Consider the following 144179-nt stretch of genomic DNA (forward strand, 5'->3'; position numbering starts at 1 on the left):
CGACGCAGGCTAGGTTGAAGATTCCAACTAAGTGTGGCACATGCTAACATTTACAATTGTATCTAGATGCTACGCAGGCTAGGTTGAGGATTCCAACTAAGTGTGGCTCATGCTAACATTTACAATTGGATCTACGTGCAACGCATACTAGGTTGAGGATTCCAACTAAGTGTGGCACATGCTGACATTCACAGTTCTATCTAGGTGCGACGCAGGCTAGCTTGAGGATTCCATTTAATTGTGGCACATGCTAACATTCACAGTTCTATCTAGGTGCGACGCATGCTAGGTTGAGGATTCCAACTAAGTCTGGCACATGCTAACTTTCACAGTTCTATCCAGGTGCGACGCATGCTAGGTTGAGGATTCCAACTAAGTGTGGCACATGCTAACATTCACAATTCCATCTAGATGTGGCGCGTGCTAAGCTAAGGAATTCCCTCTATGTGTGCACATGCTAGTATTTACAGTTCTATCTAGATGTTGCGCCTGCTAGGTTTAAGAATTCCCTCTATGTATGCGCATGCTTACATTTACAATTCTGTCCAGATGCGACGCAGGCTATTTTTTCCAGACTTCTCCCAAGCAGTCCAGGCGCAAAGGAGATCGTTCACAGCTGTGAAACGCAGATTGCAAGAAAACCAAATTCAATACTCAATGCTTTTTCGGGCAAAACTCTGCATCCAATATGAAGGTAAAACCCAGTTCTTCAATACACCAGAGGAAACCAGTGACTACCTGGACCGCACGGGCTGCAGGCCTGCCCCGAACAACGGAAAACCACAAAGGAGAGACCGCTGAGGAGAGACCCGCCATATAACTCACCCCACGAGTAACACAAAGCAAAGGCATCTTGTCACCATCAACTTTACGAAATCACCACCACAGAACAAAATTGCAACAGAAGTAGGGAGCCAGCGCCCCAAGCACAGCAACTCATTCCACAACATTCATGCAGCAAGTCGCCAACCGGGGCGAAAACCAAGTCCTTCAAATACCTACATGTATCTAGACTCCAGCCACATCCACGTGTCCCAGCCTGACCTGAACTCAACCAGCCTCCCAAATGGGAACATTTGTGGCGGTAACCAACCAGCAAAAACTAGGAGAATCCTCCAATACCTCCAAAGACACAAAATTAACATTGCCATACTACAGGAAACCCATCTCCTTCCGTCTTTGGAACATCAATGGGCCAAATCCTGGGGTTGTCATAGGTATTTTTCATCCTATTCATCCTATGCAAGAAGAGGAGTCGCGAACATAATCGATAGAAGAACAAACTTCAGCCTTATTGACTCAAAGAACGACACTGAAGGGAGGACCCTGCTGGTGAGAGGGATAATCGCAGGAAAAGAAGTAGTAATAGTAAACTCATACGCTCCGAACACCGACGTAACAACTTCAACTGGGTTATGACCCAACTAGGAAAGACTAACGCAACAACCATTATATGGGGAGCGGATCTCAACACACCAATTGATCCCAGACTCGACAAATCTCACAATACAACAGGAAATTTCTTCAAAAGCTAGCGTTCAAGTTCAAGAGATTTGTCAAACATTTGATCTATCCGACACGTGGAGACAACACAACCAAGATACAAGAGAATGCACCTTCTATTCCGCCGTTCACAACACCAGCTCCCGCATAGATTATATCTTGGAATCTACCCACAGCCCGTTCGACTGTGGGGCGAGTCAAATTCTGCCACAATCCTTCTCAGACCACTCAATGGTCACACTTGAGGTCACCTTATCCGGCACTACAATACATGGGCTCAATAGGAGATTTATGCCTGGTTCACTCACTGATGCCGTTTACGCGACAGAGCTGTTCCAAGAAATAACATCCTTCATAGAAATAAACCAGGCCGGTTTCATCCCAGGGCGCAGCACAACCGACGGCATCAGAAGACTTTTCGGCGTCTTTGAAGCCCTAGACCCAACACAACAGGCAATAGCAGTACTACTCGACGCCGAGAAAGTGTTTGATTCAGTGGAATGGCCATTCGTGTTCGCAACACTCAGGCAAATGGTTTTGGGCAACTTCTTTATTAAGTTAGTATCCTTGTTATATAATGACCCACGCTCATACGTCACGCTAGGAAATACTGGATCCTCAAGCATCACGCTAGAGTGCGGAGCTAGGCAAGGTTGCCCCCTCTCAGCCCTTATTTTTGCCCTTGTTATGGAACCCCTAGCTTCGAGGCTATGATCCAACCAACTACACTGGGGCCTTAAACTAGGTCCCTATAGACTAATTGTCTCCCTTTACGCCGACGATGTCATGTTATTTGTCAGTGACCCCCAAGACAATCTTAACTCTATAATGCGCGAAGTAATAACATTTGGTCGAATGTCAGGCCTTAAAACCAATCACTCAAAATCAGTTGTGTTTCCCTTGACCCCCAATACAATTGAGTTCACGGACGATCGTGGCTTTAAATGGGAAAACTCAAAGGTTTGTTACCTGGGTATCTACATGTCCCGTAATCACCATGAGATATATAGAGATAATTATGTAACAACACTAAACTCCCTGCAAGAACGGGTCCGCAGATGGAAATCACTGAAGTTAACACTATGGGGCAGAACCTCTTTAACGAAGATGGTTATCCTTCCCAAACTTCTTTATCTCTTAGGAATATCCTGTTACTTATCCCCAAATCCTTTCTACAAAGGGTAACAAGCCTAATCCTAGAGCTGCAATTGACAGGAAAACCTGCACGAGTTGCATACAGCACACTAACACTACCAACATCAAATGGCCTGGCGCTTCTCGATATTGAAAAATACTATTGGGCAGCTCAAGCTCAATTTCTGAGCCACAGGTACACGACTCATTTAATCCGCCCACATGTACAAGTGGAGCGAGCCCTTGCTTCCCCTAACTTGCTAAGAGCCATCATTATCAGCCATATCCCGTTTCCGCATTGCACGTTAAATACGGTCCTATCCACATATGCAATTTGGAAAAAGATTGCTAACAAATATGGGGTGAATATAAGATTCTCCCTCCTATTATCAATCAAATGTATTCCTGGCATCCCCCTCACAAATGAAAAAGCATTCCTTATATGGGCAGACAAGGTCAGTATCCAATCCTTTGGTGACCTATTCCCAGAGGGTACCTTTCTAACTCCACAAATGGCCAAAGACAGGGGCGGAAACACCTCCCTTGATGTATTTCTCTACTTCAGACTGCGCCATACCCTACAAATGCTGTTTCCCTCATTCCCCAAACAACCACCAACATGGGATTTATTACACAAAGTAATTCAGGCACAAGGGGAAGGGAGACTAGTGTCACTACTATATAAATCCCTTTTAAACGACACTCGGAAATTTAACCGTAAGGTGCAGCAAAAATGGGAAACAGCCATCCAAGAAACAATACCCGCAGAGGACTGGTCCTATATTCTCCGTCAAACTCAAAAGGTCGCATTAAATACCTGTTATAAACTAATTCACTTCAACTTTGTACATCAAACCTTCTACATCCCAGTTAGGAAAAACAAACACCACCCAGAAGTGTCGGCCCAATGCGAAAGATGTGCATTAGCTAATGCAGACTTTCTCCACTTAGCCTCGAGCTGCCCAGGGATACATCGATTCTGGACCTCCTTTGTACAAATAACAGCCGACATCATAGGTGAATGAGTGGCCCCACTTCCATTAGGAGCCCTTCTCGGACTCACTAAATACCTACAACCCGCATCACGAAAACTGGCAGCTCTTCTCATGGTACTGGAGGAGAATTGCCATGACATGGGGCCGCGGCCCATTACCAAAGATTGAAGACTGGAAAAGGGACATTGTATATAGTCAAGATATGGATAGTGAATTTATAAGAACTTTACCATTACATGCACGCCCCCCCCCGACATCTGGGGGCCGTACATAGCATATCTGCTAAATAGTGCTGAGTCCTCAGACTAAGAAAACCCTGAAACATTAAAAAAAAATATATCTATTTTTTTTTAAAAAACAGGGTTTTGGGACATTGAATTGCAAAAAGAACACTAGAGTCAAACTAATTGATACAGATGAAGAAATGAATCGGAGTTTACCTTGGTGAAAATTAGAAGAGATGTGAGGCACTGTAAGGGTGTTCGAAGTTGTTATTACTGAATGTGCACCCAGTTGGTGCAAATGTATATCTGATGTATTTAAAATCCAAAAATAAAGTTTTAAAAAAAAAAAAGACAAAATCCAGACATACATGGCATCACTGTGGGAGACAGGGAATAAAAAGCGGCATTATATGCAGACGACGTCCTCCTAACAATCACTCGTCCACACACCTCACTCGACCACATACGAGAAGAGATCCAAGCATTTGGAAAGGCATCAGGATTCAAAGTGAACTATGTTAAATCGGCCGCGCTAACAATTAACATCGCAAAGAAACAGAAGCAAGAACTCTCTCCCAAATTTCCCATACCATGGGCCGAAGACACGATCCAGTACCTGGGAGTGGGCATTCCCAAACACCACACCCAGATATATCAGAGTAACTTCCCACAACTATTTAAAGAACTGAAAAAGGACCTATCACACTGGAGTAAGCAAGAAATATCATGGATGGGCAGAGTAGCTGCAACAAAAATGAACATGGTCCCAAGACTACTTTACCACTGCATGGCGCTGCCAACCCACATCCCAGAAAGTGAGCTCAAAGGACTACAGCAAGCAGTAATGAAATTCACATGGGGGGGGAAGAGCTCAAATAGCGAAACCCATAATGAACCGAGACCGCAACACAGGAGGGGTGGGAGCTGCAGAGGTCTCCAGATACAAGCGAGCGGCTCAATTAGCCCCAGCATTCACATGGTCACAAACTATAGACCCCCTTAATGGGCACAAATAGAAGGAGCATGGTGCAAAGTTCCCCTACACGACCTTCCACACATGCGGCTGCCAAGCAACCAGCCAAACACAGGGCCCCTAAAAGCGACACATAACACAATAACGAACTGGAAAGCAGCAGCATGAAAATGGGGTTCCACAGGAGTCATAGGCCCACTAACACTGATCTGGGGTAACCCAGACTTCTCTCCAGGCCTCCGACCCCTGAGCTTCGCTGCATGGCAAACTGGGGGCCTGCGGACAATCTGACTTTTTAGCAGGAGGCAATCCACTTACGTTCGAGGAGTGCAAAGCCAAATTCAAGGTCCCAGAAGCCGAAAGGTTCAGATACTCCCAGATACGACACTGGCTATCACAAAGAACTATCAAGGAGAAGGGCTCTAGAGACCTAACGCTGTTAGAACGCACGCTGACAACAGCCCCACCTAAAGGGAGGATCTCTGCACTATACCGGCTCCTGGATAAGCACGACGCTGCAACTAAAGAAAAATATATGGCCAATTGGGAAAGAAACTTGGGGCGACCGATAGACAAGAGCACATGGAGCAAGATATGGACAAGGAACCAAAAAAGCTCCCAATGCATTACCAACAGAGAATGCGGATGTAAGATCTGCTATAGTTACTACATCACACCTGTGCAGCTGCACAAGGCCAATCCGAGCATCCCACCGGGTTGCTGGAGGGGATGCAAATCCAAAGGAATCCTGTTCCACATGTTATGGACATGCCCACAAGCAGCAGCATACTGGAGAGAAGTCCTGAACCACATAAAAGCAATCACAGGCCTCACCATCCCCTTGGATCCAGGGATAGTACTGCTGGGGGACACAGATGACAGCGAACTCCCCCTTACTGGACACCTGGCTGGCTTATGTACACATCTCCTAACGGCGGCGAAGATCGCGCTAGACAGGTTTTGGAAGAACCATACAGGCCCATCAATCCCGCTGTGGTGGGCAAAATGCTGGGACACAGTAGTCGCAGAGAAGATCACTGCCCTACGAGCAGGAAACCCAAGCAATTTCCAGAACACCTGGGCCCCATTCATGGACGTTGCAGAACAATTCCCAACCCTCTCCCGCAGACCCCCACTTACCCGCTGGCTAGGATAATTAAGAGGCCACGAAACACCACAGCAATAGCATCACCTTCCCCTCCTCACCACACCGCGAACTGAACAGAAGCATAACCTAAAGCCCTCCCACCCTGACCACCAAACTACTAACCTAAGAAACTAGCATACAATGTGTTGTAACAAGAACCTTACGAAATGTCTTATGTACTGTTATATGTTAAAATGCCAATAAAATGTTATATTGAAGAAAAAGAAATGTGAATGTTAAAACACCTAAATGAAACTGTGAATGATGACTAGTGCAACACTTGAATGGAATTGTGATCACTAGCCTGCCTCACATCTGGACAGAAGATTACAAATTAGCGAGCGCCACACTTCGATGTAATAGTGAATGGTAGCAAGCATCACACCTAGACATAATTGGAAGCAAAGCAATGCCAACTAACCAACCCACTAACAATTTCATCCCTCTGCATACACCTCTCAAACTCTAACCAAACACAACCACAAGCCTAAAACACAGCAATCCGCACAAACCTCACTAGACTGCAACAAAACAAACCACACATAGACCTGCACAACAGCACACGATGACTATCGACCATAAAACACCCCAAGCACAACCAAGCACAACCAACGGACCCACCGGGCTGAGGCTACCAACAGCACATCACTGCTATCTTGCACTTTTCCAGCTCATTCCCACCAACTCATCTCCCTTCTCCCTCTTTCAGAACCGCCAGAGCGCCAGGGGACCACTCCGGTGGTGATAGTGCACGGTACAAATATCCTTTAACATTAACATAACATTAACATGCTAAGTACGTCTGTCTAGGCCGTAAGCATAAAAATACTGTGTACCATGGCTCAGTTTTTGGCTTGTGGTATTGAATGTTTGTGAAACATTACGAAAAATGTGTGATTTCCTAACTGGAAGAGTCGGGGGAATGCAGTGGAGCATTGTTTGTCTCAAAATTCACAGAAGCCATTGCCTTACCGGGCCAATCATGTCCGCCAAATACCTTTTTTCTGTCATTTTCCTGATTTTTCCCCAAACTATGTAATCTTTCCTTACATAGTTCTTGCCTGACCTGCACAAATCGCCCCTTCCTCAACTTGGAATGTTGTCTACTTTTCAGAAATGTATGCCTTTCTGTCTTCCCATTCAGCTTTCCTACCCTTCTCTTCCATTCCGTCCACGCATGTCCTATTGGACAAAAAAGGCCAAAATCGCCTACCTCTCACAAAACAGCTGGTTAGCATAACAAAATATGTTTTTTTTGTTTCCAATAAACCTGTTCTTGAAAGCCTGGAAAATGACTTCTTTGTACATCATTTTATTGCCATTTTCTCAAAAACCCCAAAATGTTCTCCCTTTTTGGTTATTTTCTCTCACCCCCTACAGCAAACTAGGATTCCTTGTTGGCGTTATGACTGCCTACATGTGGGGAAAAAAGGGGCCAAATTTGGCTGAGATATCTCATGTAACAAACAAGTTACAAGGGATTGAATGGCGACATACTGAAATCACCAAAAAAGGCCTTGGCACTGGGGGGGAATGGAGGGGGTGCCCATGACAGTTAAGGGGTTAATTCCCCATACTCCCTGTAGTCTGCCATTGGAAAGCAAATGAAGAACGGAACAGGAAAACCGTTCCATTCTTTCTCCCAACAATGTCACCAATTAATGGACACGTTTGATACATCAACTGAAATGCTGTGTTTTTATCCAGAAAAAGTAAAAAGAAAAGTTTTAGGTACAGATTGGGTAAATACTTGTGACAAAAGAGGAAGGTATAAATTAACAAAAGAAATCAGCCCAGAATGCAAAACAACCGGAGCATTACTGTCCTACTTAAGGCAATGCCCAGATAGGCGCTTTTGTGAATCCTTCATGCAATTTCGTTTTAATTTGCTTCATACAGAAGTCCTATATATTAGAGGTCTACAAGAAAACGCAATTTGCAGATTTTGTCGGGATCGCCAATGAATCCCTAAAACATCTAATGATATTTTGCTCATTTCTCGAGAGTATTCAAAAAGACAATTTCAGCTGCTTTGTACACTCTGTTGAAAACTTAGACAATGAGAATTTGTGGTTATATATGCTACAATGTAGACCATCAATTTGCTCATTAGAATTGTGCAATATTTGAAAAAAGCTAATATCATAGATTGAAATGCAGATTTTAAAGCAATGTTAAATGTATGTAATTATTTATGCTTTTTTACCTTTTTTCTTATTCTTATTTTCTTATTTTTAGAATTTGTAACATCTATTTTAGTATGACTTTCAGATCTTTTTTGTTCTTTCTTAAAATGTAATGAATATTTTTTTTAATCTTTGAACGTATAAAGTTGAAAACAAACTATTTTACAATTTAAAAAAAAAACTGCTCGGCACAGCATCCCTTAGTGTGCGTGGGAGCCACCGCAGGCACCTGGGGGTGGCGGTAGAGACACATTTCTCCTTAGGCAAATATTATGAAGGATAGCACACACCAAGACTATTTTCCCTACTCTGTCAGGGGCATACATCAGGGTCCAGGCACCTGAATCATGCCTTCAGAAGTCCAGATGTGCACTCTATGCATACGCGGGTCCGGCTGTGGGCATGGTTGTAGGAGGTCTCATGTGGTGTATTTGGGTCACGCACAGGGGTCATCAGCCACACCAGCTGTGGATATCCGGAGTCACCTGCATGGGGTGTAATACGGACATCAGTCATTTGTCTCATGCATGGACCTGCAGTCTCAAGGTATCCAGCAATTGTTAGCTGTGGGCATTCTTGTGTGCATCCGGGCAATTCAATGTGTATGGGTGATGGGTGTGCATCATTTGTACATCATGCCATTGATCACTTGTCCTGCACATGCACACAGTCACTTTATGGTGGGTGGTCTGTGGCATGTCTGGTTTTAATGCATATGGGCAGACAGCTGTGGCACGGGTGGACATGCTGTTGGGTGCTACTGTGTGGATCTGCGCAGTGGCATATTCAAGATGCTTTGTGGTAACTGTGGTCTCATGTGTCATTATGATGGCAGCGGTGTGTGTCCATCACCATGTGTGTGTCCTGGTGTGTCAATAGTTTGCATGCACCCTTGGATGCTCACCATCGATTTTGCAGGGGCTGCACTTCTAATTTCTTTAGCTACAACTGCCAATTTGGACATCGCAAATATAAGTGTGCCAAGATTTAGCAGATCCGTAGCTGCCCACTCTGCGCGGCGGAAAAGGCGGATATGCTGCATATGTTCTGGTCCTGCCCGGTGATAAAAGACGGCTGGGACAATGTAGAGAATAGGGCAGCGGCAAGAGGGATCCAAATGCAGGCGTGGTCGCCGGAATCTTACCTATTGGGGCTGTCCCCAAGGGGCGGCAAACAGAGGACGCAGAAAGCAAAAATGAACGATCTAATGTGCATACTGGCAAAGCGCTGCATAGCGATGGCATGGAACACGAGTACAGGGCCATCAATAGAAATGTGGTGGGCAGAACTGAAGAAATGGACGACAGCGGAAACATCAGTGTGGACCAAAGCGATGCAGAGGGGAGAGGGAGAAAGTAGGGCCAAGTTACTTGCATGGAACTCCCTCATACAAGATCTGTTCGAAAGCACAGAAGGGCAGGGTACAACAGGCCCCAGTGGGCCAGACGAATATTGAACTGCCGACGGCGAGAGGGGGAGGGCACCCCGTGAGAAGGGAAGCCACAGGCCACGGCCAAGCCAGAGGGAGCCTGCTTAAGAGACAGACAATGGAAGGTGTTAGGCAGAATCCTGTGCAGTGCCCTTAGGGACCACTACACACAATTAAGACTACAAGTGGTAATACAAGTTCACCTTTGGTACACACCTGTACTACACTGTTAAGGTGGTAGCAGTAGCGGAGCAGCCAGACTTATCTCAAGAGCAAATGAGCAGTAGTAGAGATTACACAAAGGACCACAATTACTGTGACTCAAGCAAACACTGACTCAAGGTCTTTGGTTAAAAAGTTAAAGTACATTTATTTTAAACCATCTGTTCACAAAACACTTCACTTCTATTAAATTAAAAACCACACGTAAAATACACTACACAAAAACAATTCTCTTTGTGCAGAACAACTCAAGGTAAGTACCTTATGATTTGACAGACCGGTGTTGTGAAACAAAAGGCGTTACCGGGAATACATATGCAATCACGTTTTGACAGTAATGACAGTTCGGTCTTACTAAAGATGCACGTATCCGCGGGAAGAAACGTTACCGGAGTTAAAACACTCTTAGCACCTGAGTTAACAAAAGAGAGTTAGGGGAAAAAATCATAGGCAATACTTTTGTCAAGGCACACAGAATCAGAGAACACTTTCTGACAAGAAGATTAAAGTCAATAGGCCTGCGCCAGTGTCAAGTGGAATCGGGTTCCTGTTGTCGAGGATCACACAGTCAGATAGTTTGCGATTGAAGATTGCCAGGAGTACTTGGATATTGTCAACAGAGGAAGCAAAAGTTATAAGAGGGAAGCCTTGCATGAGGAGAAAAGGGTTCACCCTAGTTCCTCGAAGCTGGACACAGTACCTTATTCTTTGAACCACGGCAGTTGTTCCTGGTAGTTTCCTGCAGACTCACGGTTCCTGGAGCTTCAGTGGTGGAGACAAGAAGGAAGACGTCTGGAGTGATCTGCCCAGGGATGAGACCAGCAGCAGCGATGGTGAATAAAAGGTGCGCTCCTTTAAAACAGGAGAGGCTCTACAGATGGCTATCCGGACCACTACAGCAGTGTGCAGCGATTCCGACCATGAAGAGGGTCCTCTGGCTGTGGAAGATGAGCTGCTTAATCCCACCAAGCTCAAGGGAAGACGACTCCGGACTGGATCTTCTCTTGTCGTCGAAGGGTAGATAGCTCAGGACTGCAGCAGGGCTTCACCAGGACTTGGTAGTTGCAGCAGCCGTCTTCTTCTCCGCTTCTCTTCGGTTCCTTGCAGATCCAGTGGTGACTGACTTCCAGCCCAAGAGTCCTGCCTTTTATGTGAAAATCCCCCATTTACGCAGCCTGTCTGTCAATCACCCAGCAGGGGGGTTGTCCGGCTCGGACAACCACCTCAGCCAATCATGACAAAGTGCGACTTGGGTTTCCAAGGATACCCTGTGCAGGGGGTGACTACACCCCACCCTCACATACAGCCCACCTAGACACCCAGGCGCCAAGAGGAGGGCTTCTTGGAGGAAGCCCGCCAAAAGACGGTGAACAAAGAAGGCAAATCTGGTTTGCCGCGCAAAGTAAAACACAAGAAAGACTTAAACAAGAAGAAATGGTGAATAAACCCGACCGGAGACAAAAGAAAGAGTATTTGGTCAAGCGGGTTTATGTTCGAGGCTAATACAATAGCCTGGAACAGTACCACGTTTATATAGTATTCAGTAGAAAAACTTTGTTAAAGGGACGTCATGGTTTCAAGTAAAACCGAAAAACCCCTGAAATTCGCCAGTTATGGTAAGCTAAGCAACCATAACTCGCGCCACCACCGTGCACTGCGAAGACTAACACCCAGTACATCAAAGATGACATCACAATTGTCCGCGGACATGACGCAAGCTGCTGGGCTAATCCGTGTCCTGTCTGCCGAGCGAACAGGGAAGTGTGTCCGCGGAGCGGACATAGATATAACTAATTTTTTTGCCTTACGTTTTGGTCATTTAAAAAAACTACTGGACGGATTTACACCAAATTAACAAAAGCACGCAAATTTGGTGGAAATCCGTCCAGCGGCTTGGGCTGTAGGCGTGAGCAAAGTTTTTTCCCATTATGTCTATGGGAAAAACAGACGTTTTGGGACCCCCCCTATAACTTTGCCCCCCTGGACCAAACCTCACCAAACTTTCAGAGTGGGCGATATACTTTCTTTGCAAAGTTTGGCGAGGATTCGTCCAGGGAGAGCGGAGTTATAAGCCACCCAAAAAGTGCTCTTCTTATGGAATCAGCAACTTAACCATAACTACACAGCCACTACTGTGGCTTTGTAATAATCGCGGTAGAAAAGTTAGGGTAGATAACACTGCCACCAGCCAAGTCTAAATGTTAAAAGAGCAAAACAAAGCTCAGAGATGCACAGACAAAAAGGGATAGCAGTTAACCCTTTCCAGTACTCCATGTAAAATGGGGTGTACTGGGTCTGTAGTTTTAAATGACTATGTAAAGTAAATGGCAACTTTACCTGTTTTCTGGGGGACAGTAGTCCACCCCAGAAAAATGGAGTCAGTGGGAAGTCTCAAAGACAACCCTGTGTCACTGCACTGAAGTTGCTGTGTCACACACAAATAAAAAGATGATGCCTAGGGAGTTGGTGAGACTCCATAGCCCATGAGCACAAAAAGTACAACACACACAAAAATTACACTGTAAGAGTCGGAAAAGGTTCACACTCTTACTAAGTGGAAAAAATAAACCCCAGAAATCCAGCAAAGCTGCTGAGGGACTCACTAGGTAAGGGAAATTAGCCATAGAATGAGAATTCTCCCTAACAGAAGGTTAAACATTGAGGACAGAGGAGGTGATCGCTAAGCCAGCGCGCTGAGAAGACGGACGACACAGAGCAAATCCCAACATGTGGTGCCAGTTGTTGTGTGATGTTTGTTCATCTTTTTTTTGTTATGTATTGAAATTTAATAAAGAGTTAAAAAAAAGTGTGGCAAGATTTTTCCCAGAACATTAGCGCATAAATAGTCGCCACTCAATGTTGGTATTTTGCCCTTTTTTTTAAAAAACAAGAAGAGAGGACCCAAGGTTGGAGTCCTCCTGTCCCCTGCACACTCTGGGGCTACGCAACAAGGCATAGTTTCTTTTTAAATAAGAGTTTCAGTGCTATATAGATGATATTTGTGAGGTAGTGAATTGAACCAAAGTTTTCCTTATTTGAATCAAGAAGCAATGCTATTATAGATGTAAAAAGGGAGAAAGGTCTCCCATTTATTCACACACAAGTTGAAGCGTGAGCAATCAGAATAGCAATACATTGTCTACAATATCATGTTGAACAGAGAATCCACTTTGGTTGGCTTGACGCATTTCGAGGGTGGTCCTCTTCTTCAGAAGCCTTTGTGGATCTGATGTGTTTAAACATATTACATATATAGGAAATATAAAAAAGTCAAAAAACATTTTTGTTAGGCAATGTTCCAACTAGATTGGTGAATGCATCATAGTAAAGTAGCACATTAGGGTATCTCATGTTGTCTGGAGAGATTACTCCATCTAAACACTATTTTTACACTATCTGTCACTGAATCAACCCGCCCTAAGAATAATTAATCTAACCTACTACAATACGGGCGCTTATACAGAGTTTTCAAATCACTACATGGGGAAGCAAAAATAATTGCCATGGTAATCAGGAGAAGTATTGATATCATACAAGTCCTAAAAGTAATTAGGCATAGTCAAGAATGTGATGGCATTACCTCAGTGGTTTGGAAGGTCAGAGTATTGCTATTTTCAGGTCCTTGTTTAACGGCAGTCAGGGATGTCAGTTCTCGGATGGTCTGTTGGATAGCGTTTAAGGCACTACAGGGATAAATTAACAGAAACAATGTCTATAAAAAAATCGGTAGTGGTGCTGTACTGATATGTATATGTACTCAGAAGTTCAATGTCAGCCAAGGGATGGACAGATCAGCCCTCCTAAGTCGGTAGGAATACAGGCGATAGATCCTGCAATGTATAGTAGTGAGTTGAAGGTACTCCTATAGTCAGAGATAGTTAAACATAAGTGAGGCTAGCAGATGACCCAAATATGTAGAAAAAAGAAAGAGTGAGTATGTAAGGAGGTGATAGGGAGTAGCTACTCAGTGGCTATACAGTACAAAAAGAAGAATTAACTAAGATGGACCAGTTGAGTGGTCTGTGACTCACATTCAAACATAGAATGCTCTTTATAATGACGCAGCCTAAACAGCATGCCGCGTAAACTCTGGGGTCACTGGCGGGGTGTGGGAACTTAATTCGTCAATCCAGTGCCGGAACAAACAAGGCACGGAATGTCTGTGAATAAAGATACATGTCCACATATCAAACGTTACCTAATTATAGATGGCTGCTTAAGCCAAAATTAATGTTAATATACACAATAGATTAGGATATGGATTACTGACCTAATGGGAGTACGAATTATGAGGAACGAACTCCCACGGCAGTGCACATCATCATAGAAATTTTGGAGCGTTCTGGGAGCCGTGCGCGGAGTGGCGTACGCTAACACTATCGAAGCGGGCAGAGATGCACGTTGTTGGCGTTATCTAAAAAGCAATAAGGTCCTTGTAACAATATTGAGTGCAATAGAGGTGTGTAGGAGTAATGATTAAATGAAAGATATCTCAAGAATTCGTCACGGAAGCGCGTACCTGAATTCTACTGTCAGTCGAAGTGAGGGCGTCCAGTAGCTTGATCCGTGTGTCCATGGAGACAAGGGATCTAATGAAATAGACGACTCTTAAAAGGGCGTCGTTGACATCAATGACTGCAAGGGAGAATAAGGGGAAATTGACAAGGGACTTTGGCCTTTTTTCACAAAATCTAGTTTGAATATCCATTTTTTAATCAGATTTCCTCAATATAAGGCATCTCTTATCGGTGCCTCAATTGGTTGAATTACAACCCTGGACATTTCTGATGGTTTATGGTTAAGTCTCACAAAATGAGACACTAAGAGTTTATCCTCTATTTTGTTCTTTAGACACGACCTGTGATCACAGATCCTTTGCCACTTTTAGCCCAATAAGCAATGGTCTCAGGTGACTCATTTTGAAAAATTGGCATTTTATACTCAGTCCCGATTTTTGACTGGCAAAACCCATATTCGCCTTTAAATGACAATTAAACTTAAAGGACTCATTGGTGCATACTTAGGAAGACCAACAAAGAACAGTAGAACATCAAAACACACTGTGGCACCTTCCTCCTGTAGTAGGTCACTTCAGATGCTGGAGGTGCTCAGTCTGCTCTCTAACAAAAGATACAAAAACGGTGGACCTATATGGTCTAAATTGGCACCTCAAATCTTTTACTAACTGCAAGACCCAATGGGCAATTTACATGATCAAATGCCCCTGTAATCTCATCTATGTGGGCAAGACAAAAAACATGTTAGACAAAGGATCTGTGAACACAGGTTGTGTCTAAAGAACAAAATAGAGGATAAACCTTTAGTGTCTCATTTTGTGAGACTGAATCGTAAACCATCCGAAATGTCATGGGTTGTAATTCAAACAACTGAGGCACTGATAAGAGGAGATGACGGAGACTTTATATTGAGGAAAACTGAACAAAAATGGATATTGAAACTAAATTCTGTGAAAAAAGCCTTAAATACCAACATTGAGTGGAGACTATTTATGCGCTAAAGTTCTGGGAACATTCTTGCCACACTTATGTTTGCAATGTCCAAATTGGCGGCTGTAGCCAAAGAAATTGGAAGTGTTTTTCACATTTTGTTTCATCCCCAGTAAAGGAGATGACAAATTCACCCTGATGTCAAAATATATCAGAGGGATGATATCTTGGATGAGCACCATTCCGGAATCTAGACTATGGGCTCCAAATTTTTCCCGGTAAATGAAATGTTGAAACGATAAGTGGAAAATCACTACTTTCATTTCGCACCATTCCGGAATTTATTTTCAGGTACCTTTCATTTTTCCATAGAGTGGTAAAACTGAAATTACTAATGGAAATGACAACCCCTGTTGTTTGTATTGGCCTCCCGTAAACAGGGACAGCAATAAACGATGACGGATGCACGATTGCATACGGCCTTTCCATAGGAGATATTACAGCACCAATAATGTTCAAAAATCGTCTCTAAGGAAACTTTTGCCTAAAATAATAATAATTATTTTAATTTTTTCCTCTCTTAAAACAAATAAACACCCCAGTGGCTTTCCCTCAATTTTGGAGTTGCCTGGTGGTAGTTACGATATATATAATCATATGTAGTGATATTATTAATGAAATAGTGCTATGCCCCTGCCACCATAACAATGTCGCCAAATGGAAATCCACTGACACATAGAATAATAATGAGTTCTAGGTTCCGTCACTGCATCAGGACCTTTCCAACATGGTACCGAAAAGCGACTTCGGAGCGAAGTATGTGTAGCACAAAACTAGCGAAACATACTAATTTCCGCAATAGCTTAGTTCCCGGCATTCTACAGTTTTATTATGCTGTGAGAACTCCGAATGATGGCGGACCTCTGCACTCTCGAGACAGGTAAGGAATTTTTCCCTCTCCTTAATAAACACCCAGAATACTGGTCCGACTAATGGTCCGACTGATATTTTTTAACTAAACAATGAGATCTTGCATTTTTTCCAAAAAGCGTCTTATTCAGAGACCATAATTGTTGCCGCCCACCAATGGGTTAACTTGTTTAGCCCCCGCCGTTGGAGGCGGAGTTTATGACGGGGAGTTGGGGAACGAAGGGAGCACTGGGTCAGGCGCGAGAAGCGGCAGTGATTGTTAGCGAAGTTGAAATAAAGACGTGTTGAGAAACCCCTCCGTGTGCGCGTCCTCCTTTCAGGCCTGGTAGAAGGCAACACTGGCGACAAAGGCTGTCCGTGCGCACAGCAGAGTCCTCCTTTGGCAATCCGCCACATCCTCGCTCGGATGACCGCCGAGTCTCCTCCTACTCCTCCACCTCCAGTACAAGTAACGGCAATCCGCCGCGTGTGCGTGGGTGTCTGCCTACACGCCAAGCTCCTCTCCTCCTCCATCATCATGCCTAGTACGGCGTGCCAGACAGCTGCGCAAGCACTGGGAAGTGCGCATTTGGTCCTGGCAGTCCGCCAGATCCTCTCAAGCGACGCGTGCCGGTGATCCCACCCACGCCCTCCGGCTGCACGTTCCAGCCCTCTTCTCCTAAGGGCCCATCGGAGTTAAGTGGAAACCTCCTCCCCACAGCACCTGGGGCAGGCTCCCACCGGCCAGCAACATGAGCAACCCTGTGTCCAATCCTGGATTCCCCCAACTGGCCCGCGAGACAAAACCAATCCAGCTGCGGCTACCCCAGCCATTCACCATGGCGCCCCAAGCCACCAAGGGGCCGAGATGGACCGACTGGATGGAAGACTCAACACTATGTGAGGGGATCTGGTGATGGCGACTCCCCCAACATCAGGGACATCTTCCTCAATTTAGTGGGGGGGGGAGATAAAGACAGTTGTGAAAATGATTCCCGCAGCTCAACAAAACACGTTCGCAAACCTGATCGGGGCTTTAGACAAACTCCTCATCATCGAAGTCAACCGCGACTACGAGCGGTATTTATTTAACAAATGCACCCAATTGCCACGAGAGACAGTCGACAAATTCATAACCTGTTTAAGAGTGAAGAGAGCAAACTGCCAGTTCAACGCATTTTCTCTAGAAGAAGCGATAAGGTTGAGGGTCATAGAAGGGTGCCTTTCCCCCGCACTCAAGAAACAGCTACTGAATAAACCCCTCACCATCCCAGAAGTCAGTGAGCTTGCTCGCATACATGAGAGGGTTGATGCCCAAGCCTCATCCATGGGCAACTCAGGCAACCCCAAACAAGACACCAATGAACTTGTCGCAGCCATACAGCCCCCTCGTCAAGGCGACAGAGGGTCGCAACCATACAGAGTACAAGCTACGCAGGTTCCACGCCAACAGAGACAATGCTACCGCTGTGGGATGTCCTTTCCACACTCTGGGTCATGCCCAGCTTTATCCCAATGATGCACAAACTGCGGAAGAGAGGGACATTTTCAGAGAAGGCATACCATTTCCTCCAATGCGCCCCCAAGCACCCGCCAGGACGCCTCTCCGCTCGCCGTCCCCACAATATAATCAACCCAGATACTACCAACAAGGACAAGGACAGAGGCGATACGTCAGAGCCATTGATGAGTACCAAACACAGGGGTACCCACTACAGCTAGACCAGGCAGACCAAACCAGATATTTCACGGATGAGTACGATTACCCACCGACAGAATATAGGCCTGAAACATTCTACCATGACGAGCAGGAAGCAGCATACAACACGCCATATGATCAGTACGACCAGGACGAGTACGTCAATCTCATACTTGACAATGAAGAGGCCAGGGAGGCCCCCAAAATCCCGATCAAAATGGGGAACTGCCAATTCCAATTCATGGTCAACTCAGGCGCCACTGTTAATATCATGGGCGAGCAGGACTACGCTAAAATACCAAACCCGCCGACGCTCGAACCATCACACTTGAGAATTTTTCAATGGGTAGCTGCCACCCCCCTGCAGACAGTGGGGCGTTTCACACAACATCTCCTCCTGAATGGTCGGCAAGTGGACACAACCATACACATCATCCGTTCACTTGCCAGAAGCCGATGCCTACTCAGCTATCATACGGCATCCCGCCTAGGGCTGATTGAGATACACGTGAAGGCGGTTGACACCATTACCGCAACCTCGAACAGACTGAATCCGAGAGACTCTGTCGGCACTATAGCGTGCTACCAATCACAGAACCTCATCACACAAGACGACATCACAAGAAAATTCCCCAACCTATGCACAGGCCTGGGTAAACTCAAGGCCCCTCCCATCAGACTCAACATCGACCCCTCAGTGAGACCGGTGCCACAACATCCCAGAAGAGTTGGGTTCCACATGCAAGCGGCAATGTCAGAAGCACTCCAACAACTGCTTTCCGATGGCATCATCGAACCGGCGACGGGGCCGACACCATGGGTATCCCCTCTCGTGGTCGTGCCCAAGGAAGGAGGCAAGATCCGGTTGTGTGTGGACATGAGGGTAGTAAACACCACCATCCAACGGGAGAGGCATCCGGGTCCGTGCATTGAGGACATGATTGTGCAACTAAACAATGCCCGGATGTTCTCCAAGCTCGACCTAATCCAAGGCTACCATCAGCTGGAGCTACATCCTGACTCCAGGCCCATCACAACGTTTGCGACGCACGACGGACACTTCAGATACCGGAGACTGAATTTTGGTATCTCGTCTGCCGCGGAGATCTTCCAGGAAGCCATACCCCAGGTCATCAGACCCATAAGGGGCACTCTGAACTACAGTGACGACATCCTCGTTTTTGGGTCGTCAAAGGAGTCCCACGACAAAGCACTACACGCCACCTGTGCAGCGCTTCAGGAGGCGGGCCTCACACTCAACATCACCAAGTGCCGATTCAGCAAGACAAAACTAAAATTCTTTGGACACATCTTCTCCAGTGAAGGGATGATGCCAGATCCCGACAAGGTCGACACTATCACCAATCTCGGCGAACCACAGCAGGTTGCGGATGTCTGTTCCATCCTCGGCATGGCGGGATACTGTGCAAGGTACATACTCCATTATGCCTCTCTCACTGACTCGCTGAGAAAGCTACTGCATAAGGACTCAACTTTTGAGTGGACCCCCGCTTGCTGGCAGGCTTTTACCAACATCAAGCATGCCCTAACGGAAGCCCACCGCCTTGCGTACTTCAACCCCTTGTGGCTCACAGAAGTGGTGGTAGACGCAAGCCCAGTTGGCCTTGGCGCCATCTTAGCCCAAACCAGCGGCGCAGACATCAACCCCAGACACGTGGTTGCTTATGCAAGCAGCGCATTGTCAACCCCAGAACTGGCCTATTCCCAGGCAGAGAAGGAGAGTTTGGCAGCGGTCTGGGCATGTGAGCATTTTCACAACTTCCTCATTGGGAAACGTTTCACCTTGATCACTGACCACCAGGCGCTGCGGTTGTTGTTCGGGAACCCGCACACCAAGATGCCCCCAAGGATTGAGCGGTGGGGCATCCGTCTGTAGGAATACAACTATGACATTATACATCGTCCCGGGGTGACCTCAACCCCGCTGACTATCTGTTGCGACATCCAGTCGGATCCCCACTGACCCGGAAAGGTGATGTCGCCTATGTGCAGTACGTAGCATCCAACTCGTTACCACCGGCCTTATCCCTTGAGATGGTTGCCACCACATCAGCTGCCGACCCTACGACAGCCCTCGCTATCAGCCTCACGTTGACCAATAATTGGAAAGACCATCACAGAGCAATGCTGGCACACCCGGGAGTGAGCAGACAGGAGATCGAAAGACTGGCAAGGGTGCACAAGGAACTGGCTGTCAAGGACAACAATATTCTTCTCAGAGGGTGCAGGATTTTCATCCCTGCCACATTAAGGAGCGAGTTTGTCCTAACGGCCCATGAGGGGCACAGAGGGGCCGAGAACACCAAAAAACAGTTGAGGTGCCATGTCTGGTTCCCTTTCTTAGATGCAGCAGTAGAGGAATGGGTGAAGAACTGTCATGCCTGCCAGTGCACGGCCCTGGCTGAAAACCCTCCCCCACTACAGCATACGCAGATACCCGATCGCCCGTGGGAGCGAGTAGCCATGGATTTCTACGGGCCCACAGAAGCGGGTGACTATCGCCTGCTTCTAATAGACGAACATTCAAAATTCCCAATAGTCAAACTGGTTACCACCATAGCGTTTCCCCAAGTTGCAGTGGCACTGGAGGAAGTATTCAGCGAGTGGGATACCCCAAAACAGTGAAATCTGACAATGGACCACCGTTCTGTGGCCACGAGTTCGGGGCACTGGCGAAGCATCTGGGTTTCACACATATGAAGATAACCCCCCGCCACCCGCAAGCGAATGGAATGGCAGAACGCTTTATGGCGTCAATTAAAAACATGATACAGAGGGCCAGAGTCGAAGCAGTCAATCCCCACCAGGCACTGTGCCGACTCCTACGAGACTATAGAAACACACCCCATGAGGCCACGAACAAGACACCCGCCGAGCTAATGCTCTGCTACGAAGTGCGAACCCGCATACCACGCAACCCGTCAAGCGATGAACCACCGGACATGGACATACTCCAAAAGGATGCAGAAGCTAAAGAGAGAGCAAGACGAGACACTGACACTCGCTGCCATGCAGTGACAAAAGATTTCCACATAGGAGATGAAGTTCTCGTCCAACAGCCAACGCCCAGAAAGACAGATCCGCGGTTTGCCCCAAGTCCCATGAGGGTAACCGCAGTGAAAGGTACGATGGTGACAGCCGAAGATCAAAACAGAGCTGTCACCAGGAACTGTCAGCAATTCAGGCACTATGTCAGGCGAGAGGGAGCGGAGCTACCTCAGAGGCCGGTTTCCCCAGAACCGCGAGAGCCGCGAGACGACCTGTGGACCCCTCCGGTAGGAGACCCTGGAGGGAGAAGCCATGAAGCAGGAACTCAGGAAATGTTAGGGCCAGTTGCCCAAGATGAGAGACCACGGTGAGCCATCAAGAAACCTATGAGGCTTGTTGAAGAGTGTTGAGTTGATGTTTGGACATATTGTTCGGGGGTGGTGTTGCCGGCCACCAATGGGTTAACTTGTTTAGCCCCCGCCGTTGGAGAGGCGGAGTTTATGACGGGGAGTTGGGGAACGAAGGGAGTTCTGGGTAAGGCGCGAGAAGCGCCAGTGATTGTTAGGGAAGTTGAAATAAAGACGTGTTGAGAAACCCCTCCGTGTGCGCGTCCTCCTTTCAGGCCTGGTAGAAGGCAACAATAATGACGCTACACATATATGAATTTGACAACAAGGCAGGCACATATATGAACGAACATGTGCCAAGTAATTGTCGCAAATAATTTTGCGTGTGTACATTCCTATACAGAAAACATACAAAAAAATCGACTCCTCCTTTATGTTTGCAGGAGCACAATAACATAACCTTCTCTCAAAGGAGGTACGGCAAGCAGTCAAATAAGAAAGTGGCACCCATACTGAGGTTAGTGATTCAAGCTTTATCTCTGCACCTCCATCCTGACAAGTACCTTAGAACGTAATGAAGGTCTTAAAGTATTAAATTGAGACTAAGACGCACACGCTGCCGCTGAGCTAGCCCGGGAGGATAGCTCAGCGGCAGCGTGTGCGTCTTGGAAGCAAGACGACACAAAGCAACAACAGGTTCGATCCCCGGGTCCGCGCTTAGAAATCTCTGGGTGTTTAAGCGCGTTATAAATACGTAACTAAGAAGAAAAAAAAAAAACACAACTACGCAACTAAGAAAAACAAACAATTCCTGTAACAGCGCCTCGATGCCTGCGGGCTGTGCGAGCGCTTTATAAATGTAAAAAAAAAAAAACCTGTCCCCCCATGTAGGTGAACTCGACTGAGGTCCGGACAGTATGATTGAACTTATCCATCCATCGTGCCCATACTTACCCCTATCAAGAATAAGATTAGTGGTCATCACTCTAAAGAGAAAAGATCACACAGTTGTACTGTGATGACTATTCCAGAGCCTTCCATAGTCTTATAGAGTTTTAATATTTTTATTGTAGTGTGTCGTTCTGAAAACAGCAAGGGTTATATCGATTTTCCTCGCATGTACAAGAAACACTGTCCTTAAGAAAGCCCATCCAATTCTTGTCAGAAACATTGGAACAAACGTATTCAAATAAAAGGGCTAAAACACGTGTAAACAACAAGACAACAAAAATGTCAAGCTGTCTCTTTGTTCCTCTTTGGTGCCTGGTGCATAATCAATGTACACCGTTTTTCTTACAAGTTTTTTACTGAAATTAAATATAAAAAACTAAAATAGAAGTTGATTTGTCTTCAAAAGACAGATGTGTTATAAATAATTGAATCACATCGTACACTAACCACAAGACACCACAAGCGTATTATATGTAATGGTTTTTATATGTCTGTATATGTATTGTTAACATTGATATGAATTAATTATGGTATGAAGTACATTTTTTGTAACTTGACTATGCGTAAACATCATGAATAAATGTATACATTTATAATCAAAGACTTTGGATTACATAATGCTAAATCCAATATAGCATTTGAAGAGTGGTAACTCTAATAGGTGTGAAGTTAAGGGAGGGGAAACCCATTGTCACCCATTGATAAATATTATCACATTGGGTAGTGGTGCAGCGGCATACAAGTGGGCCTTCATGTCATTCACCTGGGACTGGGTGGTGGGCAGTGCGATGTGTTGGTTGATGTTATAAGGCAGAATCATATGCAGTACCCTTTCGGAACACTACACACAATTAAGACTACAGGTGTAAGTATAATTCACCGTTGGTACAAGCCTGTACTACACAGTAATGTGGTAGCAGTGGCTGAGCAGCCAGACTTATCTAAAGAGTAAAGTGAGCAGTAGACCAGGTTACACAAAGGACCAGCAAATACAGCAATTCAAACAAACACTTACTCAAGGTTTCTTGGTAAAAGAATATACATTTATTTGCACAGTCATTTGGAAAACATTCCACTAGTAAGAGCAGCTCAATATCACAATCTAATATACTACAATACACAACCAATTAGTTTCTGAACAAGTTCAGCTCCCCTGAAGTGGGAGCAAAATGGCACTTCAGTTACTTTAAAAAGACAAGGTTATAAGAATCCACAGCACAAATACTTTCATATGTAAGGCAAAGGGTTTCAGTTAACTACAACCAGCAATTCAATTCATAGGCCTGGGCCAAAGTCAATGGTTCACAGTCTTTGTATAGGATAGTACAGTTCTGGTAGTAAACGGTTCAATCTTTGCCATGGAATTTAGAAGAATTTGGTGAGACGAAAAGTTAGATGTTGGTTTAGGGAAGGACAAGCCTTCGAAGTTGGGAAAGTTTCACAAACTTTCACTGTGGCCGAAAAGATTTCCAGACGGCGTTTGCACACTACCGCCCTGGGCCCATCGACCATAGGCTGCCCCCAAAAGCATTTTTTTGTGCTAAAAATGCACATATTGCACGCTGTTAGCGAGTATTCCCCCTCCATGGCTCCCCGCTTCTTGGTGTCCTTTTTCCCCACCTTCCCGACCTCCCTCCCGACGTGATTGGCCCATTGAAACCAGGGCAAACAGAGGCCTAAAGATCTGCTGCCCGTGCCTCACCAATGCCATTGCTGGCAAACCCCTCTGGGAGGTAAGACCGCCCTGGGCCCATCCTGGTGTCCTTTTCCCTGCCTTCCCGACCTCCCTCCCGACGTGATTGGCCCATTGAAACCAGAGCAAACAGAGGCCTAAAGACCTGCTGCCTGTGCTGCACCAACGCCATTGCTGGCAAAACCCTCTGGGAGGTAAGACCGCCCTGGGCCCATCCACCATAGACTGCCCCGAAAAGCATTTTTTTGTGCTTAAAATGCACGTAATGCGCGCTGTTAGCGAGGATTCCCCCTCCATGGCTCCCCGCTTCCTGGTGTCCTTTTCCCCGCCTTCCCGACCTCCCTCCTGACGTGATTGGCCCATTGAAACAGGGCAAACAGAGGCCTAAAGACCTGCTGCCCGTGCTGCACCAACGCCATTGCTAGCAAACCCCTCTGGGAGGTAAGACCGCCCTGGGCCCATCCACCAGTCTGCCCCGAAAAGTATTTTTTTGTGCTTAAAATGCACGTAATGCGCGCTGTTAGCGAGGATTCCCCCTCCATGGCTCCCCGCTTCCTGGTGTTCTTTTTCCCCGCCTTCCCGACCTCCCTCCTGACGTGATTGGCCCATTGAAAACAGGGCAAACAGAAGCCTAAAGACCTGCTGCCCGTGCCGCACCAACGCCATTGCTGGCAAACCCCTTTGGGAGGCAAGACCGCCCTGGGCCCATCCACCATAGTCTGCCCCGAAAAGTATTTTTTTGTGCTTAAAATGCGCGCTGTTAGCGAGGATTCCCCCTCCATGGCTCCCCGCTTCCTGGTGTTCTTTTTCCCCGCCTTCCCGACCTCCCTCCTGACGTGATTGGCCCATTGAAAACAGGGCAAACAGAGGCCTAAAGACCTGCTGCCCGTGCCGCACCAACGCCATTGCTGGCAAACCCCTCTGGGAGGCAAGACCGCCCTGGGCCCATCCACCATAGTCTGCCCCCAAAAGCATATTTTTGTGCTTAAAATGCACGTAATGCGCGCAGTTAGCGAGGATTCCCCCTCCATGTCTCCCCGCTTCCTGGTGTCCTTTTCCCTGCCTTCCCAACCTCCCTCCCGGTGTGATTGGCCCATTACACCCTCATAATGACACCCAGGGCAGCCCCCTACCCGGCAGCCCCCTCGGCTAAGGGCCAGAGGCAAAGGGCCAGAGGCAAAGGGCGGCTCCAACAGAGGCAGTTCCAGTAGTGTCTGCAGGTGTCCGCAGGGGAAGCCAATGAAGCCATAAGTCGGCAGACCCCAACAAAAACTGCGAGTGTGGCATGGGTGGGGTGTAGAGCAATTACTCTATTCCAGAAAACCCCTGCCACTCTACCTTACCTTTCCATAGCATAGACTGCCATAGACTTACATAATGCATACTTAGAAAGACTTGTGACCACTGCAAATAGACTGTAAATGTTGCCCGGCAATACATACCAACTTACCTGCCAATGTCAGCTAGTGCCACACCTGGAGGGAACTGTGAAGATTAGCCTGCGTCGCATCTAGATGGGATCAAGATTGTTGGCATGCACCACACTTACAGAGAATTCTTAACATGTGCACACTTAGATGGAATCCTCAACCTAGCCTGCGTCGCATCTGGACAGAATTGTAAATGTAAGCATGCGCACACATAGAGGGAATTCTTAAACCTAGCAGGCGCAACATCTAGATAGAACTGTAAATACTAGCATGTGCACACATAGAGGGAATTCCTTAGCTTAGCACGCGCCACATCTAGATGGAATTGTGAATGTTAGCATGTGCCACACTTAGTTGGAATCCTCAACCTAGCATGCGTCGCGCCTGGATAGAACTGTGAAAGTTAGCATGTGCCAGACTTAGTTGGAATCCTCAACCTAGCATGCGTCGCACCTAGATAGAACTGTGAATGTTAGCATGTGCCACACTTAAATGGAATCCTCAAGCTAGCCTGCGTTGCACCTAGATAGAACTGTGAATGTCAGCATGTGCCACACTTAGTTGGAATCCTCAACCTAGCATGCGTTGCACGTAGATCCAATTGTAAATGTTAGCATGTGCCACACTTAGTTGGAATCTTCAACCTAGCCTGCGTCGCACCTAGATAGAACTGTGAATGTTAGCATGTGTCACACTTAGTTGGAATCCTCAACCTAGCCTGCGTCGCATCTAGTACAATTGTAAATGTTAGCATGTGCCACACTTGGATGGAATCCTCAACCTGCCGTGCGTCACACCTAGATAGAGCTGTGAATGTTAGCATGTGCACACAGAGGGAATTCTTGAACCTGGCAGGTGCCGCATCTAGATGGAATTGTGCATATTAGCATATGCAGCACTTAGATGGAATCCTCAACCTAGCCTGCGTCGCATTTAGATAGAAAAGTAATTCAATGTTTGAAATACGACTCTCCTGCCAAGCCTGGACCAAGTGTGCAAGCATGAATCAATAACCAACCCACTAACAATTTCACTCCTCTGCATACACCTCTCAAACTCGAACCAAACATGACCACAAGCCTTAACGCAGCAAACCGCACAAACTTCACTACATTGCAACAACAAAACAAACCACACATAGACTTGCACAACACCACACGACTACTACCAACCGTAAAACACCCCAAGCCCAGCCAAATGACCCACCGTGCTGAGGCTTCCAACAGCACATCACTGCTATCTTGCACTTTTCCAGCTCATTCCCACTAACTCACCCTCCCCCCCTTTTTCAGAGCCGCCAGAGTGCCAGGGGACCACTCCTGTGGTGATAGTGCGCGGTACAAATATCCTTTAACATTAACATATAGTGGAGGCAGTTTGGCAGTTCGAGCAGATCTCGCTGTTCCTGAGCTTGAATCATGGGGACAAGAAGGAGGACGTCGGGAGGTTCCTGCACTGCCCAGGAAAGAGGCCACAAGCTTGGCAAAACCGGAACAGTGTGATGTTGGATTTTGTGAGGCAGACTGGGCGGTGGGAGGAGTTGTGAGTTTATGGGAACAAAGTACTGATTGGTGGGTCTGGTGCACATCATCCTTTAGGATGAGGAAGCGCCTGCGTGGGTCCGCCCACGCATCTGATAATTAGGAAGAATAAGGTGTGAATGCCTTAAAGTCCACGAGCTGGTTTCCTTCCCCCTGGCTATCCGGTTTTCAACAGCACGCTGTCATGATGCCTACCCCCGGGCATCAGGACCAAGGCCCTCAGCTCCGGGAGCAGGCATCCAGACATTTGTTTAAACCTCAGCAGCCCCGGCTAGGGGCTGTCTGGGTTCAGTCCTGGCGCCTTAGGCGCCAGGCTCATCATAGAAATCAGTCCTGGCGCCATAGGCGCCAGGCTCATAGACTTTACTTACCTGATGCAGAGCATGCTGCAAAAGAGTCCAAGCCTACATGAGGCCTGGATGGGACTATTTTGTTACAGGGACTATTTTTTACTCGGGCGTGGCTCTAGGGAACTTCTTACCTGGAACTACTTTGGAGGCTATTTAAACCACACCCGAACAGCAGCACATGCTTCGCGTTATTCTGCATCCAGCAGCGTGACGCTCACCGTGCCTGCAGCCAGCATCCAGTCTTCTGCCACGCCCGCGTGCCTGCAGCCAGCATCCTGTCTTTTGCAACGCCCGCCTAGAATCCGGAGCACCTAGAATAAAAAAGAGGAAAAAAACAAAGTTAGAAAATTAACTTATTTCAAATTCCTCACCTAATTCCGGAACCATTTCATCTCCGGACCTGGAAAGTACATCAGTCCTGCACGCGTCGCTTCGCCAGCTCCAGCACGGCGCCTTACTCACCAGTTCTCACAGCATCTTTCGATCCGCCACTGTCTCCATCATTTCTTCGCCGTAATCCGGCACCTAGGGGACACAAGAAAAAACAAGGTGAGCCAAGGGAATCAACAAATACAACCTCTTCTCACCATAGACTTACCTGATTTACCACCGGCGGTATTATTCCATAACTCTCCACATTTTCATATGCCGCATCTGTAAAGAGGAAGAAAAACAACACGTTAACGCATGCAATAGTTACCGGACAGCGTTGGGTAACACAGACTCTTACCTGAACGCCAGCAGCAGCTACGAGACCTTCTTCTCACAAACTCAGTTGCAATTTAAGGAAGGAAGGGGACAAGAGTGAACATCGGGCACATTGAACTCTTTGAACTTGATACTTACCAATCCCGCCAGGGACTTCAGAGTCAATACTTACCGGAACTCTCCCAACGCCTTCAAACCAGTGAAGTAACTGGTATCTACGCGCCCCTGCAAGACACGCAGGATGGAGAGCTCATCTTTTACGAACATAAGGTGAGGTTACTAAGGGGATATCAGAGGTGATTAGTGGGGGAGAGAGAGAACAGTTGGGAGGCCATCACTAAAACCCACAGGTGGTTAATCCCTGTCTCCACTTGCAGGAAAATACTTCTTCGGGTCCAGCAGACAAGACTATGCGGGCCAGTCCAGACAGTCATCTCTGCACTACGCATCACGTTGAAGGAGACCGCAGCTGTCCGGGTCCGATCGACACCCCTGTGGGGTTCAGGTGAGCGTAACACACTCTGAAGAAAATTCGACCAGGATGGGGACAGTGTCCAGGTGGCTTAAGAGTTGGTTGTTCCCACCAAACTCAAGGGAAGAAGTTAACCTTGAAGGGCTTCTCTGTCGATGGAGTTTTAGGCAATTCGGACCCGCAGCAGGGCTACACCGGTCATCCAGAAGTTGCAGCAGTCGTCTTCCTTCAGCTCGTCTTCGGTTCTTTCGTTCCAGTGGTCGACTCTGCTTTCCAAGTCCCAGAGACCTGCTTTTAAACTGTTTTCCCCAATTCATTCCAGCCTGGCTGTCACTCACACAGCAGGGTGGCTGTCCTTGCCGGACAGCCAGCCGGCCAATCATGCCAGAGTGCATTCAGGTCTCCTAGGAGACTAAGCGCAGGGAGTTCCGGGCACCCCCCTCACATCCTGTCCACCCCAGACACTCGGGCGCCAGAGGAGGGCTTCAGCACTGAAGCCTGCCAAAGGCCAACGAACAAAGGGACCAAACCTGGTTTGGTGTGCAGAGACAAACACAAGAAGGACCTTTCCAAAAAGAAATGGCGATAAAAGTTGACCGGAGTTGGTTTTTACAGATAGGTCTTGTGCGCCATATTGAAAAACATGGCTGACCCGATTTTAAGCTACCGTTGTTCGCAGTCGGGAAAAATCATGGTAGTTTGATCTAAACCACTGCCACCAGCCATTTCAAGTAGGAACATGTAACATTTGATTGTTACATGAGAGTTTTGACTCAGGGGATGCTAGGCAACCCCTCCAGCACTCTATAGGAAGATAGGTTGTGCTGGGTCTGTACATTTAAAGAGACTAGTAAAGTCAATTTAACTTTCCATGCTCTGGGAGACAGTCAGTTCCAGAGAAGGTGTTTAAACGTTGGGGAGTCTGAAAGACACCCCTGTGCCACTGCACTGAGGGTGCTGTGTGACACATAGACAAAGATTATGCCTATGGAGTTGTTTTAAAACTCCATATCCAAAGAACACAAAAGTAAAACACACATCAAAATACATCGAAGAGTGGAGAAAAAAGGCTCAGACTCTTCCCAGGTAAAAAAATTCAAATTCTAGAAATCCAGCAAACTTGCTGGGGGTCTCAAAGGGTAAGGGAAATTAGCACATTCTTGAGAATTCTCCCTAACAGTTGACATGGAGTAGAATGGCATCCAGCACTGGCCAAGTGCTGCGCTGAATGTTGACTGCGCCATGCCATGCATCCTGGCTACGGGATGCTGGAAAGTGCCCATTCGAAGGAACTGTAGGACTGCAATCAGCTTCACCAGTGGGGCACAGCTGTGCAGATGTTAATTATTCTTCTCCCAATTTCATCATGTATTGTGGCCAGCAGCTCAGTGATGGTCTCCTTGTCCAGGCGGTCCGCAGTTACCAACTGGGTGTCACTGAGGGCATAGGGTGATGGCCTGACCCTGGGGATGGGTGCTTACCTTGCTGGGGCTGCTCTCCTCCTCCTCCTCATTCCACCTCCACTGTAGTCCCTGTGCATCAGAAGGAGCAGGCGCAGCCTGAGTAGCTGCCTATCCCAGCTTGCATCAAATAATGGCAGCCTGGTGTTGCAAACAGTGCTTGGGGCCTGGGTGGGGCTTATGTAGCCCTCCGGTGTGCATTGTGTTCACCTGTGGCTTGATTCCTGTAGCCTGGGTTCATTTACCCCATTTGTCTCTGGAGAGTGTCTATCCATCACATGAGCTGAAAAGCTTCCAACACGCAATCCATCCCTAGCACCTTTGCAAGGTTTAAAGAGAGCACTCTTTTGCCTTGGTTTCAGAACAGGGCAACTATGTGTCCGTTCCCCTCCAGGTTGGACGCTCGAATGAGCCAATCATCCAGGTAGGGCTATATAGGACTACATCTCTGTTGAAGAAAAGCTGCCACCATCTTGGTGAAAAACCTTGGGGCAGAATTCAAGCGAAAAGGGTGCACTCTGAATTGGAACGACGTATTCACTGGTGCCAGTTTTAAGAATTGGCAATGCTATAGGTGTCCTGGTCATCTAGCATTCACAGCCACCCTCTCTATGTAGGAATGAGAGAATTGGTACTGAATTGACCATGTTTAATCTTATACTGCTACGTGGGGTGAAACTTTATGAGCTCCAAAGATCCAAAATAGTTCCCACTCTTCCTTGCTCTTCTTTAGTACTACAAATAAACGGGGGGGGGGGAGACATCAAGAGCCTACAAAGGTGGGACTGCTCTACAGTCGTTAAGGATGCAACTTTGATATCACTTCGCTGACATTTTCTTTATTTTTAACATTCTTTATTAATGTTCTCATGTTCAAACACAAACACCAACCAATTACATTCAATTCCAGAGAAAAAGGAACATAACCCCCCCAACACTGTCCCACACCAACACTTCCCCACCCTTAACCCACCGCTAGGTACGGTACATTGAAATAAACCACTGTGTGATAGGTCAACCCGCCCACACCCACTGAATATTAGTGCTGTAGATGACCACTCTGTGCATCTGTAATAGGGCCCACTACAGTCCATCATCCTTTCTCTTTTGTCGCTTACTTCACAAAATCTCCTCCCCACTCACACAGTGGGCTGGGTGGATATTTGCCACCAGACAGGCACACCTCAGCCATCCGCCACATCGGAATCCATATCCTCTCTGTTCATGTATGAACGCAAGGGAGCCCAATAGTCCAAGGGTCTACTTCCCCTGGGTGCATAGAGGTGTATACCGTTTCCCGCCTCTCACATGAGCTCAGGGTGGATAGCCAGTCCTTACCGTAGGAGCCCTCTTTTTTTCTCCATGTTTTGGCCACTAATGCTTTTGCCACCACTGATGCCATCCACAGCAGCTTCCCATCCTGCTTGGAAGCCCCTTCAAACCACAGCAGTAGCCAAGCCTCGGGTGAGCTAGGGGGGATATCTTCCGCGATAGCAAACATATCTTTCGGCAATGTGAGTCCGGAGCGCCCTCCCCAAGGACACCTCCCATTTTGCCTTGAAAATAGCATTTTTCCGCCCTTGTTGCACTTTTACCGCTTGTAAAGAGACAATACCATCCTGGATGTACTGGGAGGTTCGACCACAAAGTAAATCAAGGCAGATTGCCTCAGCGCTTTGGGGAAATTCGGCCACATTTCGCAGAGAGTCTCCCTTAGTCTAAAGTATAATAACATCGTCATTGCATTCCAAGGACCCCTTTCTTTCAACATGTCCCATGAGATAAATTTACCCTCATGAACCACATCTCAGATGGTGTGAACGCCAAGTCTTTCAAAGTGTGTCTCGAGTACTGTCTCATGAGTTATAAGAGTGCACTGCATATATCGCATAGTCCGGGCTGAAACTTCCCATGTCAGAGCCCTCAGACATAGCTCTTTCCCAGGCCCATTGTGTAATATCGATTGGTTGCGCCTCCCCCTTTGTCCCTGCTCTCCTCCTCTCCCATAGCAACCCCTTCAAGTCGTCAGGCCAGGCTGTCGCTTTTTCCAGCTTAATATGTGGAAGCTCATGTAATGGGTGCCACCACCAGGTGGCATATTGAAGTTGTTTTGCAAGTTAATAGGCAAACAAGTCAGGGTATTCCAGCCCACCGTCCTCAAAGGTGAAAGTCAGAATATCAAGAGGGAGACTAGCCTGCCTGCCAGCCCATACCAGCCTTCGCAGCAAGCGCTTGGCCCGTTTCCACGACCGTGAAGGGGTGATGATTGGCACGTTATTAAAAATATATAACATTTTGTGGACAATTACCATTTTGACCAAAGAGAGCCTTGCCGCCTGCGATAATGGGAGGCAAATCCACGTCTCTACCCAACTGCGTCAATGCAGCAATATAGTTATCCTCGTATAGCTTAGCAGAGGACATTAATACCCTGATGCCTAAATATCGTATGGCTGTAGGGCACCATCAAAATCCCTCCTCTAGATTCCTGGGGTCCACAGCTGAAGTAAGGGGGAGAACTTCAGTTTTAGACCAATTTATCCTCAGCCCCAAATAGTCCCACAAACTGAGAGATTTCCTGAACAAGAGGATGTAGATTATGCCTGGGGTTTTTGACATATAGTAACATGTCGTCAGCATAGAGGGATATGGTTGAGACCTGTGGGTATATTTTGACCCCTCTATGGGCGTGGTATTCCCTAATAATACATGCCAGCGGCTCAACCGCCAAGGCAAATATGATAGGAGACAGGGGGCAAACCTGGCGAGTGCCCCTTGTGGGATTAATGCAATTGGATACTGTCTGATTTGTTAGTACCAGTGCCCAAAGAGCTGTGTATAAGACACAAACCCATTGGAGATACTGCAAACCCAGGCCGCACTGGCATAGAACCTCGAACATAAAGGGTCATTCAACTGAGTCGAAGGCTTTTTCGGCATTGAGTGCCACCACCACAATAGGGATCTCGTCATTTATATTATGCATCATTGTGAACAACAGTCTTAAGCTGTGTTTGAGTAGATCTGCCGGGAATGAATCCTGTCTGATCAGGAAGGATTAAAGCCAGCATGTGTGGAAAAAGCCTGTCTGCGAGTAACTTAGCAATTATTTTATTATCTGCGTTTATCAGGGACAGGGGTCTATAGGAGGCACACTGACTGGGGTCTTTCTCAGGTTTCAAAAGCAAGATGACCAAGGTTGTTCTTGTGGATTCCGGGTGAAGTCCATTTGATATAGAGAATTCATACATGCGGCACAGATGGGGAGCGTACAGCTGCGCATATTCTTTGCACAGCTCCGCTGTTATCCCATCCATCCTGGGGACCTTACCACTGGGGAGAGACACGATTACCTGCCGTAGCTCCCCTTTGGAAGGGGGGAATTGAATAGATCAGCTTGTGCAGGTTCTAACCAACCCAGCACAACACAATCCAGGTAGTGCCCTATATCTCTTAAAGAGGAATCTGCTTGGGCAGAGTATATTCTGTAGTACTCACAGAACACTGCGTTGATCTCTTTGGAATCTCTGATTAGGTTGCCTTCAGGGTCTTCTAACTTAAGGATACCCTTCTGCCTCCTCTCCTTTCGTATTGCCTGGGCCAGAGTGCGACTAGGTCTATCTCCTTCCCCGTAGCTATAAACCACGATTGCGTCACCCAGATACCTCTCCTCTCTGAGTGCTACCTCAAAATGCGCCTGCCATTTTTCTCTTAGAATGCCTGGGTCCTCAGGTTCCCCGGTCCCTCGTTTTTTTCTGTTCCAGTTCCTTAATCTTACCCTCTAGTTTTACTAGGGTTCTGCGCAGGGATTTCAGGACACCGCTCTCTCTTGAAATGCAACACCGTCTTATATAAACTTTAAATGCCTCCCATGTCACTCTGGGGTAGAGAACTGATCCTTCATTTATTCCTGTATATCCTGCTTACGACCGTCACAAAACACTGCGTCTTCCAGAGCACGGAACCTCCAGCGAAGAGTCTGTGGCGCCTGGTCAGGGCATTGTACCGAAACTACTACAGGGGAGTGGTCAGACAGGGTTCAAGGTAGCATCTTAGCAGACTGTGTCATTCTGGCCATGGACATTGAAAGCATAATGTAATTAATCCTAGATGCGCTGTTATGGAGCCCTGAGTAGAACGTATATTCCTTAGCCCCCGGATTGTGGTATCTCCATGTGTCTATTAACCCATATGATTCCGCTATACCCCTATGCTATTGCTGCTTTAGGAAGAACCCCCTGAGTCGACCCACAGCGATCTAATGTCAATGACAGAGCAACATTAAAATCCCCCACCCATACCACCTCATAAGAGAACCTATGCAGATGCACTGCACATTAATGCAAGAAGTCAGGGGAGTCAATATTTGGCATATAGATGTTAACTAGGATGAGTTGCATACCTGAATATTCTCCCGCCAGTAGGAGGAAGCGGCCCTCCCTGTCAGACATCTTCTTGTGTAAGCGAAAATGTAGAGATTTGTGAATGTATGTTGCACCTCCTCTGGAGTGAGATGAGTATGTGGAACTGTATCTGTGGACTCCCCACCCTACGGCCCCAGGCAACGCAGCATTCCCAGACAAGTGGGTCTCCTGTAGGCAGAGGACATTGATCTGATGGCGCTTCGCCTGGTTCATGACCAGGTGAACTTTCTTACTGTTGGTCACCCACAGATATTCCATGCCATTATATTCAACAACTCACCCAATCCAACCCCTTGTGTATATTCCCAACACATTTCTAAACCCATCCGCACTAATTCTGTCTTTCAGGTTTGAGGGATCCAACGGGCACCTCCTACCAAGGCAGGGTTTTGGATATGGAACATAGTTTAGAAAGTGATACTGTACCATTTTATCTACCCCAACAACCCCCACACCAGAAACATAAAAATACTGGCAAAAACATTGCACCCCCCACCAACTTCAAATAACCATAGCTAACTCCCCACAATGCAGTGACTATGAAAAAAACGGTCACATAGGCTCCATATGACCAACGACTCATTTTGTATATTCCTTTATTTGCCATAAGAGTTCACCATTCAAACAAACAAAAGAGGACATAGATCCACAGATCTTCCCAGGGCCCATAATTAGGAGCTCCTCCCTGTGAGGAACTGATGGTGACAACAGTAAAGGCAGACACAAGTGATCACAGTTCAAGGGTGTTTATTTAAACTGTATCCAGGTTGGATAACACCTAACCTAAACCTAAATCTAAGATAGGAGCAAGTGGTAACCATCAAATGGAAAATAAGGCAGTCCTAGTGGCGATGTGTCAAATAATAAGGGCATATACTAGAAACCTATTTCCAAACCTCACAACTAATACAAAAAGGGTATGGGATAGTTTTCATAAAAAAACATGAGTGTTCGTAAATAATAGGTCAAGATGCGATAGCTTGGATCTCCCTTCCCCACTTTTCATGCACAAGGTAAGATCGGAGCTTGGAGCACAGCACACACTTGAGCATTCCGAGCACGAGTTAACAGTTCCAACGGCAGCAATCAGGTCCATCGATGGCCAAGTCTCGTTCCTCTTGAAAGTCTCTTGCCTTCGAGGGCCTGATGTATTCACTAACAAAATAAACAAAGTGCTCTTCCACAGTTGACGTTGGGGGATGGCTTCACCCTTGGGTCCCGCTCCTCTGGGCGCTGACCTTTTACAATCGTTCTCAACAACTTATATGAACAGCTTCTTTTCCAATAAAATTTGGGTGATACTCCCTGGATCTCCCTCGGCCAGGCTTGGACCCCAAATGACAAGCGGTATAGTTCACTTCTCTTTGCTGTTCAATGTCTCTTGGTTTCTCCTTTCGTCGGGCTCAGACCCCAAATGACAAGCGGGAAAATGTACTTCTCATTGTCTTATAATGACTCATGTTTTCACCAATCTTAATGCTTGCTCAACAGTTCACCGTGAACCTCCTTATCTCAGGTTCACTTCACCAGGGTGGTAATGACTCTCCCTGGGTCCCACTCTTCTGGGCGCAGACCCTTCTCAATTTCGTTGGGTGATGGCTTCACCCCTTGGTCCCCCTCTTCTGGGCGTTGACCTTTTTTTCACAACTCTCAACGTCTTTTTAAACAGTTCCAGAGGACATTTCTTTTATTTACACACTGTTTCTTGGGACTTTAGACTTTGCCCCCTTCTTGTTAATACCCCTCTTTTGGGTTTAATCCTGCTAATTTCACATTCACGTTTACTTTCAATGTTCACGGGATTCACTTCACTTCTACTTTCAACCATGCGGGATTCACTCCCTTGCTTTTCAACAGTTTGCAGATCAAAGTCTTTTGATTGTACAGGGATTTTACTTGACCTCCTGTATGACCACATTGACCTATTTTGGCAGCTCTCCTATGGCTTTCTGGTATGTGTAGTTTCAATTAAGATTGGGTCGATCAGAGTCTCTCAAATTAGCACCTACTTGGTGCTGGTTCCCTCTGCTGCTGGCCTTCCCTTACACAATCTCTCAGTTCTTTGAACTTCCTTCAGCTTGCCACTTTGCGACTTTCATTCACCACAGCCCGGCTCTTATCGGCTCTCCCCTCAACTCACTGGCTGTGATAAACCGCTTGGCTTTCTTTGTAACTGCAGTCAATGCTGGAACAACGGTAGCAGGAGCTTCCCCTGCTCCCGCTTATCAGCGTCGACATGTTCTGTGTACCGTTGACATCTGCTGCAAGACACTTGTGCTATTGTTTGCGGTCTTAGGCTCTCTTCCACAAAGGTTCTGCGGGCCCGGGATGAAAAGGGCAAGGTCCTCGCCACCCTCTCACTTCCTGCTGCCTTTCCCCTTCTCTTGAACTGCCGCGCCTGGGTAGTCGTCTGATCATGCTGTCTGCCGTGCTCGTCTTGTGGTCTCTCGCTCCACCTTTTATCCCCGTGGAGAAAAGGAAGGGCCGCCAAGTGTGTGTGTGTAACTCCAGTCAATTGCCTGACCTTGCCTGACCCCTGTATCAGGACATGTCAAGTAAACAGTTTCATTACAAGTTCGTTGTAAACCAGTAATCATGTTGGAAAGGGGAGGGGTTGGAGTGTCGGAATGTCCTAAGGGATAGGATGGGGAAACAGTGCTATTATAAGAAGGAGGTCGGTTGGTAGATTGAGAAGGACGAAATGGTGAAGGTTTGTGAAATGGATGAGAATGACCGAGATTGTGAACAGAACAGAGTGGATTGTGGGAATGGTAGTATTCTGTCCTCGTAGAATGGGATTTCGGAAGATGACAATCAAAGGGACTGGATTAGTAGGGTTTGTGAAGCATACAGGAGTAACTAGGATCATACAATGAATGGAGGGGATTGTGAGAATCGGAGTGTTCTGATAATGCAGTATACAGGGTTTCAGGAAAGAATAATTAGAGGAATGTGAAGAAGAATGGGAAGGGCGATGACCGGGAGTATTTAGGTAGGGAACAGACAAACTGGGATTCTGGGATGGATAATCTTCGGGTGCAAGCAGGATTGAAATTTTAGGGGATTGTTTCTGTACGGAGCAGTCATTGGATCTAGATAGGAGAGATTCAATGGGAGGAAGTGAGGTGGATGTACTATAGCCTGCAAAGGCCTCAGAGATCTCACCCTCCTCTTCTTCTTCCCTGGTAACATACTGCGTCTCCCTTTGGGCATTCTCCTAAGCATAACCCTGGACTCTCCTACCCAGGTGAGTTTTCCCTGCTCGTCTGCCTTCAGCGTTGGGATAAGAGGGCCAGTTATTCAGTTCACCTGAATAAAGGATTCTCGGGTTCTGCTGGGGAGAATACCCTCAGGTTTCTCACATCACCATGATAAATTAAACAAAAGGTACTTAGGGGAACAGGGTCACAGTCATGTCAAAGGAAGCATGTTCGAAGAAGTTCATCAGGTTGGGCTTCTTGAGGAGCCCACTGAGTCTGGTCGTTCCACAGCAAAGCGGTCCGCATCCTCCATAGACACAAATAAACAGGTTTTCCCTTTGTGGACCACCCTAAGCTTCGCAGGGAACAGCATGGCATAACAGACACCTTTTTTCCACAAGATGTTTTTCACAGCTTGGCAGGTTTTCCCTCGGTACTGGACTTGAGGACTGAAGTCAGGAAAAATTCGGATTGTGGCAGATCCTAAACATAGGTCCATCTTTTCCCTTGCTGCTCTAAGGAGTATGACTCCGTCCCTGTAGTTAAAAATCCTGGTGATGATGGGGTTCTCTGGCGCGCCAGGGGGTAGTTTGGCAGCCACAGTCTTGTGCGCCCTTTCTACCACAAACATGTTTGGATACGGGGGAGATCCGAGGATATCCATAAGCAGTTTCTCCATGAACCTCTCCATGTTGTCGATGTGGGTGGCTTCCGGGACACCCAATATGCGTATATTGTTTCTGCGTGTCCTGAATTCTAGATCATCATTCTTGGGCTCCACACGCTTAACTGCCTGTTGCAGGAGCGCCACCTCTTTCTGCAGGGCCACAACTTTATCCTCTTTGTCACCAATGCGTTGCTCCGCCTCTGTCATGCGACCACATAACTTACCTGTCTGGATCACCAAAACATCTACTTTGCAAGTCCGAGCGTCGATCTTGGCCACCAGGTTATCTGTACTGCTCTTTAGAGTCAAGAGGGTCTGATTCAAAGTGGCAATATCTATCGGTGAGGGATCCAGAGGGGTCTCTGCAGGGGGTGCAGGCAGGTCCGGTTTAGCAAATTGGTCCATTTTCACTTGTTTCTTCGGATTGCCCATGTTCAGCTCGCCTCACTTTGTCACCTTGAGTGTTCTCACCACTCCATGCTCTAGCAGTGGTGGCGCGTGGAGCCAAAACTCTGCCCTTAGTACACTGCGTGGTAGTCTCCCACTTCCCTCTATGTTCCTTTGTTTGGTTTTCTTGCAGATTGCAGGTTATTTCTGGGCAAATGAATACCTTTAGCTTCTAGGACAGGTTCGACGCGATTACTGCACCGCCTTCCGGATATGTACATATGCCCCCCCTTTCTTTGAAGGACCATCAGGTGAAGCCCACCACTTACATCTGGGGTGGAGCAGGAGAGGGATTAGCCCAGCGACATGTCTTAGCAGGTCCGCAATGACGGCTCACACAAGCCCAATGCAATGGTGAGTTGTACTCTAGGGGCCCCCACATGCCCGGTCTGCACTGCTCGGGCAGAGCATTTGCCCGAGCGTGCACCAGCTGCTTGCTCAAGAGGGTCTCACCACCACCCCTGCAAGATGACCAGAGCAGTGAACGCAACCACCCGCCCCCAAGGCCTCAGTGGTCGGACAGTGCTCCTCCAGACAGCCGCAGGGTGGATGGTGCCAGCAATCAAAGACCCCCGCTCTCCAATGCAGTTTGGCCTGCTATTATTGTGTCTGGGGTGCTGGCGGGGGGCGAGGAAGACCCAGTATGTATGTGTCTTCACTCAACGGGATCCCAAGATCAGCAAAACCAATGTCTTCTTACCTCAGGCGGCGTTACGCCGCAGGGAGGAGTCGCTCAAACATTCATCATCACTGCTATCACATTCGAGACCGGGAGGGCCTGCGCGCCCCATGGCCTGGAGCCCACCCGCAGGAGGAGGCTTGGCTAGCTCCACAGCCCATGGGCGCGCATCACAAACACAACACTCACGGGCACTGTCACAGGATCTGCAAGCCTGCTGTCCTGAGGGACAAACGTCCTCAGTCCCCCACTCTCGACATCTCACACAGCCACGCACGCCCGGGAGTAGCTCCAAGCCAGCTGGTCGTGGGATGCAGTGCAGGAGGGGCCCCTCAATCCCTCCAATCTAGCGCTGTGGCTGCTTGGTGCCTACCCCACCTTGGGCACCGACTCAATTAAACGTGGTAGCAGAAAAAAGGAGGATTTCGCAGGATGTCCAAGTCGCTTGGTCTGAGTCTTCCCAGGCTGTGGCCATTTTATAGCCACACTGCAGCGCCCCCCCCCCTTCACTGAAATTTGATGCAAACTATTGGATCGGAGGGGGAAGAAATGTGGAGGCTAGGGAGAAGAAGCCGGAAATCCTCAAACGACTACCAAGATAGTTCACAGCTAAAATATGATATGTCTCCAGGAGTGAAGGTCAAGGGAGAGTTTTCCATCAACTGGAGATCAGTGACACTCATCCTGTAACTAGTCAGTGCACTGCTGCTTGTCACCAGTGAAAGATGCAGTCTGAGAAAAAACAGGTTTGGTCCTTTAGTATTCTTGTGGGGGTTGCTCCTAAGGCACTTGAACATTCTTGAGTCTCTGAAAGGAGCAAACTCTGTTGCCCTTTCTACTGAATGAGGTAGTTATTTGTGTGCCTTTAGCAAGGCCCAACATTAATTTAGTTATGAACGTGTTGGTCTGCTCTTTCGTGAGGTGTTCATCTGTAGTGGAGTGAACCAAATGGGCCCAGTCAATATCAGAGCCCTTACCGTCCCCCGAACCTTGTTAATTTAGTACTCCTCAGTGGTGAGTGCGTGCTATGCCATGGATTCAAGAAGGTTGTGGGCGGTTTGGCATCTGTATCATGCAACAGAAATAGTTCCTTTCTGTTCAGAAGCAGGTCAAATGCACATTCTGTGATGTATTTCCATAGCCTGGCATTACAGGCTGCCAGAATGGCATCTACACTGACCTGCCACATGTGCAAATCGCTATTTAGGTCTTGTCTCGGGATTCCATAGATTTTGTATGCCTCTCCGAGGGCATAAGGTACTGTCCAGAAGAGGAAGTTGAAGTAGACCTCGGTTGAGCCAGGGTAGCAGAAACCACAGCAGAGTGAGCGAAAATGTGGCAACTGAGGCAAATCTTTTAGATTCCTAGATGGCAGAACTTGGCATTCAGAATTTTGCTGGCCAGCTGGATGGAGTGAGATGGCTTGGAAATCTTTGTAGCCTCTCTTAAAACATCAGGCTGGATGGGCATGCCAGAGTTGTCAGGATTGGTCTAAAGTGCTGCTTCCAAAACAACCATCTCCAGTGGTGGTGGATTCAGTACTTGCAGATCCAGTAACTCATGACCCCACATAAGTGGTTGTGAAAGGGCTTTCGTGATGAGACATTCTCCTAAACATCTGCTGTATCATCTCCCACTACTGACACAGATGGGCAATAGTCTGAGTGCTGAGGACAGACAACTGTTCTTATTTGGCTGAGGCATTGACCGCATATGTGGTTAAGGGGGCACAGGTGCCGGAGGCTGCAACAACACCAGAGCTACTAGAAAAGTCTTTGGAAAAAGAGTAAGCTGGGGTGGATGCCTTCATGGTAGAGGTAGAGATTAAGAATGTTTCTGTAGGAGCAACAGTGAAAGAGCAGTTGGCGTGTGCTGCAAGGCCACTGGCATCAACTTCTTAAAGGGGAAGTTTGCTCATGTTATTGGGCCAATCGATCGGGCATGCATTTTTTAGCATACATCGATCGATCGTCAAAAAAATTCCAATGCCTCTTATCTTCGTCTTTCTCACATTTACTCGTGAAATTGATGGATAGTGTACTGCCATCTTGTGCTAATCTTATCCGGTGATCCATCGCCCTAAGTGCAAGTGCCCCTCGTGGTAGTAATTCATATCACCCGCCCCTCAAGCTGACATCAATAGACGCTTATTCCCCTTTTCACAACGCCAATGGACGTCTCATGTCAACATCCTCTGTACTCAATCTATTGAGGTGTCTCCATGGAAATGTCAAGACGCCTCTTTCCTCAACAAGTATAAAAAAAAACGTTCTGATCAGACAACATTGGAGTTTCTTTTTTCTCTGTGTCAGTCCATTTCCTTCCGAGCCTCCCTGACTTATTTTTGCTCTGTTCAGCTATCTACCAACTACAGCATACTGAGAACAGGTACTTACACTACCTAAAATTAATTAACTTAGTAGTCGGTTTTTATTTCAACATTTCCCATATTATGTACAAATGTCTTTACTAAACTATATTTAAATTCTAAATTAGCATGGCTTATTTTTTACATGCGTCAATGCGAAATTTCAAAATCTGTGCCTATTATTCTTGTCTTTGCACTATGGGTTTTTTTTAAACGGAGGATAGCACAGAGGCAAAGTGCTGGTCTTGAAAGCTAGATCATGCAGAGCAACAGAGGATCAAATCCCGGACCCGAGCTCAGAAACCCAACTGGGGTGTTAAACACAGTATTAAAAAAATATTTAAATATTTTAAAAGCATCGCTGTTTCTTCTCATACTTTTCTTTTACATTGAATTTTATGGTAAAACTTCATTTTGTTACTGTATACAAACACATTTATTTTTTATTTTTCTCACTGTTGAACTTCATACTTGTTGAATATTCAGGAAATATGGCAACAATTTAGCCCTACCTGTACGAGCCCAAATATTTAGAAGAGGAAATGCTTGTAAGAGAAAGAATCCAGAATGATGGGGAATCGGCTGAAAGTTGTGGCAACCAATCAACGGAACCTGATCCAAGGCACATGGAAGATGTTTCCACCTAGTGTACCTGCCATTGTTGTGAGGTTATGCCAATTGTGACGGAGAACTGATTTTGCAGAGAAAACTCTGTCTGCTTGGCCTACATAGCAGAAGACGACACGCCACTACTGTGGGTTATCGAGATGCATGGTTTCAGGGCAGCTTACCTTACAAGGTCCGTGTAGCAAATGATAATGGTCCTTATGCACAAACATCGAGCTACAGTTCGCCCTCGTAATCCAAGTAATTAATATGATTACTCTTTATACGTTATGTTTGACAACTGAGACAGCTAACATTTTATGTTGTTCTCCTACATCATTATACCTTACTTAGATGGATCACTGACAAAAGATTATTTCTGCAAATGCATTTCTCGCTATAATCACAAGCCGAGATATTCAACATTAGATTATACAACCAAACAATTAGGTTTCTTTCACTTTGAAGTTAAAAACAATATTTCCCTGTGTGCCAAACTGTTTTTGCTGGGATGGCCCTACTTGAAAACAAAAGCATTCTCAGTACTTAGTTTGAAAAGGTACTTTTTTAAGCATAACAATGTCTTATATTTTAGAAGGCAGTGCAAACAAAATAAACGCAATTATTGGATTCATTCAAGTAACCTATTTCTGCATCGCTTACACCGATGGTACAGGCTTGTGGCCTATCAAGCGTTTACATGGTGTATTCATGGAAGACTGGGATTCTGCGTTCAATGAGTAATACCTGCCTGTGTGGTTCGAGCCATTTGTGAGCAATTCCCCAGTGACTCCGGACAATGCAAGGGATTTATACATACAGTATCACAACAGTACCATTTGTAGCTTGTCAATGCCATCAACCTTACCAAACTAAATAAAAAAAATAATGAACTAACATGAAAAGTTGTTCAAATTGTTTTGGTTTGGAAGTCTCCAACAAGTCCAAACATCTAATATTTATAAATGTATGCTGTACCAAGAGGATCATCTAAGATCAGTGTGCTTTAACAACACTCGCCTCATCCACACCGATCCCCTCTCTGGTATCATTGGCAATTTGCACCTATGACCATGTGCCCGCTTGCGGGCTTGGTGGATGGGAACGCTCAAAATGGCGAATACAACGTACACCTCAAAGGGTTCTTTCGCATGGGGACCAGTATCCACATGGCCACCCGAGACCTAGTCTCTCCATACTCCGCTTTGACGACCCCGTCCCTGCAAGCAACATCTTTCTGTGTCCTTTGGCAAGGCTCCTGCCCTATTTCACTAGTTTTTTCCTTATCCATCCCCCCTCCAGTTTCAATTACAGTTCGCATCTATGACCATGTGCTCGCTTGGGGGCTGGGTGGATTGGAACAATCAAGGTGCCGAATATCCTGTACCCCTCAAAGGGTTCTTTCACACAGGGACCATTGTCCACATGGCCACCCCAGACTCCCCTTTGAAGACCCTGCCCCTGCAATCAACATATATGTGTGTCCTTTGACAAGGTCCCTGGCATATTTCACTAGTTATTTCACTTATTTATCCCCCTCCAGTATCAATGGCAATTTGCACCTATGACCATGTGCTCGCTTGCGGGCTTGGTGGATGGGAACGCTCAAAATGGCGAATAAAACGTACACCTCAAAGGGTTCTTTTGCATGGGGACCAGTATCCACATGGCCACCCGAGACCTAGTCTCTCCATACTCCGCTTTGACGACCCCGTCCCTGCAAGCAACATCTTTCTGTGTCCTTTGGCAAGGTTCCTGCCCTATTTCACTAGTTTTTTCCTTATCCATCCCCCCTCCAGTTGCAGTTCGCATCTATGACCATGTGCTCGCTTGGGGGCTGGGTGGATTGGAACAATCAAGGTGCCGAATATCCTGTACCCCTCAAAGGGTTCTTTCACACAGGAACCATTGTCCACATGGCCACCCCAGACTCCCCTTTGAAGACCCTGCCCCTGCAATCGACATATCTGTGTGTCCTTTGACAAGGTCCCTGACATATTTCACTAGTTATTTCACTTATTTATCCCCCTGCAGTATCAATGGCAGTTTGCACCTGTGGCCATGTGCTCGCTTGGGGGCTGGGTGGATTGGAACACTCAAGGTGCCAAATACCATGTACCCCTCAAAGGGTTCTTTTGCAAGAGGCTCATTGCCCACGTGGCCACCACAGACTCCCCTTTGAAGACCCCACCACTGCAATCAACATATCTCTGCATCCTTTGACAAGAGTCCTGGCCTATTTCACTAGTTGTATCCGTATCCATCCCCCCCTTCAGTATCAATGGTAGGTTGCACTTATGACCATTTGCTCGCTTGGGGGCTTGGTGGATGAGAACACGCAAGGTGCAGAATACCATCTATACCTCAAAGGGTTTATTCACACGGTGACCATTGTCCACATGGCTACTAGGGACCTGGTGTGTCCATACTCCCCTTTGAAGACCCTGTCCCTGCAATCAACATATCTCTGTGTCCTTTGATAAGGGTCCTGGCCTATTTCACTAGTGATATCCTTATCCATACCCCCTCTAGTATCAATGGCAGTTTGCACCTATGACCACATGCTCACTTGGGGGCTGGGTGGATGGGAACGCTCAAGGTGCCGAATACCATGTACACATCAAAGGGTTCTTTCGCACAGGGACCATTGTCCTCATGGCCACCCCAGACCCAGTGTCTCTAGACTGCCCTTTGGAGACCCTGTGCCCGCAATCAACTTTTGTATGTGGCCTTTGATTGGGCTCTGGGCCATTTGCGCCTGCCTCATCCACCCTGCGGTATCAATGGCAGTTCGCACAGGTGACTGTGCTATCGCAGGGGGGGCTGCGTTGGTTGGGAAATAAAGACGTCAAACATTCACATAGAGTCTGGGTGGGAACAAACACATCAGACATTCACATAAACACCCACTTTTCTGAGCATTTATGAACTCCTTGAAAGTTAGCAAGAAAACATATCTGCAATCTACAATGGATATCGTAATCTATACACCTTTTGCCTTGCTTGTTGAATCGGCTCATCTGTTTTCCCAAATAACGGCTAGTCAACTATTGGTTTCTCGAATGTCATTGTTTTCAAATCGGCAATTTTCTATTGCTTGTTACTCAATGTAAATGGTATTCTCATTTTAATTTATCTCACAGAATTCACTCCTATCAACCTTTCTATGTATTGTTATCTCTGGAATTAGCACATCACATGACAGTGTATTGTTTGCAGACGTAATGTTTTGTAATCCATGTTTTAAATGCATGCTTTGTTTAGATGGCTCAAAGGTTGTTCAATGTACCTGTAATACGTTTCTTCTTGTGGTAGACCACCAATATTTGACTCATTTGATCGCTGTGATGGTAGACCCCGTTACATGGCATTTTTAAAAGACTAACAAAAAGTTTACCATCAAAGCTATGTGATGGTTGATTTACTCACTGTGATACTTTATTAATTGTAATATTTACTTATATTTTTTAACAAATATTCTGGACAATCACACAATGCCTTCATGTATCGTTTATGGCTGTCCTAATATCAGCCATGAGAAAAGTCATGGTCTAGTGATGCATGTTTTCCCAAAAGATTTGAAGTTAATCAGACAATGGCTTTTGAATTGTGGATTTCCAGTGTTCGAGATTGAAAGCAGAGCCAATGATGTCTTGGAGGATGTGAGGAGCAATCAATTCTTGTGTCTGCAGCATGCACTTCTAATGAGATATGTATGAACCATCCAAGTACACTAAAAAGTGTCGCCCCAGACTCCTTCGCAAATTACTTCCCAATGCAGTTCCAAATGAATTTCAGCGTATGCTGACTCAGGTGATAGTGAATGCTGAAATATTTATATATGTTTATATGTACGCAGTTGGTTTGTATACATATGTCTTCTAAGTTATCACACAATCTATTGAACTATTGTGTCAACATGATGAAAGGTTTTGAGTTTAGGAATATTTCAAATGATATTTTATTTCACAATTTTTCATTGCAACACAATATACCGTAGTTTGTACATTTCTTTCTTTAGACTACTTGGTATATCCACACTTTAGGGATTGTAGTATAATTTATAGTGCTTTGAAGTATAGCGCTTCACTGAATGAGTTAGCATTCTATTGCCAGCAATAATGTGGCACACACATATAGTCATTTTATGTTGCCAACAGAACAGATGAATATATGGCTATAGGCATGCAAGGTATGGAATTCATATTGCAGCCAAAAAGCTCATTATAGAGCGTAAATGTGCATCAATTTTTTTTATTTTCTCTTACTTGAAATGCCTCATTCACAGGAGACTACATTAGCTATCTAATTGACTGACTTAATTAACAAATACTAATCACTAGTACTAACTCATTAACATTATAATGTAATCTTTATGTGGAAATGAGGTGGAAATACATTTTTGAAATTCGATTTTAAACATGCATTTTTCTCTGATTTTCTCTGGCTGGGCTGAATGTGAAGGACATGAAGGCAACAGGAAATCAAACAGAAACAGTAATTAGAGTATGAAGATCTCATTGTTTGTGACACAGGGGTATCAACCTAATACACTTTCTGCTAATATGATTGGAGGGAAGTATATCTGCAGATAGGCTGCGTAAGCAGCAGAGTTCTGCTGGGCAAAGTCTGACAGAAAAAAGTTCAGATCGCTTTTGCTGAGCTGCCGAGACGGAGGATCTGAGACTGGGCTGTGAGGCAGGCGTGCCCAGTCTCACTTAGCAGCGGCTTGAGAATTCCATGTTCTCGCTGTGCACTTCAAGCTTTCAAGATTACAAAGACAACCCTGGGCCCATTCTTCAGAGGCGAGCGAAGGGAGGTCGCGTGGGGGACAGATAATTGGTACATATCCAAAGTGAATTGAGGTTACTGTGTGCTGCTGTATGACTGACCTTCTAAAAATATCAGGCAGGCAGATTAGAAAAAGGGAATCCCCTATGTGTAATTGCCATGCTGTAATGTTGCAAAGTGAATGTTGTTCTGTCGCTGTATTTTTTTTCTTCTTTTTATTAGACAATGCGGGAATACCAATGTACAAAAGGGTAAGAGGTTTACTTTGAAATGCAACTGTTATAATACAAATGATATACGCAGATCGTGTACAGTGTTCTCATTTTTGTCTTTTCTTGGTGCATTTTGAATAATATCTCGGGAAAGGGGGAAGATTTTTAGGTAATACATGTGTTATGTTTCCCATGCATATGGAATAGATAGAACTAGCAGTGATAAATAGTTGTGTGCGTGTGTTTACCTAGTGCATGGTGTCTGGGTGGAATTTAATACAAAATATAGATTACTGGGGGTCCATGAACCAGTAATAAATCTGTAATGAGTCCTATGGAAGCATAGTTCACTGATGTATATAAATCAGTGATAACACCACAGGTTATTGAGAATGCTATATGTGAAATTATGGTGTTTCTGAATGTAGGTCCAAGGCCCTCTATAGCTCACAAGAACATTATAAGAGGAAGGTTTTGTGTATGCTGGGGCCATAAATAAAAAAGAAAAATCATGCTCACCACTAAAATACCAACAATAGTGTATAATACTAAATTATCCCATATAATGTAATAAGGAATAGTCACTGAAAGGAAATAAGGCCAAACCCAATCTAACTGCAAGGAGTAGTCATCACCAAATTACCATTATTTTTGGCGGTAAGAAAATACCGCCAGACCCCAAATCTACACAAAATATCCTACATATTTATGGTGCGTTGCAGGCCGGGAAAGTGATCATAGAGCACCTACTGGGTGTGGCAAGTGTGTCTCACACTACCATCTGTACATTAGGGGGAACCCATTTCATGATAGCAGTGTGTCACTAAAAAACGAATTTCAGAATGTCTCAAATTGAAGCCACATTCTCAGAACTAGTGAAATATCTGGAGGCAAAGTTATATGCACATGGGACGTGGTCATCAAATAATGCCACATAATGGCATGACCGCATTTATGGTGAAGTGCAGAAAAAACCACTAGACAGCATTTTTGCAGAAGGCAGCATAATTCAGGTCTGCCTTCTGAGATTATTAAATGCAGCTGATAAACATGCAGAGAAAGATTGTCTGATACGGATATGCGCCAAGACATGGTTTATTTTGAATAGGTCCCTGTGTATGCAAGAAAATGATACAAAGCTGATTAACAGGTTAAAAGCCGACCTAGATGGGGCAAGTAAAAAGGAGGAAATGTTAAGAGCAGAATTAGAAGGATGTCAAAAGACATGCAGTTAAAATGTAGAGATCTTGATACTCAATTGTCCAAAAGCAAGAAACAGTTTGAGGACAGTGAACAATAATTGGTACATTTAAAAGCGTTGGTAGACCATATTAGATAAGACAAAGATGAGATTGTTTCGGAAATGCAGATTTTACAAAAAGAACATTATGAAAAAGAAAGTGATCTCCAAAATGCGGAACAGGAAATGGTTAAAATGTTTCAAGAAAGAGATAAGAGAAACAAAGAATTCAATGAATGCCAAATGCAAATGTGCGATATGCGGGAGGTAATTAATAAAATGAGTGATGAAAACAACTATTTGCAAAATGAGGCAGACAGGCTCCTTAAGAAGTGTAAGGATTTGGAACAGCAAATATGCATTTCCAGGTCCCAGGATAGACAGCAGGGCATCACATTCAATGGAGTTGAGGTGAATCCTATTTCTACCCAAAGAGCTAGTGCCCCAGTGATTGGGCCGGTGACTGAACTTGGTTGCAGTGCCCTTGGGAGATTTGATACACCCATTGTGGGCCGCCACCAATCCATACACCTGGAACGAGGGTTGAATCACCAAGTAGTGCAATTCCATGCATAGCAACAAGTAGCCCCATAAAGATAATGAAATCCATCAAAGCCCTGATCAAACCATTTAAAAAGGGAGGGGAATGCTGCACAGAGGATCACCTAGAAGCGGTCCATGATATTTTTAAAGCCCTCCAGATACCCAAGGAACAATACAGACAGTATTTTCATTTAACTCTAAATGCTCCCACAGCCAGTATCATAAGGGGATTAAATGAACAGAAGAATATAACATGGGCAGAGTTTGAAAAAGAGATTAGGCGTCATTTTTCTCCTTTCCAGTCATTGCAGGAGGCGAAGAAAGTTGCTTACACAATCACTGCTGGGCCTAATACATCCTCTCGCCAGTATGTACAAGACTTAAAAAGAGCGTTTTCTCGCTTTGATGTATCTTTTGACCCCAATTCTAATGAATTTAAAACTGCCTACTTCTATGGGCTACAGAAAGACATCATATCACAGTTGGTCCGTGAATTTGATCGTGACAAGTCCCTTGAATGGATTGTACATCAAAGCACAAAACTATATGAAGTACTCTATTGTCAGGGTAGAGAAAGTGATAAAATGAAAGACACTAGACCAAAATCTAAAGAACCCTCAGCAACAGTGATGGATATCAGGTCAGCCAAAATGTCCCTTGAGTCTGCTCAAAGTCCAGGTAAAAATAATTTGACACCTGAACAAAGGGGTAATCAACAAAGGTCGTTACTTCCTGTACCAATGCTTCAATCACATGATCCTAGTAATAGGGAGAGCTACATCAGCCCTAGGTGCTTAGGAGATAGGCCCCGGGCAGGCTTTCGGCCTGATATGTCAGGTATGAACAATAACCAGAGACAAAATCAGTATCGAAGAGATAATGGTCCCTACCAGACATTGGGGACACAGAGCAGATTTGATCCCAACACCATGATATATTGTAATCAGGATAGACCCCGATATGTGAATCGATTTACTGATAATGGGAATCAACATAGGGGTCAGTACCCACAACATGAGAGACAGGACATGAGGCAGAATATGAATTACACTCCACCTCAGTACAATGATTCCCCACCAGGGGACTACAACCAAAGGATGGGTGCAGCCCGCTCCCCTCCACATATGAATCAAGAGTTCAGGAACAATCCCAATAGAAATTATTCCCCTGAGAGGTATCAGAATAGATGCAATCAGGGGGAAAACAACCAATATCGATCTAGGCCACAGAGAGAGGATTCTAGAGAGATGGAAAGATTCCAGTGTGAAAATGTTAGCTGAGCAAATAGGAAATCTGTGTACAGCACAAAAACAGTCATCAAAGGAGGGGGTGGAAGGACATAGCAATGACTGGGTGGTTTCTGATAAGTGACTAAGTACTTATGATACCTGCAGTGCCAAGAAAACAGATTGCTCTGATGTGATTTTCCATAATGATTCAGATGTCTAAAGATTCAAAAATAAAGATACTGGTAAATGAACATGTGACAGAAAGTGCAAATACCTTTATGAAAGAAGTTCGGTTTAACCTAGGGCTAAATCAAACATTGGAGATTTGTACAAATGAAACAGGAAAACCTAAAATTCCAAAAGAAGAAAGACAGATTTAAGAAAAATGACTCATGCATGGGGAATACCAGTGAACAGGGAGTAAGTGGGGATGATATAACTCCTTCCCTGGGCAATCAGAACAATAACCAAACACAGGCAGAAAAAAGAAATAATCAAAAGGAGGGTACAGGTCAATCACCTGAAGAATTCTTTGATCCACATATTTTTGAAGAAGTTAAAAAGACTGGTACCATACTAAATGATCACAAATGCACAGAGTTAGACAATGACAAATTGCCAAGTGATGTTGTTACACATGTTCAGTTGGAGGATTGTAATGTGACCTCTGATGACACCTGGATGAATCGGCGAACGGTGGCCACACTCCAAAAAACCTCTGAACATGGAGAAATGAATAATGTCTCTCACACAGAAATTGACAGAAAGGAGGGAAAAATATATTTCCATTTACCAATGTGTTTAGCCAAAAGTGAAAAAGGCCTAAGAAAGGCGAGCCCTGAAATCAGTAAGAATTCGCACTTCTTATGTGTGTTAGCTGAATACAGGTATTATGCTCCCATCACAGTAGAAGAAAAATGCAATACATTTGCAATGATTGACACTGGCGCACAGGCCACAATTATGTCCAAAGAATTGGTAAAGAGTATCAATGAAGGGAGATCCCCACAGAATCAGATCACAGTGAAGCAAAATGAAGGTCCAGTGCATCATTTTAACGGGGAGGAGGTGCCTATTATAGGTGTTACCGAGGTTGACATAAAGATAGGAAAACACAGAATGAAATAGGAGGTATTGATTACATCTATTTGTGAAATTCGATTTCTGATGGGAACAAATTGCCTGAAAAGATTGTCTCCTCTCATAGATAGGGTGAATGGAGTACCGTGGTCCTTAACCAAAAAACCATTGATATCTAAGAAACTCAAATCACAAAACAACAATATAAATGGATGTCACACCGTTGCCAAAACAAATTATGCAGTAGAGGTATATCTCCAGAATAGCTGTATACCTAGCGTCACTTATCTTGATGTGTCAAGATAAAATGCAAAGTGAAAACGAGAAACAATCTGTACAAATATATTTAGACCCAAGGAAAAAAATGGCAAACTGCAATAGATGAGCACACATTACGTTTTTATTTAAAAGAGAAGACATGTAAACAGAATACTGATCCTAGAACAAATACAGAAAAACACATTACTACTCTTGCTGAAATACACATGGAAGATGAGCAACCATGGGTTCACATTGGTATAAATGATTATTCCAAAATAAAAGCCACTTTAGCGCTTGAACAGGAAAGAAGCTTTGCTAATGAGAAATTGCTGCAAAAAATAATAGAGAGGGAGGAGATCCCGAAATTTAGAATTAAAAACCAATATGTCTCTGGTTTGGACAGTCCAGACTTTGAAAACCGAATTGCAGGCAGATGCATGCTGAAGATTAGTATTGGACAAAAAACAATTCACCATAATGTTTAAATAGTGAGTGGGACACAAAATGACTTTTACATGGGCAATTATATCATGCACAGAATGTGTATGGTGTTAGATTTCCTTAATCAAAAAATATGGTCACGCCTAGGTGGGCAGGCACCTGAATTTGAAGACAAAAGAATGGCTTATCATTGCGCACAACTGGTTCCATATGCAGTTGAATTACAGCTGAGGAAGGATACTATTATTCCTGCATTCACCAAGCAGTTTGCAATAACGCTAAAGTGCAAACATGGACAGCAGATGAAGGATTCTGATGCATTTGTGTGCTTCAATGCATCAATAAAACAGCAATGCCTGGATTATGAATACATTCCATTGATAGATGTTGGTGAAGGTTCTGTAAAAAAATATGGTGAATAATAAAGGGTGTCAAGATATTCATTTAGAGGAATATTCTTCATTAGGAATGGCCATACAAAAATCACATTATACTGCAGATCTAAATAACATGGTGATTGGAAATATCCCTGAAAAGTATGTGGATTCCAGGGGTGAGTTGCCAGAATACCTGGATTCCCAGCCCAAAGGAATCTTTAAAATTCATTCTGTGTACCCTTATGATTCAAATGAGACAGTGTGCTGTCATCAAGAGGATTATATAACATTCGACTTAAATGAAAATGAAACAGAAAATCAGCCCATTGAAGTGGAAGCTGATATACCAAAATATTTAAAAGTGGCAGCATTACAGAGAGACACAGCCACACAGTTAGAAGAAAGCACAGGTATTCCTCCACTAGAAGATTTCCCAGAATTTTCAAAAATGGTAGAGGAGCAGATTTTATCAGCAGATGCATGCGACAGCGATGAGGATAGAGATGAATTGAGAAAAATGTTTATGGAGTTTAAAGATGTCTTTGCTAAAGATGCTTATGATTGCGGCCTAACTAATTTACATGTGGCCACACTACCGGAAGGCTGTAGTAGAACCCCAGTATTTGTGCGTGTCATACACTCCGGGAAGAATCCTTCCTCACTCATAGCTTTGCATGCCCCTTCTGGAGATAGGGACGCCCAGACACATAGGGACGCCCAGACACCTAGCATAGCCCAAATGCCCTCTACACAATCGCCTCCTCATTTTGCCCTGTTACCTGTGGTGCGTAGGAAACGTCAGCCTCCGTGGTCTAGTGTCAGCCACAGGAAGCGGCTTAGTTCGTTTCCTCGTTTTCGCTGGCAGCTGCCATGGAGGATACGAACGGGCTGGGGCAGCCAATCGCGCCCGCTTCCTGGTTTCGTGTCAGCATCCCAATCACGTGTCACGAAACCAAATCACGTGATCGGATGTCGACGGACATAAAAGCCGGGCGATTCAAACGCTCCTCGCTTCACAGCTGTTTTCTACACTGTTAGGCGTTTGCGTTATGGATATTCTTGTTCAAGACCTCGGCTCACGACACTCGGACTGGCTTTCTTGCTCCTCGAACTTTTCCTTGGATTTGCTCGAACTTTGATACTTGGACTTTGGCTAAACGGAAACGGACTGGTTTTGGATCTTCCCTTTCTGATTTGTTAAACCTGGATCTTGATCTTCGGAGCATTTTTTGCTTACTGCTTTTGGATTCCTTGAACTACGTTTTGTCACAGTACTACGAAAGACTCTAGTCTCTTAGGTGATTCCTCCAGAGTCGGTGTTTCTTCATCTGGCTTTCAGGATCGTTGGCGTTCCCTCGCACCACAGCTTTGAACACCACAGCCCTTGACTTTGAGTTTAGGTAAGCCTTATTCTAGTACTTATCACTGACTCAAGGTATTGTTATTGCTTGTGTTAACCTTGCCTTCCTTCCAACAGCTTTGGGGTTCTCGACGCTGCGGATCCTGTGAAACACCACCCACCTGTGGTTCCAAGGCTCGCACAGGGAGTTCATTCTACCTCTCTGTGGGGAACTTGGGAACGGAGGTCCATACTCTCTTCACTACGTGGCAAGTCACGACAGTGCGCCAGTATAGATTACCACTGGCATGTTTAGATTCATTGGTAGAGATAATGAAAAATTTGGAGTCTCAGGGAATCATCAGGCCTATTCATAGCACATACAACACACCCATTTTAGATGTGTTAAAGCCAAGTGGTCAATTGCGGCTATGTGCAGATTTGAGGGAATTAAATAAAAGAGTGCAGTATCCAGATGGCCACTACCATTCATTGATCAAGGCCTAGCTCATGTGCATGGCTCAAAAGTGTTTACTACGTTAGAACTCACCTCTGGATATTGGTGCATGCCATTCGCAGAGGAGATTCAGAATTTATTTTCATTTTCATTCGATAAGACCCAATACGCATGGGTTAGAGTTCCATTCGGGTATGTCAATAGTGGGAGTGAATTTGGAATATTTTTGAGAAAGACCATGCCTGATGCAGCGGAAAGAGGAACCATAGTTTATGTGGATGATGGCCTGATAAAAATTGAAAGCTTGAAAAGCCATTTTGATAAAATAAGACATGTTCTTGGCCAATTGCAAAAAGCAGGCGCCAAAGTATCTTTACAAAAGGCACAATGGTGCAAGAAAAAAGTGAATTTTCTAGGCCATGAAGTGACTGAACATGGACTAAACCCACAAAAGAAGAAAGTAGAGGCCATACAAAAACTAAAAGACCCTAAAAGTGTGAAACGGTTAAAAAGTTTATTAGGAATGACGGGCTATAACAGGAAGTCCATTGAAAATTATACTGAAATTACTCGACCATTGACTAAACTGCTAGAACTGAATACACCCTGGAAATGGGAAAAAGAGCAGTCTGAGGCAGTGGCTAAATTAAAGTAATGTCTTGTAAAGGTACCATGTTTAGCTTACCCCATAAAGGATAGGGATTTCCTTATAGAAATAGGTTTCTCTGAACATTGTATGTCAGCAGTATTATCACAAAAACATGATTTGAATCACAAAACCATTGCTTATGCAAGTAAGGCGTTTTCCCAAGTTGAAATTAAATTCAGTGAATGTGAAAAGGCCCTTTTGACCACTGTGTGGGCGCTACAGCATTTCCGCCCCGTTGTTCAGGGAGAAAAGGTGATTATTGAGACAAATCATCAACCTTTGCAGTTTTTAGAGAGTAAAAGAATTAGGTCGGGTAACCTAGCACAGTCCAGAATCACTTCATGGACCCTGGCATTGCAGGGTTTTCCTGTAGAAGTGAGATATGGCCAAAATAAAAAGAGCCCAGTTGCTCAAGGTTTGGCAGATCCACATGACTGTGCAGCTGAACATGTATCAAACGAAGTAGAGGTGAAATCTAGTTTACAGGAATTTGGGCAATCACCACACAAAGCTTTTGATGAAAAGACATGTAAGGATTTGCCGACTGTATATGTTGACGGTTGTGCTTTTCACATTGAAAATGACAGTAATAAACAATTGGTGTCAGGAATAGGAAATGTCTGGTTTGAATGTGAAGACATCCCCAGTATAGGGATGAGAATTGGGGCTAGGAGCAGTCAAGTAGCGGAATTGGCAGCCATTTATGAAGCAATTACTACTGCAGTTGATAATAAATTTAGTGAAATTGTCCTGGTGACTGATTCTGATTATGCACGAAATAGCTTTGTGGAATATTTACCTGGCTGGAAAGCGAGAGGCATGATTACATACAATAAAAAGCCCCTTACACATGGAAAAATGATACAAGCCATAGACAAATTGGTGTCAGAGAATGATTTCACAATATACTGGAGAAAAATTTGTGGACATTTAAAAACTCCAGGAGAGGATAAAGAGGGAAATGATAAGGCAGATCATTTAGCTAAAATTGGGGCTGTGATGGGAGAGTTGCTACCTATTGAAGATTTACTTGGTGAAATACAAATTGATGCAGTGACACGCTCTAAAGCGCCAAAAGAGGTGGATCAACCAGTAGTACAATGGAGTTATGATACACCAGATCAAGATCTGATTAAGGCACAAAAGGATGATCCAATTTTGGGAATCTATTATAATCATTTAATAGACCCTGAACAAAACCCTTTAACAGAAAATGATTGTGTGGGAAAAGAAGAGTTGAGGGTGCTATTAAAGAATAAGAAATGAATTAGACTACAGGATGGGCTCATGATTAGAGAGTCCATAACAGGACAAATACAGTGGGTGGTACCCCTTTCATTCAGAGGGCTGATGCTACACCATGCACATGATGCAATAACTGCAGGCCACAGAGGTTCACAAAAAACATTGGAGATACTGAAAGATTATGCTTACTGGCCACATATGTCCCAAGATGTGGAATTATATACTAGAGGATGTCTAGTATGTGCCCAATTTAAACCTGCTTCACAGATGCATAGAGCCCCATTAATGAAAAGAGGCTCAACTGTTCCATGGTCAGATTTGCAAATAGACTATGTAGGGCCTGTAAAGAGGTCGAGCAGGGGGAACCGCTATATTTTGAGTGTGGTCTGTTTAATGTCAAAATGGATAGAGTGTATTCCTGCACCAGATTGTAGTGCGCAAACAGCAGCCACATTACTGGTAAATCATATATTTTCAAGATTTGGGTTACCACAAAGAATAGAATCAGACAGAGGAAGTCATTTTACAAGCGCAGTGATGAGTAAGGTATGGCAAATACTGGGAGTGAAAAGAAAATTACACATTGCATATAGACCCGCTTCTTCTGGTGAAGTTGAATGCTGTAATAGGTCTGTTGTGGATATATTAAAGAAGTTTGTAGCAGAGGCAGGTTCCAGCTGGGATTTACGTTTACCTTTGGTTTTGATGGCAATCAGATCAACTCCTGCCAAAGCAACAGGTATTAGCCCTCATGAAGTATTGACAGGTAGGAAAATGGTGTTGCTGCAACACCTGCTATACAGAACACACGAGCAGACACTTGTAAGCGCATCTACAGTTCATGAATACATGGATGAGCTGAGAAAGCATTTACAACATGCATTTGCTTTTGTGTAGCGGAATGTAGAAAGGACTGGTGACAGTGCAAAGTCATATTATGATAAAACACTTCGGTGAAGGAGTATTGTGTAGGGGATCAGGTTTATAAATTTAATTTTGGAAAAGGTAAACAGAAAAATTCTAAATTTCTGGCAGCCTGGCAGGGGCCATTTCGAATTATAGATAAGATATCTCCAGTAGTGTACAAAAGTTTGAAAACTGAAGGTGAAACAGTAACAGAACAATTTGTTCATGTAAATCAAATTAAACCCTGGCACCCCAAACACGAGATAAAGAGGCTTGAGCGTGTAGAAACAGATAAAGCCCCTTAAATACATGAAAGAAGACACACAAGTCTATTTATAGGGCAATAACAGAGAAATAAAAATAGAAGCGATTGTTGTAATAGAATAGATGTGAATAAAAAGACTATCAGGGCAATTCATAGAATTTCGCACAAAAGTGGCGCACGCGGCTGGCGCACAGTGTGCGCGTTCGAATTTCTGCGCCAGCCGCGTGCACTAAAATCAATTTCCGCGCACAGCGTATTCATGGATTTTAGCCTCCAAAACCAGCCGTGGCGCAGTGACCCTGCAGCAGCGCCAGTTACGCCCCCAAAAACGCCCCTAGCGCAAGGAAAAGCCATCAAAATCCCCAATCCAGCGCAAAGGGCTGCACTAACCCTGGACCAGTTTACAGGGCTGCCAAACAGCAAACGCCAAGTGGGGAACGTGTATAACTGGGGTTTGCGTGAAGTTTCACACGCGATTACAGCAGGGTACGTGTATTACGGGGTTCAAGGGAAGTTTCACATGTGAAAGGGCCTGTGCGAGTGTGGTACGTGTATTACTGGGGTTCGCGGGAAGTCTCACACGCGATTACAGCAGGGTATGTGTATTATGGGGTTCAAGGGAAGTTTCACACGTGAAAGGGCCTGTGCGAGTGTGGTACGTGTATTACTGGGTTCGCGGGAAGTCTCACACGCGATTACAGCAGGGTACATGTATTACACGTATCAAGCTGGCCACGCATACACACACGGAAGACCACGCTCCTGCCCTGAAGGCTATTTTCCTGCCCCCCAGAGCCCCGAGCACGCTCCCACCTGCCATCTGTGCTGCCTGTCTGCTGCCCACGTGCCCTGCTATTTGGTGCCTGCACATCAGCCATCTGCAGGTGTCCAGTTGCTGTGTCCACCCCTGCTGGAACAGAAGACTCCTGACTGGGATACCATCGCTCCACAGCCCAGCCCCAGGACCCAGTTGCCCACCCACTCCTGCCTCTGGGGTTGCCATGTCGGGCACATCTCTATCTGGCACCACTGGCAACCCCCAGCCAGAGAGGCAGAGGGCCACCAGCTTCACTGCCACCAAAGTTGGTGTCCTGGTGGAGCATGTCCTGGGGCATTATGATGCCCTCTTCGGAACATCACGCGCCAACAAGGAAGGAAGGGAGAGGATCTGGGACGACGTAGTGGTTGCCATCAACACGGAGGGAGTGGCAACCCGCGACATCAAGCACGTCAAGAAGCGCTGGGAGGACTTCAGGTCCAGGACCCTCCACAAGGCCCGCACCTCGCGGAGAGGGGCCGGGCACGCATGAGTAACATCCAGATGAGGGTCCTGGAACGCGTAGGCCCAGCGCTCCACACCCAGATCCTTTAGAGTCAGACCCGTCCGGAGTTGAGCGGTAAGTGGCCAAGCATTGCTGTGTGAGGCAGGGCATGTTGCAGTGTGCTGGTAGTCTGATGCTTGCTTGTATGTGTGACATAGGCCCTGTATGGATGTGTGTGTGCAGGGACATCATGGTCATGCATGTGAGACCAGTTATGTGTGAACCACATGGTTGGTGCATGTGTTTAAATGCAACATGGGGAGCTCTATGCGGAATGCACACATGGAAGCATGGCTGTCTCTGTTCCTGGACATGAAGGGGGATGAGGAATGGGTGCTGAGGTCATGTACATGTATGGTGCACATGTGTGTGTGTGTGTGCCAGAGAAATGTGTGTGTCACTTTGAAACACCATGGCTGCATGTGACTTTGAAGGCAACATCTTGGTTTACAGGGGCCCTTCTACATGGATGTTGATGTTGATTGCAGGCACCAGGACTGTTTCTGCATGTGTGTTGTGTGCATTCACCCATGTGTTGTGGAATGACAGGATGGAAGTGACATTTGACGGTGCCACTCATGTGTTATTGCTTCCTGTCTAGGGTATTTTGTACTGTACCCCGATGCTTGTGTTTTATGTCTCCCTCTACGCAGCGTCAAGTGAAGAAGAGGGCGGAGACGGCGCTGTGGAGCCAAGCGGCGGGAATGCCTCCACTGGGCGGCGACGCAAAGCCCAGCCACCCTTCCAGGAATTACCATCATCCGGGACCGAGGGGGCTGGTGCTGCGTCTGCCACAACGGCTGTGGCGGAAGGGCCGCGTGAGCCCCCACAGGGGCTTCCAATGGCGGAAGACGGTGTGGAGACATCCAGGTTGGTGGTCTCCACAGAGGAGGAGGAGCCCGCTACTAAGCCGCACATGGGGCCTGGTCGGGGTATTGCCACTGGTACAAGTGGTGCAGTCAAGGGCCAGGGTCAGGAGGCAGTACAGGTCACCGCGGAGGGGCCTGTGCATGTCGCTGTCCCTGACCCTGTGACTGCACCACCATGCACCAGCAGGGAGGCCCCGTCCCAGGCCGTCCGCAGGTAGGGGAGAGTGCCATGTCATCTGCCTATCCACTACCTGCGGACGAGGGGTCCCACAAACGTATGGGCTCCGTCCTGGTTGGTGGGTCCCTACATGTGTCGCGCACTCTGGCGGACCTCTCCTCCTCTGTGGAGACAATGCGCCAGTCGTTCTCCACACCGTCTTCCGGCCCAGATTCCACCAGGGCCCCCTGTGGACCTAGCCCGACCAACACAGCCAGCTTGGTGGAGCTCACATCCCTGCCACAGTTAGGAGTCGGCGGCCCAGCAGGGGTGGACACCACAACTGGAGACCAGCTGATGGAGGATGTGCAGGCACCATCAGACACGGCACGTGGACAGCAGCAGCAGGAGCAGGCTCTAGGTGGGAGCCATCATGGCTCGGGGCCTTCGACATCGGAGGGGCAGGCATCGGCCAGAGGGCAGGAGGACCCAGGACTGGAAGTGTCTTCCGTGTGGCAGCGGTTAGGCCATGCCATAGATGCGGAGCGACAGCGGGCAAAAGAGGCACGGCTCACGGTGGTCAGGGTGGAGAACTCCATGCAGAGGGCCCTGAGGCGGGCCGAGTGCCTCGAGGCAATTCGCAGGGAGTTGGAGAACATGTCGTCGTCCCTACGAACCCTCGGGGCCATGGAAGAGGACCGCCTCCAGGACATTGAGCAGGAGTTCGATGATGCCCTGGCCCGGGACATCCAAAAGTGAGCTGTCGGACTAGCCCGCTGCCCTTGTAAATAGTTTTTAGAGTTAGGTTTTCTTTTCTTTTTCCTTTTATTTGTGGTCAATGGACAATGCCACACAAACTTGTATATAGTTATATTTTTAGGTAGTTAGGTAGGTAGGTTTCAATTTTTTTGGTTGGGATCATGGACCCTTTACATCCTTGGACAATGGATTGTAAATAGTTGGACTATGGATTGATTTCTCTTATTTTCTGTATTATGAACATGAAGCAATGGAGATTATTTTTTTACATTTCCTTTGGATTTGCGTTGTTGGAGGGTGACTTTGGACTGTTTTTCTTTCAAATGTTTTTGGATTGGTTATCATTTTCAGTCAATCATCTCTTTGACATGCTTTTCAATTCATGTTTCATGTTTCATGTTTTGGTATGCTTTCATTTCATTTTTGATTCCATGTACATAATACATTAACATTTTTTACTTCCATGTGTGGGATTCGCTCATTGGGTTGATGCATGTGAAAATGTGGGTTTACACAAGCAATGCCAACCAGTGTATGTGTGTGTCGGACATGTGTTGATGTACATAGTTGATTTTTGGTTTGTGTCATGCGATCAGCATTTCACTGCTGGGGGGTGGGGGTGCTGGGGGACATGAGTGGGGGCCTGCTGGCAGGTGCCCTGCACTGCTGGGGGGTGGGGGTGCAAGGGGACATGAGTGGGGGCTGCTGGCAGGTGCCCTGCACTGCTGGGAGGTGGGGGTGCTGGGGGACATGAGTGGGACATGAGTGGGGGCCTGCTGGCAGGTGCCCTGCACTGCTGGTGGGTGGGGGTGCAAGGGGACATGAGTGGGGGCCTGCTGGCAGGTGCCCTGCACTGCTGGAGGGTGGGGGTACTGGGGGACATGAGTGTGGGCCTGCTGGCAGGTGCCCTGCACTGCTGGGGGGTGGGGGTGCAGGGGGGACATGAGTGGGAGCCTGCTGGCAGGTGCCCTGCACTGCTGAGGGGTGGTGGTGCAAGGGGACATGAGTGGGGGCCTGCTGGCAGGTGCCCTGCACTGCTGGGGGATGGGGGTGCAAGGGGACATGAGTGGGGGCCTGCTGGCAGGTGCCCTGCACTGCTGGGGGTGCAGGGGGTCATGCGTTGTTTATCAGTAGTGCAGGGTAACATGTGGCTTGGCTGGGGGGCATGCCCATGGTGGATGGGCTGCCTGCGGGACATGACCAGGGGTGCAGGGTAGTCCCCTGTGGTGTGGGCTGCCTGCAGGGTCCATGGAGGGTGTAAAGGGAACACTTGGGAGGACCCACACTGCCAAATCACATGTAGGACTCCCCTGCACCCCCGAAATACACGAACCCTGCTGAAATGGCGTATGAGACTTCCGCGAACCCCGTAATACACGTACCCCGCTCGCACAGGGCCCTTTTGTGTGTGTAACTTCACGCGAACCCCAGTTATACACGTACCCTGCTGAAATGGCGTGTGAGACTTCACGCGAACCCTGTAATAAACGTACCCCGCTCGCACAGGGCCCTTTCGCGTGTGAAACGTCACGCGAACCCCAGTTATACACGTACCCTACTGAAATGGCATGTGAGATTTCCCGCAAACCCCGTAATACACGTACCCTGCTCGCACAGGGCCCATTCGCGTGTGAAACTTCACGCGAACCCCAGGAATATTGTCCCTGTGCGAGCGGGGTACATGTATTACAGGGTTCGCGGGAAGTCTCACACACCATTTCAGCAGGGTACGTGTATTTCGGGGGTGCAGGGGAGTCCTACACATGATTTGGCAGTGTGGGTCCTCCAAGGTGTTCCCTCTACACCCTCCACGGACCCTGCAGGCAGCCCATTCACCATGGGCATGCCCCCCAGCCAAGCCACATGTCACCTTGCACTACTGATCAACAACGCATGCCCCCATGCACCCCCACCCCTCAACAGTTCAGGGCACCTGCCAGCAGGCCCCCACTCATGTCCCACTCATGCCCCCCTGCACCCCCACACCCCAGCAGTGAAAGGCACCTGCCAGCAGGCCCCCACTTATGTCCCACTCATGCCCCCCTGCGCCCCCACCCCTCAACAGTTCAGGGCACCTGCCAGCAGGCCCCCACTGTTACTCACCGGAATGGAGAGTACGTAAACAGACCGGACCTCTATTGCTGGGGAGTTGCTTGAAGGAGCTAGGGTTGGAGCCTCCTACCCAGGCCTCCTCTCTGTGAGGGAATGAGCTCTTTAAACCGATATGACCACCTGCTGAACTGTACAGACAAGGGGACCGATCGATCAAAAAAGCGGGGAGAACAGACCGTCTCAAACCCAGGCTGTAAAGGAAAGGATAACAAGTTAATAATCTGCCAATAATGAAACTGGTTTATTCCCAAGACTATTCCCCTTTAGTAGTACCTGGTTTAATCTCCCCTTAAGCCAAAGGAACCGGAGTAACCTATAAAGTAGAGAGGTCTTAGTATATGGCTAATGTATAATTCTGCAATATGGAAAAACCAAGAAAAACTATACTTTACCCCTGATGGAAATAGGATTGACGTAAAGAGTCCTGGGAAACAACGAAAGTATAAAATAAAAAATAGGGAGGTTAGTAGGGTAGCTATCCCCGAACGGAACGAGGGTCGCACTGGTTTCGGGATGGTGCAAAGCGTTCAAAAGATGCACTTAGGAATGAAGTCGAATTCCACAGAATAAGGGATTCCAATTAGAGTCTTTCTTACCGGAGTAGTTACTATCTCAGAGTCCAGGAAGCAGGCAGGGGTCTGGTACACAGGCGGTCACGAAACACAGCAGAATCAGTGTCCAAGAGTTCCGGAAAGCAGGCAAGGGGTCTGGTACACGGGTGGTCAGAAAAACAGTTCAATCGGGGATTCAGAAGAAGGAGTTCGTGTGCAGGCAGGGTCGGTACACGGGAAAAACAAGGACTTCACAATTCAAGATACAGGGAGAGCACTTCGGAAAGTATGCCGGTTGTAACTTTAAACAGAAGCAGCGTTCTGTATGCCGCGGTGGAATAAATAACAACAAGAGGCGTATCGTTTGAAAATGAGGCTCCCCTCTCAACGCCGAGAACTACAACGTAGCAGGTTTTCTGGATGCTGTAGTTCGTGTAGAAATTTGCCATGGCAGCTGCCAGCGCGATAAGAAGGGCGCATGCCGGCGCCGTAACCCTTTATGAAGGGCGATCACTTTCCTGTCCCTTATTTTAGTTTTAACCGGAATTCCCCAATTGTTCTTGCTCATACGAGAGCAACGAGGCAGAACCCTGGAAATGTGGCGCGGCCGAGGGCGAGGTGTAACACCCACTCATGTCCCACTCATGCCCCCCTGTACCCCCACCCCCCAGCAGTGCAAGGCACCTGCCAGCAGGCCCCCACTTATGTCCCACTCATGCCCCCCTGCACCCCCAGCAGTGCAAGGCACCTGCCAGCAGGCCCCCACTCATGCCCCCCAGCACCCCCACCCCCCAGCAGTGCAAGGCACCTGCCAGCAGGCCCCCACTCATGTCCCACTCATGCCCCCCTGCACCCCCACCCCCCAGCACTGCAAGGCACCTGCCAGCAGGCCCCCACTCATGTCCCCCAGCACCCCCACACCCCAGCAGTGCAAGGCACCTGCCAGCAGGCCCCGACTCATGTCCCTCTGTACCCCCACACCCCAGCAGTGCAAGGCACCTGCAAGCATGTCCCCACTCATGTCCCACTCCTGCCCCCCTGCACCCCCCCAGCAGTGCAAGGCACCTGCCAGCAGGCCCCCACTCATGCCCCCCAGCACCCCCACCCCCCAGCAGTGCAAAGCACCTGCCAGCAGGCCCCCGCTCATGTGCCCCAGCACCCCCACCTCCCAGCAGTGCAAGGCACCTGCCAGCAGGCCCCTACTCATGTCCCACTCATGTTCCCCAGCACCCCCACCCCCCAGCAGGGCAAGGCACCTGCCAGCAGGCCCCCACTTATGTCCCACTCATGCCCCCCTGCACCCCCACCCCCCAGCAGTGCAAGGCACGTGCCAGCAGGCCCCCACTCATGCCCCCCAGCACCCCCCAGCAGTGCAAGGCACCTGCCAGCAGGCCCCCACTCATGTCCCCCAGCACCCCCACCCCCCAGCAGTGAAAGGCACCTGCCAGCAGGCCCCCACTCATGTCCCACTCATGCCCCCCTGCACCCCCACCCCCCAGCAGTGCAAGGCACCTGCCAGCAGGCCCCCACTCATGCCCACCTGACCCCCCACCCCCCAGCAGTGCAAGGCACCTGCCAGCAGGCCCCCACTCATGTCCCCCAGCACCTCCACACCCCAGCAGTGCAAGGCACCTGCCAGCAGGCCCCCACTCATGTCCCACTCATGCCCCTCTGTACCCCCACACCCCAGCAGTGCAAGGCACCTGCAAGCATGTCCCCACTCATGTCCCACTCATGCCCCCCTGCACCCCACCCAGCAGTGCAAGGCACCTGCCAGCAGGCCCCCACTCATGTGCCCCAGCACCCCCACCTCCCAGCAGTGCAAGGCACCTGCCAGCAGGCCCCTACTCATGTCCCACTCATGCCCCCCTGCACCCCCACCACCCAGCAGTGCAAGGCACCTGCCAGCAGGCCCCCACTCATGTCCCCCAGCACCCCCACACCCCAGCAGTGCAAGGCACCTGCCAGCAGGCCCCCACTCATGGCCCCCAGCACCTCCACACCCCAGCAGTGCAAGGCACCTGCCAGCAGGCCCCCACTCATGTCCCACTCATGTCCCCCAGCACCCCCACCACCCAGCAGTGCAAGGCACCTGCCAGCAGGCTCCCACTCATGTCCCCCAGCACCCCCACCCCCCAGCAGTGAAATGCTGATCTCATGACACAAACCAAAAATCAACTATGTACATCAACACATGTCCGACACACACATACACTGGTTGGCATTGCTTGTGTAAACCCACATTTTCACATGCATCAACCCAATGAGCGAATCCCACACATGGAAGTAAAAAATGTTAATGTATTATGTACATGGAATCAAAAATGAAATGAAAGCATACCAAAATATGAAACATGAAATGAAAAGCATGTGAAAAAGTGACTGAAAATGATAACGAATCCAAAAGAATTTGAAAGAAAAACAGTCCAAAGTCACCCTACAACAACGCAAATCCAAAGGAAATGTAAAAAAATAATCTCCATTGCTTCATGTTCATAATACAGAAAATAAAAGAAATCAATCCATAGTCCAACTATTTACAATCCATTGTCCAAGGATGTAAAGGGTCCATGATCCCAACCAAAACAATTGAAACCTACCTAACTACCTAAAAATATAACTATATACAAGTTTGTGTGGCATTTTCCAATTACCACAAATAAAAGGAAAACGAAAAGGAAACCTAAATCTAAAAACTATTTACAAGGGCAGCGGGCTAGTCTGACGGATCACTTTTGGATGTCCCGGGTCAGGGCACCATCGAACTCCTGCTCAATGTCCTGGAGGCGGTCCTCTTCCATGGCCCCGAGGGTTCACAGGGACGACGACATGTTCTCCTCCAACTCCCTGCGAATTGCCTCGAGGCACTCGGCCCGCCCCAGGGCCCTCCGCATGGAGTTCTCCGCCCTGACCATCGTGAGCCGTGCCTCTTCTGCCCGCTGCCGCTCCGCATCTATAGCATGGCCTAACCGCTGCCACATGCAAGACACTTCCAGTCCTGGGTCCTCCTGCCCTCTGGCCGATGCCTGCCCCTCCGATGTCGAAGGCCCCGAGCCATGATGGCTCCCACCTTGTTGCTGCTGCTGCTGTGCCTCTGCCTGTGCCCTGGCTCTCGGTGCCTGCACATCCTCCTCCGGCTGGGGTGCAGTTGTTGAGGTGGCCACCCCTGCTGGACGTCCGACTTCCGACTGTGGCAGGGATGTGTCCTCCACCAGCCTGGCCGCAGGGTCAGAGGCAGCTCCACAGGGTACCCAGGTGATACATGGGTGGGAAGATGGCATGGAGGACGACTGGGGCATAGGGGGTTCTGTTGAGGAGGGGGTCGGAACAAGATCCAGAAAACAGAGGAATCCGGCCCTGGTGAGCTGTCCCAGTAGGTCTACGCGGTCAATGAGCCATCCGAGAAGACGTGCAGTCTCCTCATGGAAAGACTGCAGGTCAGCTCGCATGGCCCGTTGACGCAATGCTACCCCACCCAGGACAGGCTCAACTCGGTCCCGGATAGCCACGTCCGCAGGGAGAGGAAGGCCAGTTGTTGTAAGCGGATCCTCTCCCTGAAAACGGGTCTGGACGTAGGCATCCCTGCTGGTGCGGGATGATGCAGTCACAGGATCGGGAACAGGATTACACACAGGCACCTCCGCGGTGGCCTGTGCTGCCTCCTGTCCTTGCCCCTGCACTGCACCACTGGCACCAGTGGAATCCCCACCTCCAGACCCCGTCTCTGTCCCTTGCACGGCCTCCTCCTCCACCAAACCCCTCACCAACCTGGATGACTCCGTGCCATCTTCCTCCGTCGGACCCTGTGGGGTCTCAGCTGCCCCTTCTGCTGCCGAGGACTCCAACTCCGACCTCCGCCTCTTGGACCTTCCCTCGGCAGCTGTGGCCTGGGACGCGGCACCAGACTCCTCACTCCCCGACAAGATGACAACCTGGGAGGGGAGCCGGGCCTTGCGTCTGCAGCTGGCGGGATGATCCCTGCCGCTGTGCTCCACAGCACCCTCTCCGCCCTCTTCTTCAGTTGACGCTGCAGACAGGGAGAGATAAAACACAGGCATCAGGGCACTGTACAATGGACTGATACACACATGACAGTTGCACATGACTGGCATTGTTTAACTACAGACACGGCATCACACTCCACGACACACATGTCATTTTAACTCACACACATGAACATTTCAACAGCAACATTGCACCAGGCAGCACCATCCATACACATACAACAGCATGAACAGGCAAAGGTGAGCCTAACATCACATGAAACACAAGGAGTGCACTAGACATGCACACACACCACCACACTTACATGCATGTCTACATCTCCTCCAACTGTTGCAGTGATGAGATCGCCATACATGCCACATCTGCCATTCATCCTTCTACATATCAGTGTCACGTGCATCCTTGTTGCATCACATTTGCACACTTGTCAGATACACATACATGCACATGTACACAGTGCAGATACATGCATTATGAACCACCATCCATGCCACAACCATGCCAATGTACATACACAGAAATTCAAACATGTGTGCTCCCACACATGCATTTGCCCAGCATGCTTACCAACACATACACCATCAATGTGTCTCACAACTGAGAGGACTCACATGTGGCTGCCTCACGCCCATGTTCATACACATCCCTACATGCCCGTACATAAATACATGTGCAACCTGCACACTACTGGCACACCACGACACGCACAGCGTACTATCACCATGCATGCACACTTACCGCTCGACTCCAGACGGGTCTGCCTCTCAAGGATCTGGACGTAGAGCGCTGGGCATATGCGTTCCAGGACCCTCATTTGATGGTTCGACAGCTGGCCCTGGCGCCCCTTGGCATCCGCTGCCTTAGCGAGCCATTGGGCCTTGTTGAGGGTCCTGGCCCTGAAGTCCTCCCAGCGCTTCTTGACATGATGTAAGCCGCGGACTGCCACCCCCTCAGCGTTGATGGCAGTCACGATGTCCATCCAGATCCTGGTCCGTCCTTCATTGTCAGCGCGCAAACTTCCAAAGAGGGCATTCCTACTGCCCCAGGACTTGCTCCACCAGGACACCAAATTCGGTGGCAGTGAAGCTGGTGGCCCTCTGCCTCTCTGGCTGGGGGCTGCCAGTGCTGCCAGATGGTGTTGTGCCAGACATGGCAACCCCAGAGGCAGGTGTGGGTGGGCAACTGGGTCCTGGGGCTGGGCTGTGGAGCGATGGAATCCCAGTCAGGAGTGTTTGGTTCCAGCAGGGGTGGTCACAGCAACTACACCCCTGGCTGATGTGCAGGCAGCAGATGCCAGGGCACTTGGGCAGCAGGCAGTCAGGCAGCAGCAGATGGCAGGTGGGAGCGTGCTCGGGGCTCTGGGGGGCAGTAATTCGGCCTTCTGAGCAGGAGTGTGGTCTTCCGTGTGTTTTCACGTGGCCAGCTTGATACGGAGTGATGTGGCACGTGAAAAAATTGCACTTCAGCGTGTAAGTCGAGGAAAGGGCCTTAGCGCGTAAGTGCGTCAGCACACGCACACGATTCCATTGGACCAAAGGCCCTTAGCGCGTAAGTTACATTACGCACGCAGGCGTTTCCCTCATAGCACGTGACGACAGAGCACACGTGGAAAAACTGCACGTCCGAGTGTCATCGCGTGTAATTAGAGGAAAGCGCCCACGTACACGCGTATCTGACGTGTACGTGTGGGCCGGTTTAAAAGCTACGTGTAGGACGCCATTTCCTTGTACGTGCTTTTCGTGGAGAGCGAGTGGGTGAAATCTGTACTTCTTGTCGGTTCACACGCAATTACTTCACAGCATTTCTAGTTCGTACTCCCTGTTACCTGACAGCTCTTTTCTGAATTTTTGTTGGGCCTGTTTCCTCTAACAGAGTTCACTTCGGCTTTTGTCCTGTCTGCTCAGACAGCGTACAATTCTTCTTTTGGCGGGGGTGTTGCCAAAGCTCACACGCGCATATTTTTCACGTTCTTTTTCCAGGCAGATGGTGAGTTCCGCACGTACTTAGCAACTGTGCTTGCCCCGTGTGTTGCGTTCCCCTTCAAAGGTCATTGTAGGCTGCGTGTATTACGCGTACGCTTATTTTTGTGTTTCTGGGTGCCACAGCGTAGTGCGGGTTCATTTTTTCATGCACGTAGTCTACGAGGGGTTGCGTGCACGTTAATTTTTGATTTTGGGCTGCCTGTGCGTTGCGTGACCCGTCATCTTCCCCCAGGGGTCACAGACAGCCTTGTTAGAGCACTAGGGTACGAATTCCATCTAGTATCCTACCCCTTTGACCCCCAATTGCCCAGGACAATAGTTTACTGCAACTCCCATACGCACAACAACATCAGTGCCATGGCTGGGAGGCGACCAAGCGGTAGGGGAGGCAAAGGTGGCCAACCCTCAAAAGGTGGGCGTGGTGGGCGCGGTAGGGGACGTGGCCGGGATTTGCTGGGTGCCCATATAGGTCAGCAAGTCTAGGCCACGTGTGGCGGTGCAAGTTGTTGTCACCAATCCACGTGGATCTGGGGCAGCTATGTCATCTGCTGCCCCAAGTATGCAGGGTTGGGAGGCTGCAGGGGCAGCTGCAGCTCCATCCGCCCCAGCTCTGACTCTCCCAGCCAGGACAGTGTCAGTCCCGGTCCATCAAACTGACGTTCCCCCTGCCAACATTACCCTGCAACCAATGCCTGCATCAAGACCTATGGTCATTGTGCATTCCCACACTCCTACTACCCAGTCCACCAGTGATTCTGCCCCTACTGACCAGAGCGGCGTAAGCCACTCTGGCTCTGCTCCACCTTTAAAGAAGAGGAAGAAGGATGCTCTGGCACAACAGGCTGAGACCCCAGACACGGCTACACACTCCGGTACCTCAAGGAAGCCTTGCTTTAATGAACCGGAACTTGATGCACTTGTGGGCTATGTGTCGGCACATAGCCACGAAATGCTGGTGACTGCAGGGTGCAAGACCACACCTGGTCAACGTAAGGCACACTTGCAGACCATCGCCGACCGCCTAAGTGCCCTTGGATTTGTGAGGCGCTTAGCTGATGATTGCTACAAGCGGTGGAATGACCTGAAACGCAGAGCAAAGAACAAGCTGGCCTCAAATCATGCCGCTACTCTGGTGACTGGCAGTGGGTCTCCACAAGAGGACAACAAACTCACTGAACATGAGTCTGTGCTGGGGCCTTCGTCACAGAGGAACAGATCCAAGGTGTGGGAGGACTACCTGATTATGATGCATTGTCCGATGAGTGCCCATGCATGTGTCTGTAATGCATGTGTATGTTGTTTGGGTAACGGGTTCCGATTGAGTGCCAGGTGAGGGTGTGTGTGCCTGAGTGGTTGGGTCACCCACGTTCTTCATCCAAAACATTCAGCGGCCTTGGATTTGGGTGTGACAGTATCCCTTCTGTCCACATTAGTAATTTGGCTCAACATTACGGCAGTTGCCCTTGAAGTGGCATCTTGCAACAACATTGTTTGTATTTTTCAGTGTTCGTTCAGGCTGATTGTTTCAATTCTCCCACTTTTGCTATGCATTCCTCAGCCCTATTGTCACATTTGTGACATGCTTCTGTCATTGATGAACCCCACATTGGCCCACATGTGTTACCTTGTTAGATGAATGATTTGATCCTTCAGGCTAATTGAGTATTGGCTTGATCACAGGATTTTTTGGGGCATGTTTGAATGTGGAACATGATAGTTATTTACTGTCATGTTGAAGTGACCAACCATTGATGTGTACATCGGCCTGCAATCACTGTATTTTTGTACACTGGATGTGTTGCAGTGTGTGGCACATGCCTATTTTGTCACACTATGTAGCATTTTTGATCTCATCATGTCTGTTAGGAAAGATTTCGTAATTGTGGGTAATTTTCCTTCCATGTGGCAACCCCTAAACTTTTTGCTGTTGTTTTCACCATGATCTAGACTTTGCCAGAGAAGTGCAGCCTTCTGCCGCACTCCTCTGGGCTTTCACTCCATTCTTACGGGGAAACTGACATGCCCTTAAGACAGTCAGTACCGGGAAACGCTGTTTTCCGTAGTTTCTTTATCATGTTGCGGCTTTCGTGCAACATGACACAAGAGGGCACTGTAAACTAAGTTACTGCTCTCTTGGGTCTCTAGCCTTCTACAGGCCCTAGATACTCTTTTTGGATTGTAACTGATCGGTGCAAGTGAATCACGGACGGGAATGGTGGCAGCGATCGTTTCTTGTGTTTTGAGCTGCTTTTGGCGTTTTAAGCGCGTTTCTCGCGCTTAGCCCAAAATGGTGGCCTGGCTACCAAAATGGCCAGACCACGAGGCTCCTTTGTCCTGTCCGCTGACCATCTTGCTCCCTTCACCTTCCCCAGGTCGAGCTGACCCGGGGCCTTCCTTATTTGGGCATGTACTTTCCCGCGAAACACGGATGCTTTCGCGGGCTTCTACAGGCCTTGTGTGTGCCTCCAGGATGTGGGCTGGGATGTCTGGTCCCAATACACATCCTGGGTGCCAGAGAGTCTAGGGTGGTGTGAATGCCTGGGACCACCGTGGTCCGTGATAGGTCCACGTATGGTGTGAGTGTTGATGAGCGGATCTCCCATTGGGTCCCCTCCGTTTTGGCGCGAAGGGAACCGTGGATAAGAGGGGGCTGGAAACGCCACTACCATGTCGATCTCCTGAGTTCTCACGAACAAAGGAATACAGGAGCCAAGTATCCTGCAACCACGAGGCTGAACCGAGGAATTGCTGGTGACCCGCTGAAGGACTGCTCCTCGGCACTGCTGTCGCTTTGTGAAACCCTTTTTACCTCTGATCGAACCAGAAGGCCTGTACTGGTACTTTGACCCTTGGAATAGCGGGGACAGCTATTCTCGGCATCTTTACCATCTCCTGCACGTAAGCCTTCGGAAGTGTCTCTGGGCCATCCAGCAGACTGACCAGCCTACCCAGGAGTCTTGCTCTGTAACCGCCGCCAGGTTGTGTTGTATTTCTAGTCCTTGTCACTCTCACACAATTCGTACACTTGGCGTTCCCAGGTCTGAAGTGAGTAGTGTACATTTGGCTGAGATACACACGGCCGCTCCGTTGCCCTGCTGTGGTAACAAACTGTGCGGGTTCACTTCGTTTGGGACATCTTTAACTCAACTCTGCTGCTGCAGAATCTACACAACGACGAGACGTCCCCTGCTCCCCTGAACCTGCCAGCACTGAAACTGACGCGGAGAAGCCTGGGTCTGCTTGCATCGGGGACCAGTGAGTAGCATAGCTAGGAACTGGTCGCCCTCCTGCAGGAGCCCATAGCTTTTCCCCGCTGTGTCAAAACAGCACGCCTTTCCGTACTCGCGCTCTGCTTCTGCCCACAGTGGAGGCTGCGCTTGAGTCGTGGAACTCTGTTCTTCTTCATTTGTGCACTAAACTGAACTGCCTGATTCCCTCGAAGAGACTCCCCTTTTTGCCCGTTGGCACCAGCGTGTGCAGGTACTTTTGAGCACAAGGCTCCACTCTTCGTAGGGCTCGGACTTCCTTTTAGTTAGGTGCCTCTGAAGGCGGACTGGGTCTAAGCATTATTTCGCACTGCTGTTTTCCTTCCCTTCTAGGTGGACTACACATTTCGTGCATCTAACGCTTTAGACTCGTTTGTATTTGTATATATATTGTATTGGTTTGGTATGTGTTGGTTTACTAGAGTTGTATTGGGATTTCTCGCTACGGTCATTGTTTTAAAGGCCTTGGAATAAATGTGTATATATTTTTAATATAACACCTGTTTGGAGTAGTTTGTAAGTGTCCTTGCTTTGTGTGCTCATTGCGGGCTTTCAGTCACCCTCACCCCTCTTGAGACCTAGTCTTGACCGCCGCGATCGCTACCCTGATTGGTCTGGCTTGTCCAGAGGTTACCCTGTTCCAAGTAATTAGGTTGGCCTTCTGAACTTCTGCGCCGCCAGGACAGAGTTCAGAAATCCGTCTTAACAATGTCCATCTCACATGGATGGCTGACAGTATTCATTCACTGACATATGGATGTACTTGTGGAATGTACCATGGCTATGGTACATGCCATCTGTGTGATGGCATGTGTCATGTATGTGTATTGGACATGCCACTCACAGGCCAATGTGTGATGGCAGTGCTACCCAGCATGCAGCAAATGTGTTGCTCTTCCATGTTGGTGTCATCAGTGTCTGCCTTTTGCCTCCCCTTCCAACTCAGTGACAGTGCATGCATGGGAGGGTTATAGTCATGTGGGACATGTGTAAATCATGTACTGGTTCTGTAGCTTGTCAGGCCTATTTGTGTGCTATGGTGCTAATGCCTGTTTCCATTTTTTGTCTTTCATGTTTTTGCAGGGGATGACGCACTTGATGCTGTTGAGGTTGAGGAGATGGTGCAGACCCAGGAGGAATCTCAGGCACGACCGGGCACCAGTGGGGGACGTGGTGTGGTGGTGGGTGAGAACCCAATCTTGCTGCAGAACATTCTGTCGAGGGGTGCCTCTGGGTGCACCTCCCCAGACCTCTATTCAGGTGCTGATTCGGATGATGAGACTTATGTGGCATCCCAGGTGTTTCTGGCAGGGATTCTGTTCTGTCCAACCCACCTGTACCAGGGGTAGAACCCTCTATGGGGATGTCAGTGTTGGTAAGTCCGCCTTTGGCGGTTACGGATGCAGGGTCACACTCCACAACATCTGATCCTGTTCCTGGGCCAGCAGATCAGAGGGGGAATGCAGTCCTGCAGCCTCAGGCAGTGCCGGCACAGCAAGGCGCAGATCGCCTTGCCCCAAACAGGTGTGGTGCCCGCCGACGCGGTGGCCGTACACCACCAGGCAATACCGCATGGGAACAATCCATGTACGGTATGGCAAGCCAACAGGCATCATCAGTTGAGATGATGGCTCAAGCAATGGAGAGGATGGCCACTTCCATTGTCCCCCCCTGAAAGGCAGATGGAGCAACTACAGCAGGCAACAGACTCCATTTGCCAATCACACAGGGAGGACATGTTGGCGTCCAACAGGGACAGATGGGCGGCACTGGAGACTCTACGCCAATCGATATCAATAGAGTCCCAGGGCCACAGGGAAGCTCTGAGGGTAGAACTCCATCACCTCAGGGAGACTCTTGTTGACCTTGAGGCTTCCACAAATTTGAGGACAGAACAGCAGCTGGAGCGGCTCCCACTCTCGTTCTCAGCTGAGATGCAGGCAACTCGGGAGGAGATCCGGGCATCACGTCAGGTGCTGCATGGGGATCTCCGCACTATAAACCTCCAGAACGAGACCTTCCACACCCGCATGCTTGCTGCCATGGAGGACCATACCAGGGCTTTGCGTGGGCTGCCTCCCATAGCACCACCACCTCCTGTGGCAGCACCACCTCCTGTGGCAGCATCAGAGGGTGATGAGAGCGACAGCAGCAGTTCTCCCACATTGGCATAGCCGTGCAGGCCATGAGCCCATGGAGGTGTTTTTTTTCCCCCAACATCCACACAGGTGGGTGTTGGTGCGCACCCTGTCCTCGGACCTCCTGGGTGGCCTCCCCCCCCTAGCCCCCACATGGCCATTTTTGATTTTTGATTTTTTTTTACAGTGTGTTGCCTTGTGTGGCTCCCGTGGGCATCCACTGTATTCCGGCTGGGCACATGCAGGCTTGTCCTGAGTTTGGGTTAGATGCTTGGGTTTGTGAAACACACACCCCTCCTGCTTCCCGTTTCCATGGGCTTGCAAAGGGTGTGCCCAAGTGACAGTGACTTACACAGTGACGTTGGACTCCCATGAGCTGTGTGGGCAGTCCGTAGTCAATACTGTGTATACATTCCTAGTGGATATTGTTTTTGAATTGTACACTGCATGATGTATTGCTATGTGCTTGTGCATCCATGTCTTTCGCCTAATTTGCAGGTTAATTCCTCATGTCTTCACAAGGCCGTCTACTTTGGAGATGGAGTTCATGTTGTAAGCAGTGCACTTAGACATTTGCGTGGCAGCAGCACTGTACAGTTGGAAGTGGCTGATGTGCTGGCATGATCAGGTTGTAAGACTACCACTACTTTAACTTAGTACTGTCATGTTTATGCTATGTTTGAGGTTGTGTAGCTGCATTGTATTGTTGGTAAGTATTTGGTCATGTGTGTTGTTAGTTCTACATTACTGGGAGCATATTGTGTGTGGGCAGTTTCCATTAGGGAGACTGTACTTTGACACTTGTGTCATGTTTTGGGGATTGCTTTGTTTGCTCTCACATAGCATGACATGCCATGGTGTGTTGGGTGGTGGTGCTGGGGAGGGGTTGGGTGACATGGCACTGTTGTCATGTTGTATTTTGCAAGGGGGTAATGATTTTAGCAGCAGAGAAGTGTATCTTTTGATGACACAGCATTGGTGGCGTTTGTGCAGGTAGGGATGCACACAATATAACACTTCCAGGTGACCAATCTCAGGCTGGTATGGTTGTGACAGTTGACTGTCCCTTATGTCATCATCATTGATTGTCAGATGGTATGTGCCAGGGCTGTGTGCACTCAACAGGGGTGTAATTTTAGGTGAAGTAATGAGCCACCAGCTGCGTACGGGCTGCCTCACCCCGTGCCCTTTCCCCTCCCATGCGCAGCGGGCATGCATGTGGTTGGGGATGTGGGGGCACCACCATGTCCACTGGCAGGCCCCGGCGTGTTGCAACATTGTGCAGGACACATGCTGCCACTGTGATCCTGCACACTACTGGGGGAGCGTATAACAGCTGCCCGCCAGAACGGTCAAGGGAGCGAAAGCGTGACTTGAGCACTCCGAATGTGCACTCCTCTATGCCCCGGGTTGCAATGTGGGCTGTCTTGTATCTTACCTCAGGTGGCGTGGTGGGGTTCCGAATTGATGTCATCATGTGGGTGCTCAGAGGGTAGGCAATGTCCCCTGGGGAGGTGGTGATGGGTATCATTAGTGGGGTTGTGACATTGCTCAGTATCTGACATGCATGCATGTGCTGTGGCATTTATACTCACTGAGCAGCCATGTAATGCCATGCCGCCCAGCTTCTAGGTCCCGGTTTAGGGTTGACATTCTGTAAATAAAACTGTCGTGGGTGGACCCTGGATAGTTGGCATATACTGAGGTGAAGATTCCCTTGGCATCACATACTACCTGGACGTTGATGGAATGCCAGTGCTTGCGGTTTCTATAGATGTGCTATGATGCCCTGGAGGGACGTTGAGCTACATGGGTGCAGTCAATGGCACCTAGCACTTTGGGGAAGTGTGCCACCCCGTATAAATCCTGGACGACAGCCTCCCTTTCTGCAGGTGTTCTGGGCAGGTATATGTGCCTGCGGACTGATGGGCGTGCAGTCATGATGGCCAAGACCTGGTGTAGGCAGCGTGACTGCGTAGCCTGTGACACCCCCCCACTATAGCAGTTGTTCGCTGAAATGATCCAGTGGCCAAGAAGTGCAGTACATTGAGGACCTTATGCAGGGGGCTGAGTGCTTGGGAGCACAGGGTGGGTGATGTGAGGTCATCCTCCCACTCACTGACCAGGTTCAGTATTATGTGAGGTGGAAACCTGTACCTCCCATACACCTGGTGATCAGGCATCCCAAAAAGGCTGGTTCTGGGTGTAAAAATTCTGGGCCTGACTATCCTCCTCCTCCTCCTGCGGTATCCCACGACCACTGTTGCTAGGAACGGTATATTCATCCTGGCGTCTGTGCTTGTTTGTTGTTTTCGCGCACTTTTATGCTGCGCGGGTCCACGTACGCCTGCTTCCTGCTGGCGTACGTGTTTCCTGATTAGCGCGTCTTTTTTGGCGCACGCCTTAGCCCCATTCGATTCCATGAATACGTGTTTTGAACGTGCATGTGGGCGTTCCGCGCACTTGCCTCCTATATTTTCCCGTGACGCCCACATTTTCACGAGTTGTTCCCAATTCCGTGTGTCACGCCCCCTGTCCCTCCTACTTTTGTTGTGTGCGCCGCGCTATGTGCGATTTCGCTGTGCGCTTAGCGCACGTGTTTGGAGACGTGTGCGCCAGCGTGCGCCACGCAGAATTTTGGCGCACATCCTGGGATTTACATGCGCACGGACTTCCATGAATCGCTGTGCTCGGGTTTCGCTGCGATTTTCACACTGGCACTGCGATTCGCACGCTTGCTCTGAAAATTTCAGCGCACATTAATTCCATGAATCGGCCTCTATATGTGATGATCATTAAAAGAGGGTTGAAACTAGTGATATTAGTTTTACAAAGTTGAAATATGTTAAATGATCAATGATGCTTTATGTATGTTTGGTTTCTCTCTAACATGTACTTAATTTCAGAAGGCGAAAGAAAAAGGGCGAAATGTTTTGAAAAGCACATGGATATTTTATTTTTGGTAAAAGGGTGAAATTAGTATTGTGCTATATACTTAATTTGTTTCTTTTCTATTTGATTTAGAATACTAACAAATCTTTGGTCGGAGGTAATGGGACAGGAGGACACGGGAGACTATGGAGTCCTGGAGTACCCTGGATGAAGATCAAGTGATGCCTGCCTCCGGGTGGAGGTGAAGACAAAGTAACCGGGATGCCAAAAGAGATGACTCATATGGAAAAAGCATCCAAGGGTGCCAGGATGAAAGAGTGCCCAAATGCACCAGATGATGTGATGTTGCTGGTTGGGACGTCTCAGAGGTAGACAACAGTAGAAGAACAATGAACTTGCAGCGTTGTTGGTGCATGAATTCCGATGTATCCTGGTGTATGGAGTTCCACATCTTTATTATTTAAATTAATTATTTAAATCTATTATGTTAATTCTTTGTTTTAATTATTTATTGTTTTATGATTGACTTCAAGTGTAAGAACAAGACACTGGACACAAATTGGGAAGAAATATGTAAAATATTTTATAAGAACTGGTGGACTCAGATGAATTTTGATATTACGGTGGTTGAACAATGATTTATTGTGAAATGTGTGAATATTCATTTTGTTGAATTGCTATGATGAAAAAGGAAAAAGGAGCGCAAGTTGGGTTTCTTCCAATTGTGGCTTGGACCACTGCCAAATTGTCAGAAAAGGAGGGATAATGTAGTATAATTTATAGTGCTTTGAATTGTAGTGCTTTGAAGTATAGCACTTCACTGAATGTGTTGGCATTCTATTGCCAGCAATATTGTGGCACACACATATAGTCATTTTATGCTGCCAACAGAACAGATGAATATATGGCTAGAGGCATGCAAGGTATGGAATTCATATTGCAGCCAAAAAGCTCATTATAGAGCGTAAATGTGCATCAATTTTTTTTATTTTCTCTTACTTGAAATGCCTCATTCACAGGAGACTACATTAGCTATCTAATTGACTGACTTAATTAACAAATACTAATCACTGGTACTAACTCATTAACATTATAATGTAATCTCTATGTGGAAATGAGGTGGAAATACATGTCTTGAAATTCGATTTTAAACGTGCATTGTTCTCAGATTTTCTCTGGCTGCGCTGAATGTGAAGGACATGAAGGCAACAGGAAATCAAGCAGAACCAGTTATTATAGTATGAAGATCCCATTGTTTGTGACACAGGGGTGTCAACCTAATACACTTTCTGCTAATATGATTGGAGGGAAGTATATCTGCAGATAGGCTGCGTAAGCAGCAGACCTCTGCTGGGCAAAGTCTGACAGAAAAAAGTTCAGATCGCTTTTGCTGAGCTGCTGAGACGGAGGATCTGAGACTGGGCTGTGAGACAGGTGTCCCCAATCTCACTTAGCACCGGCTTGAGAATTCCATGTTCTCGCTGTGCACTTCAAGCTTTCAAAATTACAAAGACAACCCTGGGCCCATTCTTCGGAGGCGAGCGAAGGGAGGTCGCGTGGGGGGACAGATAATTGGTAAATATCCAAAGTGAATTGAGGTTACTGTGTGCTGCTGTACGACTGACCTTCTAAAAATATCAGGCAGGCAGATTAGAAAAAGGGAATCCCCTATGTGTAATTGCCACGCTGTAATGTTGCAAAGTGAATGTTGTTCTGTCGCTGTATTTTTTTTCTTCTTTTTGTTACAGACAATGCGGGAATACCAATGTACAAAAGGGTAAGAGGTTTACTTTGAAATGCAACTGTTATAATACAAATGATATACGCAGATCATGTACAGTGTTTTTATTTTTGTCTTTTCTTGGTGCATTTAGAATAATATCTCGGGAAAGGAGGAAGATTTTTAGGTAGAACATGTGTCATGTTTCCCATGCATATGGAATAGGTAGAACTAGCAGTGATAAATAGTTGTGTGCGTGTGTTTACCCAGTGCATGGTGTCTGGGTGGAATTGAATACAAAATATAGATTACTGGGGGTCCATGAACCAGTAATAAATCTGTAATGAGGCCTATGGAAGCATAGTTCACTGATGTATATAAATCAGTGATAGCACCACAGGTTATTGAGAATGCTATATGTGAAATTGTGGTGTTTCTGAATGTAGGTCCAAGGCACTCTATAGATCACAAGAACATTATAAGAGGAAGGTTTTGTGTATGCTGGGGCCATAAATAAACAGAAAAATCATGCTCACCACTAAAATACCAACAATAGTGTATACTACTAAATTATCCCATAAAATGTAATAAGGAATGGTCACTGGAAGGAAAAAAGGCCAAACCCAATCTAACTGCAAGGAGTAGTCATCACCAAATTACCATTATTTTTGGCAGTAAGAAAATACCGCCAGACCCCAAATCTACACAAAATATCCTACAGGATCCACAAATAGTTCAGTGCAATGGGTGCCTTTCTAACACCTTTTATAGCGTCCTCTGAAAATATTTTGGAGAATGTGTTAATTAGCATATCTGTCTTTAAGTAGACCACACTGATGGAAGTACAGACCGTCTGTTACCAAGGCGGAAACCCCAGACACGTCAAATATCGAAACGGTGAGGATAAGTGGCATGCACATAAACGTATTTTATAGGGTGTGATTTGGTCTACATTTTAATACTAATCTACGCTCTCTATTGAACACTTATGAATATACATTGAAAAAAGGACCAAGATTCAACTTCGACAACTATTCCGGAGTCAACATTAACCTCACTCACCTTTCAAGTAATTTATTTATGCTATTCCATCAGATGCGACTACACAATACATTAATATGGTCAAGTTCAACTTTATGACAGGGGTGAAGTGGAGGGGACACAAGTGTAGACAGAGTAGCCACACTGTTTTCAGGAGTCCACCCACTTTTTTCAGAGTGCAACCTTATATGCAAATAGGCAGACAATGTATGGATTGTAGCATGCAACAAAGAGGCATTTCATTGAAAAAGTTGATGACCATTACTTCTCGGTTGCATCACATTGAGAACAGTCATTAAGACAAGTCTTAATAGAAACATATGTTCTGAATGCAGTAAGCATCACCTTGTTAGAACTAGTAAGGAGTCGAGCCAGTTTCACAAGGAGTTGCATTGATTTGAAAGTCAGGCATATATCTTTTGCAATGGCCACTCTATCTAATGACCCACCTTTCATATTGTATACCTCTGTCTAATTTACCCTATTTTACATACACCTAACCATAGGGTGTTGTTCCATTGCACCACATCCTTGATGCCCCTTCATCCTCCACTTACTTACAATTAAATGTTCATACCTCTGTTACCCTTCTGTGCCATCCCTTTACTCTTTACTGATTGCCCTTCCCTTACTTGGCAAGCGACCCCTTTCCTTTGCCCACATTGCCCATTGACTAATTGTTTGCAACTCACTCCCTTCGATTGCCCTAGTTCACGTGTACATGGTAGATCATATTCATTTGCCATTCATGTTATGCAAGACACCAGAAGAAGTTGTGGTCGGCACTTAATGTAATAGTAGCTATGGGGTCTTTCCATGGACAACACAGCGAAAGATGCAGAGTTGGCTATATAGGTATTGTGCTGACATGTTGCACTTTCTTGAAAAGTTTACTCCATATTTCTATTCATGTGACCAATAATATGTATTTGTGTTGTCAATGAAGCGGGGGAGCTTTCTTTCAAAACACTAAGTTTTAAGAAAGGGCCCTGCAAAGGGGTTGAAAAGGATGGCATCTCAGATGCCCACATTCCCGCAGCCTTTCACCAGGAAATGCGTAAAAAGGACAATATTGACTATTACGTGCATAAAACATGAGCAGTAATGGTACTATTCTGCTCAAATAAGTAATAACGGACTGTTACATCCTTCTGTGCATGTTATTCAACTATGCCCAAAATTGAATACCACAAACTACCATACTTTTAATATTCAAGGTACTACCAAACTCTTTTTTGTAACAAACTCACAAGTGCTTAAGATCAGAACAGAGGAGAAGCAGTCATACAGAATCAAAGCATGGAAACACTCGGGGGCGCTATTGGACACCAACTGTCATGGCCGCCTGATTGCGACGCTGTGCCGTTTTTATATTCGTCCTGTTATCCTGTGAATTTTGGAGGGCTTATTGCTACGCTTTGCATGGGCTGTGTTCCTGATCCTCTGGTGCATCGACTGAGCTGTCGGGGATTGAGGAGCTCTGTCTGATCGGTGTCGGCCGCGGGTCCCTTGAGTCCGGGCCTTGGCAGGAACATAGCTCCTGCCCCTCCCCCTCCGGGATGCGGTCGAGTGCCTGCGGACGGGTTGGCCGGGATCCGCTGGGAGCCTTTCCCGATCTCCGCTACAGGCTCGCGGGAGGACTCGAGCTGAGATCAGAACCGTCCTTTCACAGATTTAGACACAACACCAAAACATGGCTTCTATCCAAAGAAACGTAAACTGCCTAGCCCTACCTTACTAGCATGCACCAAGACTGTAAATTTGTAAATATGTAAATCGGTCTGTACATTACCTCTAACCGCGTGATAATGTCCCAAATGTATTGCTCTCATCCACCTTCACCATGCTATACCATATATGTAACTATCTGTAATTGAAACTGATTGACAACTCCCTCAATCTCTGTTACTGGTCCCCTAAGACCATATTTTATCATATTGTACTGTTGTATTAATCTTGTTGTATTCTTCGCAAGCGCCTGGATGCCCCAGGGCCAGGCGGCGCTATACAAATAATAAACTAAACTAAACTAAACTGCGAGGGAGCGGCCGCTGCGGGCTCGCGTGAGGACTGTGGAGGAGTGGTGCCTGGTGACGGGGTTGCTGCCCCCGTATGTGCCCGTGAGTGCCCGTGGAGAGAGGGCCAGTCACTGTTCTTGGCGGTGCTGGGGCCCTGCGGGGAAAGTAGAGGGCGTACCCCGTGAGGGCTTCTGGCACCGATCGGCTGGCTGTTCCCTGGCGCTGGTGCGGGGGCCCCGCGGCACCTACCTGGCTGCCTGGGCCTGTCTCCCCTCCTAATACAGCTGTGGGGGCTGGGGGCCTCCTGCCTTGCTACGGACTGCAAGGCAAGTGATTCAAGAACCAGAAGGTCCGGTGGCCATGGACATTTTTCTACTGTGCTTCTTTTTATTCTGTTGTGCACTTTTTGCATTTTTCTGAGTACTATATACTCTAAAATATGCTTACCATGAGAATTTTACCCATCTTTTGGTCATCGTGTAGGTTGGCCTTCTGCCGGCCCGTCTAGGACACATCATTAAAGCCCCCCCCCCGCCGGATGGTGGACTTTGTTGCGGGCCCGGCGCGGGACGATCGGGTCCCCCTCCCCTGGCTGCTCTGTTGTTGTGGATCGCATTGGAGGGCCCGGTTCCTGGAGGGACTGCTGCGAGTTGTCTCAGATCCTGATACATTGCCCCTGCGGTAGGGTGTGGAGTGGCGTGCTCTCAGCTGATGGACCCTCCTCTTTTGGTGGTTTGACTAAGGGATGTATCCCCCCCATTGGTGGCCGCCGTGTGCACTCTGTATGAGCAGTGGGCCTGATAAATGTGGGGTGCGCCCTCCCCTTGCTGCTGGTATTTGCCCTTGATTGAGACTGGAGGCGTGATTCACTTTTGTATGTGCTGTACTGCAGTTAATCGGGTGGGGTGATCGCCCATCGGTAGTCATCATCGGGAGGTGCGGCGCTGCGCAAGTTGAGCGCTGGAAGATTGAATGCATGACTCCTGTTCTGACCTGGAAATACCCGTCTGAAAGGGGCAGGCTTCTCTCTGAAATGTTGAAGCTCTGATTTTGGCCTATAACTAGTCTGCTCCCTCCTTCAGGTGGGCTTGGTTTTATTTTTCTGCTTGGTTCACTACAAAGTCATTCTGAAGGTCATGACCTGAGGTAATAGATCCAACAGAAAGAGACCGATGGATGCCTTTACGAACACCACGCGCAAGAGCGGAAATGAGGAAAGCCAATGTGAGGGTCAGTCAGTCCCCTTGGGCTCGGCGGATGGTGCACTGGACCCGTATATGTCAGCTCTTCAGGCTGGTTTTGCCACTGTTAACTCTAAGCTTGATGACATGGGGTCCACGATGGCGTTAATTAAGGCTGACCTACACAAGGTGAGTGCTCGTATGACTGAGGCCGAAACCCGGGTGAGCACATTGGAGGATCTTACGGCAGGGCATGGGAAGGAGATTGACTCCCTGAAGAAGAGTCTGGCGCAGCTTCAGATGAAATGTGATGATCCTGAGTCGAGATTGTGCCGCAATAAGGTTAGAGTGGTTGGACTGGCGGAGAAGCAGATTAATACCTCAATGGAAGTTTACCTCGAGGAGGTGATTCGCTCTCTCTTCCCAGAGACCCCATTCTCGCAACATTTCTTAATTGAAAGAGCACATCGATCATTGACTGCACCTCCTAAGCCCGGGGCCCCACCGCGTACAGTCATTGCGCGGTTCCTCAATTATCGGGATAGGGACATGGTTCTCCGTCTTTCCAAGGAAAAGGGCACGTTGCTGTAGGACTCCAGCAAGATTCATATATATCCTGATTTCGCCAACAATGTGCAAGTGGCCCGCCGCACCTTTGATCACGTGAAGAAAGCTCTTAGGGCTCGTGCTTTTCCGTATGCAATGCTTTTCCCCGCCAAATTACGCATTCAATATCAAGAGAAGGCTCAATTTTTTGATTCGCCGGAAGATGCCATGAAGTACATTGAACGCACCATGCCGCAACCGCGGGGGGATGGCACTGTACACGCCAGCCCGAATACTTGAAAGTTGTCCACCTTAATTCAACTGATGGTGACGCAGAGACCATCGGTCTGGTCGAGTCGGTAGGGTGGCCAGGTGGTACCCAGCAATCAGTGCTGCCCGATTACTTGTTTCAAATGTTGACGTTGAATTGGGGGCTTACACTGTTCGGTTGGGGGGATAGTGAGGGAGGGGGAAGGGGATACCTGTGGGCCTGTTGCCCACGATTGGGGCTCTATTTGGCACAGAGTGTTGGTGTGATGGAACTGGCATGTGTTACTGTACAGAGCGACCCACCTCAGGAACAAGGTCTAAGCGAGTTGACCAGGGTCAGTGGAACTTGCAGCGTGTCAATGCTAAATATGGAACAAGTTACTTACCTGTAACTGTTGTTCTCCAGCATGGGTCTGGCATGGATTCACATGCTCATGAATATTCCCCGTCGTCAGGCTGGGAATCCTCGGTAAAGAAAAAACCAGTATCAGTTTCGTTTCTGATCTGTCTTTCGTAGTAATAACCAATCACTGGTCTCTGCGTCATACTGACCACAGCCAATGACTGCCCTCTACCTAAGCACCGCCTCTGGCAGCCATCTTCAGATTTGGAAGCACGTGAAGTGGCAGTATGACCAAGTGAAGAGCCGCAGAGGGGTAGGCGGGAGGGTTCGCATGTGAATCCATGCCAGACCCATGCTGGAGAACAACAGTTACAGGTAAGTAACTTGTTCCTTCTCCAGCATGGGGTCTGGCATGGATTCACATGCTCATGAATAAAGAATACATAGCAGTACACACATGCACAACCACGGGAGGTGGCAAAGGCTCAACATTAAGCATCACATCAACTCAACATTAAGCATCTTACCTCCTCACCAGGCTCACCTCAGGCGAACAGGTTGCGCAGCACTGCTTGGCCGACCCTGGACTCCTCCCTGGAATCCCGGTCGACGCAGTAGAATTTCGTGAAGGTGTGCGTCGACCTCCACGTAGCAGCCCTGCATATGTCCAGCAGGGGCACACCAGATAGGAACGCCGTGGTAGCTGCGATCGCTCTGGTGGAATGGGCTCTCGGACGGCCAGGCAGCGGTCGGTTTGCCAACCGGTGACAGTACATGATACAGCCGGAGAGCCATCTGGAGATGGAAGCCTTCGAGAGAGCCTTCCCCTGATTGACAGGTCCAAAGTTCACAAAGAGTTGTGACGTCTTCCGAAAACCTTTCGTGCGGTCCACGTAGAACTTCAGCGCTCTAGCTACATCCAGCGAGTGCAAAGTCCTCTCAGCCGGCGACGAAGGCGACGGGAAGAACACAGGTAACACCAAGGGTTCGTTGAGATGAAAGTCCGACGGTACCTTGGGCATGAAGGAGGGGTGCGTCCTGAGCACTACCCTCGTGTCGTGGAAAGTCAAGTACGGGGCCTTGCAGGAAAGGGCCTGGATCTCTCCCACTCGTCATGCGGAGGTGATGGCCACGAGAAAAGCTGTTTTCCACGATAGAAACTTCAACGGGGCCGAGTGCAGAGGCTCGAACGGAGGTCCCATGAGTTTGGTCAGCACCACGTTGAGCTCCCACGCCGGGGCCGGAGCCTTCACCGGCGGGAACGATCTGAACAGTCCCTTCATGAACTCTTTCACCAGACGATGAGACCACAAGGACGTCCGGCCCGTGGTTCTGGTGTATCGGGAGATCGCAGCAAGATGAATCTTGATGGACGCGTGTGCCAGACCAGCTTTGGCCAGCGTCAGCAGGTACGGCAGCACTTGGGGAGCCGTAATCCGTAGAGGGTTAATCTTCTGTGCGTGGCACCAGACAGAAAACCTCTTCCATTTGTGTCCGTAGCATTTAAGAGTCGAGGACGCCCTGGCCTTTGCAAGAACCTCTCTGCAATCGGCCGGTATGTCGTATCCTCCAAACTCTAGCGCTGCAGGAGCCAGGCCTGCAAGTTCAGCGACTTCGGGTCGTGGTGGAGGATGGCGCCTCCTTCCCTGGAGAGTAGATCGGCGTCCGCCGGCAGCTTGATTGGCGGGGACGCCGACAAGTCCAGAAGGTCCGGGAACCATATCTGCCTCGGCCACGCAGGTGCGACGAGGATCATCCTGCACCGTGACCTCTTGAGCTGGTTGACGAGCCGGATTAGCAGAGGCAAGGGAGGGAACGCGTAGAGGAACAGGCCCTCCCAGGGGAACGAGAAAGCATCGCCCATGCTCCTCGTCTGGGGAAACCTGCTGGCGAACCTCCGGCACTTGGTGTTCGTCGCCGTCGCGAACAGGTCGATCTGGGGTGTGCCCCACCGTCGGAAGAGGCGATCCACCAGATCCTGCCGTAGTTCCCACTCGTGGCACGAGCGCAGCTCCCTGCTGAGTGAGTCGGCGATGGTGTTTTTTATCCCTGCCAGATGAAACGGCACCAGAAGAATCCCTTGGGCGACGGCCCAATGCCACAGGTCCTGCGCCTCCTTGGACAGCGCTGGGGACCTGGTTCCGCCCTGTTTCCTGATGTAAAACATGGTGGTGGTGTTGTCGGTGAAGATCCTCACCACCTTGCCCTTGAGGGACGGAAGGAAGGACCTGAGGGCCCAAAACACTGCACGGAGCTCCAGGACGTTGATATGCAGGGACTTCTCCGTCGGGAGCCAGAGTCCCCTTGCGTGCAGATTTTCGGTGTGCGCTCCCCACCCTTCTAGGGAGGCATCCGTGGTCACAGTCACCTGGTGGGCTGGGGTCTGGAAGTCCATGCCCGCCGTCAGATGCGCGCGGGTGCCCCACCACCGTATCGCTCGTCGGAAACTCTCGTCGAGCTTGATCCTTTCCTCGAAGCTGCCCGTCGTCTGGATCCAGCGCGCATCCAGGAACTCTTGCAACGGGCGCATCCGGAGCCTGCACATGGGAATGAGGTAGATGCAGGAAGACATCATCCCGAGGAGGGACTTGATGGACCTCACCTTGGCCGCGTCGGCCACCAACATCCGTTGCACCTTGCCCAGGATGGTCCTGGTCCTCTCCTCCGATGGGGAGGCCAGAAGGGACACTGTGTCGAGCCTCGCTCCCAGAAACAGTGCGACTTGCGCGGGCACCAGGTGGGATTTGGCGTAGTTCACGGAGAATCCCAGGTCCGTGAGGAGTTGGACGGTCCTTGCCGTGTGGACCACGGCGAGCTCCCTCGTCGTGGCGCGGATGAGCCAGTCGTCCAGGTAGGGGTAGACGTGAATCCCCTCGCGGCGCAGCTGCGCCGCCACCGGTGCGAGGCACTTGGTGAAAACCCTGGGTGCCGACCGCAGTCCGAAGGGAAGGGCTTTGAACTGGTAATGACGCCCTTGGACCACGAATCTGAGGAATTTTCGGTGCCCCTTTAGGATGGGAATGTGGAAGTAGGCATCCTCCAAATCCAACGACGATAGGAAGTCTCCTTCCTCCAGCTGACCCAGGACGTGCTGGAGGGTGACCATCCGGAACTTCTGCGCCTTGATGAACTTGTTCAGGCGTCGCAGGTCCAGGATGGGGCGCCATCCTCCCGTCTTCTTCTTCACGAGGAAGTAACGCGAGTAGACTCCGGAGCCCCGAAGCCTCTTTGGGACGAGTTCGATGGCGCCCTTTCTGAGCATCGCCTTTACCTCCAGGAGAAGTTGAGGGACGTGAAGTTCTTTCCTGGCCACGGGGGGGACGCGCGGGCACCTTCTTTGAAACTCGAGCGCGTGGCCCCGGGCCAGGGCGTCCAGCACCCAACGGTCGGTGGAGATGGACTCCCACACGCTGACGAAGCCCGCCAGCCGGCCTCCCACCGGGGTGCTTCGGTGGGGGCCCGACCCCACGGCCGGTTCAATCCTGCTTGGACGCGGCCTTGCCGCCTTGGCCTCCTTGGCGACGACGGCGGGGTCCGCCAGACTTGCCTCGTCCTCTGTAGGCCTCTTGCGACGACGAGCGGGCCGCTTGACGGTAGGAAGCGAAACCGCCGCCGGAACCTTTGGAGGCGCCCTTGCCTCCGCCGCTCCGAAAGGGCGTCCGCCGTTGCTGCAGTACTCCAAGGGCCCGGGCCGTCTCAGTATCCGCCTTGATGGCCTGAAGGGAATCGTCCACTGTCTTCCCAAACAGGTTGTTCCCGTCGAAGGGCATGTCCAGGACCCTGGTCTGGACGTCCTGCCGAAAGTCCGTAGCCTTGAGCCATCCGCGACGTCGAAGGCAAACGCCGTTGCCCATCTGGCGGAACCCAGTGTCGGCGATGTCCGTCGCCACGGTGATGGCGTGGTCCGAGGCCACCTCACCTTCCTGCAGGATCTCAAGGGCCTCCGCCCTCTTGTCGTCCGGCAGAAAATCCAGCAGGGGAGCTATCTTGTACCAGAGTTCCCTGTCGTAGCGGGCCACGATAGCCAAGGCGTTGGCCGCTTTAATCGTCGTCGCCGCCGACGAGATGACTCTGCGTCCCATGGCATCCAATTTCTTTCCCTCGCCGTCCGGCGGGGAAGTCGACGTGGAGGCCGCACCCCCCCTCGCTTTCTTCCTGGCTGCCGCGGAGACGCTGGCGTCGTGGAAGGGTTCTTGAGGAGGGAAAGGCCCTCATCCCAAATGTCGTCCAACAGAGGCACTGCGAGGACCGTCTTCCTCTTGGTCTCGCGCCGTTGGTAAAGGAGGCCTTCCTTTTTCTTCTCCTCAGGGCAGAGTTGGAAAAGCTCGGATGCCCTGGCGATCATTGAGTGGAACGATCCAATCTCGTCGGGCGGAGAAGCCCTGGTGGGAGGCGACGACGGAAAATCCTCGTCGTATGCCTCGTCGTCCGTACCCGTCGCTGCCGTGTCAGTCCCCGTATCATCCCCTCGGGTGGACGGGGAGGAGGGCTGGACGGGGCGCGACGGTTGAAAAGGAGGCGGTGGATGAATCCTTCTTTTCTTGGTAGGGGGAACACCAGAAGGTCCCGGTTCTGGATCCCCCGACGGGAGAGGTTCCTCCGTCGGTAACGGTAGTCTCGTCCTTATCTCGGAGCATAAGGACTGTATAGCCAACAAAATGGCCGCTGAGTTGTCTTGCGGCGCTGGCAGAGGGGAATCCGACGGGCGAGCAGGGGCCCCGTCGGTATCCTCGACGATGTCGTCGTCGTCACCTGCGTCGGGGCCCATTCCGACGGGCTGGTCTTGTTCCACGCCTAGGCCGTGGCTTAAGACCTCGATCAGTTCCTCTTCTGAGGTTGAGGCCGAATCTACGACGACGCCCTGCCCCCCCTTCTTCCCCACGGAGGGTTTCACGGGGGTCCTATCGATGGGCACGAAAGAAGACTCCCTCCGAGGAGGCAGGGAGATTCTGGGCCCCGAGGCCGCCACCACTGGTGCAGCCTCCACAGGCTGGGCCAGGGCCGTCGCGACCGTTTCGATAGAGGGCTTGGTCGAATGGATCAAGGCCTTCACCACCTTAGGTGCGCTCACCGCCTTATCCTTGAGGGAGGGGGCACTGCCACGCTCCTCCTCTGCCTTAGAGCTCGACCGGGGTCTCTCCAGGAGCTTCGCCGGGTGCTCGGCCTTCCTCTTACCCGACCCAGAGCGTTGGCTCGTGGTTGATGGTGCCGGGGAGGGTGTGCCCTGCCTGGCGCCCGTAGAGCCCGACCGTTCGGCGCTCCCGGTGCCAGCGGACTTGCGGTGCTTGGCCTTATGTTGGGCCCCCGTCGCCGGGGCGCCCTCAAAGGTCTTAGAAGACCGCTCAGATTTCTTCCTCTTCTCGCCAGACGGGCTCTTACCCTCCAGCCAGCTGGCGAGACGTTGATGGCGGTCCTTCATGGTCCGTTCCGACATGTTGCCGCAAAACGCACAGTCCTTCTCCACGTGCGTCTTGTCCCCATGAAGGCAGTAAAGGCAGAAAGAGTGTTCGTCCTCCTTGAAGACGTTCTGCAGCTGGCATCCAGGGCAGGCCCTGAACAGCTTTCCGGGCGTCGAGCTTCCCTTCTCCTGGGCCATCTCCGAGACCGGGCCTGAGAAGCTTCTGGAGTCCTCCGAAGTGTAGCTCGACGAAATCTTCACCCTTGAGGGGCACAGATGAATCCGACACGGGTCCCCGTTGATCGGATGTAGGATCGGTGGAGCTTGAGGCTCTTTTGACCGAAAGAATCGAAGTTTTTGTGAAAAAGCGCGAAAAAATAGCACTAACGCTCGAGAGCAATAGCACGAGGATCCCAACACATGAACGTGCGGTAAAAATCTGAAGATGGCTGCCAGAGGCGGTGCTTAGGTAGAGGGCAGTCATTGGCTGTGGTCAGTATGACGCAGAGACCAGTGATTGGTTATTACTACGAAAGACAGATCAGAAACGAAACTGATACTGGTTTTTTCTTTACCGAGGATTCCCAGCCTGACGACGGGGAATATTCATGAGCATGTGAATCCATGCCAGACCCCATGCTGGAGAAACTGTTGTTGCAATCATTGGTGATCAGTGTTATTGTTCCAGGTGGCAGCTACAATGCAAGGAATTAAGTTCCTGAGCTGGAATATTTGGGGGCTGGCCCATCCTATTAAGGCTAGAAAGGTGTTAGCATATGCATATCGACACAAAGTAGATGTCCTCCTCTTTCAAGAGACACACGTCACCAGAAAGGTTGTGGACACATTTGCTCGGGGTTGGGGCCCCTTGAGGGTAGCTATGAACTATTCCACGATGACTAGGGGAGTACTTACTATTGTTCATAAACGCCTCAATTTTCAGATGACTAACTCTGTCATAGATGACGAAGGGCGCTTTGTGATACTTTCAGGCCAGTTGAACAACCAGGAGGTTATTATAGTTAACACATATGGCCCTAATCTGGATGCTCCGGAGTTTTACCTGCGCATAATAGAGCTCCTGTCTCCAGTGGGCACCGCGAAAGTGGTGTGGGGAGGCGATCTGAATCTCATTCTAGATCTGTGTCTTGTTCGCTCTACGAGGCACTGTACACACTATACTAAAGCTGCATTGACTCTGAAGCAGGCGATGGTTGCTATGCCGCTGGTCGATGTTTGGCGGGAAGTGCATCCAATGGACAGAGTATACGTTTTACTCAGGTGCCCATAAATCCTGTTTGAGGATTGATTATTGGCTATGCTCCCCGGGGTTGATGGCTGATGTAGAGCGTTGCGAAATCTTACCCAGAACATTATCTGACCATTCCCCGGTTCTTTTAGGGTTGATACCAAGGCACGAGTCTCCATCTACTAGGTGTTGGCGTATGCCCCCAATATGCTTAAGGATGACTCAGTCGTTGACCTTCTCCGAATTGAAATTGAAGAATTCTTTCTCCGTAATGAAGGGTCAGTTGCCTCCTTGCAGTCGTTCTGGGAGACGTTCAAGCTGTGGCTGAGAGGCCAGGTGATGGGAATGTCGCATGGTATCCTGAGGGATATTAGGAAAGATCTCGCCTAGGCTGAGAATGATCTGCGGCGGCTTGGGGTCTCTCAGCCCGCTAATGCTGGTAGGGAACACCTCCTCAAAATCCAAGCTAAACTGGATTTGTATAATGCTCTAGCCGACCGAGAATTGTATTTCCTTTCACAACCTAGTCGGGCACGGCGTTACGGCGAAGGGTACAAGTCTAGTAAGTCTATGGCGATGCTAATGAAAGCCGAGATGGGTGCAAGGCACATTACTAGTGTTGTTGACCCGACTGGGTCAGTGCGAACTGCCCCTGGAGCAATTAACGATGTGTTTAAGCATTATTACACCTCATTATATGCCAATGCAGACTTGGTCGAGATGGAGAACCTTAAGGGGTACATAGACACTATCCCTTTACCCGGTCTGGATGAAGACGATAGACTACAGTTGGATCGTCCATTGACAATTGAAGAGATTGAACGGGCCATTACCGATCTAAGGACTGGGAAGGCGCCAGGATCGGACACGAACCCGGTTGATTTTTATAAAGCTTTCAAGGTCGAAATGGCCCCTAGGTTGCTAGCGATCTGGGAGGATTCTATGGAGAGGGGCATGCTTCCGGCTACAATGAGGGAAGCTGTGATTTCTGTTTTGCTTAAACCCCATAAGCACCCCCATGATCCCTCTTCTTACCGCTCGTTATCATTTATTAACACAGACACAAAAAATGTTGCCAAGGCTTGACTCCATACATGAATAAATTAATTCATACCGACCAATCAAGTTTTATCCCCACACGATCAACTGCCCTTAATCTACAGAGGTTTTTTGCTATCACATCGCAGCTAGACCCCAAGGCCAAAGCCGCTGCTATTACCCTCGATGCCGAAAAGGCATTTGATTCAGTTTCCTGGAATTATATGTTCTTGATCCTTGCCAAATTGGGGTTTGATACAGGTTCTCTATAGGTAGCCAACAGCAAGGGTAAGGACTAACAACACAGTATCATCCCCCTTCGTATTGGAAAGAGGCACCCACCAAGGCTGCCCTCTCTCACCGTTTATTTTTGCACTCACTATTGAGGGTATGGCGGCCAAGGTTAGACATGAACATACGTGAAGGGGCATTCGTATTAGAGGTTCCCCACAACTCCTTTCCTTATATGCAGATGACACTATGATCTATGTCCGGCACCCTGAGACACACCTGCCCCCTATCATGGATGAGATTTCCACTTTTTCCAGGTATTTGGGCTATAAGATAAATCAAGCTAAATCCGAGGTTATTCCACTGACCCCAGCCACTGAACAAACACCTGCATTGACGGGGTTTAAGTGGTCCCCCACCACTGCTCGCTATTTGGGGATAACAACATACATGCCAACATTCTGAGGCACCTCGAAGGGAGATTTCACGAGAGAATTCGGGAGAAATTAATTTCCCCATAGACATGCATTGGGGCTACAATTATTTCAGGCGGGAGTACGTGAAAAATAGCAATATTTTGCTATACTTTTCATTTCAAAATCGGGAGTCTCGGCATGTCTGTAATAATGGCCACAGATAGGCGATCATTGCTTGCAAATAACCACAAAGCGTTTCTGCACAATTTGGAACATAAGTTAAAGATGTGGGGGACGCTGCCAATTTCTCTTTACAGTCGAATTGTCCTACTTAAAATGGTTGTGGTCCCTAAACCTATATATTTGTTTTGTGGCGTTACCGTTTGGCCTGGAAGGGAATTTTTTCAGAATCTGCATAAACTCCCCACCGCGTTTGTATGGGGGGGAGGGGGATTAGGATCAGCTGGCCGAAAATGTGTGAGCGATATGAAACAGGGGGGCTAGCGGCCCCTGATTATTTGCTCTATTATCACGCTGCTCAGGCTCACTTTGCGCGATACTGGGCTACTAATGCTGAGCCTCATGCCCACGTATGCGCCGAAAAATTTGCAGCAGCCCCTTCCAATATACAGGCGATGCCGTTCTCTACAGTTAAAGGGATTATTACTGATGTAGATCCAGTGGCCTCAACTGTCCGTTCCTGGTCGGCCCTGTTCACTAGGGTAGGATGTGAGCCCCCTTATTGGCCGTTTCGCTCCTTGTGGCATTACCGTGGATTAGAGCCCACGTTTGACACTGCACTTCAAAAGAGATAGGACCCTGATAAAGAGAGGAGGCTAGGGGACCTCTACCCTGAGGGGAAGTTTGCTACACTACAACTAGTGCACGATAGGCTGGGTGCCGGCCTTATTATTACTTTACAATACTACCGGCTAAAGGCAGCATGTAAGAGAAAGTGGCCCACTTTTCCAGATGCTCCGGAACCCCACCAATTTGTTACGGCTACAATGTCACAGGATGGGTTTACAGGTACTATATCTAGCCTCTACAGGGTGACTCAGGTATATACTCCCTCTAAAAGTCATATGAAATTGAAGTGGGAACGTGATCTGGGTATCACTATAGAGGATGACAAATGGTACAAATATTGTCAACACACTAAATCCATTTCTCTTAATGCCAATTTCCGGTTAATACAATTTAAGATCCTTAATCACCTACATGTTACACCACATAAAGCATCCAAATTTAACCCAGCCCTGCAGTCCACCTGCCCTAAATGTAATTCCAATATGGCAAATTCAATTCACATGTACTGGTACTGTCCCCCGGTTAAAGCGTTTTGGGAACAAGTTGCTGCATCTGTTAGTGAAATTGTTGGACTTCCTTTACCAGCACTACCGCTAAAATATCTGCTGGGCGATATTGGTAAGACATCCATAAAGATCCGTTGCTTTGTGGCTGTTGCAGCTGCGGTGGTGAAAAGGAACGTCCTTCGGGCCTGGAAAGCTAGAACTGCCCCGAAGCATGATGCCTAGCTCAGGGACTTAGTGTATGTACAAGAGCTGGAGGAGCAATATGTCCGCTCCATGCCTTCGATAAGTAGACCTAAAGACATTTGGGCCCCGCTGCAGAACTTTCTATCTGATAGTCCCAATAATGTTGATGTGACCAATTCTATTGCTCCTACTGGGTCTGCTCAACGAGCATGTTTATAGATCACGTATTGTAAATATTGTGTCTCACATATTGGACCACGGAAGTGGGCAATGCTAAGGGCTTATTTACATGCCTATGTAAACGCCCACTGTCTGTCATATTCTCTGTGCTGGTTCTTTAATTTGTCAGGGTGGGAGGGGGGATAGGTTTATGTGGGATTATTAGTTTTTTTTGGTTTTTTTTGTTATCTTTCTTGTGTATTGTTAGAGTTCTTCATTTATCTTATTTACTGAAGGTACTGAGGGTCTGTAGAGGGGGTCGTTATGAAGGTAAGCCTTCACGAGTTGTAATTCGCTTAAGTTTGATCCGCAACCTTATACAATGATGGTTTGATGTATGACCTCTGATCATTCCTGCTTTTTCTATTGGCACTTGATGCTCAGTTGGTTTAAAAGTTCAATAAAAAGATGTGGAAAAAAAAATAATAAATAAAAAGCATGGAAACACTCATACAAGATATGTAGTCTAACTTTGCAATTTGGTTGGTGGTAGGTGGCTGCGGATTGCAAGAGACCAAAGGTCTATGTGTCACAGTGTCAGCCAACACTGACATTCTGGGTGACAGAATATGTCATTTAAATGCATATTTTGCTGATGTGGAGTATTAAGCTGAGCCTGTGGCCTATGCTCATTTCCATCTCACTATGGAGGCCACTCAGGAGCACATGCAACATTGCTGAAATCAAGATGATTGCTGGACTAGATCTACATAAACTCCAGTGAGCCTTTTGAAAACGCAGCTTATTCTAAGCAGACTGTAATTTTAGGGATTTTCTCTTTTTATTTTTTTGCACTTTGCACCTGTGGCCCTGGGAGCAACAGTCCAGGAAGCCTGGTGGGCAATCACTCCTTTCACCGGGGCATTCGCGAGCTTGTGGCTAAGATGGCTGCTCTTCTCTGAGCTCCGAGGGCGTTGTGAGGATGGAGGAGGCCGCGGTACACTGGAGCCCTTTGCCGGGAGCTCCGACTGCAGGTGTCAAAGCATAAAGTGGCTGTGATCCGGCCATCTGCTTGTGGTGAACCACGGGTCCGGTTTGGCTGACCTGAGGAGAGCGGAGGGCGCAACCCTCAAGGCCTGAGGCCGCTCCTGCTGGGTGCTGCATCGCTGAAAGCTGCCAGAGCTGAAGTAAGATGGTTATTGCTGGGCCTGAAGTAAGAGGCGCAGGGGCTGCCGGAGACTGCGGTGAGGCGGGAACCCCGGCCCAGTGGCAGCATACCCACCCAGGTCCAGGCAGCCGCAATACCGCATCTTTGATCCGCAGTTAGGGAGACAGTACAGTGCTCGAGTGGACGGCGGTGCCGGCATCCCAGTGGAGGCTGAGGGGATGGGTGCTTGCTGAGGAAGAGGGCTGTAGCCGGAGAAGCCATGTACACTCCCCCCAGATGAGCCTGGCGGTGTAGAGGGAGAGCGGAGGAGGGTTGTGGGCCTTCTGGTCCCACTGGAAATGTGATACTGCGCCCAGGGGAGGATTTGCGGCTGGGTGCCAGAGACTGTCGGGGACCCCCTTGACTGCACGTCTGCAGGGGCACAACAGTGAGTGGCAACACACACAAGGTAGCAGGAGCACTGGGTGGTGCTTAGGAGTGGCTGGTAGGGACCCGGCCTGGGTCAGAGGGTGGCCCTTTGATCTTTTGGCACAGGCCCTTGCTGGCGGTGGCCGGACTGGGCTCCAAACGTTGCAATCTACTTGGTGCCTGGGGGAGTGGGTGCTGGCAGCGTGAGCCCAGGAGTGGTGCTGGTGAGCCTGGTAACCCGGTCCGGCACAAACACTGTATGCCCTGGGTTGTGGGTGGCCACGGCTAAGGCTTGGACTCCCTGCTGGCCGCTTGCACTTACTTAACCACATTTTTCACTGCCCTGCAGCCTGTTGTGTGACTGGGGAGAGGAGCTAGATCTGAGCTGGTAACTGGTGTGGGCCCAAGCCATTCTGTGGGCTAGGAGCTGATGACCAGAGGCGGTGAGAAGCATGGCCGCTTGCAATTTAAGCCAAAAGAAAGCGTGGCGCGGCTCAATGGGGACCCCGGGGCCATCTGGCAGAGAAGCAGGGATGCCTCCGGCCACAATGGGTCCTAGTCCTGGAGTGCCAACAGACCGGCCCTCAGAGCGGAGTCTACTACTGGTGAAGATGAAAAGCTGCTTTGTCTCAGTGAACACCAGGTTGGACGGAATGGAATATAAAATGGACCGCATGCAAGAGAGGATTGATAAGGAAAGCAGCCACATCCGCAAGGCAGAGCATTGGGTGGGAGTCCTGGAGGACACAAGCAATGAGGTAACTCAGGCTATCCGAGGTCTGCAGGATGAGATGAGGGAGATCAGAGACAAGAATGAAGACCTAGAGGTGAGATTGAGATTTGAACAACATAAGGGTGGTCGGAATCCCAGAGTCGGTACGGTACCGGCACTGAACATGGAGGTGCTCATGGAAACATTTATTATAGAGGTACTGCAAGATCCACCAGTGTCAGCTGTAAGGAAGGCATAGTATCAAAGTAAGACAGACACAAGTGATCGCAGTTCAAGGGTGTTTATTGAACTTCATCAAGGGCATGATAAACGCCTAAGGTAACCCATGAACTGGTCTCTAAGGGTTGACTCTGGTTTCATAGGTTCTATATATTTTGAAGGGGTTTCGTGGAGTTCTGATTTTTCCCAATGCCATATTGGAGAGTTTTGGGAGTAGTCATTTGACTGCCACCAATTCTGGGGTAAAAAAAATCTCCAAAGGGAGGTGGGGTTTCCAGTAAGAGTACAAAAGGTAGGGAATTCCTGACCCAGAATAACATCCTCTGGGAGTCCAGGAATGATGGCTAAAGATATTAAACATGACTCGCCCCAAATTTTAATGTGTATGGGTATTTGTGATTGTCCCTGTGTGCACAAACTCTAACGAGGGCAGCATTCTCAAGGTCCTTTGTTATGACAAAGTCAGCTCGTATAGTCGTTTGCTTGCTACCCATTCACCCAAACCTTTTCATATGTGAAGTCAGCAGAAGACTGACAAACTATGCTAAAGGTCTCTAAATCTTCTTCGGGTTCTTCCCACTCTTCTCCCTTTAAACAGGCTATTTCCATAGGTTTGTCCCTTAAGTGTTTCGGGCAGTGTCTAGCTAAATGCCCCGTTTCTCTACAGGAAAAGCAGATAAAAAGGGGTGGTCTGCTTCCTTTAGGTTCCTCCCTTTTGCTTTTGTTTTTAGGGTCATATCTCTTCATTTCTAGTGTTTCTTTTGGTATCCATTCCTTGATTCGGTATGACCCTCCTTGTTTGTCTAGTGCCTGAGGTTGAGGTCTGTGGAGAGGTTTATAATCTTTCCGTTCCTCCCCTCAATGTGCCAAGCGGTAGTGTTTGGTTGCATCTGAGTGGTCTTGTGCAGTTTCAATGGCCATGGCTAGGGTAGGTCGACTTATAAGATGGCGTTTTGCAAAAAAGGGGGGAAGGAATTGGTGAACTGTTCTAAGGTGATCATTTCTATTAACTCTTCGATGCATTTGCTATTGATCCAAAGGGCTACTATGTTTTTGACACATTCACCCATTTCTAGGGGGGTTTCTCCCGGGTTTAATCTAATGGGCCTCAATTTCTGCTGATAGAAATTGCAATATACCACACTCTTTTCAGCAACCCTTCTTTGATGGATACAAAGGGGCTCCCTGGGCAAGATTAGGTAGTTGATGGGCGGTTTGTAATTCACCTTTCAACAGAGGAGCCAAATAGAACCTTTTAAGGTTTTCTTTCCATCCTAGGGGTTCGGCTAGGCATTCTAAATTCAAGAACAAAATTCCCTAGATCTTCGCCTTCGAGGTATGGTTAAAGTATCCCATGTGGTAGTAGGGGTCAATCTTGCAACTTAACCAATTTTGTGAAATTTTCTTGGACCCTAGCTTCAGCCTGCATTTGATCGGCCATCAACTGGGCTATGACAGCTGCTAGGTCGGCCATTTCCTCCGGTGAGGTAAGGGTTCCTTCTATGGTTTTATTTTTAAACTCGGTGGAGTGGGAATATCTCTTCGAGGTGTTGCGGGTGGTGGGACTTCTGGAATATTTTCTTTCAGCAGTGCGGCTCCTGTACTCGGGTGCAGTGGCAAGAATTGGTCTTTTTGGGAAGCAGTCTGATGTGTTCGCACTGGGTCGGGGTACTAGACAGTGGTGTCTGCTGTCCCCACTACTCTTTGCCTTCACCATCGAAAGCCTGGTGGCTAGGTTAAGGAAATTCCATATAGCACTTCAACTGGCATTGGGGGGAACAAGAGAATTGGTTTCACTATATGCAGATGAAACAGGGCTATATTTCAAGGACCCTGTGGATAATCTCCAAATTTTATAGCGGGAGGTGGCAGCTTTTGGTCAGCGGTCGGGCTAAGTGTGAACTAGTCTACGTTCATCCTGTTTCTGCTGACAGAGGCCATGGTACACCCGAAGGAGCTTGAGGGGTTTAGGTGGGAGACGTCCTTGGTCAGGTATCTAGGGGTTCGGGTTAGTAGGAATTCCCAGTCTCTGTTGCAGGATAATCACTTGGCATACTTGAGGACTCAGGAAGATACGGTGGACAGATGGTGCATTCGGGTGACAATAGCCAAGATGATTGTGGTACCGAAGTTGCTATATATGTTTCTGAATGTTCCGGTATGGCTGGGTGCGGCCTTCTTGTGAAATTGAAGACGCTGCTGGTGCTGTTGGCGTGGCACCCCAAATCCCATAGAATAAAGTGGGACCTTGCGGTGCTGCTATGGGACCAGGGCGGCATAGTCGCGCCTGATATGAACTTTTATTTTTAGCAGCCGAGGTGCACTTTTTCTCCTACTGGATTCCGGGATCCCTGGCATACTCACATGTGTGCATTGAAAAGTGCTTGGTGCACCCCTATGCGATTCAAGGGGTGCTAGTGTCAACGAAGGTGGCGGATAGATGTACATTTAACCCGGTCTGCTGCACAGTGCATAGGCTTCTCAAGAGACTGGAGGTAGACATCCTGTATGATCCTGGGATGGCCTTTGGAAGATTGAATGTCTTCAACCAACATATGATAAGGCTCTAATGAATGAATGAAGGGGGGCAGGAATAAATAAACACTATGGCAGATCTATTTCCTGATGGGGTGGTTGTCTTGCAAGATTTGTTTGCTGCTAAGATGGATGGTGGGCTACACGGGAGACTCCAGTACTTCTGCATGAGGGCTGCTTTTAAAGCATGGTCCCCTACATTTCCGGAGCCCCCTCTGCGGCTTCCTCTACTAAAATATCTCCTGAACTCGGCTAATGCCAGGTGACTGGGGTCCTCCATTTATGGGACGGTACAATGAGAGTCCCCGCGGGTGCTGTTGAAATGCAGACAACAATGGGAACAAGAGGCTGGCGAAGCGTTCGATGATACACAGTGGGCATTCATCACCCGGCTCCAGCTGATCTAGCATAAGACGCTTAATAGGGTTAGGAGTGACAAATGTCCGCGTTGCCAAGCACACTTAGAGGATTTCATCCACATATTGTGGTTGTGCCCTCAGCTACGAGAGTTCTGGGAGGGGGTGGAGGTGGAGGGTATACCTTTGGGCAAGCTTGACTATGTTGTTCCTCAGGATTTGCTGTGCATTATGTTTGGGCGTTAGGGTGAAGTCTCAAAAAGTTCTAATTTCCCTTACGTTTTGAGACCCCCAGCAACTTTGCTGGATTTCTAGGATTTGATTTTATTACCGGGGTAGAGTGTGAGCCTTTTTTTCCCACTCTTCCATGTATTTTGTGTGTGTTTTACTTTTGTGTTCTTTGGTTATGGAGTTTTTAAACAACTCAATAGGCATCATCTTTTTCTGTGTGTCACACAGCACCTTCAGTGCAGTGGCACAGGGATGTCTTTTAGACTTCCCAAGGTTTAAATACCTTCTCTGGGACTGACTACCGTCTGCCAGATCATGTAAAGTTAAATTGGCTTTACTAGTCTTTTTAAATTTACTGACCCAGCACACACTATCTTCCTATAGAGTGCTGGAGGGGTTGACTAGTTTCCTCTTGAGTCAAAACACTCATCTAACAGTAACATTTTACCTTTTCCTACTTTAAATGGCTGGTGGCAGTGGTTTAGATCAATTACCGTGATTGTTCGCGACCGCTAACAACGGTATCTAAAAATCGGGTCAGCCATGTTTTTCAATATGGCGCCCAAGACCCATCTGTAAAAACAGACTCCGGTCATCTTTTTTCGCCATTTCTTTTAGGAAAAGTCCCTCTTGTGTTTGCCTCTGTGCGCCAAACCAGGTTTGGTCCCTTTGTTCGTTGGCCTTTGGCGGGTTTCAGTGCTGAAGCCCTCCTCTGGCACCTGAGTGTCTTGGGTGGACAGGATGTGAGGGAGGTGCCCGAAACTCCCTATGCTTAGTCTCCTAGGAGACCTGAATGCACTCTGGCGTGTTTGGCTGGCTGACTCTCCAGCAAGGACAGCCACCCTGTGGTGTGAGTGACAGCCAGGCTGGAATGAATGGGGGAAAACTGTTTAAAAGCAGGTCTCTGGGACTTGAAAAGCAGAAGAGTCGACCACTGGAACGAAAGAACCGAAGACGAGCTGAAGGAAGAGGACTGCTGCAACTCCTGGACGACCGGTGAAACCCTGCTTCAGGTCCGAATCGCCTGAAACTCCAATCGACAGAGAAGCCCTTCAAGGTTTTTTAATTTTTCTTTTTCAAACTTTCCTTATTATTTCAAGAAACCAAACACTCGGATGAATAAACAATCATCCCCCTACCCTCCCATCCCCAACTCCCCAACTGTAGACTCCCAACTACGCCATCCCAGAACATAACCCATTCAGTGTCTATTTAATACCACCTTGAGCCACCTTTGCCCTTTCCCAAGTTGCCAACCACCTACACAGGGTAGTCCACCACTGCAGCGTATATGTTCCTCCTCCCATTTAACTGTCCAGCGTGGTATCAGGGGAGTGAACTGCCTGTGCCATATCCATTTGATATTGTCTATATGGAGCCCAATAGTCGAACGGCCGACTAGCACTTGGAAGCGTTGAAGCGAACATGGCTTCCCGTCGTTCACAAAAGTCCATACAGTTCAGCCATTTAGCAAAAGTAGGGGGGGTCGCCTTCCCCCATACTCTAGCCACAAGATATCTAGCCACCACAGATGCCATACTCAGGAGTTTTTTTCCAGTGCACGCTAGCCCCCTCAATCAATGCCAAAAGCCACTTTTCAGGTAAATATACTTGCACCGATGGCAACATCAACGACATGGCCTCTTCAATTTTCCCCCAGAAAGTCCTAAGCCTTGGGCAGCTCCAACACACGTGATAAAAGTCAGCCCGCTCAACCCCACATTGTATACATGCAGATGAATGATTCGGTAAGCATTGACTAAGAGTGAGCAGTGAGTGGTAAGCCTGATGTACATACTTGTAGTGAATTAGCCTATACCGGGAGTTCAGTGAGATATGTCACATTTGTGTGCAAATGTGCTTCCATTGGTCCTCCCCCAGTGCTTTCCCCAAGAGAGGCCTCCCGTTGAGAAGCCCTTCAAGGATAACTTCTTCCCTTGAGTTTGGTGGGAACAACCAACTCGTAAGCCACCTGGACACTGTCTCCATCTGGTCGAATTTTCTTCAGAGTGCTGTTGAAAACTGGATAGCCAGAGGGAAGGAAACCAGTTTGTGGTCTTTAAGGCACTCGCACCTTAAAACAACATCTTGCTAAGCTTTTGGCCTCATCCCTGGGCAGTGCAGGAACCTCCCGACGTCGTCCTTCTTGTCCCTGCAACTCAAGCCCAGGAACAGCGAGGTCTGCTCGAACTGCCAGGAACAACTGCCTCAGCTACAGCTCTTCTTCACTAAAAAGGTACTGTGCAAACGTGGTCCGGAAATCTTTTTTGGCCATCGCTAAAGTTCGTGGAACTTTGCTCAACTTCGAAGGCTTGTCCTTCCCTAAACATTTGTCAAACTTTTTGCCTAGCCAAATTTTTCTAAACTCTGTGGCAAAGACTTTACCGTTACTACCAGAACTGTGCTATCCAATACAAAGACTCAGAACCATTGACTTTGGCCCAGGCCTATGAGATGAATTGCTGTTTGTAGTTTACTGAAACCCTTTGCCCTGCCTATGAATGCATTTGTGCTGTTAGTTCATATAACTTTGTCTTTTCCCTCCTTTATTAAGTATCTGAAGTGCCATTTTGCTCCCACTTCAGTGCAGCTAAACTTGTTCATTTACTTAGCGGTTGTGTTTTTGTGGTTTATCAGTGTGTAATATTGAGCTGCTATCGCTAGTGTAATGTTTTCAAACGAACTGTGTAAATAAATGGATATGCTTTTACCAAGATACCTTGAGTAAGTGTTTGCTTGAATCACTGTATTGGTTGGTCCTTTGTGTAACTTTTTCTACTGCTCACTTAAACTCTTGAGATAGGTCTGGCTGCTCAGCCATCGCTAACACTTTACTCTCTAGTACATGCTTGTAACAAAGGTGAAATTGTGCTTACAGTTGTAGTCCTAATTGCGTGTAGTGTTCCCAAAGGGTACTGCATGCGATTCTACCTAACATTGGGTGGCTCCAGCATGATCGTGGCCAAGAAATGTGTACTGATGCGCTGGACCAGCCTGGCCCCCACAATACTCGGGGGTGGCTGGATTGTCTGATTAGGCAGGGCGATCATGGCACTGAAACTGCCTTACTTGACCTTAAGACCCAAATTGACACCCTTAAAGACTCTGGTAAAACTGCAGTCCTACTTCTCCTTGACTTATCTGCTGTTTTTGACCTGGAAGACGATAATGTACCCTGTCAACATCTGGCAGGCGCTGCCCTTTTTTCCACAGATGCTATCACATGGATCACATCCTTCTTAAACAATAGGACCATGAGAGTCTTCTTCTCCACCACTGACTCGGCTGACCCTATCCCCATCACTTGCGGGGTACCACAAGGCTCATGCGTCTCGACCACACTGGATAATGTCTTCACGAAACCTTTATATGATAAGCTGGACCATCTGGTTGTCACCTACACAAATTATGCAGATGACACCCCGATGCTTATTCCACTTACGGGCGACTACAGTGTGGACCTGGCCCTGGTGAACAAAATGTATCTAATCATTCAGGCATGGATGTCCACCCATGGCCTATGCTTGAATGATGATAAAACAGAACTCCTCATACTTGTATCAACAGCTAACGTTAGTAAACTTGACCCAAACTACTCTGCATTCAAGATTGATGGGAATACCATCAAAGTGGCGAAAGAGGTCAAGACATTAACTGGGTAATTCATAGAATTTCGCACAAAAGTGGCGCACGCGGCTGGCGCACAGTGTCCCCGTGCGATACACTGCGCCAGCCGCGTGCGATTAAATCCATTTCATCACACAGCGTATTCATGGATTTTAGCCTCCAAAACCAGCCGTGGCGCAGCAACCCTGCACAGCACCAGTTACGCCCCCAAGAACGCCCTCACGCAAGGAAATCCATCAAAATCACCAATTCATCGCAAATGTATGCGCTAACCCTGCACCAGTTTACAGGGCTGCCAAACAGCAAACGCCAAGCGGGGAACGTGTGTTTCAGGGGTTCGCGGGAAGTTTCACACGCGATCCCAACAGGGTACGTGTATTTCAGGGGTGCGCGGGAAGATCCACACGCGATTGGCCTGGGTACGTATATTTCGGGGTGCGCGTGAATTTTCACACGCGATTCCAGCAGGGTACATGTATCTCAAGGAGCGCGGGAATTTCCATACGCGAATTCAACAGGGTACGTGTATTTCAGGGGTGCGCGGGAAGTCCCACACGCGATTGCCCTGGGTACGTGTATTTCGGGGTACGCGTGAAGTTTCACACGTGAATCCTGCAGGGTACGTATATTTCGGGGTGCGCGGGAAGTTTCACACGTGAGTTCAGCAGGGTATGTGTATTTCAGGGGTGCGCAGGAAGTCCCACACGCGATTGCCCTGGGTACGTGTATTTCGGGCTACGCGTGAAGTTTCACACGCGAATCCTGCAGGGTATGTGTATTTCGGGGTACGCGGGAAGTTTCACACGCAAATTCAGCAGGGTACGTGTATTTCAGGGGTGCGCGGGAAGTTCCACACGTGATTGGCCTGGGTACGTGTATTTCAGGGGTGCGCGGGAAGTTTCACACGCAAATTCAGCAGGGTACGTGTATTTCAGGGGTGCCCGGGAAGTTCCACACACAATTGGCCTGGGTACGTGTATTTCAGGGGTGCGTGGGAAGTTCCACACGCGATTGCCCTGGGTACGTGTATTTCAGGGTGCGCGGGAAGTCTCACACGCGATTTCAGCAGGGTACGTGTATTTCAGGGGTTCCGGGGAGTACTACACGTGAATTGGCCGTGTGGGTCCTCCCAGGTGTTCCCTCTACACGCTCCACGGCCCCTGCAGGCAGCCCACACCACAGGGGACTACCCTACACCCCTGCTCATGTCCCGCAGGCAGCCCATCCACCATGGGCATGCCCCCCAGCCAAGCCACATGTCACCTTGCACTACTGATCAACAACGCACGTCTCCCAGCACCCCCACCCCCCAGCACTGTGGGGCATCTGCCAGCAGGCCCCCACTCATGTCCAACGCATGTCTCCCAGCACCCCCACCCCCCAGCAGTCAGGGGCACCCTCCACCAGGCCCCCACTCATGTCTCCCAGCATCCCCACCCCCCAGCAGTCAGGGGCACCCTCCACCAGGCCCCCACTCATGTCTCCCAGCACCCCCACCCCCCAGCAGTGCAGGGCACCTGCCAGCAGGCCCCCACTCATGTCCAACTCATGTCTCCCAGCACCCCCACCCCCCAGCAGTCAGGGGCACCCTCCACCAGGCCCCCACTAATGTCTCCCAGCACCCCCACCCCCCAGCAGTCAGGGGCACCCTCCACCAGGCCCCAACTCATGTCTCCCAGCACCCCCACCCCCAAGCAGTGCAGGGCACCTGCCAGCAGGCCCCCACTCATGTCCAACTCATGTCTCCCAGCACCCCCACCAGGCCCCCACTCATGTCCCCCTGCACCCCCAGCAGTGCAGGGCACCTGCCAGCAGGCCCCCACTCATGTCCCCCTGCACCACCACCCCCCAGCATCCAGGGGACCCCTACACCAGGCCCCCACTCATGTCCCCCTGCACCCCCACCCCCCAGCAGTGCAGGGCACCTGCCAGCAGGCCCCCACTCATGTCCCCGGGCACCACCACCCCCCTGCAGTGCAGGGCACCTGCCAGCAGGCCCCCACTCATGTCCAACTCATGTCCCCCTGCATCCCCACCCCCCAGCACTGTGGGGCACCTGCCAGCAGGCCCCCACTCATGTCCAACTCATGTCTCCCAGCACCCCCACCCCCCAGCAGTCAGGGGCACCCTCCACACATGTCTCCCAGCACCCCCACCTGCCAGCAGGCCCCCACTCATGTCTCCCAGCACCCCCACCCCCCAGCATCCAGGGGCACCCTCCACTAGGCACCCACTCATGTCCCCCTGCACCCCCACCCCCCCAGCAGTGCAGGGCACCTGCCAGCAGGCCCCCACTCATGTCCCCCTGCACCAACTCCCCCCAGCAGTGCAGGGCACCTGCCAGCAGGCCCCCACTCATCTCATGTCCCCCTGCACCACCACCCCCCAGCATCCAGGGGCACCCTCCACCAGGCCCCCACTCATGTCCCCCTGCACCCCCACCCCCCAGCAGTGCAGGGCACCTGCCAGCAGGCCCCCACTCATGTCCCCCTGCACCACCACCCCCCAGCATCCAGGGGCACCCTCCACCAGGCCCCCACTCATGTCCCCCTGCACCCCCACCCCCCAGCAGTCAGGGCACCTGCCAGCAGGCCCCTACCCATGTCCCCCTGCGCCACCACCCCCCAGCATCCAGGGGCACCCTCCTCCAGGCCCCCACTCATGACCCCCTGCATCCCCGCCCCCCAGCAGTCAGGGGCACCCTCCACCAGGCCCCCACTCATGTCTCCCAGCACCCCCACCCCCCAGCAGTGCAGGGCACCTGCCAGCAGGCCCCCACTCATGTCTCCCAGCACCCCCACCCCCCAGCAGTGCAGGGCACCTGCCAGCAGGCCCCCACTCATGTCCCCCCAACACCTCATAACGATCCATAATCATGGCCCCCATGCCCCCTCCGTACACTGCCTACGCCACCCCAGTCGGAACACACCACCAGGTATGACATCCACCCCACAAAGAAATCACCAGCACATGATGCATCCCAAATGGCTAGTCTGCACATCAACATATATCCGTCAAACCCACACAATGACAGCATGTGAATGATAAAACACACATTGGCCCTCATTACGACCCTGGCGGATTTTTTCCGCCATCAACGGACTTTTCCGCCATGGCGTAAAGTCCGTTTACGCCATGGCGGATGGTGGACTTACCGCCCCATTCCGAGGTCGGCGGGGCGGTAAGTCCCCATTGACCCATTTACCCTTCCCCATTCCCATTTCGGCCCCATAGGGCTCAATGGGAGTGGGGAAGGCGTTAATTACGCCACCGTACATTACGGTGGCGTAATTAACACCAAGGTCCCATAGCGCCATGGATTTTTACGCCCGCAAAAAGCGGGCGGAAAAATGACCATGGCGCTCTGGGAACTCGGAATTGGCGGTAAGGGGTCGGCGCAGCTAACGCTGGCGTAAACCCCTTACCGCCAGGGTCGTAATGAGGGCCATTGTGACATGCATGAAACCAAAGAGAGAATACCACACATTGAAGTACCAAATGATAATGTATTAAACAGAAAAGCAAGGCAATGAAATGGAACAGACGAACATGGAAATAATAAATGAAATCCAGCATGTCCAATAAATGAAAAAGATGCATGAAATCCAAATGAAATGCAATCCAAAAGCAAGTCTCCAAAGTGTCAGTCTGAGAAAATAAATCCAAGGTGCAAAAATAATAAAAAACCATTGATCCTGGGGAAAAAAAAATCAACAATCCAAATCCATTGTCAAACTATGTACAAAGTGAACATCCAGGGTCCATGTGCCCAATCCTTTAAATGAAACCTATAAAATAAAATCCTACCTAATGAAGAACTATATACAAGAAGTTGGGGCATTGTCCAAGCGCCCCAAAACAAAACAAAACCGAAAGGAAACTTAACACTAAAGAACTATTTACAAGGGCAGCGGGCTAGTCCGACGGCTCACTTCTGGATGTTCCGGGCCAGGGCATCATCGAACTCCTGCTCAATGTCCCGGAGACGGTCCTCTTCCATGGCCCCGAGGGTCCGCAGGATTGACATGTTCTCCTCCAACTCCCTGCGGATTGCCTCGAGGCATCGGCCCGCCTCAGGGCCCTCCGCATGGAGTTCTCCGCCCTGACCATCGTGAGCCATGCCTCTTCTGCCCGCTGCCGCTCCGCATCTATGGCGTGGCCCAACCGCTGCCACATGGAAGACACTTCCCATCCTGGGTCCTCCTGCCCTCCGGCCGATGCCTGCCCCTCTGATGTCGAAGGCCCCGAGCCATCATGGCTCCCACCTTGTTGCTGCTGCTGCTGTGCCTGTGCCCGTGCCCTGGCTCCTGCTGCCTGCACAACCTCCACCGGCCAAGGTGCAGTCGTTGATGTGGCCACACCTGCTGGACGTCCGACTCCCGACTGTGGCAGGGATGTGTCCTCCACCAGCCTGGCTGTACCGTCAGAGGCAGCTCCACAGGGCACCCAGGTGACAAATGGGTGGAAAGATGGCACGGAGGGCGACTGGCGCATAGGGTGTTCAGTTGAGGAGGGGTTGGAACAAGCTCCAGCAAACGGAGGAATCCGGCCTGGGTGACCTGTCCCAGTAGGCCGACACGGTCAACGAGCCATTCGAGATGACGTGCAGTCTCCTCATGAAAAGACTGCAGGTCACCTCGCATGGCCCGTTGACGCAACGCCACACCAGTCAGGACAGGCTCAACCCGTACCTGGATAGCCACGTCCGCAGGCAGAGGACGGCCAGTTGTTGTAAGCTCATCCCCTGCCTGAAAACGGGTCTGGACGTAGGCATCCCTGCTGGTGCAAGATGATGCAGTGACAGGATCAGGGACAGGATTGCACACAGGCACCTCCGCGGCAGCCTGTGCTGCCTCCTGTCCCTGGTTCTGCACTGCACCACTAGCACCAGTGGAATCCCCACCTCCAGACCCCACATCTGTCGCTTGCACGGCCTCCTCCTCCACCAAACACCCCACCAACCTGGATGACTCCGTGCCATCTTCCTCCGTTGGGCCCTGTGGGTCCCAGCTGCCCCTTCTGCTGCCGAGGAGTCCAACTCGGACCTCCGCCTCTTGGACCGCCCCCCGGCTGCTGCGGCCTGGGACGCGGCACCGGACTCCTCACTCCCCGACGAGATGACAACCTGGGAGGGGAGCCGGGCCTTGCGTCTCCGGCTGGCGGTGCGATCCCTGCCGCTGTGCTCCACAGCATCTTCTCCGCCCTCTTCATCAGTTGACGCTGCAGACAGGGATAAATAAAACACAGGCATCAGGGAACTGTACAATGGACACATACACACATGACAGTTGTACATGAGTGGCATTAGCAAACCTCAGACATGGCATCACAATCGCCAACACACATGTCATTTCAACTCGCACACATGAGCCATACCACAGCCATATCGCAACAGCCAGCACCATCCATACACATACAACAGCATGAGCAGGCAAAGGTGAGCCAGACATCACATGCAACACAGGGAGTGCACTACACATGCACACACACCACCACACTTGCATGCATGTGTACACCTCTGCCAACTGTCGCAGTGTTGAGATCAGCATCCATGTCACATCTGCCAATAAGTCTTCCACATCCTGGTGTCACATGCATCCATGTTGCATCACTGTTGCACCCTTGTCAAATACACACACATGCACATGTACACAGTGCAGATACATGCAGTTGAAACCAACATCCATGTGTGACATCACGAACATGCCTACTTACATACACATTTATTCAAACATGTGTGCCCACACATCTGCATTTGGCATGCAAGCCTACACACACAAGCACCATCCATGTCTCACACATGAGAGCCCTCGCATGTGTTAGCCTCACGGCCCTGTACACCCACCCCCCATACTTGGCCCCATAAAAACACATGTGCAACCTGCACACTACTGGCACACCACCACACGCACAGCTTACAATCAGGATGCATGTACACTTACCGCTCGACTCCAGACGGGTCTGCCTCTCAAGGACCTGGACGTGGAGTGCTGGGGATATGCATTCCAGTACCCTCATCTGATCTTCCGACAAGTAGCCCCGGCGCCCCTTAGCATCCGCTGCCTTCAAGAGGCGCCGGGCCTTGTTGAGGGTCCTGGAACTGAAGTCCTCCCAGCGCTTCTTGACATGATGGAATAGTCGGACTGCCACCCCCTCCGCGTTGATGCCAGTCACGATGTCCGTCCAGATCCGAGTCCGTCCTTCCTTGTTGGCGCGCAAACTTCCAAAGAGGGCATCATACTGCCCCAGGACTTGCTCCACCAGGACACCAACTTCGGTGGCAGTGAAGCTGGTGCCTCTCTGCCTCTCTGGCCGGGGGTTGCCAGTGGTGCCAGATGTTGAACTGCCCGACATGACAACCCCAGAGGCAGGAGTGGGTGGGCAACTGGGTCCTGGGGCTGGTCTGTGGAGCGATGGAATCCCAGTCGGGAGTCTTCGGTTCCAGCAGGGGTGGTCACAGCAACAGCACCCCTGGCTGATGTGCAGGCAGCAAATGGCAGGGCACGTGGGCAGTCAGGCAGTCTGGCAGGTGGGAGCGTGCTCGGGGCTCTGGGGGGCAGTAATTCGGCCTTCTGGGCAGGAGCATGGTCTTCCGTGTGCTTACGCGTGGCCAGCTTGATACGGGGTGATTTGGCACGTGAAAATCCAGCATGTCTGCGTGTAATTAGAGGAAAGGCCCTTAGCGCGTAAGCGCGTCAGCACACGTACGTGAATTCATTGGCCCAAAGGCCCCCAGCGTGTAGGCGCGTCTATGACATTACACGCACGTGCGTTTTCCATTGCACGTAGAAAAAATAGGCACGTAAGAGTGTCAAAGCGTGTAACTGGTGGAAAGGGCCTGAGCGCGTATGCGCGTCTGTGACGTGCGTGCGCGGGCGTTTCCCTGTACACGGGTGCATGTTACACGTCCAATGACTGCACGTCAGAGTGTCAGCTCGTGTAATTGGAGGATAGGGCCTTAGCGCGTACACGCGGAAGTGACGCTGGACGTGTGGGCATGTTTAAAAGGTACGTGTAGAACGCCATTTCCTTGTACGTGCTTTTCGTGGAGAGCGAGTGGGTGAAATCTGTACTTCTTGTCAGTTCACACGCGATTTACTACACGGCGATCCAAGTTCATACTCCCTGTTACCTCTGACAGCTTTTTCTCTTTTTGTCTTTTTCCTGGGCCTGTTTCCTCAAACAGCGTTCACTTCTTCTGTTGTCCTGTCTCCTCAGACAGCGTACAATTCTGCTTTTGGTGGGGGTGTTGCCAACGCGCACACGCGCGTCTTTTTCAGGCTATTTTTCCAGGCAGATGGTGAGTCGCGCACGTATTTAACATCTGTGCTTGCCCCGTGTGTCGCAATTGCCCAGGACAATAGTTTACTGCAACTCCCATACGCACAACATCATCAGTGCCATGGTTGGGAGGCGAGCACGCGGTAAGGGTGGCAAAGGTGGCCGAGCCTCAAGAGGTGGGCGTGGTGGATACGGTAGGGGACGTGGCCGGGACTTGCAGGGTGCCCCTAGCCCCCCATGTGTGGATGACCAGTCAGGGACACTCATGCCCCCCCCCCGGTTGAGGGTAACGTGGCTGACACCATCCCTGCTCAGCCCTTGATGGACCAGCCCATTGTGGCACCAGACCTGGCACAGGGTGACTCCATGGCTGACTTCCAGGTCAGCAGGTCTAGGCCACGTGTGGCAGTGCACGTTGGTGTCACCAGGCCACGTGGATCAGGGGCATCTATGTCATCTGCTGCCCCGAGTAGGCAGGGTGGGGAGGCTGCAGGGGCAGCTGCGGCTCCATCCACCCCAGCTCCGAGTCTTCCAGCCAGGACAGTGTCGGTCCCAGTCCATCCTGCTGACGTTCCCCCTGACTACATCACACTTCAGCTAATGCCTGCACCAAGTCCCATGGTGAGTGTTCATTCCCACACTCCTAGTCAACAGTCCACCGGGGCTCCTGCCCCTAGTGTCCAGAGCGGTGTAGGACACTCAGGATCCCCACCACCTTCCAAGCGGAAGAGGAAGAGTGCTTGTCCAGTACAGGCTGATGCCCCAGACACGGCTACACAGTCCGGCCCGCCAAGGAAGCCCAGCTTCAATCAGGCCGAACTTGATGCACTTGTGGACTATGTGTCCGCAAATGACCACGAAATGGTGATTACTGCAGGATGCAAGACCACACATGCACAACGTCTGGCACACTGGCAGACCATCGCGGACATCATAAGTGCCCTTGGATTCGTGGGGCGCACAGCTAATGATTGCTACAAGCGCTGGAATGACCTGAAGCGCAGGGCAAAGAAAAAGCTGGCCTCAAGTCATGCCGCTACTCTAGTGACTGGAGGTGGGTCTCCAGCAGATGACATTGAACTCACTCCACATGAGTATGTTGCTGGGACCTATGTCACGGAGGGACAGATCCAAGGCGTGGGAGACCTGCCAGATTACGAGGCACTGTCCGGTGAGTGCACATGCATGTGTGTGTCATCCATGTGCATGGTGTGTGTGTGAGGGCTTCTGATTGAGTGCCAGATGAGGGTGTGTGTGCCTGAGTGGTTTGGGTCACCCATGTGCTTCATCCAATACATTCTGCGCACCAGGATTTGGGTATTGCAGTATCCTTTCTGGCAACAGTAGACATTTAGCCCAACATCACGCCAGTTGCCCTTGAAGTGTCATCTTGCCACAACATTGTTGCATATTATTCTGTGTTCATTCAGGCTGATTGTTTGCATTCCACCACTTTCACTAGGCATTTCTCAGTCCTATTGTCACATGTGTGACATGGTTATGGTACATGCCATCTGTGTGATGGCATGTGTCATGTATGTGTATTGAACATGCCAATCACAGGCCAATGTGTGATGGCATTGCTAGCCAGCATGCAGCAAATGTGTTGGTCTTCCATCTTGGTGTCATCAATGTGTGCCATTTGCCTCCCCTTCATACGCAGTGACAGTGCATGCATGGGAGGGTTATAGTCATATGGGACATGTGTCAATGAAGTAATGATTCTGTTGCTTCTCACCCCTAATTGTGTGCCATGGTGCTAATGCCTGTTCCCATTTCTTTTCTTTCATGTCTTTGCAGGGGATGACGCACTTGATACTGCTGGGGTTGTGGAGATGGTGCAGACCAAGGAGGGGCCTCAGGCCCAACCGGGGACCAGTAAGGGACGTGGTGTGGTGGTGGGTGAGAACCCACACTTGCTGCAGACCATCTTCTCAAGGGGTGTCTCTGGGTGCACCTCCCCCGAGCTCTATTCAGGTGTCGATTCGGATGATGAGACCTATGTGCCGTCGCAGGTAAGTGTTTCTGGGAGGGATTCTGTACTGTCCAATCCACCTGCACCAGGGGTAGAACCCTCAATGGGGATGTCAGTGTTGGTAGGTCCGCCTTTGGTGGTTACGGATGCAGGGTCACACTCCGCAACATCTGATCCTGTTCCTGAGCCAGCAGATCAGAGAGGGAATGCAGTCCTGCAGCCTTAGGCAGTGCCGGCACAGCAAGGCGCAGTTCGCCTTGCCCCAGACAGGTGTGGTGCCAGCCGATGCGGTGGCCGTACGCCACCTGGCAATACCGCATGGGAGCAATCCATATACGGTATGGCAAACCAACAGGCAGCATCATCTGAGATGATGGCTCAGGCCATGGATAGGGTGGCCACTTCCATTGTCCCCCAAGAAAGGCTGATGGAACAACTACAGCAGGCAACAGACTCCATTTGCCAGTCACACAGGGAGGACATGTTGGCGTCCAACAGGGACAGACGGGCGTCACTGGAGACTCTGCGGGAAGCCATTTCTATTGAGTCCCAGGGCCACAAGGAAGCCCTGAGGGTGGAACTCCGTCAGCTCAGGGTGACTCTTGTTGAGCTTGAGGCTTCAACTGATACAAGGACAGAACAGCAGCTGGAGCAGCTCACACATTCGCTCTCAGCTGAGATGCAGGCAACTCGGGAGGAGGTCCGGGCATCCCGTGAGTTGTTTCATGGGGACCTCCGCACGATTATCCTCCAGAACCAGACCTTCCACACCCGCATGCTTGCTGCCATGGAGGACCAGACTAGGGCTTTGCGTGGGCTGCCTCCCATAGTACTACCACCTCCTGATGCAGCTGCAGAGGGTGAGGAGAGCAACAGCAGCGATTCTCTCACAATAGGGTAGCCGTGCAGCCCATGAGCCCATGGAGGTGTTTTTTTTTGCCCAAAATCCACACAGGTGGGTTTTGGTGTGCACCCTTGTCCTCGGACCTCCTGGGTGGCCTCCCCCACCTCCCCTGGCCCATACATGGCAATTTTTGATTTTTGATTTTTTTTACAGTGTGTTGCCTTGTGTGGCTCCCGTGGGCATACACTGTATTGTGGCTGGGCACATGCAGGCTTGTCCTGAATTTGGGTTAGATGCTTGGGTTTGTGTGACACACACCCCTCCTGCTTCCCGTTTCCATGGGCTTGCAAAGGGTGTGCCCAAGTGACATTGATTTACACAGTGACGTTGGACTCCCATTTGCTGTGTGGGCAGTCTGTAGTCAATACTGTGTATACATTCCTAGTGCATATTGTTGTTGTATTGTACACTGCATGGTGTATTGATATGTGCCTCTGCATCCATCTCATCCTCCTAATTTGCAGGTCCATTCCTCATGTCTTCACAAGGCGGTCTACTTTGGAAATGGAGTCCATGTTGTAAGCAGTGCACCTACACTTTTGCGTGGCGCTAACACTGTACAGTTGGAAGTGGTCGAAGTGCTGGCATTATCAGGTAGTGAGACTACCAAGGTTTTAAATCCGTACTGTCATTTTTATGGTAGGTTTGAGGTTGTGTAGGTGATTTGTATTATTGCTAAATATTTGGTAATGTGTGTTGTTGGTCCTGCATTACTGTGAGCATTTCATGTGTGGCCAGTTTCCACTAGGGACACTGTACTTTGTGACATTTGTGTCATGTTGTGGGGATTACTTTGTTTGCTCTCACATAGCATGACATGCCATGGTGTGTTGTGTGGCGGTGCCGGGGAGGGGTTGGGTGACATGGCACTGTTCTCATGTTGTATTTTGCAAGTGGGTATTCATTTTTGCTGCATAGAAGTGTGTCTTTTGATGACACTGCATTGGTGGTGTTTGTGTAGGTAGGGATGCACACAGTGTGACACTTCCAGGTGAACAATCTCAGGCTGCTATGGTTCCGACAGTTGACTGTCCCTTCATTCATCATCATTGTCAGATTGAGTCATCATTGATTGTCAGATGGTATGTACCAGGGCTGTGTGCACTCCACAGGGGTGTGATTTCTATGTGAAGTAATTAGCCACCAGCTGCGTACGGGCTGCCTCACCTCGTGCCCTTTCCCCTCCCATGCGCAGCGGGCGTGCATGTGGTTGGGGATGTGGGGGCACCACCATGTCCACAGCCAGGCCCCGGCATGTTGCAACATTGTGCAGGACATATGCTGCCACTATGATCCTGCACACTACTGGGGGAGCGTATAACAGCTGCCCACCAGAACGGTCAAGGGAGCGAAAGCGTGACTTGAGCACTCCGAATGTGCGCTCCACTATGCCCCGGGTTGCAATATGGGCTGTGTTGTATCTTACCTCGGGAGGCGTGATGGGGTTCCGAATTGGCGTCATCATGTGGGTGCTCAGAGGGTAGGCACTGTCCCCTGGGGAGGTGGTGATGGGTATCATTAGTGGGGTAGTGACATTACTCTGTATCTGACATGCATGCATGTGCAGTGGCATTTATACTCACCAAGCAGCCATGCATCGCCATGCCGCCCAGCTTCCATGTCCCGGTTTAGGGTTGACATCCTGTAAATGAAGCTGTTGTGGGTGGACCCTGGATAGTTGGCATATACTGAGGTGATGATTCCCTTGGCATCACATACTACCTGGACGTTGATGGAATACCAGTGCTTGCGGTTTCTATAGATGTGCTCAGATGCCCTGGGGGGATGTAGAGCCACATGGGTGCAACCAATGGCACCTAGCACTTTGGGGAATTGTGCCACCCCGTAGAAATCCTGGATGACAGCCTGCCTTTCCGCAGGTGTTCTGGGCAGGTATATGTGCCTGCGGACTGATGGGCGTGCAGTGATGATGGCCAACACCTGGTGTAGGCACCGTGACTGCGTGGCCTGTGACACCCCCCCCCACTATGGCACTTGTCCGCTGAAATGATCCGGTAGCAAAGAAGTGCAGTACATTGAGGACCTTCTCCAGGGGGCTGAGTGCTTGGGAGCACAGGGTGGGTGATGTGAGGTCATCCTCCCACTCACTGACCAAGTCGAGTATTATGTGAGGTGGAAACCTGTACCTTCCTTACACCGGTCATCAGGCATACCAAAAAGGCTGGTTCTGGGTGTAAAGATTCTGGCCCTGACTATCCTCCTCCTCCTCCTGTGGTATCCCACGGCCACTGCTGCTAGGAACGGTATATTCATCCTGGCGTCTGAGCTTGTTTGTTGTTTGCGCACACTTTTATGCTGCGCGGGTCGACGTACGCCTGATTCCTGCAAGTCGACGTGCGCCTGCTTCATGCTGGCATACGTGTTTCCGGATTGGACCGTCTTTTTTGGCGCGTTGTAGGCGACCGTGTAAATCTTCCCGCCCACCCCAGGAATACACGTAACACGCTCTCGCAGGCCCAGTCGCGTGTAAATCTTCTCGCCCACCCCAGGAATACACGTACCCCCCTCTCCCAGGCCCATTCGCGTGTGGAAGTTCACGCGAACCCCGTAATACACGTACCCTGCTGATATCGCGTGTGGAAGTTCACGCGAACCCATAATACACGTACCCTGCTGAAATCGCGTGTAAAACTACCCGTACACCCCTGAAATACACGTACCCAGGACAATCGCACTGCTGGGGGGTGGGGGTGCTGGGAGACATGAGTGGGGCCTGGTGGAGGGTGCCCCTGGATGCTGGGGGCTGGTGGTGCAGGGGGACATGAGTGGGGGCCTGGTGGAGGGTGCCCCTGACTGCTGGGGGGTGGGGGTGCTGGGAGACATGAGTTGGACATGAGTGGGGGCCTGCTGGCAGGTGCCCCACAGTGCTGGGGGGTGGGGGTGCAGGGGGACATGGGTTGGACATGAGTGGGGGCCTTCTGGCAGGTGCCCCTGGATGCTGGGGGGTGGGGGTGCACGGGGACATGAGTGGAGGCCTGGTGGAGGGTGCCCCTAGATGCTGGGGGGTGGGGGTGCTGGGAGACATGAGTTGGACATGAGTGGGGGCCTGCTGACAGGTGCCCCACAGTGCTGGGGGGTGGGGGTGCAGGGGGACATGAGTGGGGGCCTGGTGGAGGGTGCCCCTGGATGCTGGGGGGTGGGGGTGCTGGGAGACATGAGTTGGACATGAGTGGGGGCCTGCTGACAGGTGCCCTGCACTGCTGGGGGGTGGGGGTGCTGGGAGACATGAGTGGGGGCCTGCTGACAGGTGCCCTGCACTGCTGGGGGGTGGGGGTGCTGGGAGACATGAGTGGGGGCCTGGTGGAGGGTGCCCCTGACTGCTGGGGGGTGAGGGTGCTGGGAGACATGAGTTGGACATGAGTGGGGGCCTGCTGGCAGGTGCTCTGCACTGCTGGGGGGTGGGGGTGCTGGGAGACATGAGTGGGGGCCTGGTGGAGGGTGTCCCTGACTGCTGGGGGGTGGGGGTGCAGGGCGACATGAGTAGGACATGAGTGGGGGCCTGCTGGCAGGTGCCCCTGGATGTTGGGGGGTGGGGGTGCAGGGGGACATGAGTGGGGGCCTGGTGGAGGGTGCCCCTGACTGCTGGGGGTGGGGGTGCAGGGAGACAGGAGTTGTACATGAGTGGGGGCCTGGTGGAGGGTGCCCCTGGATGCTGGGGGGTGGGGGTGCTGGGAGACATGAGTGGGGGCCTGGTGGAGGGTGCCCCTGACTGCTGGGGTGTGGGGGTGCAGAGAGACATGAGTTGGACATGAGTGGGGGCCTGGTGGAGGGTGCCCCTGACTGCTGGGGGGTGCGGGTGCAGGGAGACATGAGTTGGACATGAGTGGGGGCCTGGTGGAGGGTGCCCCTGACTGCTGGCGGGTGGGGGTGCAGGGGGACATGAGTTGGACATGAGTGGGGGCCTGGTGGAGGGTGCCCCTGACTGCTGGGGGGTGGGGGTGCTGGGAGACATGCGTTGGTGGGCAGTAGTGCAAGGTGACATGTGGGTTGGCTGGGGGTCATGGCCATGGTGGATGGGCTGCCTGCGGGACATGTGCAGGGGTGCAGGATAGTCCCCTGTGGTGTGGTGTGGGATGCCTGCAGGGGCCGTGGAGGGTGTAGAGGGAACACCTGGGAGGACCCACACGGCCAATTCACGTGTAGTACTCCCTGGCACCCCCGAAATACACGTAGGCTGCTGGATTTGCGTGTGGAACTTCCCGCGCACCCCGAAATACACGTACCCTGCAAATTCGCGTATGAAACTTCCCGCGCACCTTGGAATACACGTACCCTACTGAAATCGCGTGTGAAACTTCACGCGCACCCCGAAATACACGTACCAAGGACAATCACGTGTGGAACTTCCCGCGCACCCCGAAATACACGTACCCAGGCCAATCGCGTGTGGAACTTCCCGCGCACCCCGAAATACACGCACACGCTATTTTTCACACAGCGGGTGTCTGTGTTTGTCGCGTACCCCTTTGCACCTCATTTGTCCTAGAGGGCCACAGTATGGATCATTCATCATAGCTGTATATAGGTGCTTTTTGTTAGCGCACATTTTGGCGCACATTTACTTCAGGCGCAGGGACGCTACCGCCTGCTTTCTTGTGGCGGACTTGTTTGGCCCTGTGCGCGTCTTTGCCCGTGCGCTGGTTTGCCCTATTCAATTCCATGAATACGAGTTGTAGGCGAGCGTGTGGGCGTTCCGCGCACTTGCCTCCTGTACTTCCCCCGTGACGCCCATATTTTCACGCGTTGTTCCCCATTCCGAGTGTTACGCCCCGTGTTCCGCCTACTTTTGTTATGTGCGCCGCGCTATGTGCGATTTTGCTGTGGCCGTGGCGCACGCCGTTGGATGACCTGTGCGCCGTGCACTTTTTCAGCGCACATCCAATATTTTTCTCGCGCACGGACTTCCATGAATCGATGTGCGCTGGTTTCCCTGCGATTTTCGCACTTGCACTGCGATTTGCACATTTTGGCACCTCTGCGCCGGAATTTTCGGCGCACATTAATTCCATGAATCGGCCTGTAGGTTTCTACCTTGACTCCACGTTTTCTCTAAACAAACAAGTAAGTACCATATCATCATCCTCTCCAGCATACACTTGCAAGTTGATTAGAGCATGCACACCCTTTCTCTCTTAAAACAACTGTCTGATCTTGGCAAGGGCCCTTGTCCTGTCAAAATTGGATTGCTGTAATGCACTTCATTTATGAGCTAGTAAATGCATTATCAAAAAGGTCCAGACTTTACAAAATAACGCGTTGAGATCCGCATGCCGGATCGCTCAGAGAGCACATTTCACACATAAGAAGACAGTTTAGATGGCTCTTCTCTAATTACAAAATTACCTTTAAAACTCTCTCCCTCGCCCATAAATGTCTAAATGGTGCGGCCCGTGTTATTTCTCTGACGAAATTACCAGGAAAGCCTCCTCTCGACCAACCAGAACAGCAAACTCTGCCAAATTGATCGTACCGAGATTTAAACAAAAAAATGTAGGAGGAAGCAGTTTCCCCGTCCTGGCACACAGCTTTGGAACGATCTCCCCTTGTCACTGAGAACAGATCAACCCTTCCTAACACTTCAGGCGTAACGCCATCAACTGGCTTGTCACCAAAGACTCCTGACCGGCCTTCTCCCAATGACCTCTACTGCTCCTTACTATTGAAACTGCTCCACTTAAGAGCAACATTGAGATGCTCGACCCGCGTTCCTTCCAGGCACCCCCACCTGCCCACCTTACTTTTATTTTGATATCTTACGCTGTTATATCACATTTCCATTTTTCTCACCAAATTGTGTAAATGTATTATGTCTTGTATCTTTATTATGTATCTCGTGTATTTCCATCACTGTCTATTGCTGTCTGTAACATAAGATGAACATATATAAAATAAGATGAACATATATAAAATCATCACTCACCAAAAAGCCTTATCGCAACAACTATCCAACCTACACCAGAACACCACCCCTTCCGAAATTCCAGCCTTCTCGTTCCAGGAGATGACAGAAGAGGAAGTCCGAACCATACTCAACGCCATCAAACCCTCCAACTGTAAAGGCGACTCATGTCCAGCCCAGCTCATCAAGGATAGCGCACCTTCACTAGTACCGTTTTTCACAGCCTTCATCAATGCCTCGTTCAGATCCAACCAAGTGCCATCCTGCCTCAAAGAAGCTTGGGTCCGCCCATTACTGAAAAAACCTACACTAGACCCCAAGGTACCAGGGAACTACAGGCCCATCACAACAGTTCCATTCCTTCTCAAAATCCTGGATAAAGCTGCATACATCCAAGTTCAAAACTACCTAGAAACGCATCACCTACTTGGTCTCCGGCAATCTGGCTTCCGGCCAAACCATGGCACAGAAACAGCACTACTGGACCTCAAGAACCAAATCGATGACCTAAGAGACGTAGGCAAACCAGCTCTCCTACTTCTACTAGACCTTTCGGCGGCATTCGACCTGGTCAATCATGACACCCTCTGCCACCACCTCTCTACAGCGGGCAACTTCTCACCAGAAGCCACCGCCTGGATAGCATCCTTCCTTAAGGGCAGAGAAATGAAAGTCTTCTCGGACACAGCCTGCGCCCAGTCACATCTTATTAAATGCGGTGTCCCGCAGGGATCCTGCATATCTCCTACTCTGTACAACCTCTTCACAAGGGCACTATTTAAATACCTCGATGCAATGGGCATCACATACACAAACTACGCGGACGACACACAAGTCCTCATCCCTCTCACCGGAGACTATGAAGCCGACCAAAAAACCCTCATCTCCATCTACACCACCATCCAAACTTGGATGGCTGAGAATTGGCTCTGCCTCAACAGCGAAAAAACAGAGTTACTCATCATCGGATCACCTGCCACAATCAATAAAATGGGGCCCCAATATGACTCCTTCATCATCGACAACTGCTGCATCTCGGTCTCCAAAACAGTCAAAACCCTTGGAGTCTACCTGGACTCCAACCTCACCATGGACAGACAGGTCAACGCAATCTCTTCAGCAGCAGCCTACCACTCAAAACTTATCACCGCAGCAAGGCCCTTCCTTTCGCAGGAAAACTCCCTCACCATCGCAAGAGCTATCATAGGATCCCGCCTAGACTACTGCAATGCACTCCTACTAGGCACTTCAGCCAAAAACATTAAAAAACTTCAAACGGTGCAGAACAATGCCCTCAGAGCAGCAACAGGAATCTCGAAAAGAGACCACATTTCAGCCACCAGAAAATCCGTCCACTGGCTTCCAGTTAAGGAACGAATCCTTTTCAAATCACTGGCACTCACCCACAAATGCCGACAGGACACAGCACCACGCTACCTTGCACAGAGATTCTCTGATCCCCCCTCCAACAGACCAACTAGATCTAGCCACACCAACCGCCTAGCAATTCCAAAAAGCCTCAGAAGCAGAGCAGGTGGCGCTAGCTTCCCTGTCCTCGCCGCCACCAACTGGAACTTATTACCCGCCGAGATTAGAGGTATCAAATCCCACCTGTGCTTCAGGAAAGCAATAAAAACCATGCTGTTTGTATAAACCCCTCTTGGGCCCTGTCAACTGTACAACCGATGTAATGTCTATCGTCCTTTTTTTCCCAGGCTAGGGGTAGATACGATCTTGATGTAACCTCCTCTATCTACCCCTCCTTGCACTGAAACTAAGTCATTATCTTGCAACAGCGCCCCGATGCCTCTGGGCTGTGTGGCGCTTTACAAATGTAAAATAAATAAAATAAATAAATAAATATACTTGCTCTCATGTGAATTTCTGCGCCCAGATACCTTCGGGTCCGGCGCGCATTACAAATAAATAAACACACATTCATGCCCAGGGCACAAATGCTTGTTTGTGGCCACTAGCACATAGCAATGTGCGATGTCTGTGTTCTGCACCTCTCCTCGCCGCATCTGTACAAGTAGCTAAAACGGTGTGAGACAGTGCACCTTCAGACCGTTAAAATGGAAGTAAATATTTTTCGATGTGGAATAGTTGAAATATTGAATTTGTTTCACTGCACAGCTTGCAATTGAAAGCAGATAATAATATTGTTTATTTTCCTGAAAACAAAACCAACCCATGGCTGGCTGAGAACACAAAAAGAGGTTCTCCTGTACTAACAATTTAATTTGAAGGACACAATGGGCCTCATTACGAGTCTGGCGGTAAAACCGCCTGGTTACCGCCAGACTCGTATTACCATACCACCTCCGTGACTCCCGGAATTACCGGGGCATTACAACCCAGGTGTCCCGGGAATTCCGGAGGCGGAATGGTGTTAATCCCCATTCCCATTGAGTCCCATAGGACTCAATGGGGATGGGGATCATGGAAACACCGGCACCATCTCGTGATGGTGCTGGTGTTTCCTCGTCTGCCTGCAGGCGGGCGGTGTTAAACCCCGGCACCATCTCGTGATGGTGCCGGTGTTTCCTCGTCCGCCTGCAGGCGGGCGGTGTTAAACCTGCCAGGTCAGACCTCTCAGGTTTGACGCCTCCGCCTGCATGAGTTGTGATCGCCCGGCATGGAAACAACGGTGGCGGCGGGTTTACCGCCACCGTTGTTTCCATACCGGGCGAGTTATAATGAGGCCCAAGTGTTGAATATCCACAAAGAATATATGAGATTCATAATAACGAAATGGGACATAAGAAATTTACGTTTCTATTACTGAATCTGTTGTTGGAGGCGGTTGCTCACCCTCACATAAAGACAATGGAAAATCATCAAATAAAGTACGCATAGTTTTACATAACATTTAAGTGATTGAGGCTGGCATGTGTGCTGTATGGTTGATGATTAACAATGTGCCGGATGAATGTTCAATTTGACACAAAGACTAGATATTGTACATGTACATTTTAGTTTACATTTTTAATTAAAATATATCTGTACTGTGTATATTTTATTATAAACTGGGTACTGAAATATATTTCTGCATTCTCAAATTTACAGAGATAAGTTCTACCGATGTGTGCTTGTCATGGATACAATCTTCCTGTGGACGGGTTCTTTACGCAGAATTGGCCAAAAATTGTCAACAATGCATCTTTAATATCGATATTCTAAGACGATCGTCAGGCACCAATTTGTCCCTTTGCGATGGCAGTAATAAGGAGTAATATGCCTGCCTTTATCATCAGAATATGTGCAGATGGATAAGCGTTGAATTTCTAAGTGAAATGACTCCTTTCTTCTCAGTAATGGATCACAATGTGCGTTGATCAAACATTGGTGATGGAACATAAGCGCATTAGATTTAACCACATGGAACTTTGACTAAAGAATGCAAATACAGGGATTAATCGATCAATCATGGCAATCAGCAATATTTGTTGGAAGTTTACAGTTAGAGAAAAAATGCAAAGCATGTGATGTTTTCCAGCTATCACTTCTATTGGCAAAAGTCCACAATGTTTTCATGGATGCAATCTATTTTGAGCATTATGTTAAAAAAATAACTACTTGTTACATTCCTGACAATTGCTATTTTCTTGAAAATATACGTTATTTTCTCCTTTTTGTGAAATTAAGTATTACTCACCGGAGTGACTAACGTACTCCTAGTCCATATACCCCTTTACTCCATCCTGTATGGGCATCCCTCTTGAGGGACAGGAACACAACCTCTTTTCAACCAGAAAAAGTAATTTCCCCTTCGAATTTACCAGCGAGCGGGGGAGCGTGCTCCCTTAACCCTGCCCACCGGCACCACACCTCAGTCCCCTTTTGACGCGTCAGATGTTTTTCACTTTAACAACCTCACTGGTCTTATTATGGGGGATGGATGGTGGGACATATGGAGGAAAAGGGAGTATGGACTAAGAGTACGTTTGTCAGTCCGGTGAGTAACACTTAATTACTCCTACGTTCCGCCCCCTTTTCTCCATCCTGTGTGGGTGATTACAACTGACAACGCCCTGGGGAGGAGAGACTGACCCTCTAGACAAATGGATTATGAAGCATCGCTTGGCCGCACGCTGCATCAGCCTTGACACTGGTATCCAAGCAGTAGTGCTTGCAAAAAGCCAAAGGAGTGGCCCACGTTGCAGCCCTGCTGATCACCTGCCAGCGAACATGGTGCTGGAACGTGACTGCTGTCGCCTTAGTTCTTACCGCATGCATGCTCTGTGGCGGGTCCTTGTGCTGCACTATGTATGCCTCCTGGACCGCAGCCGTCATCCATTGCACTATGGATGCCTTGGAGGCCTGCTGCCCAGGCATAGAGCCTCCAAATGTTAGAGCATCCGTTTTGCGGATGCTCTTTGTTCTGCCCAGATAGAATGTTAACACCCTCCTGACATCCAGACATTGGAGCGTCTTTTCTGCATCCTCCTTGGGGTCCGGGAAGAATGTGAGGAGCACCATCTCCTCGTTGATATGAAAGGATGATACCACCTTAGGGAGAAACTTGGGGTGCGTGCAGAGCACAACCTTGTCTTTGTGAAATCTAGTGTACGGCTCTGAGGTGACTAACGCTTGGATCTCACTCACTCTGCGGGCAGATGTAAACCCAACCAGAAGGGTTCAAATGGTGTGGGCGCTTTAGCGCTTAGGACTACATTCAGGTCCCAAACAGGATGCAGGAGCTTGGCCGGGGGGTACAGCCTGGTCAACCCCGTCAGGTGTCTCCTTACTATGGGATTGGCCGAAGACAGGATAAGAGAGTCGAAGTTCCTATACGCACCGATCGCATCCAGCTAAGTTCTTCAGGTATCCACCTGGAAGTCAGACCTCGCAAAATAGGCTGAGAATTAAAAGACTTGGTCGAGGGTGTATGTCAACGGGTTGACCCTGTGTTCCTTAGCCCAAAAGCAGAATCTTGTCCATTTACTTTTGTATTGCTTGCATGTAGCCTGACTCCTGGCATTTTGAATGATCTCCAGATTGTCGTTGGCCGGGTGAAGGTGCTGGAGCGTCAGCTGCTCAGGAACCAGGCCGCTAGGATTAGCCTTTCTGGAAAGAGGTGAAGCACTGCGCCTCTCTGCTGTGCTAATAGAGGCCCCTTCCCAAGAGGGGAGTATAATTTCCAGCTGAAGTGACATCCGCCGCAGTTCTGAGTACCAGGGCCGCACCGGCCAGCGAGGCACCACAAGAATAATCCTGAGGTTCTTGGAGTTCCTGATCTTGCTCACTAGCATGTGCACCATCAGTGTGGGTGGGAAGCATATGCCCACATCCCGTCCCAGGGTATTAGGAGTGCGTCACCTAGAGAGTTGCATCCCCTTCCTCCCCAGGATGCAAATTGTTGACACGTCCGATTTTGTGCTGTCGCAAACAAGTCTGTTGTTGGGTGCCCCCCATCTGTTGAACACTTCCTGGAGGACTTTGCCATTCAGTTGCTACTCGTAATTGTCGGTGGCAAGGCGGCTGAGCCTGTCTGCTTCCAGGTTGGACTCTCCCAGAAGGTGGACCGCCGAGAGCCACACTCCCTGGCTGATGGCCCATTCCCAGAGTTCCAAGGTCAACGCGCACAGTTGCAGGGATCTGATGCCCCCCTGTTTGTTGAAAAAGCAGGTCGTGTTGTCCATCTCCATGCACACAACCTGTCCTTGATGGTCGGTTTAAAAGACCTGAGTGTCAACTGTATAGCCATAAGCTCCAGCCAGTTGATGTGATTCTGTGGTCTGTTAGGGTCCAGAGGCTGTGCACGGAGTGCGCTCCCAGGGTGGCTCCCCACCCCTGGAGTGATGAATCCGTGGTAATGGTGTACTCTATGAGGGTGATGGAGACCGGGCGCCCTGATGACCGATTTCCTGATCCCACGAATCTGTGAAATGCAACTGGAGTCTCCTCATGCAGATCCGGTGATTGTAATTGTAAGTGGTTTTTTACAACGCGCTTAATACCCAGAGGTTTCTAATCGTGGACCCGGGGATCGAACCTGTGTTGCTCCACGCCATCTTGTTTCCAAGGCAGGTGCGTTGCCCCTGAGCTACCCTCCCTGTATGGGACCGCAAGGCGACATGCTGCTAGTACGCCCAGGAGGGGTTGATACCACCAGGCTGTGGTGGCTGACCTGCTGCGGAAGTGGGATACTGCTGATCGAATCACTGTCACCTTGTCTCCCGTGGGGAAAACCCTCTGCTGCTGTGTGTCCCACACCAGACCCAGAAACACTAGCGCCTGCGTAGGAGTGAGCAGAGACTTTTGGTAGTTGATCCGGAAACCCAGGTCGAATAGGGTAGAGATGAGCCTGTCCGCTGAGTCCCGAACCTGCTCCGGAGAATTACCCCGGACTAGCCAGTCGTCTAGGTACGGGTAGACGTGCAGCCCCTCCAACCCGAAGAGAGCCGCCACCACATTCATGAGCCTCGTGAAGACTCTCAGAGCTGAGTTTAGCCTAAAGAGCAGAACATTGTACTCAAGGTACATAGAGTCTACGGATATGTTCAAAAAGAGGCTAAAGATTCTATTGTTTGCTTAGATCTCTTTCATGGATTATGACCATTGCACCGTTCTTTCCTATATTCTTGACTGAGTCAGCACTCTTTTTGTGTTTTTGTTGTGAGTTAGTCTGTGCTCTAAAGCCTATGGGTCAATGTGTGCGCGTTACAAATTTAATAAGGTAAAGTAAATAAAATGCTGGCCCATAACACGGAACCTGCGGAAGGCCTGGTGAGGCTGCACAATGGGAATGTGGAGATACACGTCCTTTAGGTCCAGGGAGCACATCCAGTCTTCTCCACACAGTGTCTCGGCAATGAGTACTGGCGTCACCATCTTGAACCTCTGCAAGGGTAGGTAAAGATTCAGGGAAAATCGATCCAACACCACTCGCAGGCCTGCCTGGTTTTTCTTATGGATAGCGAAGATGCAGGAGTAAAAGGCCTGACCCTGCTGGGAGGGTGGGACACGCTCCACCACTTTGCTCTCTAAGAGGGAGCGAATCTCCGCTAGCAGAGATGGTGTGCCGATCCGTGGGAGAGGAGGGAATACAGAGGAGGAGAAGGAAGAATTGGGTGGGAGCCCCAGGACACCACTGAGATGACCCAAGCGTCTGCGATCTTCGCCCGCCAAGCCTGACTGTGCAGGGCCAGCCTGGCTCCAACTGGGGTGCTGTGGACCTGAGACACATCGTCATTGTTTCTTCTGGTCGGAGGCTGATGAAGAGGAGGGGGATTGGAAGAACCCCTTATGAGATGCTTTGATATGATATATGATAAGGCATTTATAACGCGCCTATACACAAGTGTTTCAAGGCGCGACGAGGCAAGGGAGGGGGAACCGGGGGGAGACAGACAACAATCTTACTAGGCCAAGTGACATTGAGATCGCGCAAGTGCAAGGGAGGGGGAGAGGGGAAAGTGCGAGTGGAAAGGGGGAGGAGGCAGTGAAGTACATGGGATCAACAGTATAAATAAATAAAAACCAATAAATAAGAAGTGCAGCCAGCTGGTGGCAGGTGCAAGGGTAAGTGCAGACATCACGTGTCAAGTGCTGGTAGGGGACTGTAGGGAAACAGAAACAGCCCCTGAGTGCAAGAGTTGCCAGGGGGGCAGGGCAGGTGTGCAAGTGGCGGGCAGGGGACCTGGGCCCGAGATCAGAGGGTAGTCAGGTGACCAGTGCAGTTTCAGTTTCAGCCAGGAGTTCAGCAGGGGAGAGGCAGAGAGAAAGCAGAAGCAAAGAGGAAGGTCTTCAGGTGCTTTCGGAACCAGAGATGGTTCTCCTCAAGTTTCAGAGAGGCAGGGAGGCTGTTCCAGAGGGAGGTCCCAGCAGAAGAAAGAGATCTACCACCAACTTGTTGCTTGGAGAAGCGACTGACCCTGAGGGAGTTGGAGGCGGATGAGCGAAGAGCTCGAGAAGGAAGATAAGCCTTTGTGATGTTTTCTCCTGTGCTGACCTGTCCGGCTGTCTGGCTTTGCGGTCCTGGAACTTGCGAAAGCCACCAAATGAACACTCCTTGTCTGAGTGGGACTGTATCTGTGAAAACAGTTTAGGAGCCGGTTTGGTAAGAATGGCCAGAGACTTTGCAGTCCGAGAGCTTGTCTTCCTCTTATCAAGCTCATCATCAGTGGAGGAATGGACGAGATCACCCCCCTCAAACAGAATGTCCAAGATTCTATCTTGCACATCTGGGTTGAACATGGTTGCTTTCAGCCAGGCTGTACGACTCCTGCTGAAAGTGAAACTACTGATGAGCCACGCTCAGGATGTACGTAGGCCTGCAGCCATGTGGGGAATTACTTAAACTGTAACAGATGGTGTGGCGCAGGGTGGTTACACGGAAGCTGGCGCATAATTATGTTACAGTACCTTCTCTCAGCAAGAGAGAAAAAGCCTGCCAACTTAGTCAGTATAAATACTTGGCTCTGGGGGGATCCCTCCTTTACATCCTCTGAACATTGCCAGAGGGGAGCACCCGGACTGCTAAAGAAGAATGCAGGGCCTTTCTTAGCGTGAACTAAGTGTGTGCATATGCTTTGAAAAAATGGAACTCTAGATAGTTTCTTAAAATACTGGCTCATTTATTTATTTATTTAATCCCATAGGTATATGCAGCCTCATGTTTTTATGATGGTATAACTTATAGACCAGTAACACATTTTTGCAGGTTTTATCATTTCTAGATTACTATGTTAGAAAACCCATGTCTTTAACTGAGGTTGAGAGCCGCCCACGTTTATATTTAAAACAGCTGCATCAGGGAAAAATGCCATTTAGAGGGATTTATGTCCTGATTATTTAATCAGAAGCATCTGTTTTTAGCAGGGGATGGTTTGAGTGACGCAAAACATGTAAAGCAAGTCAGGGGGTTGCTATGTGTGTGAAACACTTTGAACATTCCTTTTTAACTGATGCTGAGAGACGTATCTTTAACAAAAAGGCCTTGTGCCTCAGTTTGATGCGTTTTACTTTAACTTCATTTGTTGAAAAAAAAACACATCAATCAGAGGCATCTACAGACCGCAAAAAAACATTTTACAGCACAGTTGTGGCAAAGAAGAGGCGTTGGCTCTTGGACTTCAACTATGGGACATTAAACATCTGTATGGCTGCAAGCATTATATGTCTGTTGGAGGCTAGAACTGTTACTAATGGTTACATACAAACAAAGGTTTTGGAGGTCCACAAAGTTCTGGCTATACCGACGGTATCATAGTTCATTTCAATGAGTTACGTTTATTTCAAGACTACTTCGGAATACCAATCAAGATTCTGTATAACAAAGACAGGCTTTAGAAATATTTTCCGGCGGGTGACACAGCTAATAAGAACACTGTGTATATTTTACATCACGACCGGCACTACTACTCCATCTTAAACCTCCAGGGTTTTCTAGGGGTCTGGAATTGATGCCCTCACTGCTGCCACATATACAGCAACCGTGTGGCTCACCGCTGTCGATTCCACTGTAACATGTGTTAGGAAAGATTTCCATTTATGTGTAATTTTCCCTCCAGTTGTGAACCCCTCAACATTTTGCTGTTGTCTGACCATCCTAGCCAGACATTTCCAGTGGAGTCCAGCATTCTGCTGTACTCCACTGGGCTGTTGCTCATTTTGTTATGGGGAAACTGACATGCCCGTAAGACAGTCAGTACTGGGAGACTTTGTTTCCTTTAGTCTTTCACTTTGTTGCTATTTTCTAGCAACATTTGAGGGATTTTTCAGTGAATGTACAAATGTGCCTTGGACAGAGCTGCTGGCAGCTGTTACTTGTCATGTATTTTTAACCCTTTTGTATGGTCCATACTGCGTTTGTCCCAGGACAGCGGCCAGTGCTTAAAATGGCCATGCCATGAGGTCCTTTGTTCTGTCCTTTGGCCATCTTGTCCCTTTGCCTTCCCCAGGTCGAGCAGACCTGGAAAATTCCTTATTTGGTTATGCAGATGCCCACGCAAACCAAAGCGTTCTGCATGCCTTGTGTGTGTGCCTCCAGGATGTCTGGTTTGCTGAGGATGACTGGAACCACCATGATTTGTGATTGGGCCACGTCTGGGAGGGCTGTATGTGAGCAGATCTCTCATTGGGTCCTCTTCGTTTTGGCGCAAAGGACATTCTGGATAAGAGAAGGCATCCTACACTCATTCCAGGAGGATCCCTTGAGTTCACACTGAACTTGGAGAAGGAGCCAAGTATCCTATAACCAAGAAACAGAGCCGAGTAACCGCTGGTGACCTGCTGGAAGGTTTGGCACCCTGAGCCCAACATCGTGCCGTTGGACGCCCTGTTTCTGATCGGACCTAGAAGGTACTGGTATTCCATTGGAATAGTGGGACTTACTATTCTCTGCATCTCCAACTTAACCTGTAAGCAAGCCTTGTAGGAAAAGTTACTGGACCAACCAGTGAACTGACCAACTTGCACAGGACCTTTGCCCTGGAACCGCCGCTGTCTCAAGTTGACACTTGAGCATTTGGACTCTCCCGCCAAGTTGCGTACACCTAGCATTCCTAGATCTGGAATTAGGAGAGCATGGAACACTTTTTGAAGTTATTTACTGCTGAGCGAATTCGGTTGCAGGGAAGCAAGTGTGCCCCAGCTCGGTAGAAACGTATTGAAGGAATTGTATTTAGTGGAATACATTGCCTTTGAGGTGGAGCTATAAATATTTAACTCGCTTACTGAACGCTAGTGGAAAGACACAGTGGGAAACCACAGGAACCGGAACTTTTTGCAAAGCTGCAAAAAGAAAACTTTTTCTAAATGGACGTTTAAAGCACTGATAAAGCCTTTGAATAAGTCTACTAATCCTGAAGAAGACGTTGACCAATGGTTCTGTAAAATCTGGCCAATTGATGTCAAGTCGAAACTATACAAAAGGAAATCCAATGATGAGAGGAATACTACTAGAATAATCTTGGATACTTATAGTTGATACATAATGGTGGACTGTCAAAGTAGGAATATTACTACTGTAAAAGTTATTTAGAATGTGTCTATACAAACTAGATTTGATTGTGAAGACGAATGGTAGAATGGTGTGTTAGTGATATACACATAGGAGAAATGTCTACACAAAAATGCGCTATTTGCACAAAAAAACTTGTTCACAAAAATATATGTTGATTGGAAATGAATTGTCTTATAATTGTTCAAAAAGGATGTATTTTATGAAATTGTAACAGAATAAAATGATATATTTTTAATAAGAACACACTCTCTGGTCCTCAGCATGCGCTTTCTGAAACACATTTATTGAATTTTTCAGCACATAGGGCATCCTCTCTGTTTAGTATATATTGAACTCACCCCAGATGCCCATGTAGGTTTCCCTACCTTTGTTTTTGGAGGAAGGGCAAGCATACATTTTTTGAAAGCGCACAGGCAGAACGTTTGAAGTGTAGGTGACTTGTGCAGGTTACAAAAGTGTATAGTGCCTAAAGCAGCGACTAAATGTAGGTCACATTTGGAAAATGACAGGGTTGTGTGACAAAGTGTAGCAGAAAATGTGTCGAAACGTTATGAAAACTACACAAACACAACAAATATCATACCTTCCCGTGTTCCCAAAGGTGTCCCGACGTAAACAGTACCCCACATGTGTGGGTGCACCTACCTGGGCGCAAACAGAAAAGGCTAAACCCCTGGTAACCCAAGTCTTTCGGCAGAGCAGATTTTGAGGAATTTTGCTCTTGTGGACAACCTACAGATTTGTGGCTGGGTTGTCGCAGCCAACGAGGAAAACAGGGAACCCCATGCATTTCCAAAAAGAGGATACCCGTGGGAATCTACAGAGGTCTGACTTGCGCGAATCCCCCCACAATGTATTACCCACAATCCCAGGCAAAATCAGAAATTGGACCAAAAACACACAATTTTCTGACATTTCATTCTGCCCACTCACTGAAACAGGCCACCAACAACACATGTCCTACTTTCCTGAGTTCCCACGGGTGTCCCGACGAAAACAGTACCTCACATGTGTGGGTGCACTTACATGGGCGCAAAGGAAAAAGGCTACACCACTGGTAACCCAAGTCTTTCGGCAGAGCAGATTTTGAGGAATTTTGTTCTTGTGGACAACCTACAGATTTGGGCCTAGGGTGTTGCAGCCACCAAGGAAAACAGGGAACCCCATGCATTTCCGAAAAGAGGACACACGTGGGAATCGCCCCAGAATGTATTACCCAGAATCCCCAGCAAAGTCTGAAATTTGGCAAAGAAAGCACAATTTTCAGACATTTCACTCTGCCCACCCACCGAAACACGCCGTCAACAACACATGTTCTACCTTCCGGCATTCCCACAGGTGTCCCGACGAAAACGGTACCTCACATGTGTGGGTGCACCTACCTGGGCGCAAAGGGAAAAGGCTAAACCATTGGTAACCCAAAGTCTTTAGGCAGAGCACATTTTGCATAATTTTGCTCTTGTGGACAAGCTACAGATTTGGGCCTGCGGTGTCGCAGCCACCAAGGAAATCGGCTGAACCCCATGCATTTCCGAAAAGAGGACATCCATTGGAATCCACAGAGGTCTGACTTGTGCGAATTGCCCCAGAATGTGTTACCCACAAACCCTGGCAAATTCTGAAATTTGGCGAAAAAATCCACAATTTTGGTCATTTCACTCTGCCCACCCACCGAAACACGCTGCCAACAACACATGTCCTACCTTCCCACAGGTATCCTGACGAAAACAGTACCTCACATGTGTGGGTACACCTACCTGGGCGCAAAGGGAAACCGCTAAACCACTTGTAACCCCCAAAGGGTTTGGGGGGACAACCAACAGATTTGGGCATAGGGTGTTGAAGCCACCGAGGAAAACAGGGAACCCCATGCATTTCCGAAAAGACGACACATGTGGGAATCTGAGTCTGACTTGTGCGAATGGGCCCACAATTTATTACCCACAAGCCCTGGAAAAATAAAAAATTTAGTAAAAAAATAAATACAAATGTTCAGACATTTCCCTCTGCCCACTCATTGAAACACACCGTGAACAACACATGTCCTACCTTCCTGCGTTCACACAGGTGTCCCAACGAAAACTGTACCTCACATGTGTGGGTGCACTTACCTGGGTGGAAAAGAAAAAGTGTCAACAGTCCACAAGTTCTACGGCAGTCCCAGGGAGCACCAGCAGGGTCCCCAACCTTCCCAGGAGGGAGACGCTGCAACGCAGGCCAGCTAGAGCTCCAGGATAGTCGGGGGCAAAGTCCCCGGCCTTGGTGGGCTATCTCCCATATGGAGTGACCATCCCAAAGTGGAGCAGTGGTTCCAGGGAACCCCGGCAGGGTCCTCCTCCCTTCCCAGAGGTAAATTCTGTTACACATCCAAGTCAGACCTCTAGGATGGTCGGGGGTGATGTCCCTGGCCTTGGGCACTCGTCTCCCATGTGGGTCGACCATCCCTAAGCCCAGCCTGGAGCTCTAGCTGGGTTGCCTTACAGCCTTTCCCTCCGGGGAAGAATGGGGACCCTGCAGGAACTGCCACTGGATGTGGGAATGGTCGACCCACATGGAAGACAGCCGCCCAAGCCCAAGGCCATACCCCCGATTTACCTGGAGCTCTAGCTGGCCTGCGTTACAGCTTCTCCTTCCCGGAAAGGACGGGGGATGTCCTGTGCCTGCATGGAACCAATTCTGAGCTTGGGGACGTTCAAACCACATGGGAGTAAGCCACCTAAGGCTAGGGATATGACCCCCTACTACCCTTGAGCTCTGCCTGGGTTGCGTTACAACTTCTCAATCCAGGAAAGGTTGGGGACCCTGCCAGGGCAACCTGGACCCACTGCTGGGCTTGGGGATGGTCAAACCACATGGGAGACAACCGCCCAAGGCCAGGGACATCACCCCCCGACTATCCCAGAGCTCTGGCTGGCCTGCGTTACAGCTTCTCCTTCCCGGAAAGGACGGGGGATGTCCTGTGCCTCTGTAACGCTCACCTGATTCTCGCAGAGGCGCCGGTCTTGACTGGGCGACTACCGTATCTTCAAAGGTGATGTGTAGCACCCGGTTGGCTCTTTGGGCTGGACCTCTGTGCACTGTATGCCTGACGTGTAGAGTAAGATGTCTGCAGATAGAAAATATGGGGTTAATGAACTGGGGTTATTGGGGTGTCCCTATCTCTTTCCTCTTCTCCTCTCCTGTAGACCCCCAAAGGTTAACGCTCTCACCTTAGGTAAATGAATGCCGAGCTCTCCATCTGCCTCGGGGCAGGGTGCTGTAACCAGTTTCTTCACTGGATAGGTAGCGCAGGCCTCTTGACTTCAGAGGACTACTGTCCGTCGTTTACTGCACGAACGGTAAGTTTCGAGTCATTCAAATGTCTTTAAAGTCTTTAGTAATGATGTCTCTTGTTTTGCAGGGTTCCGGCGATGGCGGATGACGGGCTGAAGTGAGTTGAAGATGGAGCCCGTGTGATGAATAGAAGCGCCTGGAAGCACGTAAGTAAGCGCTTGTTGCCTGCTTCACTATGCGCTCTAACTGTCTTTTTATTTTGCAGGTACGAGTTCGGAGCGGCTGCAGGGTGCCGGAATACCCACTGGATTAGATGTGGAAAGGAGTAATGGCACGTGAGTATTAAAGTTCCCCAATGTCTTTAAACGCACCTTGTTTTGTCTTTCAGATGCGGGATGCAGCGCCGAAGGCCTCCGGAGCGTGCGAAGAGTTGGTAAACTTTTGTCTTTCAGATGCCGGAATGCAGTGTGAAGACCTCCGGAGCGCACGAAGAGTAGGTAAGCCTTTGCCTTTCAGATGCCGGAATGCTAACCTGTTCTTTCTTGTCTTTATAGGTGTTGCTGAAGACTGGATTCAGGATGGTAAGCCTTTGCCTTTCAGATGCCGGAATGCTAACCTGTTCTTTCTTGTCTTTATAGGTGTTGCTGAAGACTGGATTCAGGATGGTAAGCCTTTGCCTTTCAGATGCCGGAATGCTAACCTGTTCTTTCGTGTCTTTATAGGTGTTGCTGAAGACTGGATTCAGGATGGTAAGCCTTTTTCCTTAGGCCCAGGACCGGATGCAGAAGACACGATGAGCGTTCTGCTGCAGAGGTTGCAGAATAACGCAAAGCAAGATTCATCCACCGGGTGTGGTTTAAATAGCCTCCTGTAGTGCTTAGGTGTCTCCTTCCACAGCCACGCCTAAGTAAGAAAAGAGTTCCTGGTAAAAAAAGAGTTCCTGCCTTCCAGAAGAGTTCCAGTGTTCTGAATCTAGGGAGTGGCTCCAGCCCCACCCAACAGGAAAAGTAGTTCCAAACAGAAGAGGATCAGAGGCTCAACTGGCAGGCAAGTAAGCAGCATGGTCTGCTGAAGGTAAGTCCACCCAAGCATTATGAGCCCGGCGCTTCCAGCGCTGGGACTGGGCATATTTATGAGCCTGGTGCCACTGGCGCCAGGACTGGGTCCAAAAGGTCCCAATTGGGACTGGTTGGCACTCGGAACCTGGGTTATGGATCTGCTTCCAAGGGAGTTGGGAAAACCCTGACCTTTTGGAAGCAGAGATCATGACAGCCTCCCTGGAACCAATTCTGAGCTTGGGGACGTTCAAACCACATGGGAGTAAGCCGCCTAAGGCTAGGGATATGACCCCCTACTACCCTTGAGCTCTGCCTGGGTTGCGTTACAGCTTCTCAATCCAGGAAAGGTTGGGGACCCTGCCAGGGCTCCCTGGACCCACTGCTGGGCTTGGGGATGGTCAAACCACATGGGAGACAACCGCCCAAGGCCAGGGACATCACCCCCCGACTATCCCAGAGCTCTGGCTGGCCTGTGTTACAGCTTTTCCCCCACCAGGGAGTTTGGGCAGCGTGCCAATGCCTCCCTGAAGGGAAAAGCTGTAACGCAGCCCAGACAGAACTCCAGGACGTGTGGAGGTGTTGTCCCCGGCCTTGGACATCCATTTACCATGTAGGTGTACCGTGGGTGCATTCGGATTGCCATTGCCAGAATTATGCAGGATTTTAAACTGTGGATCAACATCTTTCATTGTTGTTTTCCGAAACAGTGTTAGAGTGTTCCAGCTAATGCGTGCATTGATAGATATTCGGCTTAGCTCATATCGTATGCAAGCCGTAGATGTTCCCTTAGGTAGCTGGAGCACTTTTACCCAAAATATGTTTGGGGGTATACCATAAATCATCTGAACACCCAAAAGCATTTCCTGCTCCGAATATTAGTGCTGGCACCACTTTTTGTAGGTAAAAATTCACCACAGGTTTCAGGGAAAATTTACCATACTTTTTGTTCAAGATACTGGGTTGGCATGCAAACTGCCTACATTTTATTTTAGCTGTCTCTGCCCATGGACCATCATTTATGTTTGCGCTAATTTGCATACCTAGGTATCTGGTGTTCGTTACAGTACTTAGTGTCTCTTTTCCCAAGTGCTGTTTGAATTTTTTATTGTTACATTTCTTAGTGGTCTGCAATTTTTGCAAGGTTGATATCTCACTCTTGTCTTTGTTTATGTACGAGCCGTTGATTCTCACATGAGTTTCTACTGCGTCCATTTTGCGCTGCAGCCCAATCTGTGTTTCATCCAAAAGTATCAGGTCATCGGTGTACAACAGCCAGCTTACCAAGGACCCGTGTACTTTTGGTGAAAAGGAGCGGACGCCTTCAATCGCTTCTCCGATATCTGAAAGAAACAGGTTAAATATGATTGAGGCCAGGGGGCATCCTTGTTTCACGCCGCAAAAGGTGTTAATCTCAACTGTTAATTTGCCCACCTGGTCTAACCAAGTCTTGATATTCGTTTCGGTATTCAGTTTTTTTATTGCTGCTAGCAAGCTTGGAGGACAGTCCCAATTCTTCATCTTAGTCCAGTGTAGTTACCGATCTATGTTGTCAAAGGCATGTGAGAAATCGCTGAACGCTAAGTACACCTTTCTCCCGGTTCTTAATGCTGCCATTTTTTAGAAGATTTATTAATAGGAGGTTCAGGCCACAACCAATACCATTCACAAATCCTGCCTGTCTCAAATCCATGTGGTCGCTGTCCATAGCCCATTTTAATAGTTTTTGTTGCAGGAGCGTTGCGTATACTTTCCCCAGAACATCCAAAAGAGCTATCGGACGATAATCTTTTGGATTCGCTCGATTCCCTTTCTTAAATATCGGAACAGTGATCACACTTTTCCAGGATTTTGGAGTTGCATGTTTGATGGAAATTCTCCTTCCAGTTTCCCTTTTTGCTGTATAATTCAGCATAATGCGTTATCCATGCTGTTTCAGATACCATGTTCGTCAACAGTGCTGGTTGTGGGGCTTTCTCGTTTATTATTTTCCAAAATTCAGATGAGTTTGTTTCCCATCTTCTGCAGTATTAGCTCTAAATCTTTTTGTAGCATAAGTGCTTTATGTGCTTTGATCCAATTTTTGTATTTTTGTTTTGCTGTGCGTTTGACTATAGGATTTAACGTCCCTTCTTGATGTTTGTCTAATTTCAGCACGCATTTCTCCTTTCTTCTTCGAAACTTCAAGATCAAATTTATGTTTAGCAACAAAAGCAATTTTCCTTGGCCCTTGTTTTTTTTCTACATATTGGGTTAGCAGATGGCGGTATTCAACCTCATCTTGTTTGTTGATGTATGATCTTGCTATTTGGTTCACCTCTGCTTCCTGGAGTTTTAGCCTTAGCCTATTTGATTCCACTGTGATAGAATGGGTCCAGGCTGTGTAGTTTTTCTCATCTGGTACTGTTAGCGTCTTCAACACCATCTCATGATCACTGCGAAGGATAGGGATCACCTGTAAAGATAATGTTTTTTGGTGTATGTTCTCAGACACAAAGAAATAGTCTATAATAGATTTCTGCGCAAGTCTGTTCCATGTCGGGTTGGCCGGGATGTCACCAGCAGTGTTCCCATTTAGCATGACCAGGTTCCTTAGCTCCATCTCCAAGCACCATCTTGTCGCTAATTGGTCTCGATCATGCTTACCATTGTTTTGTCCTTGCTTTGTGGTTGTGCATTAATAATTAGATTGTTGCATTCCACAATGTCTAGCGTTCCATCTTCTTCAAGCCTTTCATCTATCGAGGCTGAAACATGGTTTATAAAGGTAGTTGTACCAGCCACTGTGTGATTCCAGTATAGATTAAAAATGTGGATTGTGTTCCCTTCTGCGTTTGGTTTCCTTATTGGCATGATGGTTGTTGCCTGTATATACGCAGATATGTTTGTTGATTTAACACTTCGGTATCCAGAGCTTTTTTTAACAAAGGTTAGGAGGCCAGCCATAGGTCTCCCCTTCGATTGTTTAGTGGCTGGATTAATGGCTATCTAATAATCCTCTGAAAGGCGACATTTCTCCAGCCACGTTTCCTGGAGGAACACCACGTCCAACCCATCAAGCCAGTGTTCCTGAAACAAATGTGAGAATCCTCTGGTATTCCATGTCCCAAATTTATACACCGTCTGGTCGTTTCCTACTAGGCGTTAACTTTGAGAGTTTCTGCTCAGGGCTTCAGCCAACCAACACCAGTCATTTGTTTTACCTGCTTTGTCCCTGGTGTGGGTGCCGTCATCGGTATCAGTCTTATTTCCGTTGGCACAATCAATTGTAATTTTAATTTGTTCTCCTTTGTGTAAGTTCTCTGTTTCTGTTTCAGCACTTATAATAATCAGTGATTTCACATTGTCCGGATTTTGTGAAAACTCTCTTGGGCTCTTGAGATCTCGTACGCGAGTTGTTTCATGTGAAGTATATCTCACTGTTGCTTTTTGCTCTCATCTTTTGGACTGCCATTGGGATTATCAGTTAGTTCAAATATGTCAAATCCCAGTGACATGATAGCAGGAGCTGCATCTGACACAATGTTTAATACAATTTTTGATTTAAAGTGCAGAATCACTTTGTCGTTCTGGGCTTCCTTCACAAATTCAACGGTTTTTAAATTGTCAGACTGTACAGTCCTGAGGCATGGCACACAACGAAAAAGGCGTAGCACATTATAGCGATTCAATAGAAGATCATCACTGCTGTCAATGCGTTTGAGCCTTACTCTGTAATATGTTTGCGGGTTCCAGCTGTGCTTTGCTTCTGTTTTATTGTTTTGCGTTCGTCCTTTTTCTTGTGCTCCTCTTGAAGAATCACTCTGTCCCAGCCAGATGGATTGGCCCCTAGTTGAATCGCAGTCCGATTATTTGGGCCTTCTAGGTAGTTGCCATGATTTCCCTTTTCTGTCCAGGTGTGTGCTTCAAGAGATTCTTTGCTTCATTTTTTCAAGTCCGATTTGTCTGCCTCAGTGCCAATTTTTCTCTCCTTTCTTTTAGGGTGATAAAAGTTGGACTTGCTATTTTTGGCAGCTCTACAGCGGCATGAAGCTTTGCCTGTATAACAGTGCATATTCTGACAGGGTTTGCAGTTTTAATCAAGTGTGCCATGCCTCCGGACTTGTTATCCATAAGTTGTGAGTTATCTTCAAATGTCTGTGCATTTTGCTGCAGAGCTTCTTCCTCCATGTCGTCTTCATAGACTGACATATCCATTAGGTCGATTACTGTTTCATCAGTCCAATCAGATTCAACTTGCTGGTTTGGTCGAGGTTCAAGTATTTCAGGCACTTCATTCCTTTTTTGACTTTTGTCGTTGTCTCGGTTTTGTTGATTTAATTAACAGTAACATTCAAGGTCTTGATGTTGCGTAGAAATTTTCTAGAGTTATTACATTGCCGCAGCTTTTTTGTGCATTGATTTTTCCTTTTTTCTGCTTGTACTTGTTTCTTGTCTGCAGCTTTAGGCATTTGAGTAGTGTGATTGTTGTTGCTCTTAAATATGGCAAATAATTTATTATGGTTTCCTACATCCGAGGCAGTCTTCCCGTCTTTTTCCTCTCGATATGAGCTGATGCCTTCTGCAATGTCTGATGTTGAGACTATTTGTGGATCTAAAATAGCAAGATTTCCTGTTGCTGTGCTGCTTTCCAGCACACTAGTAAAGGATGGGGTCATAATGTGTGCCACTGGTAAATTTCGTGGTGCCACGCTAAGTATTTTAGCTGCTATTAGAATTCTCTCTGCCTCTTCTTCTGTTGTTATTGTCATCTTAATGGCATCCTTGCTGCTGTCTCCAGTTGGCTTCTCTTTCTGGCCTTCTCTTTGTGTGGTGTCCGACTGTAGATGAATCGCCGGTTCAAGGGCCGGTACCTGTATAGTTGCACATTGCTCTCCTTCACTTCTTGGAGGAATTGTGACACTACGTAATTCATATGTGACTCCACACCCCAAGTTACATGCATTAATAGTTGTATTATTAGTTATATTATTGTGCCCTTCTTGCACTAACAGATCTCCTTTCGTTTGCAAGCACAGACATGCCCAGCTGTCATCTTTGTTCGTCGGGCCTGATATGGACGTCCTTCTCTTTAAGAGTCCCAGCGCCTATTTTGCAATCTCTGCAAGTAGTTTTTTTTCAACTCTGTTGTTTTTCTTTCGGTCAACGAGAGTGTTTAAGGAAGCATCAATCTTTTTGTTTAGGTCATAATGGGTCTGTTTAAAGGCTGTATTATCTCCTTCCAGATTCACTATTTTTGAATTTATTAAGGCCACCAATGTTGTTAAATCCTTGACATTGGCGTTAATATGCTCATACTATTTTGTGAATGGAGCAATCGTGATAGCCATTGAGGACATAAGTATTGGTTGTATCTCCTGTATAAGTCTTTTATCCTGCTCCCTTTCGAGCTTGTTGCGTCTGGCATGACGTCTTAACTTATGACTAGCCTTGGTAAGTCTTATTTTTGGATAGTCTCGTTCCATTATAGACGAGTCAGTTGTGGATGATTCGGGTGATGAGGACTTCGTATCAATGCCATTGCTCATTTGGTATTGGGTCTGATGTATGTTTTCCCCAGGCTCCCTTATTTGTTCCTGTGTCGGATCTAGTGACTTACTGCTTCTGAATTGTGAGCAGCTAATTTTAGGTGACAAGCTGCTTTTGATTCTTCTTCATTTCACTTGGCCACTTTTCCAGTTTATTGATGTCTTTTCATAAATTTTTTCTGTCGTGGCAGCTACAGCACTTTTAACAAAAGACATTTGTTTCAATTGCGTTTTGAATTCCCCATCGTCATCTTTGCTTGTAAAGTTGCATGTCTTGTTTATTTGGGATAAGTCATGCAGTATTTTATTGACTACATCCAGGGAGTTTTGTCTGTTGCCACCTGATAGTGTGCCCCCCTGCTTACAGTTAGCCAAGCTTGTGTGGTTTGAAGGGAGACAGAAAACTATCTTCGTTTGTAGGGGATGTTTCACATACAATGGAGTGAGACTCAAGTTTGAATTGCTCCTCGAATGTGCATCTGGGGAAACTGCTTGGATCTCCCAAGCGTCGGGTGTCTGAGTTATAGCCATGTCACTTCCCTCTGAACTTAAATTGTTCTGCTGCGCAGCCGCATTTCCGGCGTTTTTTCTCACTGTGAGTGCGCCATGCAAGAACCCGCAGCTGAGGTACATTCGTTTCAGTCGCCCCACCCCCATTGGTATAATCATTTATATCTTTTGTTTACTCACATACTTTAGTGTGAGTGGGTGTTATCTCATTGTCCTGAATTGTTCCGTGTGAAGCATTAACAATATTGTTACCCGCTAGATCCGCAATGATAGTAGCATCTTGATCACTAGCGTGCACCGTGCAGAAACTCTGAGGAGGGCGAGGAGCTACAGCTGCGTTAGCTACGTTAGTTAGTGAGAACGTTATGTCAATCTGTGGAGGGACGCTCAAAGGCGCCTGTTGTGAAACTGAATTTATTGCTGAATGTTTTGCGTGCTTTTGCACACGGCCCTTCCCAGACCCTGCATTGTAAGCATATGTTCGGCACTTACTTGATTAGTCCCAGAGGATTCCGGATTAGTGCTCGTAAGACCAGCAGGCAGCACGGAATTACAATGTCGCATTTGAAGTCTGGTATAGGAGGGTAGAGGCTGCCCAGCATGTCGGTGTGTTCGCGGGACGACGGGACTGGGCATGTTTTTAGAAGGTGTACTCCGGGTTGGGGTCGGACAACCTCTCAGTCCTCACACCCAAACACCAAAACACACTGCGCACACCGCACGCTCTGCGTGTGCTGCAGTCTTTGTAGTACCGCCTCCAGCAGCACCAGGGCAATGGTGGAAAGACTCACGTAGGAACAGCAAACAGCCTGTGCAAAATTCCTGACCAGGCCCAGGCTCACCAAAACACACTGCGCACACTGCGCGCATGCTGCAGTCTTTGTAGTACTGCTTCGAGCAGCACCAGGGCAATGGTGGAAAGACTCACGTAGGAACAGCAAACAGCCTGTGCAAAATTCCTGACCAGGCTCAGGCTCACCAAAACACACTGCGTGCACTGCACGCTCCGTGTGTGCTGCAGTCATTATAGTACCGCCTCCAGCAGCATCAGGGCAAAGGTGGAAAGATTCGCGCAGGAACAGCAAACAGCCTGTACAAAACCTGACCAGGCTCAGACTCACCAAAACACACTGCGCACACCCCCTGTCCTTTCCCAGAGGGAGAAGCTGTAACACAGGCCAGTCAGAACACCAGGATGGTTGGGGATCACGTACCTGGCCTTGGGCACCCATCTCCTATGTGGGTTGACCATCCCCAAGTGCAGCGGCAGTCCCAGGGAGCCCCAACAGGATCCCCATTCCTCCCCGCAGGTGACATCTGTAACGCAGCACAGCCAGATGCGCAGCCTGGGCGTGCCGACGGTCAACCCACATGGGAGACAGCCGCTCCCAGGGAAACACCAATGTTACACTGGCATGTGGGACAATTTGTGGCCTGACCCTGCAATTGTGTCCCAGCCAACCAAAATACCTCCCCAGGTGGCCCACTCCACCACACCACCAACAATGCAGCCCCAGTCCCACCCACCCCACTATAAATGGGCCCTAACTGTAGAATAATAAAAAACAGTACTCACATAACATTGCAGCTGCTTGCCTAGAAAATGACATGCGAGCCCCCCATCCATTTGGGGTGGGGGGGAAGAGGGCCACCCCCTTTTTATTATGTAAGCTGCTGGTGGTTTAGGGTGCCCACCACCCCCCACCAACAACATAGATTTTTTGTGCCCATCTGCCCCCAGGGTGGGCAAAACATACTGCCCCATGCTTTGGGGGGGGCATGTACCAAGATTTCTGGTGGCCCTCTCCCCCACCCCAAATGGATGGGGCAGTACGCTTTGCCCACCCTGGGGGCAGATGGGCACATCTCATGTAGCCCTCCTTGGGGGCAGAAATCTGCCCCCAAGGAGGGCTACATGAAGTGCCCCCCCATCCACTTAGGGTGGGGGGGAGAAGGCCACCCCCCTTTTAATACTGAACAATCCTGGTGGTCTAGTGGGCCCCCCCGGAACTCCCACCCCACCCAAAAGTTATAATATATTTTTTCATTTTTTTCTTCTTTCCCCTGGGGTAGATGGGCCCCCATCTGCCCCCAGGGGAAACAATACGTGTGGCCCCATGTTTGGGGGGGACTGCACCAAGATTTCTGCTGGTGCCCCCTCCCCCCCAAATGGATGGGTGTCATGATACCTGCCCCTCATGTCCCCAGCCCTCCAAGATGTCAGGCTGGAGCCAGGCCACGATCAACTACATGGCCCTCAAGGGCCTCTCCATCCCTCCAAAGACCCACTTGGAGTCAGACTTGGCGCTTGTGGCACCAGACTCACTCACTCCCATAGGATAACATTGGGGATTGGACTTGTAGTGCATTGATGGGGACAAGATGGATGCCCCCACATATTTCGGTTCCCAGAACTGCATATGCAGTCTAATCTTTTGGGTGTGGTTCAGCCCAGAGACACCTGGGATACCCAGAGACTATTTAAGCCACGGCCAGGCTGAGAAACATGCTTTGTGTTTTCTGCACCTGGAGCGTGACACTCACCGTGTTCGGATCGGTCTCCAGTAGGCCTGCATCTTTCTTCTGCGCTCAGCTCCTGCAAGAACAAGAACACCGTTAGGAACAGCCTTACCTTGCGGTGCTTCTGCCCATCATTCATCGCTCCTTCTGTTCTGCGGGCATCTTCGGCGGGGTCATTCCCATCCCGGCACGCCATTTCCTAAGGAAAAGGGAAAAGAACAGAAACAAGGCATTAGTAAGCATTCAGCAAATCTTAGCTCATTTTTAAAGACTGTACGAGCTTCAACGCTTACCTGAATCCCAGCGGCTCTGGGGGAACTCTGTCTCCGGAACTTCTCATCCATCTGCAAGAGGGAAAAGACACTCCAGGTTAGCGTGGAAACATCTAGAGGCGCCGCATAGCGCGCTTACTCACCGCGTTTCTTCTTCATAACCGGCATCCACGCTGAAAACGTCGCGGCACTTAAAAGACACAGAAAAATAACTCTGCTCAATACAAATACGAAAGGGTTGCATCGCGCATCGCGCTCTCACTCACCTTCAGCGC

Source organism: Ambystoma mexicanum, chromosome 7p (assembly GCF_040938575.1).
Source record: "Ambystoma mexicanum isolate Mex_15411 chromosome 7p, UKY_AmexF1_1, whole genome shotgun sequence".
Taxonomy (NCBI): Eukaryota; Metazoa; Chordata; class Amphibia; order Caudata; family Ambystomatidae; genus Ambystoma; species Ambystoma mexicanum.